Genomic DNA, 144,179 nt, shown 5'->3' with positions numbered 1-144,179 from the left:
AGGCTTCAGAAGATGGGTAACAACAAACTCCACTGAGCTAAAGGACCATGTTCTAACCCAATGAAAGAAGCTAGGAACTTTGATAAAATGTTATAGGACCTGCTAACTAGAATAACCAGGTTAGAGAGGAACATAAATGATCTGATGGAGCTGGTAAACAGCATGAGAAGTTTGTGAAGCATACATAAGTATTAAGAGCTGAATCAATCAAGGAGAAGAAAGAATATTTGAGTTTGAAGACCATCTTTCTGAAATAAAGCATGCAGACAAGGTTAGAGAAAAAAGAATGAAAATGAACAAAACCTCCAACAAATACGGGACTATGTAAAAAGTTTACATATGAACCTATCATTGATTGGAGTACCTGAAAAAGATGGGGAGACTGGAACCAAATTGGAAACCGCTCTTCAGGATATTATCCAGGAGAACTTCCCCAACCTAGCAAGACAGGCAAACATTCAAATTCAGGAACTACAGAGAACACCACTAAGATACTTCATGAGAAAATGAGCCTGAAGGCACATAATCATCAGATTTTCCAAGGTCAAAATGAAGGAAAATATGTGAAGGGCAGCCAGAGAGAAAGGCTAGGTCACCTACAAAGGCAAGTCTATCAAACTAACAGCAGACCTCTCAGCAAAAACCCTATAAGCCAGAAGAGATTGGGGGTCAATATCCAACATTCTCTAAGAAACTAATTTTCAACCCAGAATTTCATATCCAGCCAAACTAAGCTTCATAAGCGAAGGAGAAATAAAATCCTTTCCAGATGAGTGCATGCTGAGGGATTTCATCGCCACCAGGCCTGCATTGCAAGATCTCTTGAAGGAGGTACTAAATATGGAAAGGAAAAACTGGTACCAGCCACTGCAAAAACACACCAAAATATAAGGACCAATGACACTATGAAGACACACCATCAACTAGTGTGTAAAATAGCCAGCTAGCGTCATGATAATAGGATCAAATTTACACATAACAATATTAACCTTAAATGTAAATGGGCTAAATGCCCCAATTAAAAGACACAGGCTGGGAAATTGGATAATGAGTCATGACCCATCAGTGTGCTACATTCAGGAGACCCATCTCAAGTGCAAAGACACACATAGGCTCAAATAAAGGGATGGAGGAATATTTACCAAGCCAATGGAAAGCAAACAAAACAAAACAGACAAAAAAAAAAACAAACCCAAAAAACAGGGGTTGCCACCCTAGTCTCTAATAAAACAGACTTTAAACAAAGACCAAAAATGACAAGGAAGGGTATTACATAATGATAAAGGAATCAGTTCCACAAGAGGAGTTAACTATCCTAAATATATAAGCACACAATACAGGAGCACCCAGATTCATAAAACAAGTTCTTAGAGACCTACAAAGAAACCTAGATTCTCACACAATAATACCGAGAGACTTTAATACCCCATTGTTACTCTTAGACAGATCAATGAGACAGAAAATTAATAAAGATATTCAGGACTTGAACTCAGCTCTGGATCAAGTCGACCTAATAGACATTTACCCAACTCTTCACTCCAAATCAACAGAATATACATTCTTCTAAGTGCCACATGACCCTTACTCTGAAATCTACCACATAATGAAAGTAAAACACTCCTCAGCAAATGCAAAAGAACCAAAATCATAACACAAACCACAGTGCAATCAAAGTAGAACTCAGGATTAAGAAATATGTAATGTAGATGATGGGTTGATGGGTCGGCATGTGTATACCTATGTGACAAACCTGCAAGTTCTGCACATGTATCCCAGAACTTAACATATGATAATAAAAAGGAAATTCTAAGCCACACAACTACATGGAAATTGAACTTTCCAGTGTGTATGGGAAATACAGGAGTGGTAGTGCCTCTGCATACACACTGAGTAGACATCTATTTAGTCTACCCAGGTTCTGATGCACTTTAAATGACGGCACCATACTTGTGAGGTGGTACAGAAAAATACAATGAGAACTAGCATTTATTGTGAAACCATTGTATCAAATCTGCTACCTGATTCATTTGTTAATTATTCCAGCTATCTTCAACCTTTTTTGGCACCAGGGACTAGTTTCGTAGAAAACAATTTTCTACAGACCAGGAGGTTGGGGAATGGTTTTCGGACGATTCAAGTGTATTACATTTATTGTGTGCCTTATTTCCATTATTATTACATTGTAATACATAACGAAATAATTATACAACTCACCATAATGTAGAAACAGTGGGAGCCCTGAGCTTGTTTTCTGGGAACTAGATGGTCCCATCTGGGGGTGATGGGAGACAGTGATAGATCATCAGGCATTAGATCCGCATAAGAAGCATCCAACCTAGATCCCTCACATATGCAGTTCACAGTAGGATTTGTGCTCCTATGAGAATCTAATGCTGTTGCTGCTCAGGCAGCGGGTGGAGCTCACGAGGTAATGTGAGCAATGGGAAGCCTCTGTAAATACAGATGAAGCTTTGCTCACTTACCTGTTGCATACTTCCTGCTGTGGGGCTTGGCTTCTAATAGGCCAGACCAGTATTGGTCTAAGCCCCAGGAGTTGGGACCCCTGCATTAATTCATTTAATGGATAGTTATTGAATGTTTGGCACTGAGCAACTGATCTAAATTAGGACAGTAAGATAGTAGGTTTCAATTTAAAAAAATGCAATGTTAAAGTTTAAAGTCAGTGCAATTTTTCTTTGAAAACACACACACATACCCCAATCAGAAATTTTAGGTAAAGCAACCATTCCATAAAAAACACAGTATTTTAGAGATATGTTGAAATACACAAACACATACGCATCAAAACAACCCTCATTAACTAAACTTTAAATAGGCTTCTTTCAGACTTGAGGCTCCTGGCTTTAGTTTTCTTAGAGCATTTACTTTAGAGAAGTTGCAGTTGTAAATTCTTTCTCTGACCCTTTGAGAAGTAAACAACTCCTATCTTACCACCTTTGCAACCTAGGCATGTCTTTCTCAAGCACCTGGGAGCTATAACTTTGAAATGTAATCATTGAAGGAGATAGCACCCTTGTCTCCATTTTCTGTGGAAGGGCGGGGGCCTACTTTTCCGCTAGCTCACCCCAGTGCTTAAAAATCCTCCTGCTTCTTTGTTGCAGCAAAGCTGAGTTCAGAATCTCTCCCTTATTGCAGTGGTCTGCAATAAAGTCTCCCTTGCCTGTTCAACTCTGTTCAATGCAATTTTTCTTTGACGACACACACGCACACACAGAGCAATTAGAAATTTCAGGTAAAACAACCATTACATAAACCTTACAGATAAGATATACTCCATCTGGAAAATTAAAATGCAGCATGGTTAGGTTCTTTTATGAAGTGTAAGAATGAAACTTCTAGGCCGGGCGAGGTGGCTCACGCCTGTAATCCCAGCATTTTGGGAGGCCGAGGCAGGCAGATCACAAGGTCAAGAGATCAAGACCATCCTGGCCAATATGGTGAAACCCCGTCTCTACTAAAAAATACAAAAATTAGCTGGGCATGGTGGTGCGTGCGTGTAGTCCCAGCTACTCAGGAAGCTGAGGCAGGAGAATCACTTGATCCCGGGAGGTGGAGGTTGCAGTGAGCCAGGATCCACTCCAGCTTGGCAACAGAGGGAGACTCCATCTAAAAATAAAAAAAAGAGAATGAAACTTCTTTTTGTAATCTTACTTGTTTTTTTTAAGACTTCTAAGTATGGCAGAGAAATTGTGAGCTTTAAAACTGTGAGGAATATTGTTTACTTCAAAACCATAAAGCATGTTTCTGGAGTAAATAATATTTACTCAGTCATAAGAATGAAAATGCTATTTGTTATCTTTCAATCACCTAAAGGTAAACATAGCGTACTAAATTATAGGTACAGAAAAACATAAATGTTTTCAATCTTGATAAGGTGAAGTGTGAAGGTGGGGAAAAGAAAGGAGATGGGCAGGGAAGCACTGAAGGGTAAGAGAATAAATATAGCTGATGAGAAAAATAGAGTTAAGTATTTTATTTAAAACACATTGAGATAACTAGAAAGAAATTAAAAACTGGTGTAACTATTGGGCTATATTGGTGGAGGGGAATGAAGAATTTTAAACATGCTAAATACAGTCATAAGAGTAACAATTTTTAAAGCTTATAAATTAACAGATGATATAAAAGTATAATAAAAATGTAAGTATGGTGCATGAAAACAAATATAAGAAACAAAACCAGAAATATTGAAAAGTTATTGCCCCTGAAATGGAGTTTTGGGGATCAAGAGTAGTGTGGTAGAAATCGTATTTTATTGTAAACATTTTTGTACTATTTTTTAACCATACAATTTATTTTGAAAAAAATAATTATTATATTTCTGTTGTTCTTAAAGTTACCCTTCAGCTGCCATGTACTGGGTCTTCTCTTTCTTCAAATATTTGCCCCGGATAGGAATAGGCTGCACATCTACATGGATCCTGTTCTCTTTGAGTGCAGTCATGTCTCTGAGTCATTATAACTTTCCCATTCTTATTCAATGAGCTTAGTCATTTCTTTTTATCCCCAGAACCACCTGGTGTTCAGCAAACAAAGAAGCCTCCAGGTACAAGAATCTATCCTCCTTAGAAGGCAGCAAGTATTACAAATAACAAAAAGCAACAAAACATGCAAGAACTAAATTTCCTGTCATAGCTTCCTTTTTTTTTTTTTTTTTGTCGCAACTTGGAAAATTGCATTCTCATTATAGTCCTGGGAATATTTGAAGAAGGCTAATGAGCTGTTCATTTAGTCTCCACTCCTTAAATATGTCTTCTTTTCTTTAAATTGTCTCCAGGTTTCTGACTCTTTGTCACAAGCCACTTTCAGCTCTTTGTCAGGGTATAGAAGCTCCTCTATCCTTTAAACAAGCTTCTGTTTGTTAATGTCCCATTTAACCGTAGCTCCCAGGACAGAATAGGGTGCTTTCGATGTGTTCTCCCTATTATGTAGGACCAGACGTTAGAGGACAGGCCAGGATATTGTTTGTTTTTGTATTATTAATTAATTGAAAAATGCCCATTTTTCTGTGGTCACACTTTACTAATTCCGATTGCCTGATAAATGCTCACTGGTGTGGTGAGTGTTGTGTGTTCCTTCCTTCCTATTAAATGTTAATTTTGAAGGCCAAAAGCATATTTGCTGATGTGAAAAAAAATTCATAGTAGGAGAACCAGTAGGAGATATCATTGTCCAAAACGAAGTCATTTTTAACTTTCCCCTTGGATTAGTTTATTGGCTAATAATATTTGCATCCTTATTCATTTCCTGAATTCAGTCGTTTGATCCATTCGACTTAAGGGCTTATTCTTGGTTGAAAATGGAGAGGCTGTCAGTGGTGAGTGCTAAGGCAGCATGAATTTAGAGGGAAAATGGGATTCACTGGGAGCAGATAAAGGGTAACCAGGGGAGTATTCTTGGTTGTTGATTTCCAATTAGTGAATTTGCAACATTAGAGAGATAGCAAAAGAATAAGGAAAGAACTATGTCTAAGGTCGATGGCCTCAAAGCTGTTAAGAAAAGGAAGACATTTAATTAAAATAAACCAAAAATGAAATAATTTCTGAACAAAGGAATAAATTATGGGCTCATCAAAAACCAGGAAAGTGGAGTCTATACCACAGACCCTATAGGTAAAACTACTATAAAGCTGTTCTGTACAAATGTCCATCATGTAGCATCATGCATGATACACTATGGTTATAAGTAATTATTATATGACAAAATACACTTGTAACTTGATAAATTGGAGAACTTTAACTCCACAGCCTCTATGGCGTCTCTCAGCTTTAGCATTCTGTAAATCTAAGCTCCCCAGGTCTTTCTGCTTGCTCAGCCCTGCTACTCCATGCTGCCCTTTTAAAGTCAGCCATGTGCATGGCAGTTGACACAGAGAGCCTCCTGCAAAAATTAATTCTGCTCTAGGCAGTTCCTGAATTATCCTACACTTCTTTGCCACTTTTAATTTTAGACTGCTTTGATTTTAGGCCCCCAGTTTTATACACCCAGTTGCAATCACTGGTTTTATTCTGGGTCTTAATGGCCACCCCTATGTCCCCTCATTGCCCCTGACTTGGCTTCCCTCAGGGTCTCAACTCTGTACTTTTCTCGGTGTAGGGATCTGTCAAAGGTATCCTACTCTTGCTTCTACCACCATTGTAAGGAGGACTGACCACATTTCTTCAATATTAATGCTCTTTATCACAGTCTCTCTTCCTTTCTAGCTCTGGAAAGAGTTGCTGCTATTCCTGTTTTTACTTCCTCCTATTCCTGTTTTTACTTCCTCCCTTTCCATTCGCTCCTATGCCTGCTGTAGCCTTGCTTCTGCCTTCCTCACTAGACCTCGCTTTTTTTTTTTCCGAAGATGACCAGTGACAAATCAAACTGTTGGTATCTTCAAAGTAGGTGCCTGAATGCTTAACTCATGTGACTGTGTGTAGAACTAAACGTTCACTTCTGAACAGACATGCTTTTCTATGTTTTTTCTTTCTCATCTTCATTGGGATCTGTTTCTCTACTTCCTCCTGGGATTCTCTCTGGGATTGCTTTTCTTTGAGCTCTGCAAAGTAAAGCTAGGAAACCATGCTCATCCATTTCCATGACTACTGTCAACTATCACCCATATTCCCAAACCTCTCCCTTGAGCTCTTGATCTAAACATCCTGTGCATACTAGTGAGAACCCCATACCCCCATTGTCACATCACATACTATGAAATGAAACTAATATTTTCTTTAAAATGTAAGATTAAATCAGTGTCATCTATTTTTGAATAACATGGTATATACTAGGAATTGTATACATTTCTGTTAATAAAAAATCTTAGGTTTCTAATCTTAAAATCTTGGAAGTATAAAAATTACTGAACTATATATGTAAAATAACATTAGCTAAGACACTTAGGTACGTACTATGTGCCAAGAATTTCTTTACATCCTCTGATGTATAAAAATCACTGAATCCTTAAAACAGCTTTATAAAGTAGTACTATGATTATTTGCATTTTACTGATGAGGAATCTCAGGAACAGAATTGTAAAACTTTTCCAGGGTCACCTAGAAAGAAAGTAGAATAGGAGCTGAATCCATGCCCTGAATCTGTGTCTGAGTTTTTAATCATCTTGTACTTCCTCTCAAGAAGGACTCTGAGAAACGTCAGGAAATTGCTAATGAAACATTTAGAAGACATTAGAAAAAAGATCCCATAGATGATTAGATGAAATGGCTCTCTTTGAAGATAAAGATAAGAAAAAATTCTGAAAACAGAAAATAATTGCAAATATGAGGAAAATCTAGTACAAAGTAGGGAAACCTGAATGCTGTAACCGAGGTGCAAAACTTTGTATAGAAATTTGGGCTAGAGTTGAGGCACGGCCATCAATATGTTGGTTTTTTTCAGGAGACTGCTAATTATGTTTACAATGGAATTTGTACACTATATATGTAACTAAAAGGCATTGATTATTTAAAAACTCAGTAAAGTCTTTGTAAGTTCTGCTAGAGTGGCATATGGTATCTTGGGTACAACTAGATTTGGTTGCATGTTTTTCGTTAATCACTGGAGAATTTTATTTTGTCTTTTGTGAATTGCTTATTGAGTACCTTGGCAATGCCGAAAAAGCTCTATAATATAAAATAGTAAATAAGCTTAAAAGGAAACTATAAATACTGGCAGATTTGGAAAGGGAATTCAAATGGATTTGGGTGAATGACCATCCTACTTTGCCCAGAACCTAGAAACTTCTCAGTCCCAGGCAAATTGAAATGGTTGGTCACATCTAGATCCAGCTCTGTGAATTACAAACCTTGCATTACAAAACTTTAGGCAAGCCCCTAAATCCTTGGAAGCCTACTTTTATCATTTGTGTAATGAGTCATCTCCCCTACCTAAAGGGGCTACACAGGCAGAGGAGTTGCTGAGTCACTGTAGTGTGTGTGACATTGAGACCGTGGTTCTGTGAGGTGTGGAATGTCTGCACACCTCCATGACATATATCATACTTAGAAGAATTAGTTGTGTCATGCCTGTGTTCCTTATTTTTTCTCTCCTTTATAGCTATAGTCGGTGCCTTATGATTAACTTGATATGATAGCCTTATGATATATTAACTTGTGATTAATAAATGGGTTGTATTGTCAAAGGTGTGGACAAGAGGCCTTAGAATAGAAAGGTGGTCATAGCGTAGATGTGCTTCTTTGCTCTACTGCCATCACCTCCACCCCGATATGTCACCTTTGTCTATTACTCCTCACCACATAAAAACATCCACTGCTGATGGGAGACAGCTGGGAGGCTCTTTGGAGAGTACAGGGTGGTGTAACAGAGCCGGCGTCTGTCAGTGGGAGGTGGTAATGGGGGCAGAGCCTAATAGACTGTGTGGAATATACTTATACTAGCTGTGCTGCTTCTGAGGAGGAAATATAATAACCACACATATTTTTTACAGACTTTGAAAGCTGTTGGGTGATATTACTTTGTAGAGATGAAGATGTCATTGTAAATATTTACCTTTCGAGCCTCCTTTTCCTTACTCTGCAACACCTTCTGAGTATTCTTAGTCAATAGGAGACCGGGTGGTGGGGGAAGGTGATTGATTTCAGAAAGAAAGAAATGGCTTAAGTGACCATTAGAGCTAGGATTTGAATAATGTGTTTTAAAATTACAGGGTTGAAGCTATGCTCTAATATATAAAGAGAATGATAGCAATAATTTTCACAGATGTCATATGAATGAACAAAAAAAATCAATGTAGCACAAAAATTCAGTGACCTGAATGTATTACTTATATTTACATTTGAAAACTAGGTACAATATAAATGTCTCTGTTGAGGCAGTATGAATAAGCATTTATGTCATCTTAAGTGACAGAATATTTAAAATTTTAAAGGCTTATATTTGTGAGAATTTTCTTCACAGAAACTGCATACATACTATGGATTTTTTTGGCCAACTTTCTAGCTTAATATTCTTCTTCTTTGGCAATAGAAGCCTTAGCTAGGGTGCTTAGTAAATATCCACTGTCAATAAAATAAGAATATTGTGGAGAAAAGGATTTATATCATATACCAGAAAATGATGTCAAGGAAACCCAGATCACAGAGCCTAGATTGTTGAAAACAGATGTCAAAAATAAGTATATTTGGTTGGAAGTAACAGAGTTAGCTTATGCAAAGGAAAAGATTTATTATAAGGATCTGAAGATATCTCCTGGAACTCAGGGACATAAAAGCAGCCAGGTTTCAGGAAACACTGTCTCTGAAGCCTGCACAATCATCTCAGAAATAGATGCTGCTAGTCACAAGAGAGCAGGAAAGAGTATAGATGACTCATTGTGCCTCCACCAGAGTTTCTAGGAAAACATTAGCTCTGACAAACAAACTGTAAGACCTCTGAATTTAAGTCCATTCTGAGTCTTCGTACATGTAACACATTAAAAACAAAAGACATTTATTTTTTCATTTTCCCAATTATGCTTCTTTATTTTCTCCGAAGAACATTTTGCTTAAAATAAAATTTATTACCAGCACGTGGTTTCCTATAGCAAAGACTGTCAAATCTTTAAGTACAATTCTTTTTTTTTTTTTTTTTTTCCTCTGTGACCTGTTGTAGTAGGAGTCTATTCACACATTTCAATGAAAGCACCTCTCCCTCAGGATTTCACAAATCCACATGACCCAAAATAAAATGAGGAACTGTAATTAAGTGGGAGTTTCTGGTTGTATACAGAGCCAAAATAGTTAATTCAAAATAGTAAAGCAAATTTCAGTCTAAATTGCTTGATTGATTTACCTTGTCCAAAGTAACCAAATTTATTTCTTACAGACAGAGTTTCTAGTGTTTGATCAAAGGACTTCTTTCTTGGTTCTACCAAGTTCATACATTTCGAATAAAAAATTATATGCCTCCTTAGGGATTCCTTCAGAATTATTCCCTCTTAAAGCTGTTTCTGCAGGATTTTTTAGGGAAAGAGCTCTGACCAATTTGTGAGTTTTCCTTACGAATCAGAATTTGTGAATTACATTTTATTCATTCCTTCAACAAGTGTTTTTTGACAGCTCACTCTATTCCAGGTGCAGTTTGAGGGACTTAGAATTTATCGGTGAGTAAAACAAAACAGAAATATGGAGCTTACATTCTAATCAGGGAAGACACCTATCCATAATGAGTGTAATACATTGTAAGTCATATCTTAGAAGGTGGCAAGTGCTGTGGAAAGGAAAATAGAGCAAGGACAAGAGGGTTGGGAGTGTGCTGGGGAGAATTATAGCTTTCACTTTAAAATGGAGTGGTTCCTGCAGGGTTTATCCAGCAGGTGACATTTGGAGCAAAGTCTCAAAGAAGGTGATAAAGTTAGTGCTACTGAGGGCAGCAGTTTGCAGCCTCACAGGACAGTGACTGCAAAGGTCCTGGCATGTACATGGTCAGCAAGAAGGCCAGCATGGCTGGAGTGGAGTGAACCAGCAGCGGGGCAGGAGTCAGAGAAGGAGGGGGCTCGAAGTCAGTTTCTGTAGGTCTCTTAGAATATTGGATCCATGTTTCCCCAAATTCATAGGTTGAAGTCCTAAACTCTAGTACCTCACAGTGTGACCTTCTTTGGAAAAAGGGTCAGTGCAGATGTCATAAATTAAGATGAGGTCATATTGTAGTAAGGGAGTCCTTAATGCAGCATGACTAGTGTCCTTATAAAATGGGGAAATTTGGACCCAGACACACATGTGGGGAGAATGCCGTATGAGGATGAATTCAAAGACTGGAATGATGCTTCCACAAGTTAAGAGATGCCACTGATGGCCGACAAACCACCACGAGCTAGGAGAGGTCATGGAACAGATTCCCCCTCACAACTCTTAGAGCTCAACAATCCTGCCGACTGACGCCCTGATCTTGGTCATTTGGCCTCTGGAGCTGCAAGATAATACATTCTGTTGTTTAGCTCCCAGTTTGTGTGGTTCTTTGTTATGGTGGCGCTAGCAAACTACTCCATAGAAAATTGTAAGGACTTTGGCTTTCACTCTGGGTGAGGTGGGAGGTATTGCAGAGTTTTGAGCAAAGGCAGGACATGATCGGATTTCCATTTGAAAAGGATAGTTCTGGATGCTGTGTGGGGATACACTGTCAAGGAGCAAAGGTGTAATACTGAAGTCATAGATACAGGCCAGAGGTGATGGTGGTCCTAACCAGAGCAGTAGCAGTGGATTAGTGAGAAGTGGAGATTACTGTGAAGGTAGAGGTGACAGATTTAGCGTCTCCCTGGAAGTCTCATGAAACAAACATCAGAGAGGATTTTCTGATAGATTGGACATGGAGGATGGGAGAAAGGGAGGTGTCAGGGATGACAGTAAGGTGTTGGAATTGGAATACCTGAAATATAATAAGTACTTTCCATTCACTGAAGTGAGAAATGCTGTAGTTGGAGGGTTTTATTTGGTTTTAGTGGGAGGAGGTCCGAGTTTCAGTTTTGGACATGTAAAGTATGAGATTTCTAACGGCAGTCCGGTGAAAGTATGATCAGGGAGCAGCACAAAATGTATCCATGTCCCTTTAATGGCGCTGAAAGATGCTGACAGAGATAAAATCCATCAAAATGTAAGGAAGTAGAATGCAGAGATCTAATGCGAATTAATTTAACCACAGGTATTCAGGGGGCTAGATGGAGAAAATAACAGTAAGGACTTAGGTACATCTAAAGATGCAGTCATGCTGCAAGATAGGTTTTGATTAGAAGTTTCACAAAATTACTTCTGTTCTCAAGGCCTATCTGCTACTTTCCATAACATGCATTATTCATGCTGTATGTTTATCGAAATGGACTGAAGGAGCCCAGTGAGAGGAACCAGTCATGAGAAGTATGACTGCAATGCTCTTTCTTTGCCATGACAGATGACTTTTCCTAGTGCAGTACCTCTTCAGCTTTCTGTATATTTAGTGTCGCGGGCTGGCTTCCATCTCTGTTCAGCTACAATTAATTATGCTGAAATTCTTATTTAATGTTCCCTCCCTCCTGAAAAAATCAATATCCACAACCATTAGTCTCCAAGTTATTTTCATGAAGCATTTTAGAGTCCATTAGAATGCAAATGAAAAGAAGTGATCTCAGGCCTGATATTTTCAGAATTAAGGGGGTTTTTTAAAGTTGTTTATTTTGAACTTTTAGAAACAGTAACATTCGAAGCAAACTCCAAGAGCCAGCAGAACTTTTATTGGGTATTTTGAGAGCTGTTTTCTTGTGGGTGATGGCGGAGGCAGCAGTTGGGAGGTGGCTGGTGGTCTGCTGAGTCTTTTCCATGGCAAGCAGCCAGCTGGGGCGGAGGCTGCAGGGTGTGGGTGTGCGGGGAAGTTTCAAGGGGAGGGAGGTGTGAGGAGCAAGTGGAGATGGTAGAAAATGTTCTAGAAGGCAGGAGAGGCAGGCGAGGAGGTGGGAAGCAAAGGCTGAAGGAGAGCCTCTTGCATAGTTAATGGTCGTATAACAGTATGGTTGAGATTCCATTTGGTTCGTTGGTTTAAAAATGATAGAAGGAAGATTATCTCATGATTAAGATGAATGCGGCAATCATTGTTTTGATACCTCTTGCGTACTAGGAACAGTATAAGGCCCTTGTGAGATGTGAACACCCTCATCAGAGCATTTTGAAATAAGTCTCCTCATGCTACTGATTTCATGAATTTTGGGTACCCAGACCACCCCCATTTTGGCTTGCACCTAGCACACCTAAAAAAAAGTTTGAAATGCAGTGGACAGATACAATTAGCATAGTTATCTGATTGTAGATTTAGCAACTGCCTGGAAGTCTCCTAGAACAAACAGCTAGAAAGAAGCAAAAGAAATAATACAGACTGGAATCCTGTGACCCAGGCAATTTTTTAGAACATTTTGTTTCTATCTAAAACAAAAATGTTCCCAAAGCCCTGAAATCTCACCATGATTTTGTTTCTCTCTGAAACGAAAAATTCTTTTGCTTCATCCATAGTTCTCAAGGGGTAGAGTGGAGTGTTTTCTCAGCTGGCCATCTCTGGATCACGTTGTAGAACTAAAACTCATTTCTATTCTTTTCAGAAGCAGAAAGTGACTTTCTTACCTGAGGCCTAGCCTCAATTGCCACCTGGATTGCTGAGACATTCTAAAATCTTTCTAGTGAAAGAAAATTTTAAACTCTTACAGAGAAGGACAGAGAGAGACACTAACTCCTTTTGTCTGTGCCACATTAACTTTTCTTTCAAATGCCATTTTTTTTCTCTTGTGTTCTGTACATTTTACCTTTCTTGGACAGAAATAGTTGAATTCTTCCTTAAGAACCTCGCTTCATAGGCAGAGCTTGAGTTCCTCACCTCTTCTATGGCAAATCCCTGTCATCTCATTGACTCCATATGGATACCCTATAAAGTATATGAGATTAACTGGGTGTCACAGATAAGGAAACTGCAGTTCAGAGATGTAATTTGGCCAGGGTGACGCTGTAAGTGATTAATTACCTGGTTTGAAGCCAAGTCACCCATATTCCAATTCCCAAATCTCAGGTTTCTCCACTACATTGTAGAACTTGGCTGAGCAGACAAGGATGGGGGAGGGCATTTTAAGCAGAGGAAATTCATGTAATTAGGTGGAAGTGCCCAGAAAATCTGGGGAACTATCCTGGTTCAGAGAGTCAGAGATGCATTGGGGAGCAGTAAAGTAAATGAGCAAGTTGATCAGTCAGTCGTGGGATGAAGCTGATGGTTTTTATGTTAGCGATACAGATACACACGTAGATATCCCAGTAACGCTCAGAACCATTGCTGGAGAATGCAGTTGCCTCACATGGTGTGATTTCAGGGCTTTGGGAAAATATTTCTGACCCCTGCCCTCCAAAATCTCTCTTTTATAGGCCTCTGCCTGATGTAGACTTTCTGGCCTTAAAAATTAGCTCTTTTAGGTTTTTAAGAAATTGTATTTTTTTGTTAAAGGGCATGTTGCTTTTTTGAACTAAATATTAAATAAGCACATTAAATATTCTCAACTACTTACACCTTTTTCACTCACCTACTCATTCATTCATTCATCCACTCATTCCTTCACAATGTATGCTTCATTCAAACATTCTATTGGGTAGAAAATTACAAAAAGTGAGTTATAACAGTTCCTGACCTCAAGATTTGTTTCTAGTTGTGGAAGGACACTATGAAATGCACTGAAATAAAAGGTTTAATAGATGATTGTGCAGGAACTGTGGCCACGAGAACTCAATAAATAGTTGTTGAATTACAGAATGCATTCTTGACGATACAAAAATCAAGCTCCTTTAAAGGATAAAAAATTTCCTAGGTGACGTGGGCAGGCCTAAGGTGAGAGGGCTCTAAGAAGAGAGAGCCACATGTGCAGAAGCTCAGAAATGAGAGCAAGACCACACTTCAGGAGTGAAGCGTGAAGTGAGTGTATGCAGGGGTGTGTTAGGCTGGGTTTAAGAAGCAGGAACGACAGATGAAGAGAGTTCAGCAAAGAAAGAACATCAACACTCCTGTTTTTCTTTTTCTTTTTAAAAAAAACTTGTTAAGGATTTTGCTTTTATCTTGAATACAATGGGGATTATTGATGGATTTTAAACTGGAGAATAATGTAATAAAGATTTGTGATTTAGAAGGAGGCAGTGCAGAAAATATTTGACAGGTGGTTGAATCTGTAGGTAAGATGATCTAAGCAAGAGTTGATGAGGATCCCGGGAATGGACGCATCCTTTAGTGTGTAAGGAAGGAGAATATATATGTGTATATAAAGGAAAGAGAATATATATGTCTATATAGTATGGTATATGCTTGGGTCAAACATATGTATATATTGTAATATATACATATGTTCATATATGTACACACACATACATCTATATGCACACACATCTCCACTCAATGTCAACCATATATATACACATGTGTTTGAACCAATCATATAACATGTAATCATAAATACATGTGACATTGGGGTAGAGATGTAAAGGGTATGGTTGGCTATGGGACTGCTGCCTTGTTATGAATTAAGAAATACAGAAAGTATAACAAATTGTTCTTCTCTCACATCGTCCTATTTCTGGGAGTAGGGACAAATGAGAGCATTAATTCAATTTGGGACTGAAGCACTAATGGGACATCCACAGTGGGGCTGAGCATAGGTGATTGACTGTGGGGTATTTACTAAGGACTGAAGCCCATCCTGTGGGTCCACATGGGGATGACCTGGTATCTGTTCTCCCTTGTGTGCACACATACTTCTCTGCATCCCTGCATGACGTCTGTAAGTCAGGAGACAGCTCTGTGCTGAGAGGTAGATATTTCAGTGTAGAGTTGAAACCATAAATCAGGATAAGGTTGGGGAGAAGGCATAGCTGGAAAGGATGTCCACAGAGATCGCTGAAGGAGGCAGTGGTGTGGGTGGGTCTCAAGAACTTGAAAAAAAAGGAACATGAGCTGGCTTCAAATGCAAAAACCATCTTTCTGGAGATCTAAACTTCAAATGCAAAAACCGTCTTTTAACTCAAACAGATGGCTCCTAGGCCTTAGGACAGGCTTTATTTCTAACCTGATTAAATTTCTTAATTTATCTAAAGAAATAATGTATGCTTATTCAGCTGGGGATTTTTGAGTCACGGAGACAGAGGAAAGAGGGAGCAGGGTGAGTGCTTGTCAGTGCGCAAGGGAGATAGGAGGGTCTGACTAAAGAACTTCACACATCCCCCATCCGTTTGCAAGTCCATGTTCACACTGGGGCAGCACTCACAGGCTGTCTCAGCCTTTGATTTCCCATTCATCTGATTGCATACTCACTGGGAAAACTTCTGATGAGTGCTAGGATTTCCAAAGGTATGTGGCTCCCTGGAGTAAATGTCCTATGATATGGGATTTGGGTGTTCAGGTCCCTAAGACAGTTAAAAGTGAATATTCTATTAAAAATCATCATCCCTGTTAAAAATCAACATTCTGCTTTTGCACATCAGTTTTGTGACTTTGGTAAGTGCAGACGTACCTAGTTAGTTTCCTATAGCCACAGTAACAAATTACTACAAACTTGTTGGCTTAACACAAGGAAAACTTACTATCTCACAGTTCTGGAGGCCACAGTCCAAATAAGCTGAGCTGAAACCAAGATGTTGGCAGTACCATGTTCTCTCTAGAAGCAATACGGGAGGATCTATTTCTTGACTCTTCCAGCTTGTGGTGACTTGAAGCATTCCTTGGCTTGTGGCTGCATCACTCTAGCCTGCTTACATGATCATGCTGCCTTTACTGTATATAAGTGTGTTTTTTTGTGTGAAATGTACCTACCTCATCCTTTAACTTATATGGACTCTTGTGATGACATTAACGGCCCACCCAGATAATTGAGGACAGGAAGTCTTCAAGTTAATGATATCTTTAAAAGAACTGTTTTTCCCCAAATGAGGTAACATTTATAGTTTCTAAGGATAAGGACTCAGTATGTTTGGGGACACTATTTAGCTCACTACATTAAGTTTGTAAATTTGACCCCCCAGCAAGGTATCCACTTACAGTGGGATGACAAAATCAGGCTTCTAAATGAGAACTGCCTGAAGTGAATTCCCTAAGGATTGAAAGCCATCCTGTTGGGCCATGTGGGCAACAGCCTGATAGCTTCTCTAATTCATGTGCTCACATACCCCTCTGTGTCATTGCATGGCACTGTTCCATATTTTCTTCCTTGTGAATTTCTACAGGAAATACCTTCCTTGGAGAACAAATGGTGGGCTAGAGAATAACAAGTAATTGAGTGGAAATAGAATGCAACATATCAGCAAAATGTGGCTGAAGGTAGGCTACAAAGATAGCTAAGGGCTTGATAATGGAAGATGTGAGACCTTAGATCAAATAAATTTTAGAAACCACTCCCCCCTAAAAAAAAAATCGAGTCTCACTCAAGGTTGTGTTGGTGGTTCTGCCTTGATAAGAAGTAGAATTATAGCTTATATTTACCAAGCCCTACTTGCTAGAAGTTGCCCTAAGCATTTATATGCCTTCATTTATCTGATCATTACAACTATCCTTTACATTAGATTATTGCATTATTTTACATTGAGGAAAACAGAGGCACAGAGGCTTGAAGTAACTTACACAAGGTCACTTAGCTTGGAAGTGGTAGATTTGTAATATGAACTGAAGGAATCTGGTCTTAAAACTGATGCCCTTGACTTTAGTGCCACCATCTATAACCTAGTTTTTGTTCCTATGTACACTTATTTACTTTTTCCTTTTTCCTTGATTTCCTTCTAAATGACAGGTCTTCAAAGCTAAGTCATGTGTCCTCAGTGCCAGCAGCCACAGCAGCCCCACATATGCAATGATATATGCTTTGTGCCATCTGAGTGGCTGATTGATGCTCTTTTTGGTTTTATTGGCCACAAGGCTGCTGTCAGAGAGTAACCTGAGTTTCACTAAAGAGAAATCTGGGGCTAATAAAAGAAAGCATTACAGACAACAGAGCAACTTTCCTATAGCAAGTAACAGCCTTCGTGATGTGTTTAGTCAGTTATTAGTATACGGCTTCAGGATTGATAAAGAGGCATCTTAATTGAAGGCAGGCCTTCATAGGCCTATTTTACACCTGACTTTCAAAACATGAGTGAGTGTTGACAATCTTAGCTAGAAATAAAGAGAAAAATTGATGGTTTCATTTTAATGTTATCTATATTTAAGTATTTTCTTTAATAGAATATTCAAAAAATGTTGACGTATGGAAGCAAAATTCTTCTAAGGTGCTTCTGCATAGAAGGATTTAGAGGAATCCAGCAAGAAAGAAAGGGATGTTAAAAATTAGGAAAATTAGTCAATTTGGGTACATAGAGCTATATTTCATTTCCCTAAATGGTATAGTGGAGCTGCAACCACAACAACATGGTTCACAAGTTTATAGAAATACTCTAGTGAGCAGAAATAAACACACTGCCTATATGATCTTCGTTCCACAATTGAAGTTATAGGAAAATGTGAGAGAATATTTGGTGATTTTGGTCTTTTAAAACCTGCAAATCCTCTGCTCATGAAAATCTTGTTTATCTTCATAGCTACAGAGTTTATTCATACAGTAATATCAAACATAATTTTGAAGTCAATGGAAGGAATAATAGCACAATTTCAATCAAAGAGAAAATAGGATCCCAGTGTTGGTAAATGCTGTGTTCTATTCCATGTGGTCAATCAAGTATAGAAGCAGAAGGCAGTAAAGACTCCTGCCAGCTTCCCAGGCTCCGTGCTTTGAGAGGCCATCAGATGGTGGCAGTACACATCAGAAGGACCTCTCTTCTGGGAGCTGTGACCCATTTAAACCTGCAGAACCATAGCACATTTGACCAATTTCATCACCCTCCTGACATTACCTCCTGACATCATCATGGGCAGAGGTTCTGCCCACTGCCTGCAGGAATCAAAGAAAAAAACTTGCTCTCTATCTCTGTCTCTGTCTCTCTCTCTCTCTCTCTGTCATATACACACACTGAGCTGCTCTCAACCATAGTAGAGTCTCAGCTCTATCTTCCCACTCACCCAGCTTCCAAAATCCTAACAACACCAATGACTAGAGAGTTAATATCAAGGACATTTTTCTGTTTAGAAGTGTTGATTCAGCATTTCATGATCTTTACAAAATTCCAGACATTGCCAGCCACTACAGACTTCCATGTGTCTGCTATTGTATCTTAAGCCTATTTATCCTAAGAATCTCAGTTTATATGTATTTTATAAAACTGACAATGAAAAAATGCCACTTTTTTTGGGTGTTTTGTCTTTTTACACAGCTTTGAGTATAATAAACATGAAGTTTATTATACCCAATTTCAAATGTTTTGACAGATACATTGAGATTAGCAAATGTTTACTATAATCAAGAAAATGCCTCATGACCAACTCTCCTACCCACCTCCATCCAGTGGCATCAAGTAATCTGCTTTCTGCCACTCTGGATTATCTTACATTGTCTAGAATTTGTATATAAGTAGAATTATGCACTATGCATTCTTTTTTGGGAGTGGTGGGTCTGGCTTGTTTTTTTTTTTTTTTTTTTTTTGTGGCTCAGACATTCTAGGAAGAATGTAATATTATCTTATTGTGGTTTTTATTTGAATTTTCCTAAGGGCTAAAGACATTGAACCTCTGCTTTTTTTGTCACTGGTATATTAATATATTCTTGAGTGAATTGTCTTTGCAAATCACTTGTCTATTTTGCAACTGGGTTGTCTATTATTACAGAGTTTTGAAAGTTCTCTTTATTTTCTGAATACAAGTCCTTTTACAAATGTGTGGTTACAAATATTTTCTCTTAGTATGTAGTTTATCTTTTCAGTCTCTGAACAGAGTCTTGAACAGAGGTTTTACATTTTTCTAAAGTCCAGTTTTTCAATTTTTTCATTTAAATACTGTACTTTTGGTGTGTTATCTAAGAAATCTTTGCCTAAGTGAAGGTAAAAAAGAAATTCTCTTATGTTTTCTTCTAAAAGTTTTATAATTTTAGATGTGGAGTCTGTGGTTCATTTTGTGTTGATTTGAGTATACATACAAGATATGGATTGATTTTTTCCTTTTTTCTCCTTAACTTTAAGCCCAGAGTCATTTACTAGCCTCAAGTCACAAGGGAAACCAACACACTTCTTGCACCTCTCTCTAATGTTAGCACATGTGAAGACTCTTTCTGATACTTGTCTTCTGTTCACTGCAATCATTTCAACTGGATATTTGACCTGAAATTAACCTAGCTTTTGTTCCTAGGAACGAAGATTAGCCAAGCCTATATTTCAAAAGACATTACATTAAATAATGAACAAATCTGCCTGCGAGCATTTACTAATTGCGATAAATGTTGAAAGCAAGTTCAGAGTAATAGCACAAGCAAAGTGTCATGTCTGGTTAAGCCTGCCCAAAGGGACCCTTTTGGGTGCGTCACATTCATAGACTGAGTCTCCCACAGCACCTATCTATACTGCTGTCCTCTTTCTGGCCAGATTTCATATACCTCCCTGCCCCTGCCCAGCCCCTGATTCTGATGATCAGTTGTCTACTCCAACTCCATCATTTCAGCTTCTGTACAGCAGGATTACCACTTGGGCCAATGAACCCATGGATGGGTCACTATACTGACTCTCTCATTTGGCAAGCCCTATACCTTTGTTCCCGCCCAGAGGGCATCTCAGGCAGCTGCTGCTGAATGCAGCTCAGATTCAATGTCCTAATAAAATTTACATTTAGCCAAAGATTACTGAAAATTGGAATGTGAGAAGACAGGCGAATTTGTGTGCAAGTGGCTAAAAACCATCTTCCAGGACTTGAAAATAGGAATGCAACAACCACTCCAAATAATATGTGCGTGCGTGCGTGTGTGTGTAAGTGCGAGTGTACTTCTATAAAATATTGGGACTCAGGCCAATGCTAAGATAAGTCCATAAAACACATAAAGCTTGAATTCCTGGTAGACTTATTATCATGAAGATCCATAAAACTTTAGGGACCTTTTTTTACCTGCGTATGTGCTCAGCACTGCCTCTTCTTTCTTTGCATACTTTCCCTGGGCTGACACTGCACCTCTGTTCCTTTCCTCAGTTGGGAATTGCAGTCTCCCCGCTTCTCCTCAGGGAAGAGAAATAGCCTTGATATTATCACTGGCCCATAGAAATCAGCAAGGGATTTTCGTGGCTGTTTAACAGATGGCCGGAGCCAACTTCCAGTTTGAATTATAGCAAGGCTATCAGGCACCGCTCTTGAGGAAGCGTTAAAACTAACTTCCAGTATTTTATGTTTTCAAATTGGTAGTCATCAAAACTTTATGACGTGACTCACAGGAATTGGCAAGGGCTGACCTATTGTACATAAATGCTATGAAGCCAGCTTTCTTCCTGCAATTATTATTGCTACAGAAGCAATGATCAGAAATTAGGAGTGAGGTTGTTTGTGGAGGTAGGAGAAATATTGGCCACATTCGTGTGTGTATGTGTATGTGCTGGTAACAGAGGCACAAGGAAAAAGGAAAACCACCAAAAATACCCACCCAGCATCCTGAAATACTTAGGGATGCTTTCTTTTATCTTAAGCATGTTTCTCTATTAAAGCACAAGTGTCCCTGTAGCACAATACATGAAGTATAAAATCATGTAGTAGATCCTTTCCTCAGGGACAAATCATGGCGAGAAGTACCCTTAGTCTGCAGGTCAAGTTATAAGAATGGTTTACATTTTTAGCACATGTTGGCAATTATAAAACTGTTTGCATACATTACCTCATTTGCTCCTCAGCACAATTATTTATGACACGTAGGCAGGAATTATTATTTCTGTTTTACAGATGAGTGGTTGAGTTTAGAGATGTTAAGTGATTTCGCCCAAATTATAGTGAATAAAGGACACAGCCAAGATCAAATATAGGTTCTCTTGACCTCAGAGCCTTTGTTTTATCTATTTAGCTCAGCTGAAAATTTGTGTTGGGGAAAGAAATAAGTCTAGAGTAAAGATAAGTGTGTGAGGACCCCATAGAGGCCAGGGAAGGGTGAAGGGTAACAGTGTTTTAGGTCACCAGAAGCCTATTAGAAGTCAGTGTGGTTAAAATAAAGAACCAGGGACCCAGACTCTTGAGACATGATGGGCATACCTCCAGCCTTTTGGCCATACATCACTGACAAGCAGGGTTTGGGTTTTATTTGGCTGATATGTGCAAGGTGACCATTCCCCAAAGGCAGTCTTTCTCTGAGTTGCTTAATACTGCAAATATAATGCCTGGTGACAGGAACTCCCAGGACGATTTTCTAATTTGGCTTTGAGATAGCTGCTTTGTTGGCAGTATTGTAATGTCTTATCTAAATAAAAAGATGCAATTTACTTGAGTTTACATCTAGAAATCCTTCTGGTTATACAGAATCCTCACCAGACGTAGAATATCTCCTTACCCTTTATCCCGTCTCCTCTCTCAAAAACTAACCTAACATAATTTATTGTCTACAAACTGGATATTGGAGACAATAGTAACACTTTTATATGGCACATATTGTGTCTGGAAAGCAGTAGAAAAGAATTGGAGCCTGAAAATGCAGGTGAGCAAGAAGCACTGCCTTTGTTTATTTTCTGTAAGGTCTCCCTATTCCTCTTACTGGTAGAAAGCTCAAAACTTTTGTTCTTGGATTCCTTGGCCCCCTGGGATGGAAGACCTAGGGTACCTAGGCTGTATCTGTCCAAAGCACTAGAGGAGCGCCTCTGGGCAGAGGCATCAGTCTGCCTTGGGACACCCTCTATCCTGGGCTACATGGACACTTCCTGTCTCTAGATGCTGTGGTTTCTGTACCATCTGTGGGGTTCAAGAATCTCTGGCAAGGCTGGCAGCAGGAGGTGGACCACAGTATTATGGCTTTTGGGGTTTTGCCACTCCCCTAGTGGGGAAGTTTCCAAATAGTAGAAAACCCTTCCTTCTCAGAACTTTGCAGAGATGTGTCTCTTTCCCAGGCTGAAAGAATCTTTCTTCCCATCCTTGTTGTTTGTCAAAGGCACATTCACTCTGTTCCCCTTTAGGGAACCATGACATTTTATTCAAACCTTCCTGAGGCAATAAAATGAAATGAATGGGGAGGGAAGTTTATAGGAAGGAAAAGCACAATTTAACAGTGCAATAAATCATTCTGCTGTAATGATATCATGTCTGCAAATTATGATTTTTCCCTCTTAGAGAATTTTTGAAAAGTCCACAGAAGAAAATCGAGTGAAATTGTTCTTTTTGTACATAAACAGCACAAGTGTGCATATGTGTACACACATACAGATATACATGTACAATATGTATATGTGTGTATGCATACATGTTATATATACATAGCTTGTACATATACTTCTATATCTGTATGTGTATGTATATATACATATGCACACACATATATGTATGTACAAGGTAGATATACATGTATATGTACAAGATAAGCATATGTACAAGGTATGTATATATATAAATGTTATATTACATATGTAAGTATATAATTTGCCTGTGTCAACCCAGTTTTACTTCCTAACCTTTTTTATTTCTTTTAATGCTTATACATAAAACATAATGTTTTGAAATATGCATATTCATACCTATTATCTCTGTTTCTGTGAATTCAACTTCTTTATACATATACAAATATATGTACATGTATATATACATACCTTGTACATATACTTGTAAGTCTACCTTGTACATAAACTTGTGTGTGTGTGTGTGTGTGTGTGTGTGTATATATATATATATATATATATAAAATGTTTATATGCTATACACACAGATATATGTAGCTGTTAATGTGTGTATGTATATGTGTGTGTCCTTTATTGGATCATAAATCTCTACCAAATTATTAAAATTTACTTTGTCTTTTGTTACTTTTCAAAATCTTAATCATTTTATTTTATTTGTGCTTATTTTTAATTGACAAAGATTGAATATATTTATCACATACAACATAATGTTTTGAAATACGCATACATTGTGGAATGGTCGCATCAAGCTATTTACCATATGCATAACTTATATACTTACCATTTTGTTTGTGTGTGGTGAGAAGACTTAAAATCTACTCCCTTAGCAATTTTCAAGTGTACAATTCACTGTTGTTAACAGCAGTCACCATGTTGTATAGTAGAGCTCTTGAACTTATTTCTCCTGTCCAACGGAAATTGTCTATCTTTTGACCAACATCTTCCAATGCTCTTACCCACCCATGGCAACATCTATTCTGCTTTCTGGTTCTGTGAGTTCAACTTCTTTAGATTCCATATATGAGAAATTGTGGTATTTACTGTTCTGTAGCTGACTTATATCACTTAATGTTCTTCAGGTTCATTCATGCTGTTATAAATGACTTTGCCTTTTGAATATAAATCTGAGTTCTATTATACTTAAAGAAATAATAATACTTGGGAACATGATTTATTCTGCCTGACACCTCAAGTTTCTTTCATCCATTCCAGTTTTCTTTTAAATTTTGACCAGTTACAAGTTCTGTTTTTATGTATGTATATGTGTATTTCTTATAAAATTATTGTCCGTATACAAATTGCCTTTGACAGAAACCTCAGCCAGTAACATTTGGTGCCTCCCTCAATGGGGGTTACTATGCTGGGCAGATGGAGGCATGTGATGTGGGGGGCATGATTCTGGCCTAGGAGAGCTGTCCATCAGTTGTGATAATTGAGATAGGCTCCTGAGAACTCAGATGGAAAAACAAGTACTACTGGCAGAAAAAAAGTGAAAGCCAGGGTAAGCATTGAAAGAAATAAAAATGACTTGGATGTAAAACTGGGTTGAGACAGGCAAATTTGATAAGTGGAGTTGCATTTTGTGTACCAGGGAACTTGACCCCAGAAAATATGTCCTTGCAATTCCAAGAGTCTCTCTTGAAGCGTTTGATCAACTAACAGTTGAGAGCATTTTATTCTAACCTACCTTTCTCAGAGAAATCCAACAAGGCTGATTCAGCTGTTGGAGTCTTTGGTATCGGAGAAGCAGAATTTCCCCTCAGAAAGGGCAAGAAGTACTTAGATATAAGGAAGAAAATATTAATTTCATATTCAGAGACCTGAGGAAGCCAGTGCTTTGGGAAGATAGGGTCAAAGGAGTAGAGGGAACAGGAGGAAAGGAGACCTCAAGTTGCAGCTGGGAGAAACCTCAGATTGTCTGCCTGGTCCTCTGACTTCATAGATCAGGAAATGGGCTCTAAGAGTAGAAGGGATGTATCCAAGGCCACGTGGTTTGTTAGTAGTGAACCAGGATCAAAACCCAAGTGAAAAAAATACCTCTTCTGCTCCTTTTGCAAAATGTTTTCAACAGGGATTCCTGGCTTTTGTCTTAAGGATGGTGAAGTCATTTCTTGGATTGTGGGGTGGAAAAACCTTACTACTTATTCAAGTGACAGTTTGTAAGGACTTGAGTTTTGTGGTAGTTTATTACACTTGAATAGTAACAGCAAATAAGAGCAATCAACCATTACCTAGATTAAGTGACTCCCAGGAAAAAGGAAAAAAATTAAAAGAGCAAGCAGGATAGTGCTTAATTCATGCCATATTTTCAAAACCTTTCTCTGTGTTTTCTGGTATTTCTTAATGTTGTCTCATACATTTTTCTAGCTTTGGAGGAAAGCCAAGGCTTTTTTCTAAAGATTGATTCCCTGTCAGTGAGACTTCATTAAACCATATATTGAATTGCATTCCTGAATCCTCTCAGTTCGACTTTAAGTACTTAAAGTTATAGTTCCCCTTTTAAAATCCAGTTCTTTTTAAAAAATATTCTTCTGAACTCTGACATTGCCGCTTAGGGCAAGCTTGATTCTAAATGACTAGACCCTGGTAAACACTTTTACTTTCTTTTGAGGGTGTGACCATAGCAGTTAAATTATTAGAAAATTACTGTCAAGAAGGTCAAATATTTAAAGAAAATGAAATAACAGGAGTTTAACATGAAAATATGTACCCTATGATATGCCTTAAAATTTCCTAATAATCATCTGTCAACTTGGTAGATTTTACTATTCACAAAAATTGTCTGTGCTTCATAAGTTAATAGAAGCCAATAGCCTTTTCCAGTAGTACAGCAGTTGCAATTTTCTGCATATTATGAGACTGTTCTGGCTCTGTAGAAACAGGAAAGAATTAATGGGATCAAAGCAATACTAGAAAATGTAGTTATTCTGATATAATTTCCAAAATTTAGCAATCCTGAAATCTTTGGATTTCTTTAAATCAACACAGAGCTCTTCGGGTATTTTAATGCATTCTCTCAGCCAGATCCCCTAGTGTGGCTTTGAAGCTGTAAAGGTTCTGGGAGAACAAAACTGAGAAGAGTCCAATAATTTCAATGCACGCGTAAGAGAGCTACTCATCAAAATTAAAAGGTAACTTAAGATTTTTCTTGGCCTGGGTATCAGAAGCTTCCCCAACTAGCTGTGCAGCATGGATGAACCTGCTGCTAAACCTTTATGTACCTTAGTTCCTGCACTTGTGAGATGGCAAGAATGAAAGAACTTCCTTCATATGGTTGTTGGCATTGGATGAGCTAAGGCAGGATGGGTAAAATACTTGGAATATGCAGGAGAAAAATCAGTGCTGAATGGACCTTATCACTACGTAGGATGATGTAGAGCAACACCCTTCCCTCCTTAGGAATGCAGTTTCCGCATCTCTAACTAGCTGAGAATACAACCAATTTCTCAAGTGTCTACTGGTGGTAAAATTAATTTAGTGGTAGTGGCTGGCATTTCGTATTTAAACAAATTGGAACAGAATAGAGCAGAAAATACCAGAGAACGTTACATATTCTAAGTATTGTTTAGTGCTACTTTTCAGTGCTACTTACATATATATGTTTTAGGGATAATAGGTTGAAATGAAAAAGTAATTTTTCTTCCAATCATGCTCACAATTTTGAAGTCACTGGATTATATGGTACCCAAAGATTCCTCTTCTCTTTACTGGTCTAAAATTCTGTTAAAAAGCAGAAGTTTTGCACAGTAGAGGGCCCTGGAGACAAAATCAGGAGACTCTGCTGGACCTGGTCCTTCCTTGTTGAAATAATTTTTTTGTACCTGAGTTTTCTCCTGTGTAAAATGTGGATAACAGTACCTGGCCCGGTGCAGTGGCTCACACCTATAACCTCAGCACTTTGGGAGGCCAAGGTGGATGGATCACTTGAGGTGAGGAGTTCAAGGGCAGCCTGGCCAAGATGGTGAAACCCCATCTCTACTAAAAATACAAAAAATTAGTGGGCATGGTGCGGGAACCTATACTCCCAGCTACTGTGGAGGCTGAGGCAGAAGAATCACTTGAACCCAGGAGGCAGAGGTTGCAGTGAGCCTAGATCACTCCACTGCATGCCAGCCTAGGCAACAAGAATAAAACTTCATCTCAAAAAAGAAAACAAAAGTACCTGTCTGTCATAGACCTGCCACAGAGCTAGATGAGGTAATGTATGTAAACGATATATTATTTTGAAATACAAATTTTTAGCACGATTTTATTCATTCTGCAATTCTGAGTACAGAAATTCTTTTGCTTAATAAATCTCGTTCCTGCATTACCTTATTTCCTCCCTCTGTCTTTCCTTTCATCTGTCCCTCTGCCTGAAACAGTTCCCACTTTTACTCATTTTATTCCTCCTTTGCAACTTAACTCAGACACCATCTCTCCCATGTCACCCCAAGTGTCTATATCTCTTTTCACTTAGCACACTTTAAAATAAAATCTGTGAATGTGCCTGATACTGTCATTAGACCATCATACTTCCCAACTTTGTATAGACTGTTTAAATCCCAAAACTTTGTGGAGTATCTGCACCTACTAGGCACTCTAAAATATTGGCTAAGCTGAACTAAACCAGTCTCCTGCTTTCACATCTGTTTCTTCCTCCTTCTTCACTCTTGTTCTCCCACACCCCTTTCAATATATTCACTTATCTTTCCTACCTCCTATCCCATTTCTCCCATGCATATGGTATAAATAACAGCTATTGAGCAGCAACAGTGACCTCTTGATCTTAAAATTGCAGCATCTCCAGGGGAGTCTATTATAAAAGCGGATTCAGAAAGGGAAAGCAGTAATTGTAGAAGCGATATAATGACCAGAAGAGAAAGGTGATAATGTCAAGTTACTCATATGTTGTGACATTTAGCTAGGCAGAATACATGGGTGTACACAGGTAGGAGAACCAGGGGAAAACTTGAGGCCTAGAGGTGATTAGCAGAAGGGATCGACTGGTCCAGCCCTCTGAGCCTTTTCCTCATCTGCCCATGGCCCTAGGCAGGGACAAGGTTACTGGGATCGCCATGGTACCCAATTATGCTCCTTTTACTGCACTCTAGAAAGGGAGGTCCCGGCAGCTTGATGACCCTCTGTCATTATCCAATCGTCTTGACCCGAAAACTTCCAGTTCTCAATCCCACGTGTAAATAATTCACAAATCCAATCTCCAGGAGGCCATGATACTGCAACAAAGAAATCAATAAAGCCTGGGCACAACCACAGACACTTTTTGAAACTCTGAGTCAGATCAGATAGTTACACCCGTCTTCTGGCTGTTGAATGTTTTTCCACCTGTCACTGCCAAGTTGCTGGGTTGAGTTATCGGGAAACTGGTAACAGTCACCTTCGCACTGCTGTTAGCAGATTTCTGAGAGAACAGGTTAGGAAAACATCTGGTTTGTCTCCCTTGCATTTATCTGTTTATTCATGCATGGAGATTTGTTCCAGGAGTAACTGAAGCATATAATTCTGAGTTCGAATAAATTGAAAATTGCTCCTGCTGAGATTTTGACAAGTTATTTTCCTGCTGGGGTTTACTGCAGACTTTCTAATCTTTCCCAGAATCTTTAAAGTGGCTTCCACTGTGTCAGATACACTGTAAACAATTTTCAGTGTTAAAGTATCAAGGTAGGCTCCCTATGCTTTTAAAAGCTCCAGGCCACCCAGTTTGCAAGTTAGTATATATTACCAATTACCATGCTTTGTCTGCCAATGCTTCTAAAAGCTGTCATAATAATACTGGTACCATGGAATGCCTTTCCTCTTGAATGAACCTTCACTTGCCTTACAGATGACATAAGCTGAGAGCAAATGCCTTGCTGTCATTCAACTGGAGTCACATCTGAGCTCTTTCCCGCATAGGTTACAAAGCATTTTCACATGTGCTGTCTTGTTTAACCCTCACAACATAATGATACATCCTTGTGAGTGTATTATTGTCCCCGTTGTACAAAAGAATAAACGGCATGCCCAAGCAGTGGATGTAGAAAGAGGTAAGGACAATTATCAGGTCACCTGGCCTAAATCTGGTGCTCTCTTTACTATCTTATAACCTGTGGCACATTTCTTGTGGTCTTTCCAAAGCCAGAATCAATTTCTTTCATGTTAAGAGAATTCTAGTTTTGTTTTCTCTTCCAAGCGCCTGTGTCTGTGCAAGGAATTATGATTGGTCTAAGAGGAGAACAGCAACGTTGCCTAGTTATCACTCTAGGAGTAGCTATGGTACCACAGTACAATTCAAGCCACCGCAACGTAACTGACGATCTTTTGAGGACTCCTCGGAGAGTATAAAAGAGAACATAATGAGAAAGACTTTTTTCTCCCCACTGCCCATCTTGATTCCCGCTTGAGACATTGCCATGTGATGTTTGGAACTGCAGCTGGCTATTTTGTGACCATGTATGTGGACATTTCTGGCAAAAACAAGATAGGTTTCTGAAAATACAGAAACTGCCTGCATCCACGATGGCAGCAGTGAGTTTCCAAACCAACCACGTCTACCTTTAGATTTCTTGTTAAGTAGACAAATATTTGTTTATGTTTTATGTCATGTTAATCAGATGTTCTGTTACTTACGCTTGATTACATCCTAACTGATGTGTAGCTATTCTGCACCTGCTCTGCTCTTAAGACACTGATAAGTAGGTTGTCTAACATTCTTAAAGCTTGTGCCATTGCTCCTAACTCAAGCAGGTGCTTTGACTTACCTTTAAGACCTTCACTATCCCTCTTTTGGAATAGCAGCTTCCCTTAAAATATATAACACTCTATGCTAAGAGACCTCTCAGTTACTCTACACCTTTTCCCTGTTCAAACCCGCCAGCCCGGCTCTACCCTTCTCAGTGCTCTCAGCTTCTCAGGAATAATTTGGAGTATACATGTGTACAGATCAGTGTGTGTTACTCTTTATTTTCTACCTGCCCCCTTCCCCTTGCCTTTCAGGGTTTGCCTCCTTCCTGGTCTACTGCTGTTCGTTTATACCCTAAATTTTGGCCTTGCTCTGCTTTCTGATGTTCTGGCTCATTTGATAATGGCTTGGGACTTTGGTTATGATCATCCAATTATTAGTTTATAACTCATTGCTTTGCTTCGATAGAAGAAGAAAACTAACATTTATTGAGCATCTAGTGTGTGCTAAGTACTAATTTAGGAGTTTGCCAAATTTAATTCTTAAACCTGTGAAATTGGTTTTATCTCCATTTTCCCTTAGCAGCAATCTCAGAATGTAGGTAAACTTCCATGATTATGGCCAGAAGACTAACCTGTTGAGTTTGACGCCAAAGCTACTGTCTTCCAACTAGGCCAGGATGCAGTACATGAAGAATTCTTCAATCATTATTTTATCTTCTCTGTCTTGTGGCTAATTTTACCTGGACTACAGTTCTGACCATCAGATTCTCCTCAGTATAAGAGTAGAAAAACATGGAAGTGTCACAAATGTACATCAGGTGACTATTTCTGAAACATCTTGGATCCTGTCTGTTAGACATTCAGGTAAAAGCAGTATAATTTTGTTCAACCAGTATGCACTAGTAAAGAAAAGTAGTGAGTCTCTAGTAAAATCACTTGGATGGGAGTTACTACTTGATTTTTGGTGTTAGCTGTTTGTTTAAAAAGTACCCATCTGGCCAGGTGCAGTGGCTCATGCCTGTAATCCCAGCACTTTGGGAGGCTGAGGCGGGCAGATCACCCGAGGTCACAAGTTTGAGATCAGCCTGACCAACATTCAGAAACCCTGTCTCTGCTAAAAAGACAAAATTAGCTGGGTGTGGTGGCGCATGCCTATAATCCCAGCTACTCAGGAGGCTGAGGCAGGAGACTCACTCGAACCTGGGAGATGGAGGTTGTGGTGAGCCACAGTGATGCCATTGGACTCCAGTCTGGGCAACAAGCCATAAACTCCATCTCAAAAAAAAAAAAAAAAAAGTACCAATCTAGATTTACCTTAATGGAAGTACCAGCTTTGTGTTTCTTGGATATACAGGTCTATCCAATAAAACATTTGATCTAAATTTGTAATAATAATTGTGTATGTGTACAATAATATTCATCACATTTATATTTATAATCAATATTAGTCAGAATCTAAATGTTCAATAATCAATAATAAAAGCTTGGCTAAATAAGGTGTGGTATATTTAAAAAGGAAGGAGTACCATATAGCTATTTCATTTTTTCTTAATTGTACTTTAGCTTCTGGGATACATGTGCAGATCATGCAGGATTGCTGCATAGGTACATTCATAGCAATGTGGTTTGTTGCCTCCATCCCCCCGTCACCCATATCTAGCATTTCTCCCCATGTTATCACTCCCCAACCTCCCCACCCCCACTGCTGTACCCCCCCGGCCCCCTGCCACAGACTCCGGTGTGTGATGCTCCCCTCCCTGTGTCCATGTGTTCTCATTGTTCGACACTAGCTCATAAGTGAGAACATTCGGTGTTTGATCTTCTATTCTTGTGTCAGTTTGCTGAGGATGATGGTTTCCAGATTCATCCATGTCCCTACAAAGGTCACGAACTCATCATTTTTTATGGCTGCATAGTATTGCGTGGTGTATATGTGCCACATTTTCCTCATCCAGTTTATCATTGATGGGCATTTGGGTTGGTTCCAGGTCTTTGCCACTGTAAACAGTGCAGCAGTGAATATACGTGTGCATGTGTCTTTATAATAGAATGATTTATAATCCTTCGGGTATATACCCAGTAATAGGATTACTGGATCAAATTGAATTTCTATTTCCAGATCCTTGAGTAAGTGCCACACTGTCTTCCACAATGATTGAACTAATTTACCCTCCCACCAACAGTGTAAAAGTATTCCTATGTCTCCACATCCTCTCCAGCATCTGCTGTCTCTAGATTTTTTAATGACCGCCATACTAACTGGCATGAGGTGGTATGTCAATGTGCTTTTGATTTGCATTTCTCTAATACCAGTGATGATGAGCATTTTTTCATATGTTTGTTGGCCTCATTTGTCTTCTTTGAAAAGTGCCTGTTCATATCCTTCACCCACTTTTGGATGGGTTTGTTTGTTTTTTTCTTGTAAATCTGTTTTAGTTCTTTGTAGTTTCTGGATATTAGCCTTTTGTCAGATGGGTAGATTGCAAAAGTTTTTTCCCATTCTGTTGGTTGCCAATTCACTCTAATGATCGTTTCTTTTGTTGTACAGAAGCTCTGGAGTTTAATTAGATCCCATTTGTCTATTTTGGCTTTTGTTGCCATTGCTTTTGGTGTTTTAGTCATGAAGGCCTTGCCTATGCCTGTGTTCTGAATGGTTTTGCCTACATTTTCTTCTAAGGTTTTTATGGTGTTAGGTCTTATGTTTAAGTCTTTAATTCATCTGTAATTAATTTTAGTGTAAGGTGTCAGGAAGGGGTCCGGTTTCTGTTTTCTGCACATGGCTAGCCAGTTTTCCCAACACCATTTATTAAACAGGGAATCCTTTCCCCATTGCTTGTTTTTGTCAGGTTTGTCAAAGATCAGATGGTTGTAGATGTGTAGCATTTCCTCCGAGGCCTCTGTTCTGTTCCATTGGTCTATATCTCTGTTTTGGTAGCAGTACTATGCTGTATTTATTACTGTAGCCTTGTGCTATAGTTTGAAGTCAGGTAGTGTGATGCGTCCAGCTGTGTTCTTTTTGCTTAGGATTGTCTTGGCTATGCGGGCTCTCTTTTGGTTCCATATGAAGTTTAAGGTGGTTTTTTCCAGTTCTGTGAAGAAGGTCATTGGTAGCTCGATGGGGATAGCATTGAATCTGTAAATTACTTTGGGCAGTATGGCCATTTTCACGATACTGAGTCTTTCTAACCATAAGCATGGAATGTTTCTCCATCTGTTTGTATCCTCTGTTATTTCCTTGAGCAGTGGTTTGTAGTTCTCCTTGAAGAGGTCCTTTACGTCCTTTGTTAGTTGTATTCCTAGGTATTTTATTCTCTTTGTAGCAATTGTGAATGGAAGTTAGCTCATGGTTTGGCTCTCTGTTAGTCTGTTATTGGTATATAGGAATGCTTGTAATTTCTACACATTGATTTTGTATCCTGAGACTTTGCTGAAGTTGCTTATCAGTTTTAGGAGATTTTGGGCTGAGATGATAGGGTGTTCTAAATATACAATCATGTCATCTACAAATAGAGACAATTTGACTTCTTCCTTTCCTAATTGAATACCGTTTTTTTTTTTTTTTCTTGAGACGGAGTTTCGCTCTTTTTACCCAGGCTGGAGTGCAATGGCGCGATCTCGGCTCACCGCAACCTCCGCCTCCTGGGTTCAGGCAATTCTCCTGCCTCAGCCTCCTGAGTAGCTGGGATTACAGGCATGCGCCACCATGCCCAGCTAGTTTTTTGTAGTTTTAGTAGAGACGGGGTTTCACCATGTTGACCAGGATGGTCTCGATCTCTTGACCTCGTGATCCACCCGCCTTGGCCTCCCAAAGTGCTGGGATTACAGGCTTGAGCCACCGCGCCCGGCCTGAATACCGTTTTTTTTTGTTTCTTGCCTGCTTTCTCTGGCTAGAACTTCCAATACTATATTGAATAGGAGTGGTGAGATAGGTCATCATTGTCTAGTGCCAGATTTTGGAGAGAATGCTTCCAGTTTTTGCCCATTCAGTATGATATTGGCTGTGGGTTTGTCGTTATGCTTTTATAATTTTGATATACATTCCTATGATACCTAGTTTATTGAGAGCTTCTAGCATAAAGGGCTGTTGAATTTTGTCAGAGGCCTTCTCTGCATCTATTGAGATAATCATGTGGCTTTTGTCTTTGGTTCTGTTTATGTAGTGGATTTCGTTTATAGACGTGCATATGTTGAACCAGCTATTACATATTTTATTTAGGGAAATATGACACAGGAACATATAATGAAGCATTAAATTTAAAAATAAGATTTTAAATCATATACACTATAGGGCTTCACTTTTGTAATGACGATACACAGGTTTATGTGCACAGAATAAAAGGCCAGATGAAAACAGTACCAAAATGTTATCTGTAATAAGATGTTACTTATATTTTTTCTTTACATTTAGATTTTCTAAATATTCTATAATAAATTGTTCTACTATTAATTGTCAAAGAAATCATATTGAAGAAAAAAGCAACTTATAAGTGAATTTGCATTAATGTTTCTTAAATAGTACACTTTCTATTTAATGCAGTTAGAAATAATGTGATTTCTAAAAAACATTTACACACAATTTTTCAACAGTATATCTGTTGCTGCTCTACTTTGGTTGTTTATCCTCTGCAAATCTCATGTGGAAGTTTGATCTTCAGGGTTGCAGTTGGGGCCTAATGGGAGGTGTTTGGGTGGTGGGGGTGGATCCCTTATGAATGCATTAGTGCCCTGGGGGGTGGGGAAGTGAATGAGTTCTCATTGTGTTAGTTACTGATCAAGAGCTGGTTGTTAAAGAGAGCCTGGTGCTACCTGCTCTGTCTTGCTGCTTCTCTTGCCATGTGATCCCCGCACACAGTGGCTCTCCTTTCCCTTCTGCCACTATCAGTGGAAGTAACCTGAGGTTCTCACCATATGCAGTTACCCAATCTTGGACTTTCCAGCCCTCAGAATTGTCAGCCAAATAAATCTTATTTCTCTATAAATCACCCAGCTTCAGGCAGGCATTCCTTTATAGCAAAATAAATGAAATAAAACAATTGCCTATAACAATGTATAGTTAATTCTTTAAAAATTAATAAATACTCATATTACAGTAAATAGGGAAAGAGTCCTCTAATTATGAAGCCCCTGAGGTTACTGCAGGGGAAGGCCCTACCTGTGGGCTTCTTCTAGGTCATTCCAAGTCAGCAAGAGAACTTGGGCTTGAGGTTCTTCTTCAAACTGCAATATACTGCAGCTGGACGACATCAAAAATAGGTAAAAAAAAAAAAATGCACCATGTTATTTTAGATGATGGTAAGTCTACAGAAGGAGAATGAGTCTAGGGAGGATGATTTGATAGAAATTTGCCTGGTAAATGGGGTAGAGTAGGTTGGCCACATTTGACTGAATAATTGAGGAACCCTCTCTTGGGAGATGACATGGTTGGTTGTCAAGAAGTGAATTACAAGAAGGTTTAATCCAAGTAAGGATCTGGAGGCAGAGTGTTGTGGGTGAAGGAATAGCAAATACAAAGGCTGTCAGACAGGAAAGACCTTGACACAGTCAATAAACAAAAAGCAGGCAGTGGCCATATGGATGAAGCCTAGGGGGAAGGGCAGAGGAGCAGAAGAGGAGGGAAGCTTATCAGTAGAGTTGAGGCACTTAAATTATCAGGGACTGCCAGGCTCAGGGTCTCAAAAGAAGTTAAGCTGTGGCAAAAAGAAATTAGACTCCCTAGAAATGACAGCTTTAATAAAATGAGAAAGTATAAAAGTAAAATGATGCTTCACAATCCTGTGATGGGTGAGTTGTGTCTATGGTAAAAAAGAACAAAGAAAAAGTTCATGAACATTTTGGAGTCTGATAATGTTGTCTTGAAGTGGCATTTAAAGAAAATTCAACCGGTGTGGCCTGGTAACCATGGCTGCAGTAACTATGATAATTTAGGCAAATACAGGATTCCCTGATTTATCGGCAGAGACAAATCATGTACTCACACTTGGCCAGCATGGCTAAATCTTTTATTTTCAGGTGGACCCGTTGCTACTGAGGTTATACCTCACATTTTATGTTCAAAATTTAGAGTTTTCTGATTTTCAAAAGTAGCTTTCAGTTTATTGCAGTAAGTTTTCAGTAGCTTTGTCTGTGGACAAAGACTAAGCGCTGTTTAGAAGAAACACATATTCATTAGTCTTTGCTTCAAGAAAGTTTCCCAATCTAAAATAATTCAAGTATATGCTTGCTGCTTCTGCTTTAAATCAAACAAACCTCACGAGAAGGCTGGAGGACTGAAATTCACATATCCTCAACATGCTAGCAGGATGCTGAGATTCAGCTCACAAATAATTTCCAGGTAAAGACTAAGTTTGGATCAATAAAAGTCAGCTGTTTGGATGATACAGGTTTGAAAAACATGCATTTGACCTCAAGAACCAATGTGATTCAAATAGAAAAGTAAAATACGAACTTTTTGACTTAATCATATTGGTAAATATCCAAAAAAAAAATACCATAATGAGTAAGATAAGACAAAAGTAAGTGGGAATATTACCCCATGGGATTATTAAGTGGCCAACCGGCTCTTCCTTGGTGACGTTTCTTGTCTTGTGCCTTTTGAAATTTCAGTGTAACATCCTTGACACGGATGATATCATTGGCATAGATAAAATGTCTTCCAATCTTATGAGTCTACTTGTTCAGAGATTTAGCAGGAGGAACACAAATGTGATTGAAACTCTTATCAATCAATTTTCAGTGGAATCTTCCTACTAAATATGTGAAACCTTAAAAGTTTGGTCAGTTGTTTAATACCTTGTAAGAAAGACCTTCCTTTCCTGCTAAGATATATAGTTTCTAGAAGTTAATTCCATTACATCATGGCTATTCATGTAGCAAACTGGCTGCTACCTCTGTGATTTTAAAAAAGACCATCTTAAAATTGTCTTCGATACTTATCCAGTTAGGTTTCATGAATCATCAAGGTGGGGGATGTCTGGATAGCCTCAAGTGTTGCGAATTTCATTTTTCTTTACTTAGGCTAGATTTTTACGCATTAGTTTTTCACTGACAACATTTTTATGTTGTTAAATGCTGTAATTAGAAGTCCAAAAAGTTATTTTAATGAGTTGGCTAAAAATTTATGCCCTTAAAGCCAGGAAATCCCAAATGGGTCCGTACTGTGCATGTTGTATTTCAGATTAGTAGTTTCCGCTTCTAAATTTGTGTTCTCATTATGGGGTGTATAAATGAGGGGGATTTTCATGTAGGTTTCTTGTTTTGTTTTGCTTTTAGCATTTAATGTGTTTGAATTGTCTTCTAACTACCTTGTCTTAAAATAACTCTGGATGTTTGGACAGGTGGTTATACTCTGTTAATCGCACAAAGAAAGTTGAGGCTATTTTAAAGCAAGTCATTCCCACTATGGTAACACTGTTGCAGCAATACAGAAGGCTTCTACTTCTGTTTTATCAACTCGGCCTTTCTCTAAAAGTGTCATCATAGTATCTATGTAGAGTTGATGCAGTGTCTTTAAATAGTTCTAGATTTCTTGGGATATCACCATCTGGAACTTGGATCTTCTTCTGCACAGGCAAAGAATTAGCCCTCACTCCCCCTGTCCCCTGAGGTTTACATAATCCACAATTATATCATTTTGTGCTAAGCACCAACATATAGAGCAAAGCATGTGGTTTCAGGAAAGCATGAGGTTTCAGGTTTGTAAGGAATTTTTAGGACAGTTTTTTGTTTTGTTTTGTTTTGTTTGTTTTTTGTTTTTTTGAGATGGAGTCTCACTCTGTCATCCAGGCTGGAGTGCAGTGGTACAATCTTGGCTCACTGTAACCTCCACCTCCTGGGTTCAAGCGATTCTCCTCCTTCAGTCTCTTGGGTAGCTGGGATTACAGGTGTGAGCCACCACGCTCAGTCAAGGCAGTTTTTAAGAATCTTCTAATTTTGAAGTAGTTATATCTTTACAGGAAGTTGCAAAAATAGTACAGAGAGGTCCAAGATCATTTATTTTGACTACTCACCTGGCCCTGAAAGACTTTACACATTTAAAGGTGAAGAAATTCGCTTCTGAAGATTTACTCATCAGGATCTGAAGAATACAGGCACCCAAATCAAAGGACCAACTTATTAGCAAGTAAGGAGGTGAAGAAGGGAAGAACAGTGACCCAACAAATAAAATCCTCATTCAAAATGACTTTGATCCAAGGAACATGTAATGATGGGATGAATACTTATAAACATGCAGACTTCTTTTAATTCCAGAATTATGATGAAAGAGGTGTTTAGACAATCACCTGGGCTTTGAAATCAGTGCTAGTTTCAAATTCTGGCTCTGTTGATTACTATAAAATCCCGAGATGGTAATTGATCTCTCTGTGTCTTTGTTACCTCCACTGTGGAACAGCAATAATAATATCTTTCTCAGATGATTGTGACAAGAATTAAAATTATTTAATATGCATAAAGAAGGCATTTAGCATAGTATTCAAGCAGGTGCTCAATATATTTTATTTAAAGGTATTATTACCTTTTCACTTCTGAAAATTCAAATACAGCCAATTCTTATTTGCAGTAGTTATAAAGTCACTATGAACACTGAATTAGCAAATATTGAACTATTACTCCAAGAGGAAATACAGGGTTACTTTCCTACAAACCACTGATCACAACATGTTTTTGTCAACCAGTCAGTATCTAACCTTGTTTTATATATGTTTCTGTATAAAGATATTGCGTGCTTTGATTAACAGTGAATTCATCGCTAACAGCGCTATAGCTCATGTCGGAATAAATCTTATCTAATAAATGTATTTTCTCGAGCACAGTCTTCTTAGGAACACTAGCCAGCACTTCCACATTATGCTTGGAGGACATTTTAAACAACGAAATCACCAAGAAAAAGCAAAAAAAAAAAAAAAAAAAAAAAAGTGAAAAATGTGGCACTAAATAGACTGCAGAAAGCACACTTATCTGCAGCATGAGAGTACAATAAAGTGGAGCATGGCTTTGTTCAACCTCAGCTGGGAACTTGTGCAATGGGGGACTAAAAGTTTTCTCCACTCTGTATAGATGTATATCCAAAAATGACTGTGAAAATGCTGCAAGTGTGGGTTTTGGGATTACAAATACATTTCAGTGAACAGGCAAATTCACAAAGATGAAATCTGTGAATAACTATGATCTACTGTAGTAGTTTTTTTGCCAGCCTGAATAAATTCTTATGTTGACTCCTGAAAACATAAGTGAACTTGATTAGAGTGTTATGTTTTGAGACTGGTTTTTATGTGTGTCTATAGAATCAAGACCTGACCATGTTTCTGCTCCTATTCTCCCTCTCCTTTCACTCAAGCTCTGCTCTGGACTTGTGTGCCTGGTTGAGGTCCCTGAACACGGCACGGTCCCTTGTGCCTTTGGGCTCTTCTCCATAGGGTTCCTGCTGTCTATGATGGGACAGTGCAGAACCACTAAGCCTGCGGGCTCCGGAATCCCACTGCCTGGGTGTGACACTTGGCTCAGCCACTTATAACAAACACATGTGACCTGGAGCAAGTCCTGTAACCTCTCTGGCTACATTTTCATCTTCTATAAAATTGTGACAATAAGATCTTTTATGTCAGAGGATGTTGTGAAAATTAAGGAGATTATGCCTTCAAAACACTTTCTAAAGTGCCTGGCACATTCTATAGGATCATTCTATGTTTTGCTGCCTGGTCAGATTCTATTTGAAGCCTACCTCAATATCACTTCCTTAGTGAACACATTGCTGATTCTCCAGGCACAACTAGTCATTTTCCCATGTGCTCCTGAATAACTTTAGTTCATAACAACCACATCATTTGAAGAAACAATGCATTGCTATCAAGCCTCCTTCCCTGGGCACCTGTGAACTTCCTGATGGATCTTTTCAATCTTTGCTTCCCTGTTGTCCATCAGGGAGCCACACACACTTTAGGTGCTCAACAGTTGCTAGATATATGAGTTAATATATAAATACACATATTTATAATTACAACTCATAAAAAGTAGTGGCTTGAAATTGGAAGGAAAACTGTTGAACAAATATAAAATATCTGCTTTTTTCAATTTAAAACATAGATATTACATAATGTTAATTTAAGATTAAACAATTATAACAAATTATGTATTTTATACCCTAACTCTGCAAAATAGGGTTTCTCAAGGTGTAACTACCTGGAAAGTTTGTGAATTTTGTGGTATCCTAAAATTCACCCCATATCTACTGAATATACATGATGTTTAACAAGCTGTCTGCTTGAGGCTTGGTGATCACTCTTGTGGCGGCTGCTCAAACTTTTCAGGGTAATCTTCTGAAACACTAGGATGCATTAGGATGTAAGTGGTCTGGTGCAGGCAGGGACCATGTGTGTTTTGCTCAATATTCTGCCCTCTTATTTGAACTAGTATGCAACACAGAGCACAATAACTAGTTATTGGTTAAACAAATGAATAAATAATGCAGATAAGAAGGAAGTTTGTAATCCCCATAAACACTTTGGATTGTATTACCGAAGTGGAGTCCCAAACCCACCTATTCTCAGACTTCAGTGTGGGTAACAATCCTTATTTAAAAGAAGGCTCCAAGACTCACTCTGAAGATTCTGATTCAGTAGATTTGGGGGGTGAGGCTGGAACTCTCCATTTTCAACATGATCCTAGGTGATTCCAAGAAAAGTGATCATTGTTACGTACTTTGAAAAATGCAGTACATCATCCCAGCAATGGCTCGACAACCGAATCAAGTGTAAACAAAACCGTGGTGTGTGGCTCAGTTGTGGGGTGCATAGATATCAATGCACAGAGGAGTTTGTATGTAGTATTTAATACTTGTGCTAGGGTTCTTTAGAAGGACAGAACTAATAGGATAGATGTATCTATAAAGGGGAGTTTATTAAGGACTATTGACTCACATGATCACAAGGTTAGATTTCAAATGGGTTGTCTACAAGCTGAGGAGCAAGGAAGCCAGTTAAAGCCCCAAACCATAAAAGTAGGAAAACCAACAGTGCAACCTTCAGTCTGTGGCTGAAGGCCTGAGAGCCCTTGGCAAACCACTGGTGTAAGTCCTAGAGTTCAAAAGCTGAAGAACTTGGAGTCTGATGTTCAAGGGCAGGAAGCATCCAGCATGGGAGACAGAGGAAGGCCAGAAGGCTCAGCAAGTCTGCTCTTTCCATCTTCTTCTGCCTGCTTTATTCAGGCTGCACTGGCAGCTGATTAGAGGTGCCCACCCAGATTGAGGGTGAGCCTGCCTCTCCACTGACTCAAATGTTAATCTCCTTTGGCAACACCCTCACAGACATACCCAGGAACACTACTTTGCCTCCTTCAGTCCAATCAAGTTGACATTCAATATTAACCATCACAATGCTCAATCTAATAAAACCTGGAAACACTGTTGCACTCAGGGTATTGTGAGATCTGCAGTGTTGTTCCAATAAATACACAGCAACCCATATGTGTTCACATTATGTTTAGAGTAAGAAGTGTCATGTAAGTTCTCTTCTGGATCTTCATTCTCTTCCTGACAGAGGAGGAACATGACGGGGTAAATGTGGACCCTGCTTATCCTCTCCCGTAATGGTATTTAATCATTGAAAAAGTAGAAAGATAGTGAAATCATGACCTCCCAAAATGTCTTTCCCTTCATTGGCTCTTGTGGTTATTGCAATACTTTTCTGAGGGCTTCTTGTCTTTTGTAAAACTTTTTTTTTTAGGTGTGTCTACAAGACTTCTGGTTCTGAAGCTTTTCTTAATATAACTTAACTGTTTGGTGTCTGCTCTCATAATTTCCAACTTGGCAGTGGGGGGTTGCCTGTTTTTTGCCATCAGCTGAGGCTTCTCAGCTCTCTTCCATCCCTCAAAACAAAGGTCTGATATTATTAGGTAATCCACATGGAAATAAATCCTGTGCAGAAACTCATGTGAAATCTTCAAGCTCTGAGCCTTGTCAGCTCAGTCATTCCTCATTTTCTGGTAGGGATAAAAGCAGGACATTATGTTGACTCTCTGCTAAGATAGATCACTTCCTCTCTTGAATTCTGCCATCTCAAGGCACATGCATCATAAACTTAAAGGACCAATGTAGATTGGAAAACTTGGTACACCCACCTGCTGCCCTGCTTGCTACTTTCCAGGCATTTAAAGGAGAACAGGCATGTGGGATGCGTACAGGTAGTGTGTAAAAACTAGAAGAGTTCCTTTATTGGCAGCAATGGGAAGGGGGAAGCAGAAAAAACAGATGGAAGTTTACTGCCTCTGGGCTGCACTTACCACAAAGTAATTCATATGCACTTTTGCCTTTATCTGCAGCGTCGAATGTAGGCATATTTATTTTAAATCTCTGAGGAGCTTTTGTGTTTGATAGATTAAAAAATGTTTAATTATATTTACAGACTTTCCAAGAGGTGTAGATAGGGAAAGCCATTCCATTTGCTTTACTGATTAGTGCTGTGGTAAATTACTACATTAGAATAGTGCTATAAATAATAAAAATGACATTTTATTGCATGATGTTCTATTCTTTTCTTGTGCTATCATGACCATTATACCAGAGTCAAATGATTTCATGAGATTTCCAGCAAGACAATTCTTTAAAAAGCCTGAGTTGGCCTCAGATCTAGATTTCAGCCCTTGCTTTAATATTGCTCAGTGGGATTAACATTATCAGATTTGTAATTTCACTGACACTAATTAAAAAAAAAAAACATGGGTAACAACAGCCACTATCAGCATTGCTGAGGATGAAATGAGATTCAGTTTCTTACTGGTTAAGTCTTGGGAGGGTGTATGTGTCCAGGAATGTGTCCATTTCTTCTAGATTTTCTAGTTTATTTGCATAGAGTTGTTTGTAGTATTCTCTGGTTGGTTGTATTTCTATGGGGTCAGTGGTGATTATCCTCTATCATTTTTTAAAATCATATCTATTTGATTCTTCCCTATTTTCTTTTTTATTAGCTTTGCTAGTGGTCTATTTTGTTGATGCTTTTTTAAAAAAAAATCTGCTGGATTTATTGATTTTTTTTTTGAAGGACTTTTATGTTTCTGTCGCCTTCAGTTCCACTCTAATCTTGGTTATTTCTTTTCTTCTGCTAGCTTTGAGTTTTGTTTGCTCTTGGTTCTCTATTTTTTTTAAACTGTGATGTCATGGTGTTGATTTGAGATCTTTCTACCTTTTTGATGTGGGCATTTAGTGTTACAAATTTGCCTCTTAACACTGTTTTAACTGTGTCCCAGAGATTCTGCTACACTGTTCTCATTAGTTTAAAAGAACTTCTTGATTTCTGCTTTAATCTGATTGTTTACCCAGGAATCATTCAGAAGCAGGTTGCTCAATTTCCATGTAGCTGTGTGGTTTTAAGTGAGTCTCTTAACCTTGAGTTCTAATTTCAATGTGCTGTGGTCTGAGAGCCAGTTTGTTATGATTTCATTTCTTTTGCATATGCTGAGGAGTGTTTTACTTTCAATTATGTGATTGATTTTACAGTAAGTGGAGTGAGGTGCTGAGAAAAATGTATATACTGTTGTTTTGGAGTAGAGAGTTCTGTAGATATCAGGTCCACTTGATCCAGAGCTGAGTTCAAGTCCTAAATGTCTTTGTTAATTTTCTGACTCGATGATTTTTCTAGTATTGACAGTGGGGTGCTGAAGTCTCCCACTATTACTGTGTGGGAGTCCAAGTCTCTTTGTAGGTCTCTAAGAACTTGTTTTATGAATCTGGGAGCTTCTATATTGGGTGCATATATATTTAGGATAGTTAGCTCTTCTTGTTTAATTGAACACTTTACCATTAGATAATGCCCTTCTTTCTCTTTTTTGATCTTTGTTGGTTTAAAATCTGTTTTGTCAGAAACTAGGATTGCAATCCATGCTTTTTTTCTGCTTTCCATTTCCCCCCATTCCTTTATTTTGAGACTAATTTGAGTCTCTGCACATGAGATGGGTCTCTTGAATACAGCACACTGATGGGTCTTGACTCTATCCAGCTTTCCATTCTGTGTCTTAATTGGGGGCATTTAGTCCCTTTACATTTAAATTTATTATGATTTTTTTTAAAGGGAAAAAAGAAAGAAAGAAAAAGAGAAAGAAAGTAAAAAAGAATGAAAGAGGGAAAGAAAGAGGAAGAGAAAGAGGGAGGGAGAATGGGAGTCTTGCTTTATTGCCCAGGCTAGAATGCAGTCTAAAAATGGGTATTAAAAACCTCTTTTATGCCAATAATTCTGCTTAACAATGGAGACAGGAAGGAATAAGGGAGGAAAATAACAAACATGCAGCCAACCAATATTTCATTTAAACCTGTGAAATGCTATGCAATTACTGAGGAGTGATTTACTTCCAATTATGTAGTCACTTTTAGAGTAGGTGTGATGTGGTACTGAGAAGAATGTATGTTTTGTGGATTTGGGGTGGAGAGATCTGTAAATGTTTATTAAGTTTACTTGTTCCAGGTCTGAGTTCAAGTCCTGGATATCCTTGTTAATTTTCTGCCTCGTTGATCTGTCTAATATTGACAATGTGATGTTAAAGTCTCCCACTATTATTGTGTGGGAGTCTAAGTCTCTTTATAAGTCATTAAGAACTTGCCTTATGTATCTGGGTGCTCCTGTATTGGGTGTGTATATATTTAGGATCGTTAGCTCTTCTTGTTGCATTGATCCTTTTACCATTATGTAATGTCCTTCTTTGCCTCTTTTGATCTTTGTTGCTTTAAAGTCTATTTTATCAGAGGTGAGAATTGCAACTCCTGCTTTTTATTTTATTTTATTTTATTTTTTTGGTCTCCATTTGGTTGGTAAATCTTTCTCCATCCCTTTGTTTTGAGTCTTTGTGTATCCTTGCATATGAGATGGGTTTGGATGCAGTATACCAACGGGTTTTGACTTTTTATCCAATTTGCCTGTCTGTGTCTTTTGATTGGGGCATTTAGTCGATTTAAATTTAGGATTAATATTGATATATGTGAGTTTAATACTGCTATTTAATGCTAGCTGGCTGTTTTGCCCATTAGTTGATGTAGATTCTTCATTATGTTGATGCTCTTTACCTTTTGATATATTTTTGGAAAGGCTGATACTGGTTGTTCCTTTCTATGTGTAGTGCTTCTTTCAGAAGCTCTTGTAAAGCAGGCCTGGTGGTGATGAAATCTCTGAGTACTTGCTTGTTCACAAAATATTTTATTTTCCTTCACTTATGAAGTTTAGTTTGGCTCGATATGAAATTCTGGGTTGAAAGTTCTTTTCTTTAAGGATGTTGAATATTGGCCCCCACTCTCTTCTGGCTTGTAGGGTTTCTGCTGTGAGTCTGATGGGCTTCCCTTTGTGGGCAACCTGACCTTTCTCTCTGGCTGCACTTAGCATTTTCTCCTTCATTTCAACCCTGGTGAATCTGACGATTATGTGCCTTGGGGTTGTTCTTCTTGAGGAATATCTTTGTGGTGTTCTCTGTATTACCTGGAGTTGAATATTATCCTGCCTTGCTAGGTTGGGAAAGTTCTTTTGGATAATATCCTGAAGAATATTTTCCAGCTTGGATTCATTCTCTTCGTCACATTCAGGTACACCTATCAAACATAGATTAGGTCTTTTCACATAGTCCCATATTTCTTGTAGACTTTGCTCTTTCCTTTTTACCCTTTTTTCTCTTATCTTGTCTTCTCATTTTATTTCATTGAGTTGGTCTTCGACCTCTGATATCCTTTCTTCTGTCCGGTCAATTCAACTGTTAAAACTTATGCATACTTCACAAAGTTCTCATATTTTGTTTTTCAGCTCCATTAATTCACTTACATTTCTCTCTAAATTGTTTATTCTCATTAGCATTTTGTCAAACCTTTTTTCAAGGTTCTTAGTTTCTTTGCATTGGGTTAGAACATGTTCTTTTAGCTCACAGTAGCTTCTTATTATCCAGCTTCTGAAGCCTGACAATTCGTCACACTCATTCTCCATCAGGCCTTGTTCCCTTACTGATGAGAAGCTGTGATCCCCTGAAGGAGGAGAGGCATTCTGATTTCGGATGTTTTCAGCATTTTTGGGCTGGTTTCTTCCCATCTTTGTGGATTTATCCACCTGTCGTATTTGTAATTGCTGACTTTCAGATTGGGTCTCTTAGTGGATGTCCAGCTTGTTGGTGATGATGCTATTTCTGTTTGTTTTCCTTCGGCGGACGCCCCTCCCCCACAGAGCTAGACATTCCCGGGTTCAGCTGTGCTTGCTATGAAACTCTCAACCATCAGCGTTTCCAATTGCTGGGTTTTTTTGTGGGTGGTGGGACCAGCCGAGCCTGATCACCTGGCTCCCTGCCTCAGAGACCCCTTTTTTTCTTTTCCTAATTGAACGGTTGATTCTCTCCCACGTGCCCCAGTCGTCCGCTGAAAAGGTGCCGGGATCTATGCAATTTCCCATGCGGCGACTGCGCCTGCTGAAACAGCGGCGCTGAGATTCCTGGCGCTTTTCTGCCCGGGAATCTCCCGATCTGGCTCCCTGCTTCAGTCCCCCTTTCAATCAGCTGAATGGGCGACTCTGCCTTCCCAGAGCTCCAAACGCCAACTAAATGGGCACACAGTCCCACATACTCTGCACTGAGAACCCCCGCGCTGGGAAGCCGGCAAAACAGCCGCGTGGGCCAAAAGAGTCCCGGTGGTGACCCGTGGGGCTCCTCCGCTGGTAATCTCCTGGTCCGTGGGCAACAAAAATTCTTCTGGAAGTCTGGCGTCCACTCACTCCCTGCGCTTTCACTGGGAGCTACAATCCTGAGCTGCTGCTACTCTGCCATATTGATCTCTCTCCAAATTTATTGTTGTTATCTGTGAATGTAATCCTGTCATCAGGATGCTAGCTGGTTATCTTGCAGACTTGTTAATGTAGTTGCTTCATAGTGGCATTGGTCTTTGTACTTCAGTGTGTTTTTGTAGTGGCTGGTAACAGTTTTTCCTTTCCATATTTAATGCTTCCTTCAGGAGCTCTTGCAGGGCAGGCCTGGTGGTGGTGGATTCCCTCAGTATTTGCTTGTCTAAAAAGGATTTTATTTCTCCTTAGCTTATGAAGCTTACTTTGGCCAGATATGAAATTCTGGGTTGGAAATTCGTTTCTTTAAGAATGTTGAATATTGGTCTCCAGTCTTTTCTGGCTAGTTGGTTTTCTGCTGAGAGATCCACTGTTAGTCTGTTGAGCTTCCCTTTGTATGCAACCTGGCTTTTCTCTCTTGCTGTTCTGCTTTTTGTTACTCTCCATGGGTTGTGCCAACTGCCTAGTCAGGCTCAATGAGAGAATCTGGATACCTTTGTTGCTGTTGCAGGATTCACTCACTGTTTCCCTTCTTCTCAGTAGGAGCCTCTGACCACAGCCATCTCTAGTTGGCCATCTTGGGCCCTCCCTTCTACAACTTTTTTTTTTTTTTTTTTTTTTTTTTGAAAATGAGTCTGTTCCGCTGCCCATGCTGGAGTGGTGTGGCCTAGTCTCGGCTCACTGCAACTTCTACCTCCTGAGTTCAAGTGATTTTCTGCCTCAGCCTCCTGAGTAGCTGGACTTATAGGTAAGCAAAAACACACCTAGCTATTTTTTGTATTTTTAGTAAAGACAGGGTTTTACCATGTTGGCCAGGCTGGTCTCTGTTGGTGATCTGTTGGTGGCCTCCCAAAGTGCTGGGATTACAGGCATGAGCCACTGCACTTGGCCCCACATTTTTTTTTTTATAATGTAGGGGTTTTGTTTACAAATGAAACTACAGCTCTTTTTTAAAAAAGACATTTCTTATTAAAGAAAAACAAGAACTAATTAAACTTTTCCTAAGCAAATGTATCCTACAGCTCATTAGTGAGAACATGAAGCTGAGGGTGCTATTAATGCAGAAAGCGATTATTACCAATCTGAAGGTGGGGGGTGCTAAGAGTATCTTGCTGCTCTGTTTTCTGCTACTTTTTGTTCTGGCTTTGAGGGGTCATGTTATTTGCCTGTTTATTTGAAAAGCCATACATGTCCATGGCAAAAACTCACATAGAAACTGAGTAAAACATTAAGTCTCATGTCTACCTCAAGTTTTTCTCTTAACCTCTTTCAGAAGACAACTATTCTTCACTAGTTTTCCTGAGATATTCCATGCTCGTATAAATGTGTCTGTGCATATCATTTAAAAAAAATCACAAATGGTGGTATAACATACACATTGTAAAATGTACTTTGGATTTTTTTACCTAATTATATTTTTTCATAATTATCTTTCCTTTCCAGTTCAACTTTTCACATTCTCTGAAATCAATAATTGTCTTGGTTTATTGTTTACTTACTCTTCTATGTACTTATTATTAATTCATGCCTAGAACACTGCCAGTTGTCTAAATGTCTTCTACATTTATTCAGCCCATCAAATATCCTAACAATATTATCTTCTGGAGGCTTCAGATCTGTTCCATTATGAATTGGTTGTCTTCTATACCTAGTAGGAGCTGTCATCTTGGGATTGCCTTTCATCATAATTCTGGAGATTCCATTGCCTCTCTCTTGTGTGTGTGTTTCTACTTTCCCTTTTTTTCTACTTACTGGTTTACTCCATCATTTTGGTGCTGGATATTCTTCAGCACTCTCCTGAGGGGAAAACAAAATGGATAGAATGTAAATTTTTGAGGTCTTGAATATCTGAAAATGTCATTATTTTATGTTCACAGTTAACTGATAGTTTGGTGTGCAGAAAAGAGTTAACCTGGTAAGGCTGATAATGCTGCCCTTGGAAAGGCTTGCTTGCGGGGTTGTCCCTTAGCCGTTGTCTGGGAACTTGAATTATAAACAGTTCCTTACACTGATATAAACTTTCCCGGAATGATAAGAGTACTTTACTATTCCTAATTTATTTGTGCAAACAATATGGTTTATTCCGAACACCTGCTTTCCTTTTGGAAAATTTTATTTGGAATTTTGATACATGCTAGGCTGAGGGTGCCTACATGGCTAGTACCCAGTGGAAAAAAGAAAAAGTGGGCAGTGCATCTGTAATGAGCTTCTCTGGTAGACAACATTTCACTCTTGATGTCACAATTCATTGCTGGAAGAGGTAAATATGTCTCTTGTGACACCACTGGGAGAGGACTCTTGGTAGTTTCGAGCCTGGTATCCTCAGCACTTCATTCCATGGTGACTTTTTTCCCTTTGCTGATTTTGTTTTGTGTCCTTTCACTGTTATAAACCATAGTAGTGAGTGCAACTATATGCTGAGAGCTGTGAGTTCTAGTGAATTGCCGGATCTGGGGAGGTGGTCTTGGGGATGCCCTGACACAGTTGGTCACTGTTTTTCTTTAGAATGTGTTTGGGCATTTTCCACTACTTTTTATCTTCCATGTGCTGAGAATTCAGAAGTTAATCTTACCTCTGACCTTTATAATATTTTTTCTCTCTCTTTGCCTCTAAAACCTTTTAGAATTTTTACTTTGTCCTCAGTGCTCTAAAGTGCTGGATTTACATTAATCTATTCTTACATTAATCTATTCTACATTAATCTATTAGTCTCTTAATGGCTCCCTGTAATCTAGGAGCCTTTGTCATTTATAAATGGAAAATTTTCACAAATTACTTGTTGATAATTTCCTTCCTTCAATTTTCTCCATTCTCTCTTTGGATTCCTTTGGGTATTGGAACTTTAGATCTAGTCTTCTAATATTCTTGCTTTTCCTCCCTTCTATTTTCCATGTCTTAGTCTAATTTCATAATTTCCTGGACTTTATTTTGTAAATCCTTCTATGCCTTTTAAAATTTCTTCTATAAAATTTTTAATTTATAAAAAGCTCTTTTTTTTGTTCTTAGAATGTTATTTTAATGATTTTCTTTTTTAAATGAGGATATTAATGACAATAATTTTGAAACTATTTTTCTCCAGAGGAGTCCATTTCTTCCACGTGCACTGTGGATACATGATTCTTTTGATCCTTTTATGTTAGAAACTTTATTAAGATGTCTGCCAATCCTTGGCTATATATTCAAATTTAAGATTTGGACAAAAAGAAAAACTATCTGAAAGATCAGAACTAGTGTGCTTTACTTTATAACTCTCTAACTGTGGTTTCCCTGTAGAGTGTCTGGCTAAGTAGTTTCCTTGGAATGTCTACTGGTAAGGATGTCTTTCATTTTTTCAGCTGTTCAGAGTCCTTGGAAGAGCTGAGTGCCAAAAGGAAGTGTATGTTCCCTCATTCCAGATATAAGTATGTACATAATCTTCCTGTGGTTAGTATCATGCTTCCATCTTCACTTCTGTTTGGTGACCAACCTCAGTCTGAAAATGACCTGTTTTATGCTTTGTGAATATACTAGGTAACCCCAGTATTGATAAGGAGAAAGATTTGGGTATCTTGTCATTCCTCAATTCCCTTTTCATTTATTTATTTTTTAAGTCATCAGTTCCACTTGTGGAAGTAATTGGTACTGTCAGTTTCTGGAACTTTCAATGTTTCTGTATGGGAGTATAAATGAGATTATTTCTTAGATTTACCCATTATTGGCCACTACTGAGTCACTTAGCTTTTCCTAGTATTGCCTATAAAAAAGCTTTCTTAATCATCTGCTTTCCAGCAACCAACATTTGTTGCTATATCTTCTCTTATTCTCCTTGTCCTTCTAAGTTTATGACTTTGAAAAAAAAAAAAAAAAAACAACAAACCCTTACTGTTATCCTAGAGAGATTTTTGGTGAGAGTGAAAGAACATGTATGTGCTTAAAGTGCCATCTTAATCCAGAATTTCTGATATTCTTAACGCATGCTTAACTATGTCTTTCACCTTTGAATCTCCAGTGCCTAGAACAGTATCTGGTGAATATTAGGCCCTCAATATATATTTATTGAATATATATGTATATTATGTATGTATGGGTAAATATATATTGATAGGTATGTATATATATTTAATTTATATATAAGTATATACTAAATATATGTATATACTTAGCTATATTTAGTATATACGTAGCTATATTTAGTATATACTTATATATAGCTATATATATTTAGTATATACTTATATAAGTATATACTTATTTAGTATTTACTTTTATAAATAAAATTATAGCTATGTATATTTAGTATATACTTATATAAGTATATAATTATTTAGTATTTGGGATTATCAGGCAAAGTATATACTTATTTAGTATATACTTATATAAGTATATATAAGTATATACTAAATATACATAGCTATAATTTTATTTGGTTTCCAGTGAAAGAAATACAACTAAATAAATAAAACACTAAAAAAGAAAAATTAAATAAATCAGCTTAAATGTGAAAGGGAATTTATTGATCTATGTGACTGGGAAACAACTCAGTTTGCCTCATTGATTTCTGCAGATCTCTCCATTCTGTTGCCCCCACAAATACCCATTTTGACTGAGTAGTGACCACACTGACCTTTTTTAAAGACCATGCTCACTCCTATCTCTAGCTCTTTTTCCCTTCCCAGAATTGCTTCTTCACAGATCCAAATCTAGCATTTCCTAGAAGTCTCAGCCCAAGGCCAGTTTGCTCTTGGCACATCTCAGCTATAATGTATACATTTCTCTAGCACCTATACTGTATGCCATACAACCCAACACTAGATTACATACCATCCAATAATTAGATTTGGGGTTGTCATTTGAAAACCTCAAGAGTTAAGATTATATACTTCCAGTCATTTTAGCCTCCCATAAAGTTTAGTTCTACCTTTAAATATGTTGATTCAGTCTGACCTTTGAGAATTAGGATCACAAGAAGATTCAGGTCCAATTATAGAACTTGGTAACAGTTAAAACTTCACTTTCATTTTCTGGAGATACTCCTTCACAAATAATGTATACATATTCATTTACCCTTTGACCCACTTAAAATCTGTCTCACAATAAAGTACTAAATGGCCTTTGCACAAAGCTATTCATAGAAACCTATTTATAATTGCAATGGGAAAGTCCGTTGAAGAACTGGTTGAAGAAAACTATGGTTTATTCACTTAGTGAAGGCTAATAAAGCAGATAAAGAAGGGATGAATAGGATATCAGTATACTAATATAGCATTGCTATGGTTTGGCTGTGTCCCTAAACAAATATCATCTTTGGTTATAGCTCTCATAATTCCCAGGTGTCATAGGAGGGACCGGGTGGGAGGTCATTGAATCATGGGGGCAGGTCTTTCCTTTGCTGTTCTCATGATAATGCATAAGTCTCATAAGATCTGATGGTTTTATAAAGGGGAGTTCCCCTGCACATGCTCTCTTGTCTGCTGCCATGTAAAAACATACCTCTTTGCTCTTCTTTCATCTTCTGCCATGATCGTGAGGCCTTCCCACCCATGTGGAACTGTGAGTCTGTTAAATTTCTTTCTTTATAAATTAACCAGTCTCAGGTATGTCTTTATTAGCAGCATGAGAGCAGACTACTAATACAAGTAAACTAATACAAGTAATAGTTTTCAGTAAAAAAAGCAAAATGAAATAGTATTCATAGTATGCTATCTCTGTGTCAGAAATGGAAAAAGCACTTTGGTACTTATATATATGTGTGTGTGTGTATGTGTGTGTATTTGTGTGTATATATATGTGTATACATATACAAACAGGTGTATATATATATATATATATATGTGTATGTATATAAATGTGTATATGTGTGTGTGTTTACTTATATTTTATAAAAGAAACAGTGGAAATATAACTCCAAAATTGATAAATATAGTTTCTTGCATAGGGAAGAACGTAACTACTTGGAGGAAACAAAGATATTAGTGAGATTTCTGTGAATATACCTTATTATATAGTCTTCTTTCTGGAACCCTGTAGTAGATTTTACATAATTAAAAATAGTAAGTTCAATAGAGAAGAAAATGCAATCTCTAAAAATGGGGGGAGGGAAGCAAAAAAGCAAATTAACCTAACTACCTAACTTACATTGACATAAACACACAGAAAATAATTATTTTCAGTGCATGCAAAGCATAGTATTTTAGTTGTACTTCCTTAGTGAGATTTATTTCATAGACAAAAAAATCATATTACATCATAAACTGTATTCAGTTAACATAATTAATAGTAATATTCATATTATTATTTTGATACTATCATAGAAATGGTATACTACAAACCAAATAAAGAATTATGTTTATATCTTTGAGAAACAAGAGTTTTCAGCAGGTAAGGAAGATAAAAGTATAAAATCAAAGTCAAGTAAAAGCCCTATATTCTTACACTTGAAATAGAAGTAGCAATGTGAACTTACCATTTATTTCCTCTTACACAATTTTTTGACTTTGTCTATTAAAAAAACATAGAAACAAAGATGGCCCAGTAACAATGAGTATCCTCATCACCCACACTATGGTTACTGAGATCATTTTCTACTAAAAAGAAGCAGGACTCCTTGAAAAATTGGTTAAGTTCCAGGCCTGAGGTAGAAAATGTGCAGCATGATTTCACGATATCCTATTATACCAGAAAGGAAACAAAATGTTGTCAAGGATTAATGATGCTATTTCAAAAGAGTACTTTCTCAGGATGGGACAGTTTGAGCATTAAAAACGTCAGGAAGAATAGAAAATGGATGCTGGCTTAATTCCTAGGTGATGAGATGATCTGTGCAGCAAACCACCATGGCACACCTTTACCTATGTAACAAACCGGCACATCCTGCACATGTACCCCGATCTTAAATGTTGGAAATTAAAAAAACACTGCAACTGATTAAAATACATTAAATATATTAAAGTGAATTCTCTTTTCGTTGATATATCATGATTATATTCATATTCATGGGGTACATAGATATTTGGTACATGCATACAATGTATCTTGGGCAAGAATAATTGGGATATCTGTCACTCAAACATTTAGCATTTCTTTGTATTGAGAACATTCCAAATCTTTGCTTCTGTCTATTTTGACATACACAATAAATTATTGCTAACTATAGTCATCTTACTGTGTTATTGAACACTACAACTTATTTTTTCTATCTAACTATATTTTTATACACATTAGCCAATGTCTCTTCATCTCCTCCTCCCCACTACATGAATTCCTAATAAGATACAGAAACAGTTCACAGGGTATCAATGGAAGTTGTGGGCACCATCTAATTCTTTGAAAAGTGATCAATAAAGAGAATTAAGATTTATCTTTTCTTTGCCAAATACAGTTATTTTGGCATAATGCTTGTCTGTCATGTACACATTTTTTCATACATGGTAGGTAAAAGATAAAATACAGTCATTGCTATAGTCTGAATGCTTATGATCTTCCAAATTCACATGCTGAAATCTTAAATCTTGACCCTCAAGGTAATGGCATTAGAAGATGTGGCCTTTGAAAAGTGATTAGATCATGAGGGTAGACTCTTTATGAATAGGATTAGTGCCCTGTAGAAGAGGTCCCAGAGAGCTTCCTTTCCCCTTCTATCATGTGAAGATACAGTGGTGAACCAGGAATTGAACACTCATCAGACCCTGAGCCTGCTGGCAGCTTGACCTTGGACTTCCCAGCATCTAAAACTCTAAGAAATAAGTTTGTGTTGCTGACGTACACCCCAGTTTATGATATTTTTGTTATAGCAGCATATAGTCTAAGACATAAGACCGTCATCAAAATTCAAAATGAAAAACATACAATTTTTTATAGGATTCATGTCTAGCATTACCTATTACAGTTATATCTACTGTGTGCAGTAATTGCATCCTGGAAGATCATAGTGCTTCTGAAGTGGTACACAGAACATGCACTTTCATGTCATTTTCTATCTCTTACTTCAATTACTCATAGGCATTGCCTTACAAGTGTGTATCATGTTCTTCTCCTGAGTTTTCAAACTATATAGAATCTAAAACATGAGTAAGTGTCCTGGTTATAAAAATACAAGCAATGAATGAAAAGAAAGACCTCATATATTGTGGCAAAGCTTGAAATAATAAAGTATTTTGAAATAAACAAGAGAATATTTGTTATTGTGAGAGACTGTAAACCTAATCTACACTCTGCATCCTAAGAGACAGCGCTATTCAAGTAAAAAACAATAGATCTTAACACATCATGTTTATCACCTTCTTTCACTAAGACTGAACAGCTCCTGCAGTGGACTGTAAGATAAGGATGAGAATGCTGAGTACAGCAGGATGTCACTTAGAGGCATCTGGTCTCACTGTGATGTACAAGCTGCTGCTTTGTGAAAAAGAGAAACTGTTAAAAGAAAATTCAAATTTCTATTTTAAGCCAATGTAGAAAAAAAAAAAGCAAGGCAATGAACTATAGCTTCTAATTTTATTACATTTTATCCTAAGAATGATAATATTCTTTCTTCTGCCTTTTCTCCATAAATTAAAAGTTAAAACTCTAACACATCAACTCTACCAAACAAACTTGTTCTATTATCAAAGTAAAGTTTATTATTTACTGTAATATTTATTAGGAGTTTAATATTTTTAAACTATGCAACATACTAAGTTTTATTTATGTTTTACCACCTATTGAATTATTCAGGTTTATATTTAGCCTCACCCTTATTTTCCCCTAAGTTCTGTTATGCTTATCAAATAAAATTCCATGATGCAGCGATTCCATGATGCATCACTTCATAAAGGAAATAACTTTAGCTAATGAAATATATTCTTTAGAGAAGAATTCTAGCTAATAAATGGATAGGACATGGTAGAATTAGGAAGTCACTCTTTGTGACCACAAATAAATTAATGCATTTAGACAATCATCAATAAAACCAATTTCTGAGAAGTCAGTGAGAGCTTTTTAGTAAAGTGATCAAACTGATACAACTTGAACATAATAATCAATATTGGAATCACATAAGAGGTGTTATGGGCCTCCTGATGAGATGCAGATCTGAAACGTTTGTATAAAAAAAAGAAACTGGATATAAATATGCCTGCTTTCTTTAGTTCTATAGTTTACATTAACTATAGAGATAAATACCACCACAAGACAGTAATCATCCAAATTCAGAATGTGAGACACTGCGAAAGACAAGTAACCTGGCTGTCCAACAAATAAGTGATATGTAAAAATTAGATAGCAGAAGAGGGTGACTGTTACAGATTTTAAAAGTCTCAAGAAATATAATAAATACAGTCTATGGATCCTTTGCAGATATTGGTTTGAAACAAGTGAACAGAAAGAGGACATTTTTAGACAAATGGGGACATATATGGACTGGGTGTAAAATAACATTAAGGAATTATAATTAGTTTATTTTAGGTGTTATAATGATGGCAGTGACAACCTGTCTGGAGTGGCCACTGCCATGATGCCCTGCTGGGGATCATGGTGGGAAAGGCCCTGCTGGGGCTGTGTATTCCACAGAGACAGTGGGAGTCGGGAACAAGCAGAAGCCCTGCTTTCTCTCACCCCTATTCAAGTTGGCAGGATGGGAGCCTTGTATTCCCTGGGCAAAGCTGTGGCCACCCAGCCACTGCTCCCAGACATTACTGTGCCCTTGGGGGCCAGAAGCAGGCAGGAGCCCCACCTCCCAGGTGCAGCTACAGCCACCCAAGCTGCAGCTGTGGACCCAGACATCTCTGCACTCTTGGGGGCTAGGGAGGCACCCCAGGCCCTGTGGGCTTGGATATGCCTGCTCCCGCTGCCTGTCCTCTCCCCACTCCTAGTGCCATTTCTAATCTTGGAGCAAAGTTGAGGTGACACACTAGCCCCCTGCCGCCTTGGCCACCTGTGGACTTTGGGTACTGAAGAGCATGGAAGTGAGGCCAAGGCAGGGCTGAGGGTAGTTCAGTGTAGGCCTATAGGCTCCACTGAGCATGAACAATCTGGGAGATGGCAAGACTCAGACAGGCTTCTGAATAGAAAGGGATGGGTCTCTGGTGAAGTCTCACCTTCAAGTCAGGGATGGCCTGAAGTCTGGGGACTGGGCTGACAGATCAGAATGGGAACTTACGGTGCTTTTTCCTGCCAACCCTGGCTACCCATGAACAAATCAGCATGCACTTTCCCCCTCTGAAGCCCATAAAAACCTTGGACTCAGGCAGATTTGGACAGATGGTGGGATGAGCAGCTGTGGAGTGGAGCTACCCACCCCAGAGTCTCCCTTTGCTGAGAGATGAACACTTGTCAGGATACCCTGCCAACAAAAAGGAGCTACCCAATGCACATTTCGTCTGAGCTATTCTGTGTCTCAATAAAGCTCCTCTTCACCTTGCTCATCTGTCACTTGTCTGCAGATGAGCGAAGAATGAAGTACACTTGTCCGCATACTTCACTCTTTCTGGATGCAGGACCTGCTGAATGGCAGAGCTGAGAGAGCTGTAACACAAACAGGGATGAAACATGCCCCTTGTTCACCACATTATGGGTGACAAGGACAGATGAGAGAAGGAAAGAAGAGCTGTGACCCTTCTGGGAGTCCAGACCTAGGAGATCCCTGAGCCAGGGCTGTGACACCTCCTGCTTTGGGGCTCTGTGGGTTCCTGGCACCCACAAGTTTCTGGGTATTACCGTGTTCCCCAGTGCCAGCCATGGAAGGTGCTTGCAGCACACCTGGTTGAGCCACAGCCTCAAAGGGAGCTGGTACCTGTGCTGGCCCTTGTAGCTGCTTGCCCTACTGCAGCCGGTGTGCCTGGGTATATGCAATGGCCGGATCCCATGTTCACTCACACCCCTTCACTGCTTCATACCTGGTCAGTAGTGGAGCTGAGCATAGTCTGTCAGGCCAAGTAGGTGGAATTAGCCCAGCAGGGCTGATCAAAACTCAGGCAGAGGTGTCACTGGCCACGGAGGTTTAAGGCTGGTGAAGCAACACCCTGAGAATCCCATGACAATAATAGCCTGGACATTATGTTAAACAAACATCCCATTCTTCAGCTAGAGATGCATATTGAAATATTTATGGGTAAAATTACATAATTTCTAGAATTAATACTACAAAAATATATGGGTTTCCAACTATAGTTTAGGATGTGAAAAGACAGGACTATATTTCTTGCCATAGTGGCACCAGAGAATATCTAGATAATATAAAAACTTGGTATTCCTGCATGACTAAGACAGATGGACTGAAGAAAGAATGGATGAACTGATTTCTAGGGATAAGAGCCTTTTAAATATGCAAATTCTTTAAGAATCCCTAATGAGCAGTGGAGGTGGGGGTGGCCAGCAGAGGAGGGGGATGGGACTGGCAGTGGAACAGTGGCATCACTGGTGGCTGGAGCATGGGAAAGACAGGAGGTTGGAGACTGGGCCTAAATTCAGTCTCTTGAAGCTGAAGCTAGTTACTGCTCAACTAACCACTCGGAGAAATCCAGTTTATCTTCTCATTTTAGCTACCTGATATAGGGAGGAACTCCTGCTCTCTGGGAAAAACAAAACAATGCAATCAGGTTTCCCAGTGTCCACTGTTTTTCTACATATAATACCTGGCAATCAATAAAAAATTATACAAGCTCTTTTTTTGGTTCCATATGAAATTTAAAGTAGTTTTTTTTTTTTTTTTTTTCTAATTCTGTAAAGAAAGTCAATAGCAGCTTGATGGGGATAGCATTGAATCTATGAATTACTTTGGGCAGTATGGCCATTTTCACAATATTGATTCTTCCTTACCATGAGTATAGAATGTTTGTCCAGTTGTTTGCGTCCTCTGTTATTTCCTTGAGCAGTGGTTTGCAGCTCTCCTTGAATAGGTCCTTCACATGCCTTGTAAGTTGTGTTCCTAAATATTTTATTTCCTTTGTAGCAGTTGTGAATGGGAGTTCACTCATGATTTGGCTCTCTGTTTGCCTATTTCTGGTGTATATATAGGAATGATTGCGATTTTTGCACATTGATTTTGTATCCTGAGACTTTGCTAAAGTTGTTTATCAGCTTAAGGAGATTTTGGGCTGATAAGATGGGGTTTTCTAAATACACAATTATATCATCTGCAAACAGAGACAATTTGACTTCCTTTCTTTCTATTTGAATATGCGTTATTTCTTTCTGTTGTCTGATTGCCCTGGCCAGGACTTCAATATTATGTTGAATAGGAGTGGTGAGAGAGGGTGCATTGTCTTGTGCCAGTTTTCAAAAGGAATGCTTCCTGCTTTTGCCCATTGAGTATGATATTGGCTGTGAGTTTATCATAAATAGCTCTTATTATTTTGAGATACATTCCATCAATACCTACTTTATTGAGTTTTTAGCATGAAAGGTGTTGAATTTTATTAAAGGCCTTTTCTGCATCTATTGAGCTCATCATGTGGTTTTTGTCATTGGTTTTCTTTATGTGATGGATTATGTTTATAGATTTGCATATGTTGAACCAGCCTTGCATCCCAGGGATAAAGCCAACTTGATCCATGGTAGATAAGCTTTTTGAGGTGCTGCTGGATTTGATTTGCCAGTATTTTATTGAGAATTTTCTCGTCAATGTTCATCAGGGATATTGGCCTGAAATTTTTGTTTTTTTGGTTGTGTCTCTGCCAGGCTTTGGTATCAGGATGATGCTGGCCTTATAAAATGAGTTAGGGAGGAGTCCCTCATTTTGTGTCATTTGGAATAGTTTCAGAAGGAGTGGTACCAGCTCCTCTTTGTACCTCTGGTAGATTTTGGCTGAGAATCTGTCTGGTTTGGGGCTTATTTGGGGGTTGGTAGCATATTAATTACTGCCTCAGTTTCAGAACTTGCTATTGGTATATTCAGGGATTTGACTTCTTCCTGGTTTAGTATTAGGAGGGTGTATGTGTCCAGGAATTGATCCATTTCTTCTATTTCTAGTTTACTTGCAGAGAGGTGTTTATAGTATTCTCTGATGGTAGTTTATATTTCCATGGGATCAGCAGTGATATCCCCTTTATCATTTTTTTTTATTGTGTCTATTTGATTATTGTCTCTTTTCTTATTAGTCTGGCTGGAGAAATACCTAATGTAGATGATGGGTTGATGGGTGCAGCAAGCCACCATGGCACGTGTATACATATGTAACCTGCACGTTCTGCACATGTATCCCAGAACTTAATTAAAAAAATTAGACATAAAAAGAATGTAGGGCTCGAACGTAATCGGGGGTGGGGGGTGGGATGGAGGGAAACAGTGAAGAAACCCAACACGATAAATCGCAAATAAAGATTTTAAAATACGTATAAATATGTTCCAGAATTTACAGGAAAACATAGAATGAGTCAACAGAGAAGGAATTTAAGCAGTGAAATAAAAATTACCAAAGGAAAATCACAGACATTCTGGATATAGAATATAAATATTTGAAATAGCATATGCATTGTATGGTTTCAAAAGCAGAACAAATAATATAGAAGGAAGTATAGGCGAAGTAAAAACAGCCTAATGCAAATGATACAAAATGAAGTACATAAAGGAAAAATGACTAAAAATAGATAAAAATATCAGCTAGCAATGGAACAAAATATATGAAGTTATTTTACACATGCACACACACACTCTCTCTCCAGAATAAAAGAGAGGAGAATGGTACAAAATATACTTGAAAAAATAACAAACTGGAAAATTTCCAAGGTTGATTAAAACATAAATTTATAACCCCTGAATAAACAGCATGACAAAGATGTTACGGTTTCACTGCCCCCCAGGCACATCATAGTCAAAATGCAAAGAAAATATAAATAAATCTACATAAAATTCACTGTCTGTAAAAAGTGAGTGAACAAAGGTCTCACGACATAAAGTCAATGTAAAAATTATATTTCTGTGTTAGCAAAAACAATAGAAAAACATACTAATTACAAAAGCATAAAGAACCATAAATATCTAGGAATAAATCTAAGATCTCACTGAAAACTGAAAAAGTCATTGGGAGATATTAAAGATGTTTTAAAAAAGACATGAGACTCATGAGTTAGAAGATTTAATATCTTTCACCAATTAGTCTACAGAGTCAATGAAATTCCAATCACTAATGTAGAAGGGCTTTTTATAGAAATTGTCAAGATGATACTACGTTCTGTATGCAAAAGGACACATTCCTAGAATAGCAAAAGAAGAATAAAGGAGGAAGAGTTCTTTATATTCTCTAAGCATATGATCTGATTTTAGGATTTACTATAAAGTTATCAAGATAGCATAGTTCTGGAATAAAGGTAGAAAGATAGATGAATATGACACAATAGAGTCTGAAAATATACCCACAGCTGTAATTAAATATTCAACTGTAGTCAGATATTCAAATCAAATTAAAAAAATCAAAAATCAATCAAAAATAATTTTTAAAATGGCAGTAATGTAACTCAGTGAAGAAAGGACAGTCTTTTCTATAAATACTATATAACTGGCTGGATATCTGTGTGGAAAAACAAATGAGTGTTGAGGCATACCTCATGTGATATGCAAAAATTATTGTGAAATGGATTGTAGTCATAGTTTATAAAACCAAAAAATTATAGCTTTCAGAAAGAAAATATGGGAAAAAAATCTTAGCAAAGTGGGGATTAGGCAAAGATTTCTTATATGGAACTCTAAAAGCTCCAACCAAAAAAGGAAAAAAAAAATTAATTGAACTTAATCAAAGTTTAAACCTTCTGTTCTTCAAAAGGCATTGTTAAGTAAAAAGCAAGCTACAGATATTTAATTTCTAGCCCAACATGTAAAGAGCCTGGAGGTTGTTATTACTAATCTCAACAGGAATATGCTGAACAAACTGAAGATCAATAACTCATCTTAGATCCATGAGACCTTTGAGGTCGCAAAACAAACTGCTGCCCTGTCACATGGAAAGACAGACAGATACAGAGAATCATGGCTTACCAGGAGCAGAAAACTTCACTGGAGCCAACAACTGGTAGGAATGCCTAAAGGGTAACTGTTTACTTGCTAAAGACTGAGCATGGACTAGTTTAAGAGGAGAACTCAGAGATTAAAAACTTCCGAGGGTGTAACCTTAGGGGGACCCCTGAACTTTTGAGAGTTTTACATCCAGGAGCTCTGCCTGGTTGTCACTGTGAGCAGAGAAAAATCCCCTCATGCTTCTGGCAGGGAAAGGGGCAGAGTAACCCTTGTGAAATAGAGCCAGAGCATTCTATTCTTCCTGCAAAGGAGAGGACTTTTCTGAAGGGTGATTATTTTACCATAGACCAACCAACATGTGTGTTATCAGAACTTGAGTCATATGGGGAAAGAAATAACAAACTCCAGCCCAGCCCTGTCTAGCTTTCAAAGTAGGGGAAGAGAATACCGAACCCCACTGGCTTCTACCCTGCTATGAGGGGGAAAGGAAACACAACTCTGGTACCATGACCCCCCTACCCCTGTCTCGTAATGGTGGGGGAAACTGAGAAGAACTTGTCAAGGTCAAATCCCAGAGACACAGACTCAGGTTGGGAATTTGGAGGTAATTAAGGTGTTTTTCCGTTGGTGAATCTTTATCACAAATTGTACATACATTCAATGAGCTATTATTAATCAGCAGTGAAGATAAATGAGCTATCAGTCTGTGAAAAGGCATGAAGAAACTTAAATGCCTATTGCATAGTGAAAGGAGCCAGTCTGAAAAGGCTATATACCACATGATTCCAACTGTATGACATTCTGGAGAAGGCAAAACTATGCAGATAGTAACAAGATCAGTGGTTTTCAGGTTTTGGGGGCAGGGATGTGTAGGGATGAATAACTGGAGTACGGGATATTTTTAAGTTAATGAAACTATTCTATATGATACTGTAGTGATGGATACCTGATGTTATGCCTTTGTCAAAACCCATAGTATGGTACAACACAAAGAGTGAACTCTAATTCAACTACGGCCTTCAGTTCCACTGCAAAAACTGTACCATAGTAATACAAGATGTTAATAACAAGAAAAACTGTGGGGAGGGAGCAGTGAGAGAGGGCTGGGAACACTGTACTTTTTGAGCAATTTTTCTGTAAATCTAAAACCGTTTTAAAAAGTAAAGTCTATTTAAGAAAAAAAATGTAGCCTTGGGAAAATATTTCTAACATGATATCTGACAAGATACTCAAATATTTAAATTTCAAGTATATAATTAAATCAGTAATTAAAGGCAACCCAGTTAGTAATAGGCAGAAGTCTTAGATACTTCACCAAAGTCATGTATGAGATGACCAACACTTGAAAAGATGCTTATAAATAATAGTCATCCTGGAAATGGTAATTAAAATCACAATGCCTATCTTTAAACAACCACTAGAAAGGCTAAAATTTTAAAAAGACTGATAATACTAAGAGTTTACAAAAATGTAGAGCAACTAAATTTCTTACATGTTCCTGAGGGAGAACAAAATGGTACAACAACTGTAACAGTAGCTTTCAACTAATCATATACTTGCCTTATGATTTATTCATTCCACTATTAGGAAATTAAACCTTAGTTACATTAAAATATGTGAACAAGGGCCAGCCATGTTGGCTCAAACCTTGAATCCCAGCACTTTGGGAGGCTGAGGCAGGTGGATCACCTGAGGTCAGGAGTTGAAGACCAGCCTGGCCAACGTGGTGAAACCCTGTCTACAAAAAATTAGCCAAGTGCATAGTGCATGCCTGTAATCCCAGCTACTCTGGAGGCTGAGGCAAGAGAATGGCTTGAACCTGTGAGGCGGAGGTTGTGTGAGCCAAGATCATGCCACTGCACTCCAACTTGGGCAACAAAGCGAGACTTCAACTGAAAAAAAAAAAAGTGAAATAGAATGTTTAATGTAGTTTTATTCATAATAGAAAAAACATTGGAAACAACCCAAATAGCCATCAACTGAAGACTCGGTAAACAAAATAATGTTATTCTCATATGACAGAATACTACTCAAAAATCAGAAGATTGAACTTCTGATATACACAACAATATGGAATAATCTCAAATTTATGCTCAGTAAAAGAAGAAATGTATATTTTTGTGACATTCAAAAACAGACAAAATTAATCTGTGAAAACAGAAATCAGAAGAGTGATTGCCTGTGGGTGGTGGGGATAGACTGTTTTTGTAAATAAAATTTTATTGGGACGCAGCCACAATCATTTGTGTATATATTGTCTATTGCTACTGTCACACTACAAGAACAGAGTTGAATAGTCGCGACCGGGGCCATATGGTCTGCAAAGTTGAAAATATTGACTATCTCTCCCTTTACAGAAAAAGGTTGCTGATCCTTAGTATAATTGAGCAAGCTTAACAAAATGTTGGTAATTGCAGAGGTTGGACAATATTTTTATTGTCTGTAAATGGAGTGGTGGGTTATTCTACTTTTATATGTTCCACAGTATATTTTAAAAATTTAGGAGACATCATCTTGCCTGAGAACTGCAAGATTTTTGCTTGCATTGCTTGGGGATTCAGGTATTTGGAATCCTGCCTACTTCTGTCCTTCCTTCTGAGAGCCAATCCATTTTTGACTGCTTTTTCATGGCACCAACCCTGTATGTAAGCCATCTGATTACTGAAATTAGAGCATGAAAGGTTGTGGGCACTATAGGCAGACTCGATTTTATTATTTAACCAAGAAATTGACCCATTATAAGGGCTTGTGTGTGCAGCATTTTTGAAACCAACTCTATGGCCTGGGATTATAAATTAAGCTAGCACAATCTGGGACCCATTTGTAAATTTTACTGTGGGTCTAGATTATTTACACCTTCCAAAGCTGTCACATAGATAGGATAAACATCAGTTAATAGAACTTAAATATATGAAGCAGAGGTTGGCCTAGGGCTTAGGAAGTTCCAGGAATGATTTCTATTATTAAATATCTTTTGTTAGTTCCTAAAATACTGATCCTTAGTACTGTTTGAAAATTTCTTATTTAGGGTTCATTTCTTTGGATGAGTATATTGTATTACTGATTGCTGCATTTTAGAATATGAGGATGATTGAGAGGATAGATAATATATTAACCTGCTCCAAATCTTGTCCTTCATAGTCACTAATATTTATATTATGCTTTATAATTTACTGCTTGCATTTCTTATCTTACTTAATCCTCACAACCATGCTGCAAACGGTGGTATTACTAACATATCTATTGTACAAATGGGAAAACTACAGCTGAGCAGTGAGGTCAAAGTGAAGATCAGAAAGGGGATAAGTGTCAGTCAGGGCTTTATGCTAAGTTCCATTAGTTTCCATTATTTTCTGCTACTTGCATTTCAATTAATGTTGTAGACATCTCAGTGTCAAATACAGGGAGCCAGCATTTTGCATGGTAATTCAGAACTGTGAAAATGGCCATGCAATTTGAAACTGTGCAAAGGGGCTTGAATCAGTAGAAAAAATAAAACATGCTTCATTACTTTAAAATTTTTTAATAAAATTAAAAACTCTCATGTCTGTTATAAAATGTATAATATATAGTATAATATAAAAATGTATAATAAAATAGTAAAACTAACAGTTACTCTGTACACTGTAACTTAAATCATTAGGCATATTAAGAATTACAGCGTTTTATTTGTAGAAAATACTTATCAAGAGTAGTTTGAATAGTGCTTACTGTCTTGTCATATAACTTATGATATGGAATGAGCATCTTCTCTATGCCTTGCCAAATTGTCATACTCTTTTCTTGGGTTTAATCAGAATTTAACATATTATCATTTGCACTTTCAATATTGAGAAATATTCCTTTAATGTAAAGATTTTCACCAGCGTCGCTTCCTCTGGGAAATCCCCATCTTTTTGGTCTTGACCATTTGACTCATTTATGTCCATACGCTTACTTTCAATAAATTTTTCCTATGTATGGAGAGAATCTGAACTAAAGCAGCATCAACATTCCTGTGGTCAGCTATTTCTTCTATAACATCTCTTCTTTTATGGTGGATTTGAATTTCACTTCCAGAATTATTATGTTTCATTTCTTTGCTGTGCTTTTATTTTTCTGGCCATTTTCCTCATTTTTGTAAAATGTCACATACATATGTTTAATCACTGGGAGACAAGCAACACAACTACACATTTGCTACCAGTACGTGAACTGAATAGCAGATGCACAGTGACCAGTCATTGAAATAATTGGAAGGAAATGATGTGATTGATCACTGATTGTGGTGCACTTTTGATATTTACCTAGCAATTTACAGGCTGAGAGCTAGCTGCAAAATAAGTACTTTATGTACTCACACACGGTTGATATATGTGATACATGTGATTGAAATTTGAGTCATATTTTTAGTGGACTGATGTTACTTAACTGTACTGAAAAATGTGAAACTTGTGCTCACCAGAACAGTGCAAAGCAAGGTTTGCCTGTATTCAAGCCTATGATATTCTCATGACCATTAACTGAAGGGACGCCGAGTGGGAATTTATATACAAGAAGGGGAAATTTTGTGGCATGGGAGGAAAATTACAGCAGGCCGAGGGAGGGTAGAGAGAGAATGCCATGCCTGGATCAAAGGGATGACACAAGGTTACAGAAAGAAAAGCAAAGTGGGAGGTTTTTTTCTAAGGACTGATTTCTCTACTTTACAGTTTTGCCATATGCAAAATGTTAGTTACAAAGAAATCTAATTTTCTGACTGGAAGAAACACTTTAAAACTGTGTCCGTAAACATAAATTCATTTACACACATATCATTTACATATCTTTTTGTTTCTGTTAATTACAAAAATAATACATGATTGTTGTAAAAGATTTTAATGACGTAGAATGAAATTTCCTTTTACACTCTAGTCTCTCTTTGCAGGGAGGAATAAATGCAAATAGTAAAAAATGTATTTTACATTTTATTATTTTTATTAGCTTAATATCAACTATGATATGCTTACTTTAATCAGATAGATGTGAAAATGAGGAAGAATTCTACCAGTGGAAACTTAAAAATGTATTTTAAAAAAATACTTGTCCCATGCAAAGATGAATTTTAATGCATTGCACCGTTGTTGTTTATCAGTGGTGAATCTGTTAGACAGTACAATAAATAACAAAAGAACTTTTCCAAGAAGTAAGCTTCCTGGTTTATTTCTCAGAGGACATGTTTCACAATACCTGCTTTCATTTGGGACAGGGTATCAGAATTGAAAGAATCTCAGCCACTCACACTGACCTTGACACATTCAAAACCAGGAAAATCTTTTAATCTAAAAATAGTTTAAACCTTACCTTTGCCAGAAAAAATAGTGCTTCCATCTTTTAGGTAAATGATTTTCCTACTTTTCAAAATGGCCAACTATTGAAAATACAAAGATAGTAATGATATGATTATTTTGATAATACATATCATTATTGTCTGTGTTATGAGCACACATGTATCCAACACTGATCTTAAGACACAAAACAATAACTTTAAGGCCCCAGTACTTCATCTTGATGTTACCTTGCTCTCTGAAAGTCACTTTATCTTGAAACCTTTTTCTTGAAATAAAACCTTTATCTCAAATTTCCGGTTTCATTCATTTTCTTTTATTTAGAATTTTACCACAGTTGCTTGAATTTCTAAATAATATATTGTCTACTTTTGCACAATTATATAGTTTTTATCATTGCTATTATGCTGTATAAAATTTGATGATAAATCATTTTCTGATTAACATTATGCTTGTTTGACCATGAGGTTTAACCTCATGAATATGTTTGGCTATATTACATTTATCTTCTTCATTTGCAATATCATATGTCATGTCATTAAGGAATGATACTATGATTGGTTTATCTTTTCTTTTGGCAATGGACATCTGGATTGTTCTCAATTTTTACACTACTTTAAAGGATTGTACATGTGTTTCCTGGTATATATTTACCAGAATGGCCCTAAGATTTACTGCAAGAATAAAAATTCTTGGTCAAAGGCTCTGCACATCTTTTTTTTTTTTTTTAAGCTGCAGTTAAAAAAACTGCAGCCTGGAGTGCAGTGGCAGGATCTCAACTCACTGCAACCTCCACTTCCTGGGTTCAAGCGATTCTTGTGCCTCCACCTCCTGAGTAGCTGGGATTACAGGCATACATCACCACACTAATTTTTGTATTTTTAGTAGAGAGGGAGTTTCACCATATTAGCTAGGCTGGTCTTGAACTCCTGACCTCAAATGATCTGCCCACCTCGACCTCCCAAACTGCGCACATCTTCAACTTACGTAATAAGTCCTTCTTTTGTTACCTCTAAGTGATTATGTAAATGTACCCTCTAAACAGCTGTGCATTGGAACTCCCATTTCTCCATCCCTTGCCAAGGCATTTAAAATAGTGTCAATCTGGTGGGTATGAAATTATATTTTATTGCAAAATTTACATTTGACAATTGGCATGGTTGACCTTGACCATCCTTAAAAGGTCTTGGGGGATCCATTCTATTTTTCAGTTAAAAAGTTATTGGTGACACTGGCAACAGCAGTTTCAGAAAAGTGGTTGCAACAGATGATAGCAGTTGTTTGAGAAACAAAAGAGCGATGAGGGAGTGGGAGGAATCAGAACAGGCACCTTTCTGAAAAAGCTAACATGAAAAAGGATGGAGAGAGAAAATCAGCAGTGTCTTGGAGGGCTTATTAATATTTTCAGATGGGAGTTACTGGAGCATGATCATGTGTTAAGTAGAGGAGCCAAGTTCGTGGGGACACAGAAGTGGATGATTTGGGACAATGAGTAGAGTTCATGTGGGGAGAGAAAGTGCTGTGAACATAGACAGGTTTATAGAAGAGTGATGATTTATGAAAAGAGATGTACATGAAGGTTCCAATTTTCTCAATACTGTAAGATAAGATAAGGAGGCCTCAAGAGACTGACAAAGATTTCGAATAACCAGTAGAGACTCTAAAAGACCAAAGACCTCGTCAAACTATGTCTCATCAAGCTTTCTTTATTCATTACACATTGATTTTTTAATTGAAAGCATGTAAAGTTGGACATTGGAAAATGCACATATAATTAAGACTAAGTCCTGGTTCCAAAGAAGCCTCGAAAGGAAATCAAATGTATAAACATATGATTATGCAATGAAGTGCTTGTTATGCTTCAGGCTGTATTCAGCACAGCAAAAGTAGGGAAGTAACTGGCTCCAAGTAAATGGACAAGGAGGGCCTTGCAAATGACAGATAAGTGGGAGCGTTAACAGAAGGCCCTGTGGCATGAGAAGCATAGTGCTTAGAGTGGTCTGCACATCAGCGTTTCTGAGGGGCAAGACACCTAAAGATAGTGCAGGAAGGAAAGGCTAAAGAAGTAGGTTTCAATATTAGGGATCTGAGAGTTTACCTTATGGGTAATGCAGTGACATCAGGTGTTTTTGTTTTGTTTGTTTTTAAGTTAATTTTTTAAAACAGACTTTATATTTTGTAGCAGTTTTAGGTTTACAGTAAAATTGAATACAAAATACAGAGTTCTCCCATATGCTGTGTGCTCTCTCCCCCACCACGTCAGTTTCTCAGTAGCGCAGTGATCCCCAACCTTTATGGCACCAGGGACTGCTTTCATGGAAGACAATTTTTCCATGGAAGGGATGGAGGAATGGTTTCAGGATGATTCAAGGGCATTTATGGTGCATTTCATTTCTATTATTATCACATTGTAATATATAATTAAATAATTGTACAAGTCACCATAATGTGGAATCAGTGGGAGGCTTGAGTTTGTTTCCCTGCAACTAGACAGCCTCATCTGGGGGTCATGGGAGACAGTGACAGATCACCAGGCATTAGATTCTCATAAGAAGTGGATAACCTAGATCCCTCACATGTGCATTTCTCTTTTTTTTTAATATATATTTTATTGTGTTTTAGGTTTTGGGGTACATGTGAAGAACATGCAAGATTGTTGCATAGGTACATACGTAGCAATGTGGTTTGCTGCCTTCCTCCCCATCACCTATATCTGGCATTTCTCCTCATGTTATCCCTCCCCAGCTCCCCACCCCCCGCTGTCCCTCACCTAGTTCCCCCCGACAGACCCCATTGTGTGATGCTCCCCTCCCTGTGTCCATGTGTTCTCATTGTTCAACACCCGCCTATGAGTGAGAACGTGCAGTGTTTGATTTTCTGTTCTTGTGTCAATTTGCTGAGAATGATGGTTTCCAGGTTCATCCATGTCCCTACAAAGGACACGAACTCATTGTTTTTGATGGCTGCATAATATTCCATGGTGTATATGTGCCACATTTTCCCTGTCCAGTCTATCATTGATGGGCATTTGGGTTAGTTCCAAGTCTTTGCTATTGTAAACAGTGCTGCAATGAACATTCGTGTACATGTAATAGAACGATGTATAATCCTTTGGATATATACCCAGTAATGGGATTACTGGGTCAAATGGAATTTCTATTTCTAGGTCCGTGAGGAATTGCCACACTGTCTTCCACAATGGTTGAACTAATTTATACTCCCGCCAACAGTGTAAAAGTATTCCTATTTTCCACATCCTCTCCAGCATCTGTTGTCTCCAGATTTTTTAATGATCGCCATTCTAACTGGCATGAGAAGGCATCTCAGTGTAGTTTTGATTTGCATTTCTCTAATGACCAGTGATGATGAACACTTTCTCATATATTTGTTGGCTTTGTATATGTCTTCTTTTGTAAAGTGTCTGTTCATATCCTTTGCCCATTTTTGAATGGGCTTGTTTGTTGTTTACTTGTAAATCTGTTTTAGTTCTTTGTAGATTCTGGATATTAGCCTTTTGTCAGATGGATAGATTGCAAAAATTTTTTCCCATTCTGTTGGTTACCGATTCACTATAATGATCGTTTCTTTTGCTGTGCAGAAGCTCTGGAGTTTAATTAGATCCCATTTGTCTATTTTGGCTTTTGTTGCCAATGCTTTTGGTGTTTTAGTCATGAAGTCCTTGCCTGTGCCTATGAATGGTTTGCCTAGATTTTCTTCTAGGGTTTTTATGGTGTTAGGTCTTATGTTTAACTCTTTAATTCACCTGGAGTTAATTTTAGTGTAAGGTGTCAGGAAGGTGTCCAGTTTCTGCTTTCTGCACATGGCTAGCCAGTTTTCCCAACACCATTTATTAAACAGTGAATCCTTTCTCCATTGCTTTTGTCAGGTTTGTCAAAGATCAGATGGTTGTAGATGTGTGGCATTGCTTCCAAGGCCTCTGTTCTGTTCCATTGGTCTATATCTCTGTTTTGGTACCAGTACTATGCTGTTTTAATTACTGTAGCCTTGTCGTATAGTTTGAAGTCAGGTAGTGTGATGCCTCCAGCTTTGTTCTTTTTGCACAATAGGGTTCACCCTTCTATGAGAATCTAATGCTGCCACTGATCTGACAGAAGGCAGAGCTCAGGCCGTATGCCTGCTCACCCACCCTGACCTCCTGCCATATGGCCCAGTTCCTAACAAGCCATGAACAAGTACCTATCCATCACCCAGGGGTTGAGGACCACTGCAGTAGAGATTATTCCAATGAAAGTGTTTGTAGAAAGTTACTTATTGGAACAATGCTATAGTAAATTGCAGCAGAAAGAGACCAGTAGGAAAATAACTTAGGAGACTCAGCCTAGGAGGTAGCGTTAATGAGATTTGGTGAACAAATGAAGTGGGTAAGGGATTAAGGAGAGAAAAGACCAGCTTAACTTCCAAAGAAACATTTACCTAGGTTGAGGATACAAGCGGAAGAGAAGATTGGGGGTAGGGTGATTCTATACAGAGAACAATTAGATATTAAGTTTGGGATAGAGTTTCTTTCATTTTCTCAAATGTTCAAGGAATTTCAAAGAAGCTGAATTATATGATAATATGAAATATCAACATTACCATCTCATGCCATAGAGAACCAGGCTTTTATTTAGATAATTATAAATGTTGTTTTGTCTGTTATAAGGTAGTAAAATCAAAACATTATTGCTTTAAAAATTATAAATATTTATATTAATCATTACTTCTCTGGGAAATTACTATTTGATGGAAGTAAATAATACATTGAAAATGCTCTGATCCCAATCATAATTACCTTGGGGTTTATGATATTTCACAGATGTACACACTTACATCCTAGTATTTAATTTTGGATCAAATTTTTCTTATCTAAGATTCTAAAAAGTTATAAAATAATTAGCAGTTTTTTTCAGATAAAATATGTTGTATAAAATGAGACAATTGACATATTATTTGTTAAATCTAAAAGCTAGAAAGATATTTTTGACAATGTAGTTCATAATAATATAACTTATAAGAAACCATTTTGAGATAAAAAACCACAAAGCACAATTCTATGCCTAACTTGAAATAAGAATAAAGATAATTTGAAAGGTAGTGTGCTATGAACTTGGTAGTTCTTTATTAACAAGCTCCTTCATACTTCTTTGGCTAATCTCTGTATTGGTAATAACCAAGCAAGGTCTTGAAACACCCTTTAATTCCTCAAATAAAGACTGAATTGTGTTCAGCATGCCTTTATTTTCATGTGAACATTTCTATTGTAGCCTAGATGTTAGCTGAGGTTATGCTGTCATTTCAAATCTACATAAAATTAGCTTTAGTTCCATGATTTCTATAGATTATGGTGCCTTGTATTCCATTACTTCTGTCTCCAAAATGTTGTCTCCTCTCTGTTCACTCTTCTGCATCATACCAACACAGAAATTGTGCACAGTTCATTTTCCACTGGGATTGCTTCTTACCAGAAAATTCCACTCATACAAGGCATTTGTGTATGTAGCAGATTTTCTTGAAATTTTGTGTTTTATGTGAGAATGATATATAACAACTCTAAATCAAATATAAGACATTACTGTTTATAAAAATTGCTTTGGCTCTGCTGCTGCTAGGGATTTCTTCCTGGCTACCCTTTTCTGAGGGCTCCAATTTCCTCACGTGTTGCGTGGTTCTCACTTCCTCAAGGCTTTGTTCAGCTCCGTCTGCTTCCATACTTCCTGTGTTCCCTTTTCTAGTAGGGGTGATGGTTCAGGATTTCAATTTCCCTCATTTTTGTTAGACAGAACAATTTTGCCTCCTTCCCTTCTCAACTGCAAGAAAATTTGGCATATCCAAAGATCCATTTATGTGCTAGGTAAACAGAGGGTCCTCCTACACTGTCTTTATTAATGTAGGTTTAAAGTAGGTTTTAAAATCAGGAAGTGTGAGTATTCCAACTTTTTTCTCCTTCCTCAAGATTGTTTTGGCTATTTTGGGTCCTTAAACTTTCATATGTATTTTAGGATCAGCTCGCCAATTTTGGCAATGAAGCCAGCTAGAATTTTTATAAGGATTGCACTGCGTCTGTAGATCAATGAGGAGAATATTATCATATTAACAACATTAAGTTTTCCAATCCAGGAACATGAAGTATCCTTCCATTTATTTATGTTGTTTTAAATTTTTTCAACAATGATTTACGTTTTTCAGAGTATAGGTTTTGAACTTTTTATTCAACTTTTTTGTATATATTTTATTTTGAAGCTATTGTAGGAATTGCTTTCTTAATTTCAGTTTCACATTGTTAATTGTGCTCATATAGAAACATCATTGGTTTTTGTATACTGATCTCATAATTTGCAACCTTACTGAACTCATTAATTTTAATAACTTTTTAATAGACTTCTGAAGATTTTCTACAGCTCATGTCTTATGAGAACATAGTTTACTTTTTTTTTTCCTATTTGAATGCCTTCTATTTCATGTTTTATTTTTATTTTTGCCTGATCCTACCATACAATGTAGAATAGAAACGGTAAGAGTGAACATCCTTTTTTTGTTCCTGATTTTAGGGAAAAAGCATTAAATGTTTCACTTAGTGGTGTTATGTGTAGGTTTTTCATAGATGCCCTGTATCAGGTTGAAGATGTATCCTTCTGTTCCTAGTTGATTATTATTAAGGAGTATTGAATTTGATTAAATGCTTTTCTGTACCTAACAAGATAATCATGTGATGTGTCCTTTATTCATGTTATTTACATTCATTAATTTTTGAATGCTAAACCAACTTCGCATTTTTGGGATAACGCCTACTTGATCATGGTGTATACATTTTTTTATATGATGTTGAATTCATTTTGCAAGTATTTTGTTAATGATTTTGTCTTTTTTCCACAAGAGATTTTGGTGTGTAGTTTTCCTTACTTGCCTGAGGGTGTTTTGGTTAGTTATCTTGGTTCAAATTGTGTTAATACTTTCTTTTAAGCAATGTTCAGAGTTAAGGAGGAGGGCAACAAAAGCTCATGTGCATCTGCTGAGATGATAAATCCTAGCTCTGGTACCCAGTTGACTCACACATTCAGTAACAATTTATCATTAATCCAGACCTCTGTTCTAATTAGGGAATGCGTCAGTGAATAATGCAAGGTTTCTGTACTCAAAAATCTTAATGAACAGCTATAAAACAAACAGTAAGCTAACTTACGTTATGTCAAGGCCAATAAGTGATTCAAAACAAAGCACATTGTAAAAGAAGTGAAGGAGGTAGAGGGAGATTTTAGGTAGGATCAGCAGAGAAATCTTAATGAAGTGACATGTGAGTGAAGACCTGTGTGGAGTGAAGACATGAGTCATGTGTACATCTGGGGAAAGAGTTCTCCAGACAGAGGAAATGGTAAGTACAAAATGTGAGGCAGGAGCATACTTGATGTGTTTAAGGATTACAGAGGAGGCCAGGAGGGACGGAATGGCATAAGTAAATAGTCATCAATTAGAATTTCGTCTAGCTGCACACAACAGAAAACACATTTATAGTGGCTGAATCAGATAAGGGTTTTAATTTTCATCATATAAAAGAGGCTGATGTGAAAGCTCCATGATACCATGAGGAATGCAGATTCTTTCTTCCTTTTCTCTCTACCTTTAAAGCATAAGGCTTCATGCATGTATTGTCTTGTGTTCAGAATACAGTAGCTGGTCTACTCCCATTTTCCCTTCTATCTTTCAGACAAGAAGGCGGCAAAGGATGACAATTCAAATCCCACATGTCAGTAAAATAATTCCTTTGATGATATATATATTTTTTCCTTCTGACAAGTTGTCCAGCAACTTCTGCTTATTGGCTTCACCTGTACCACAAAAATGCCCGTAGCTGCAAAAATGCCCCTAGCTTCAATGTGACCAGTGGAGTTTTATAGCTGGGCAAATTACCTATCCCTCTAACTTTGAGATTCTTTCAGTAGGAAAAACAAAAAAAAATGGGGGAATAGATATATGTGGAATCTGGAAAAAGAAGCAAAGAAGCAGAGAGTATAATGGTGGCTTCCAGGGGCTGAGGAAGTGCTAACTGGAACAGTGTTGGTCAAAGGGTACACAATTTCATTTAGACAGGATGCATTGTTCAACATATCTATTGTACAACATGATGACTCTTGTTAATAGCAATATATTGTGTACTGGAAAATTGTTAGAAGAATAGATTTTAAGCGCTCTCACCACAAATAAATGATAATTATGTGAAGTAATGTGCATGGTAAATAGCCGTTTCTCATTGTGTGTGTGTCTGTGTGTGTGTGTACACACATACATGTTTTACATACATGTATACAATTTGCATTTGTCAATTAAAAATAAATTTTTAAAAACAAATAACAGGGGTGCCACCGTCTCCTCGGGAGGACTGGAGTGCCTCTTGAGCATCCCTGCCCACCCCTGAGTATTGACAAGTTCCTATTGTCAGTAAGTTCTTCATCCCCCGCCTCATTCAGTGGGATCCAAGAGGGCCAAACAGGAACAGCTCTGGAGTGCAGTTCCCAGTGAGAACAACACAGAGGATGAGTGATAACCACATTTCCAAACGAGATATTACAGCCCAAAAACCAGGAGATTCCTGGACTGAAAAGCACCATGAGTTTCCAGCATAGCTGTTTCAGCCGGCACAGCGAGTCTCCACGCAGAAACTCCGCACGGAAATCGGGGCAGCCATTTCAACCGTCACCTGGAATGCCTGGGAGACAGAGTCACCCATTCAGCTGAAAAAAAGGGGCTGAAACAGGGAGCCAGGTGATCTGGCTCAGCGGTTCTCACCCCAACAAAGACCAGAAATCTGAAATGCTTCGGATTGAGAGTTTCTCAGCAAGCACAGCTGGACCTGGGGACAGTCCAGCTCTATGGGGGGAAGGGCATCTGCCATTACCAAGACAGTCCACCACTACTGAGGGAGTCCACCATTACCAAGGCAGTCTGCCATTACCGAGGCACTCTGCCATTACAGAGGCAGTCAGCTATTACTGAGGCAGACCGCCATTACCAAGGCAGTTCTATTACCTCTGTAAACAAAACTGCAAGGAAGTTCACATAGCAGCTGAGCAGAGCCCATGGCAGCTCAGCAACACCTCTGCTGGCAGACTGTGACTAAGCTACCTCCTCGCTGGTCAGGGCATCTCTCAAAAAGGCAGCAGAACATCAAGAACTTATAAATAAAGCCCCACCTTCCCAGGACAGAGCACCTGGGAAAAAAGGCGGTTATGAGTTCTGCTGCACCAGACTTAAACGTACCTGCCCAGCAGCTCTGAACGGAACAACAGCTCACAGCTCAGCACTTGAGCTGCTATAAGGGACAGATTGTCTCCTCAAGCAGCTCCCCGACTACTGTATATCCAAAGAGACACCTCATAAAGGAGAGCTCAGGCTGACATCTGGTGGATATCCTTCTGGGATGAAGATAACAGAAGAAGAAACCGGCAGCAACCCTTACTGTTCTGTAGCCACTACAGGTGATCCCAGGCAAGCAGGGTCTGGAGTAGACCTCCAGCAGTCCTACAGCAGAGGGGCCTGACTGTTAGAAGGAAAACTATAAAACAGGAAGAAATAGCTTCAACATCAACAAAAAGGACATCCACTCAGAGACCCCATCCAAAAGTCACAAACTACAAAGACCACAGGTAGATAAATCCACAAAGATGGGAAAAACCAGTGCAAAAAGGATGAAAACACCCCAAACCAGAATGCCTCTCCTCCTCCAAGGGATCACAACTCCTCACCAGCAAGAGAACAAAGCTGGATGGAGAATGAGTCTGATGAATTGAAAGAAACAGGCTTCAGAAGGTGGGTAATACCAAACTTCTATGAGCTAAAAGAACATTTTCTAACCTAATGCAAAGAAACTAAGAACCTCGAAAAAAGTTTTGATGAAATGCTATTGAGAATAAACAGCTTAGAGAAGAATATAAATGACTTAATAGAGCTGAAAAACACAACATGAGAACTTCGTGAAGCATAAACCAGTTTCAATAGCTGAATCGACCAAGCATAAGAATGGATATCAGAGATTGAGGATCAACTCAATGAAATAAAACAAGAAGGCAAGATTAGACAAAAAAGAGTGAAAAGAAATGAACAAAGCCTCCAAGAAATATGGGATTATGTGAAGAGACCAAATCTATGTTTGATAGGTGTACACGAATGTGACAGAGAGAATGAATCCAAGCTGGAAAACAGTCTTCGGGATATTACCCAGGAGAACTTCCCTAACCTAGCAAGGCAGGCCAATATTCAAGTCCAGGAAATACAGAGGACACCACAAGATATTCCTCAAGAAAGCAACCCCAAGGCACATAATCTTCAGATTCACTAGGGTCGAAATGAAGGAGAAAATGCTAAGGGTAGCCAGAGAAAAAGATTGGGCTACCCACAAAGGGAAGCCCATCAGACTCACAGCGGATCTCTCGGTAGAAACCCTACAAGCCAGAAGAAAGTGGGGGCCAATATTCAACATCCTTAAAGAAAAGAACTTTCAACCTAGAATTTCATATCCAGCCAAACTAAACTTCATAAGTGAAGGAGAAATAAAATCCTTTATGAACAAGCAATTTCTGAGAGATCTTGTCACCACCAGGCCTGCCTTACAAGAGCTCCTGAAAGAAGCAGTAAACAAGGACAGGAACAACCAGTACCAGCCACTCCAAAAATGTACCAAATGGTAAAGAGCATTGACACAATGAAGAAAATGTGTCAACTAATGGGCGAAACAACCAGCTAGTGTCAAAATGGCAGGATCAAGTTCACACATAAAAATATTAACTTTAAATGTAAGTGGGTAGATGCCCCAATCAAAAGACACAGACTGACAAATTGGATAAAAAGTCAAAAACCAGTGGTGTCCTGTATCCAGAAAACCCATCTCATGTGCAAGGACACACATAGACTCAAAATAAAGGGATGGAGGAAGATTTACCAAGAAAATGGAGAGCAAAATAAAACAGGATTGCAATCCTACTCTCTGATAAAATAGACTTTAAACCAACAAAGATCAAAAGAGACAAAGAAGGGCATTCCATAATGGTAAAAAGATCAATGCAACAAGAAGAGCTAAAGATGTAAATATATGCACCCAATACAGGAGCACCCAGACACATAAAGCAAGTTCTTAATGACCTATAGAGAGACTTAGATTCCCACACAATAATAGTGGGAGACTTTAACACTCCATTGTCAATATTAGATCAATGAGAGAGAAAATTAACAAGGATATCCAGGACTTAAACTCAGATCTGGACCAAGCAAACCTAATAGACATATATAGAACTCTCCATCCAAAATCCATAGAATATACATTCTTCTCAGCATCACATTGCATCTACTCTAAAATTGACCACATAATTGGAAGTAAATCACTCCTCAGCAAATGCAAAAGAGCAGAAATCATAAGAAACAATCTCTCAGACCACAGTGCAATCAAATTAGAACTCAGGATTCAGAAACTAACTTAGAACTGCACAGTTTCATGGAAATTGAACAACTGGCTCTTGAATGTTGACAGGATAAACAATGAAATGAAGGCAGAAATAAAGATGTTCTTCGAAAAAATGAAAAAAAACACAACATACCAGAATCTCTGGGACACATTTAAAGCAGTGTCTAGACGGAAATTTGTAGCACGGAATGACCACATGAGAAACAAGGAAAGATCTAAAATTGATGTGCCATCATCAAACTTGAAATAACTAGAGGAGCAAGATCAAAAAAACTCAAAAGCTAGCAGAAGACAAGAAATAACTAAGATGAGAGCAGACCTGAAGGAGATAGAGACACCAAAAAACCCTTCAAAAAATCAGTAAATCCAGGAGCTGGTTTTTTGAGATCAACAAAATAGACTGCTACCCAAATTAATAAAAAAGAAAAGAGAGAATAATCAAATAGATGCAGTAAAAAATGATACAGGGGCTATCACTACCGATTCCACAGAAATACAAACTAACATCAGAGATTACTACAAACAACTCTATGCACATAAACCAGTAAACCTGGAAGAAATGGATAAATCCATGGACGCTTGCACCCTTCCAAGCCTAAACCAGGAAGAAGTCAAAACCCTGAATAGACCTATAACAAGGGCTGAAGTTGAGGCAGCAGTTAATAGCCTACCAACTAAAAAAAGCCCAGGTCCAGATGGGTTCACAGCCAAATTCTACCAGACACACAAAAAGGAGCGGGTACCACTCCTTCTGAAACTATTCCAAACAACCCAAAAAGTGGGAATCCTTCCGAAATCATTTTATGAGACCAACATCATCCTGATATCAAACCCTGGCAGAGACTCAACAAAAAAAGAAAACTTAAGGCCAATATCCATGATCAACATAGATGCAAAAATCTTCAATAAAATACTGGCAAACCAATTGCAACAGCACATCAAGAAGCTTATCCATCACGATCAAGTAGGCTTCATCCTAGGGATGCAAGGCTGGTTCAAGATACACAAGTCTATAAACGAAATCCACCACATAAACAGAACCAAAGACAAAAGCCACATGGTTATCTCAATACATGCAGAGAAGGCCTTCAACAAAATTCAACAGCAATTTATGCTAAAAACTATCAATAAACTAGGTATCGACAAGATGTATCTTAAAATAATAAAAGCTATTTATGACAAACCCACAGCCAATATCATACTGAATGGGCAAAAACTGGAAGCATTCCCTTTGAAATCTGGCACTAGACAAGGATGCCCTCTCTAACCACTCCTATTCAGCATAGTACTGGAAGTTCTAGCGAGAGCAGTCAGACAAGAAAGAGAAATAAAGGGTATTCAATTAGGAAAGGAGGAAGTCAAATTGTCTCTATTTGCAGACAACATGATTGTATATTTAGAAGACCCCATCATCTCAGCCCAAAATCTCTTAAACTGATAAGCAACTTCAGCAAAGTCTCAGGATAAAAAATCAATGTGTAGAAATCACAAGCATTCCTATACACCAATAACAGACTTAAAGAGAGCATAATCAAGAATGAACTGCTATTCACAATTGCTGCAAAGAGAATAAAATACCTAGGAATACAACTAACAAAGAATGTAAAGGACCTCTTCAAGGAGAACTTTACCACTGCTCAAGGAAATAACAGAGGACACAAACAGATGGAAAAACATTCCATGCTCATGGTTAGGAAGAAGCAATATTGTGAAAATGGCCATACTGCCCAAAGTAATTTATAGATTCGATGGTATCCCCATCAAGCCACCTATGACCCTCTTCACAGAACTGGAAAAAACCACCTTAAACTTCATGTGGAATCAAAGGAGAGCCCACATAGCCAAGATAGTTCTAAGCAAAAAGAACAAAGTGGGTGGCATCACACTACCTGAATTCAAACAATTCTACAAGGCTACAGTTATCAAAACAGTATGGTACTTGTACGAAAACAGAGATATAGACCAATGGAACACAACAGAGGTCTTGGAGGCAATGCCACACATCTACAACCATCTGATCTTTGACAAACCAGGCAGAAACAAGCAATGGGGAAAGGATTCCCTGTTTAATAAATGGTGTTGGGAAAACTGGCTAGCCATGTGTAGAAAGCAGAAACTGGACCCCTTCCTGACACCTTACACTAAAATTAACTCCAGGTGAATTAAAGACTTAAACATAAGACCTAACACCATAAAAACCCTGGAAGAAAACCGAGGCGAAACCATTCAGGCCATAGGCACAGGCAAGGACTTCATGACCAAAACACCAAAAGCATTGACAACAAAAGCCAAAATAGACAAATGGGATCTAATTAAACTCCAGTGCCTGTGTACAGCAAAAGGAATAATCATTAGAGTGAACCGGCAGCCAACAGAATGGGAAAAAATTTTTGGAATCTACCCATCTGACAAAAGGCTAATATCCAGAATCTACAAATAACTAAAACAGATTTACAAGAAAAAAACAAACCCATTCAAAAGTGGGTGAAGGACATGAACAGACACTTTTCAAAAGAAGACATATATGATGCCAATAAACATATGAGAAAATGCTCATCATCACTGGTCATTAGAGAAATGCAAATCGAAACTACATTGAGATACCATCTCATGCCAGTTAGAATGGCTATCATTAAAAAATCTGGAGACAACAGATGTTGGAGAGGATGTGGAGAAATAGGAACACTTTACACCATTGGTGGGAGTGCAAATTAGTTCAAACATCATGGAGGACAGTGTTGTGATTCCTCAAGACCTAGAAATAAAAATTCCATTTGACCCAGCAATTTCATCACTGGTTATATATCCAAAGGATTATAAATCATCCTAATACAAAGACACATGCACATGTATGTTCATTGTGGCACTGTTTACAATAGCAAAGACCTGGAACCAACCCAAATGCCCATCAATGACAGACTGGACAAGGAAAACGTGGCACATATACACTGTGGAATACTATGCAGCCATAAAAATCAGTGAGTTCATGTCCTTTGTAGGGACATGGATGAACCTGGAAACCATCATTCTCAGCAAACTGACACGAGAACAGAAAATCAAACACTGCATGTTCTCACTCATAGGTGGGTGTGTAACAAAGAACACATGGGCACAGGGAGGGGAGCATGACACACTGGGGTCTGTTGGTGGAGAATATGGGAGGAACAGCAGGTGGTAGGGAGGTTGGGGAGGGATATCATGGGGAGAAATGCCAGATATAGGTGACGGGGGATGGAGGCAGGAAACCACATTGCCATGTATGGACCTATGCAACAGTTCTGCATGTTCTGTCATGTACCCCAAAACCTAAAGTGTAATAAAATATATATAATTTTTTCTATTTCAAAATAAATGTGTCTCTAAGGTATTAAAAAAAAGACATAAAAAAGAAAAAATAGTGCAGCAATATGAAATAATTGCTAATACAATAAAAAACACAGATTACCAAAAACATAACATAAGTGCTAGAAAATGTTGGGGCTTTAAAATGAGGGTTAGATCTTTGGAGTGTGCTGAGTTAAATAAAAAGCTTTGGGGATTCCATGCAGAGGTGTCACATAATATGACTCATGTATTTTTTTTTTTTTTTTTTAGCTTGGGTTGACCTACAGGCTGAGCCTTATACAAAGATTTGTATGAAATAAGTTTATTTGGGAAGTAAGCTCAAGTGTAAGGATCAGAGAGTAAAATAGGAAAGGAAGGAAATCCTCATAGCTATGACCAAAATCAGAGTTGATGCCATGAGAACATGCAGCAATGCCACAAGAAGTGCTCAGCATAGTCAACCCTTGGCAAAATCTGATCATACCCCCTATTAAGGACAATCCTTCACCGGGCTTTCAAGGTGGTACCAGTCAATATCTACAAATGATGTAATGTAAAATAGCTAATGGAGCCAGCTACTGTTTCTTTAGTTACAATTTCTTCCAAGGTTTAAAGTGACGTTCATCAACTCTTACTTAACCATGTATTCTGGATTTTCCTTGTCCATGTATACTACTTCAACTGGTCTAGGCTTTTTATCTGGGGGGTTAAGCCAGATCTTCATCTCAAGGGAAGATGAATCTTTAATTGCCTTTCTCTATTTGAACTTTGAATACTACGGTTGCTTTTTTGTCTTTATTTCTGATCATAAAAGCAGAAAGAGACATCCAGTTGAATACTCTGAGTTTGAGACATGATCTTTCCACCCCAAATTGCGTAGCACCAGCGCTATCTTCTCATGCTAGTTAAGGTTTATTAACTTTGCCATTATAGTAACTCCTTTCTTATCCCTTTCTTTGCTTGCTGATCAACTGGCATGAGACACCCAGAGTGAGAGATTTCCATAGCTTTAAATTTAATGCAATCATTAATCTGACCCCATGATGAAAGCATTTTCCCACAGGGAACCCAGCCCGTTAATCCAGCAGAGCCTGTTTGTTGAGGCAGGAAGCACATATTCTTTAAGGATGTCACTTACAATCCTGCATGATCTGTACATGTATGTACCCCAGAACCTAAAGTACAAAAAAGAATGTCACTTGCATGATGATGTTAACGGGGGGTAAATCTTCCTTACGCCTCTTCATTCCTAGACCTACAAATTGTGAATTCTGGGGATACATTTCACACCCAGTTCAATGCCCACACTGCATTCTGAAAGACATCATCTCAAACCCACAGGATATTGTCTCTGGGCTGGCATTTTAGCCAAGCCCTTTTTAAAAATTATTTTTACTTTTTATGGATACCTAATAGTCGTGCATATTTATGGGGTTACATGTGTTATCTTGATACAAGCATACAATGTGTAATGATCAAATCAAGGTAATTGAGGTACCTGTCACCTCAAGTATTTATCATTGCTTTGTGTTAGGAACATTACAATTCTACTTTTTTAATTATTTTGAAATATAGAACAAATTATTGTTAACTATAGTCATCCTATTCTTTTCTTTATCTTTTTTGTGAAATGGAGTTTCACGCTTGTTGCCCAGGCTGGTGTGCAATGGTACAATCTCAGTTCACCACAACCTCTGCCTCCTGGGTTCAAGCAGTTCTCCTGCCTCAACCACCCAAGTAGCTGGAATTACAGGCATGCGCCACCACACCTGGCTAATTTTATATTTTTAATAGAGACAGGGTTTCTCCATGTTGGTCAGGCTGGTCTCAAACTCCTGACCTCAGGTGATCCACCCTCCTAAAGTGCTGGGATTACAGGTGTGAGCCACCACACCTGGCCAGGTCACCTAGCTATTTAAACCTGCCTCCCCACTACACGTCCCAGCCTCTGGTACCCATCATTATACCCTCTACCTCCTTGATTTCAGTTGTGTGTTGTTCTTGTTTAATTCCCACATGTGAGTGAGACCATGGGAAATTTACCTTTCAATTGGGCCAGCTGTTTTTGGGTGGATACTTTGAACAGGTACTTACTATTGTTCCTCTTTTGCTGTAAAATCAGCCCCTTAGTCTAATGCAATGTTGTGCAAGTTTCCATGCAAGTAGGCTCTAAAATGATGGCAGTGACAGAGGCACTGCAGGCAGGGAAGTCAGATCAGTATACATATCAAATTTCGCAAGGCGGAATTACTATTTCTCTAGGGTAGAAGTAATCTCATTTAATCAACTGGAAACTAAGTACAGTTGGCCTTCCATATCCATGAATTCCCCATCTGTGAATTTCATTTGTTCTGAGCATGTACAGAAATTTTTCTTGTCATTATTCCCTAAACAAGACGATATAACAACTATTTATATAGCATGTATATTATATTAGGTATTGTAATAATCTAGAGATGATTTAAAGTTTTTGGGAGGGTGTGCATAGATTATGTGCAAATGTTATGCATATAATCTATATATAACCTATACACATATCAGGATCTGAGATTTTGGTATCTGCAGGAGGTCTTGAAAATCAATTCTTCATGAATACCAAGGGACAACTGTATCTGACTAGACTCCTTAAGGGATATTGTCATTGGCATGGTGTCAGCATAGATGCGGAAAAGTTAGGTTGCAGTGGAAGTAACAAGGTAACAAGGGTTGAAGGGGAGCCCATAATGTAGTTCAATGCTTAGCTTCAATTCCTGTCTTCATGGTGCTCCATTCTTAGGCCCATTGCACAAGCCCTGGGATGGCTAGGACAGATTGGTAGACATCCACAGGCTGGGTCATTCTGTCTTAATTGTTATTGGGATGATTGCCTGCAGTGGATGCTGTCTGGTAAGCATCAACTGGAAATACAAAAATCTACATCCATGGGCCAACCTATGGATAATGTTTCCTCGCACTAATGTTTCCATGGAAGTCTTATAATCTCCTAACTAAGTTATTCATCAGTGCCTAAGAATTCATGAGTATCTGTGTCTCAGGCCACTACCTCCTATACATAAAGCACAGAAATCAATATACTGCTCTCACATCTACCCACTATGAGGATTTCAGTCATCACATTCATTTCAGGCAACCCCTGAGTTGGGTTGTAGTGTGGAGGCAGTATGTTTTTGAAGTATGTACTAACCTCTTGAGCTTAGTCATCTGTGAATCTGGGTCAAGATTTTCTTTCTTTAATTGATCACAGAGAATGCCTCGGGAGGAACTGGTATAAATTTTCCTGTGTTCCCCGATCTTATGACTTGTGGGATTTGATAACATCTAGCTCATAATGGGCGGCTCCAGTGGTAGTCTCATGATATTTCATGTTGAGATGCTCAGTTTTTTTTTTTTTTTTTTTTTTTTTTAACAGTTCAGCAGCACATCAGGAATTGCTTCTCAAAATACACATAGTTTTGTCCCAGAAGCCTGGCAGTCTGCACTGTGACCTCTATTGGGCCTTGCCAGAGAACACACACAGCATCATCAGAGATAACTTTGGTACCACTTAACTCCTGGGTCATATGGCCCACATGCCAGGGTCATTTGCAGCACAGTGCTGAAGATCAAAAAGCCACTCAAAACAGCTTTCTGAGTAACCTGTTAAATGAGTCAGAAAATAATGGCCAAGAGTGATATATGTTGTCTCTAAAGTCTAAAAACACCCATAACATAGCTCGAGTTTCTTACTGATGGAAGAGGCAACAGCTTGTCTTTAACCTTAAGTGGAATATATCGGCATATCTGACAAAATTGAACTTCTGCAGACTTCACTAACAAGCCCTGAATCTTAGTGGTGTTTGTTTTCTCCTCCTTGGCCTACAAGTGTTTTATTAGGACATCTGCAGTTCTTAATGCTTACTTCTTAGTGAACCAGTGTGATCTGCGGAATTTAAAAAATTCTATACATTAAAAAAATCTATAGATTCCTTTAGAGTCCATTTTAGAGTACAGGAGAATTGACACAGCACTATAGCAGGACAGTGATATGTACTGCTGTTTGTCCCCTCCTTTCCTTCATGTAATGGTAAACTCTTTTTGATCTTCCTTATTGATAAGAATTGAGAAGAATGTGTTTGCTAGATCACTGGCCTCATCCTAAGTCCAAAAGGCTATGTAAATCTGTTTCTGAAACAGCTGCATTTGAGGCTTCCATTTCTTTAAGTTTATATTAGTCCATTGTTGTCTGCCAACATTTGATGTCCATGGGAACTCTCTTTAAATTAAAGTGGAAAATAATAGGGAGAGGATTGGTAAAGGATTAATAATTATAGCTAGATAGGAGAAACAAGTTCTAGTGTTTTTTATAGCACCATAGGGTGACTATAGTTAATAATAATATAGGATATATTTTCAAAAATCTAGAAAAAAGGATACTGAATGCTCCCACAAAAGAAATGATAAATATTTGAAATGATGGATATGCCAATTACCCTAATCTGATCACTACATGTTGTATGTATCCAAACATTACTATGTAGCCTCTAAATATGTACAATTGTTAGGTGTCAATTTTTAAAAGTAGAATATGATGGGGCCCATCACTTCTAAGTCTTTAATGATGACACCAATTTTTGTGATTCCTCACAGCACACGATATTGCTTCTGTTAAACTATCTTGGCCAGACTTGCAAGGGTAGTTTTAGGGACTTCTGCTTGGTTTTCTTAAAATATTGCCTCTGATTTTATGGATCCAGAAACCAATGTGAGAGTGACGTCAGCTGCTAAGTACATACATCTCAAATATACAGTCAGGCACGTCCATGATCCCATCGTACCCACTGTGAAGTGAACTTGGGCTAGAATTTCATTTGTCATGTATTATGCTCAAGCCATAACCATTTTAACTACAGGTTCAACTCAGATTCTACATCATCTTGTCCTTTATAGGTCTTGAGAGTTTCCTTTCCATAGTGCATTTATTCTGGTAAATCACATTAATTCCCCTTTTAAGAAGGAATGAGGATGCCCACTGAATTTCCTCAGTGGGGCTCAGCCTACATTTGATTAATTGACTTTGAATCTGTGAACTGGTTTACATCTGGACTAAGAGAATGCAAGAGATTTCCCATAATAGCAGTTAAATTTAGCCTTCTGATTGTCAGCTTTTGATTTTTTTCTGATTCTAAAAATGAAAGATATGAACCCCATTTCATTGTTCATCTATCTTATCCCTAGGAACATCTTGATATGTAATCACTGAGCAGTAATTGTTGTGGGTCTAGGCTCCCTGGTTGCCACCCTGGGTTGTTACCCCTTACCTAGTCATTAAATCTACCTTGCCTTTCATGACAAAATATTACTACATGGCCTCTGCCAACCCAGATTCCTGTCATTCTTATTGAAAATGGGCAGCCAGGTTTCAGTGTAGAATCCTAGTCAGGTTCCAACATACAATTTTCTACTGTTAATCTCAGCCTACAAGGACTGCTACTTCTCACCTTACCGGAGACGCTTGTGCCTCTCTTAACATTCAGTTCCTTATTACTGTAGTGAAGTGAGTATCCTCTGGGTGCTCCCAGGATGAATTTTTAAGTTTCACATAATAAAACCCCTCTAGCATTTTCACCTCCGATGAGTCTCGTGTCTTTCACTTCAATACTATTCCATGGTGGTTTCAGAATTTTCACTTCATTACTGCAGCCATCCATGCTTCCGGTATTCTTGTTAGAACATTAAATCTTTAGTCCTCCTATGTCAGTGAATCCCCCTCTCATTCAGTCTTTGAGATGTTCAAGATCTACTCTGCAATATGCTGATTTATCCGTTGACAACTTTCAGAATTGAAAGTAGGGATATTTAATATCTGTTGTCTTCAGTTCCAAGTCTTGGTGACATTTCAAGATTACAGGAAATGTCCTTAATAACCTTATATATTTTTTGTTTCTTTGCCAACCAGAGGTCCAGGTTTGTAGTTTTTCTACAATGCAGCCAACCAGGGATGGATTCCTGGTCACTAGGCAACTAGGAATCTCTCTCTCCAGCACAATATTCCCAATGAGATGTCTGTGTATGAGAACAATGCCACTGTTTATGTGAAACACAGAATTAAAATGGTACAGCAATGGTGGCTGCTCCATTACTCTTCCAATAAGCGGCAAGATGAAGAGAGTGCTTGATTTGCTGCTAGCTCATGTCTAAGTAGAGGGTGACGGAAATAGGAACTCACAACCTCGAATCCATCAGAAATGGGGTCAAGGAAACCAAAGGATTTTTTGGTCAGCAGAGAAAGCAATCATGATCTCTTACAGGCTGGACTACATTATGGGCAAAGCAAGGGATCATTCAGTGGTAAGTGTACTGAGAGTCAAGGTTCCTGGTAGGGTAAGGGATAGCAGGTTCTCAGATGAGTAATAGGCTCTCATGGTATCTTACAAAATGAGCTTTCATCTCCCTTTAACAATCATTTATTGTGGGATATTTGATTACCCACCAGATGAAAAGGCAAGTATGGTTACAATGCAGCAAAAAGGTAAAGCTGAAATCCCAGTTTTCCTTATCACAATGTTTGTATTTTTATAATTCTGTTAATGCTACTATCCGCTTCTCAGATTCTGGCTGTGGTGAGCAGTATAATGCCCTCTGCAAAGATCTGCACATCCTAATGCCTGAAATCTGTGGAAATGTGATCTTATATGGCAAAAGAGTCTTTGCAGATACAAATATGTTAAGGATCTTGGAGTGGAGAAATTATCCTCAATTATCTAGGTGGGCTCAGTGTAGTCACAACGGTTCTTGTAAGAGAGAACAGTAGGTGAGAGAAAAGGAGATTTGATGAGGCAGAGGTCAAAATGAGAGAGATTTGAATATGTGAGGCTGCTGACTTGCAAGACAGAGGAAGGGGCCACGAGCCAAGGAATGAATGTAGGTGGCTTCTAGGAGCTGGAAAGGGCAATGAAAATGATTCTTCTATATAACCAGAAGAAATGTAGCTATGCTGACACCTTAATATTAGCACAGTGAGACTGATTTAGAATATTTGACTTCTGGGACTATAAGATAATAAATAAATATGTATTGTTTTAAGCCATCAAATTTGTGGAACTTGTTATCACAGCAGTAGAAAGTATTACACCAGTCAGTGCCAACAGTCAATATTTGACCTCCAGGACTATGAGATAATAGATACGTATTGTTGTAAGCCATCGAATTTGTGGTACTTGTTATCATAGCAATAGAAAACCATTACAACAGTCAATACCTGTTTACTGTTACTGGACTTTCCCATTTCCCTTCTCAGGCTTCCACAAAATGTAGAACCAGGCATACTTCAACTAAACATTTATTTCCAGATACTATTTCTTACTATAAACATCTTTCTCCACTCTGATGAGTTGGGCTGAACAATAAGAAACCTGAAGATTTCTTTCACCATTTTTGCCTGTGCTAAATCCCATTTCCATTCCCATTTCCATTCCCATCCCATCCCATCCCATCCCTCCCTTCTCCTCTCCTCTATTCTTAGGAATATAATCCTTTCATTCCTTTTACCAAAAGTTGACCTCCTAGCCCTGTGCTCTCCTGTTGCTATCCTCTGAGAAACAGGAAAGCAGTATCAGGATGCCTCTCCATGCTACTTTCACTGTGGACAAGAACCATGTTAATCATTGTTGTGCTTTTGGTAGTGGCAAAAAAAAAAAAAAAAAAGAGAGAGAGAGAGAACACTCATTAAAAACGTGTTGACAGTGTCCAAAATTCCACTTTCGCAAATGTAATTCTTGGTGTCTTAAAGTCTTATAAATCCTCAGAGCATCCTCTTAGAATGCGAATACTCTTCTGAGAGATGAGTCTTATTCACTAACCCCGTAAAGAGAACTAATTGCTCACTAAACTCAAGGTCTAGTTTGGAAATAGAATGTTAGAATTATTAAGCATCTTCTGCATCCCACATGCATGATTTATATTATCTCATTTAAACCTCACAACAACCCCACACAGAATCATTCTGTTTCACACATAAAGAAAGTGAAGCTCACAGCCACACAGCAAACAAAGAAGCCTGTGCTTTTTCTGTCCCACCACACTGAGGAGGAGGAGTGTATTTTGAGGAGTGGGGTGTGACACATATATTCACCCTTCCTCTTGCCAGCTAAAAGTAGGCCAACTGAGAATAACTTGGGAAAGCAATTCCATATGAAAGTTTCCTTGGAATTTGGCATTATCACAAGAGTGACATTTTACTAGAAGTACGAGTGAGATCTGAACCAGCACTGAAGACAATAATGCTTTTAGGTCGCAAAGTCATCTCTGAGCACTTTACTCCAGCTCCTTCCTGGGTAACTCACTGAATATACCTATTTCAAATGATGTGTCTTGCTCTCATTGATCTCTTAGAGAAGAAAAGGTTTAGTGTGTTCTTACTTCATGATATTCTCTTTATCAGAGACTAAGAGCTTGTGGGTTCATGAATAGTGCAGTGTATTTGACGGGCCTCATATCTCTCCTTCCCCTTCCCTTCCATTTTTCCTGCTTTTTATTTTATTTCTATAAAATTTAGTATTTTGGGGAGTTCCCTAAACTCTTCCAGCGAGTCATCTGGAATATTTCTAGTATTCTTTTATAACTTGTTTCAGTTTTGTGTTTTATTTCTGTGAGTGCGCGTGATCAGTTTTTTTTATTTGGAGATGGAGTTTCGCTCTGTTGCCCAGACTAGAGTGTATAGGCACAATCTTGGCTCACTGCAACCTCTACTTTCCGGGTTCAAGTGATTCTCCTGCCTCAGCCTCCTGAGTAGCTGGGACTACAGGTGTGTGCCACCATGCCTGGCTAAGTTTTTGTATTTTTAATAGAGACGGGGTTTTACCATGTTAGCCAGGATGGTCTCAATCTCCTGATTTCATGATCCGCCCACCTCGCCCTTCCAAAGTGCTGGGATTACAGGCATGAGCCACCATGCCTGGCTTGTGATTTTTAAACCTAGAAAGGTTTGAATGATGTTCTTTCACTTAAGAAGAAGAGCGATTAATATTTGTCAGTTAAATTGGGTTTGAGAGACAATAGATATTAGTGTTAAAATTGCTTTTTTTGTCAAAGGTACAAATACTGATAAAGTGCTTTATGAATTATGAAGGTCCTAGGAATAGATAGAGATATTATGGAATTTCCTTTGAAGGAAAGAAAGCTGCCTTTTAAACAATCCCTGGCAATAGAAAGATTGTGGTATATTTGAATTGTTTGCACAGAAGACTAGACTTTAATTGACATCAATGCTTCAAATTCAGAATTTGTTGCTATTAATTAAGCATTTTGATCTTTTACAAAAAGAAAATTTATTGTATCAGTTAAAAAAAAAACATAGCCCTGTAACAGAGCATTGTAAGAATGAAGAAGTATATATTTTTTTTCTGGGAAAGTATTTTAATGGTAAAAATAAGAACCAGCTAATCATACCTGACATTCAAAACATTAAAAATTATTCAGCAGTTTTACTAATCTAGTTCTTGCTTTGCTAGAGTACTCACAATATAAATATGTATTTAATATAAAATGCTAATCTAGATTTAAATATGAGACTGAACAAAATCATAGCAGATATAGTCAATGGGTTATTGCTTTTTAATCCATCTAATGATTAAATTGCTGTCATTACTAGGTTACTAGCAAATTTAAGGGTTGACAATTAACATTTACACTCCTAACTTGTTTTTAAAAAGCCTTAAAAAGGACAGTCTCTACATACAGTCATAGAAAAATTAATTACCTGATATTTTTAATATTGAAATTTTGTGGTCTTTGCTGTTAATGCCATGTTTTGGAATCAAGAGTTACACTATAAGAACAGCAGGAGAGCAGACGTGGCAATTGTGTATAAAATGGCTTGAGAGGTCATTTAGAAAGCTTTAGAGTTTTCCAGGGCAGAAATAATAAGGATTATGGTTGTAGCCAGCAGTGAAATGTATAAGAGATAGATGGGAGCAATGATCTGGAGTTAGAACCATAGATGGTTAGGTTGGAAATGATTGAGCAGGAAGTGTTAAAGATAAATCGCATTCTTTTCAGAAAGCCAGAACAATACAGCATCTGAGAACCTAGCCTCTGAAGTGAGACTAGGGTATGCTGGAGAATCTTTTGAGGTTTTAGCTCTGCAAACGTAAAGTGGGGATAATAATATTCCTTAAAGGATGCAAGGAAATTATGGCTGTAGAATGCTCAGCACACTGTCTGGCAACTCCTTACTATTTATTGTCTCAAAAGGATATTGTCAATATTAGTCACCACATAATAAAAGAAACATGATCCTTATTAAATTTGTTTCACGAACTCACTGATAAGTAATTCTTTTCAATAAAATAAAACAAGCCATCTGCCCTCTAAACTATTAGGGTCACGGTTTAATATTTTAATTCCCAATATTGTTTATAATACTAGGTTAATTGAAATCCCTTCATATGGCTCTTCTCTATGAAGCAGAATTATGGGTAAATGTAGTGTGTAAGAGTCTTATTTTAAGGGATTTAGATTTTCTTTTTAGGTGATTTAACATAATAAGTAGTTCAAAGGAGAAACTATGAAGACTCAGCACTGCCAAATTCCAGAGGTCTTACCTGTCATTTCTATCAGAGCCGCTGCCTTCAAAACAGAGTCCGTGGGGATCTAAAACGAATTCTGTTCCAAGAGTAAGCTCATCATCCATCTCCAGACCTGCCTTCATGTCTTTAGTATACCAAGTTATTTTACCCAATAAGTACTCTATGGAAGTCAGAATCCTTTAAAATAATATTGGTTTGGATTCAACTGCAGTAAAGTAGGTACATTGATGGGTGGTAAACCGTTTTTTTGCCAGATTGAAAGGGATAGTATTTGTGAAAGACACACCATACTCCTCTTCATATTCAAAACAAGCAGAGACAAATGATTACCGTAAGTGCCAGGGAGAAATGAAACTTTGGGGGAGCTGTGGTTTATTTTATAGACCAAGAAAACAAAGCTCAGTGATCATACAGATAATTAGTACTGTGGTCCTCAACTCACGATCCTAGATATATGAGCTATGCTACAGAGCATCATTGGCAAGCCTTGAGAAAAATATGAGGAGAGAAAAAACTCACATAAATACTGTCATTATATACATTTGTATGAGGTCATAAATGGGGAAGTTATTTTTAAAATAAATCATCCTAAGCAGATGTTTGTGATTGCCTTATTAGCTGACACTCAGTTCTTCCCTGGGACCTGTGAGCTTGAGTCTCTGGAGTAACCTGTACAACACAGTAGTTTACTCTCTGTTCTCATGTCTTATAATATTATATAAGAAATAAGTACCTTGAGGTTGTTGAATGTGTGTGTGTGTGTGTGTGTGTGTGTGTGCGTGCAAACAAATGATGCTTAATTTCACCTTGAATTTCTGTAGTTAGAAAAAAATACCTACATAGCAAAATGCTTTCAGCAAAATTTTCACAACTTAAATGTGTTATTACTCATTCTGTGGCAGGATAAATCAAGACAGAGGGATTATTTGGCTAGATAAATTTACCTTATGTCTCAAATTATTTTGCTTGAAGGCAGGAAATAGAAGGGCCTATGTTCTGAAGGAAGCTATTGATAAGCAAAAAGGGAGATGGTAGAAAAGAAAATAAGGCTTTTACTCTATTCCAGAAAGAGTGAGTGAGACTGACATTTTCATTTTTGAAAACATTGCTACAAAGATTATCAGAGAGATTAATTGTTGTCATATACGGATGTCTTCCAAAGCAATATCAAGGAGGAGCGTTCCATCAAACAGCTCATCTTTGGGTTAAGCGTTGTTATTTAAGTTATGTGTTGTTTAATTTGTTATTTCACAAAACAAATTCCTTGTTGGTGAGAAATTAACTATGCTTTAAAACGTAACATCCAAATTACTTGTTTTTGTGATTGTATCTATTTCCTGTCTCAGAATTAGTGCTGTGAATGGGGAACACTGCTGTACTAGGAGTCAGCAATAGAGGGATCCAATGGCAGCTCCTCCACTTGCTGAGTATAAACCCCTGGGCAAGTCCCTGCCACTCTCAGAGGCTCACTGGTTGGCTTCATATATAAAATGAGAATGACAGTCTCACTCACTCCACCCATGACACAGGGCTCCAGGTCATTTAACTTTTATTATTGAACGTCTACTTAGTAGTCCTGTGATAGTATACTAATAAACCTTACGTGTGTGAAACCGTTTAGAGAGTTTGAAGATTCCAGGTATGAGGAATCATTATGCCCAATTGTTGAGAAAAAAAGGTGAATATAAATATTACTCAAGTATTTGAAGTACTTGAGTCAGAAGAATTTGAAATGTTTATTTAATAAAAATATATACACACGTACTTTACAATGAGACCTGTGGAGAGTTAATTAATCCTTAATCAATAAATCTATTTCCAATGACCCATTCAGATATTAGCTGTAGAATATTTTTCCTCCTCTGTCTCTTTCTCCCAGACGTTAACTATCCTGTTCTGGCGTACATGCAGCAGTGACTTAGGAAAAACAAAACAAACAAACAAAAAAAACAAATGAAGCTTCTTGTAAAATTTAACAATCACATCCCAACGGGAACTTAGGGGCAAGGAATTAAGTCTTGATCGATAGCTTTTTTGGTCTGGTCTTTCATAGCCTTGTAAGTGAACCCCACACTATGATTGCAGCACTTGTAGGGAGCTTGTGATGTTACAATCAGTCAATCAGTTATTCTCTAATAGATGCTTCTAGCTTGACTACACAATCAATTATTTATGAATTACTTTTAAAGACACAGGGAAATACATACTTACATTAGAGAAAAAATTATTTAGGGAAGGAAGCAACAGGCAGTAGGAGACAAACTGAGTAATAGACTATGGGGACAAGCCATGAATAAGCGAGGAGATGAAAAAAACCATATGATGGGAATCTGAGATGTGGAGAGTGAGGAAGCATGAGAGAAAGAGCAGGGCTGGCAGGTGTGGAGTGATTGGGTGCTACGGAGGTCACTTAGCACAGTGACTCGGACAAGAAAGAAGGCAGAGGGCTAGGAGTGGGAAGGTGCCAAAGCCGAGGCACCTGGTAAAGAGGTCTCTGAAAGGACGCACCTAGGCTAAGAATGCTGACGTGTCTATGAGAATGGCTCGTTGGAGGTAAGGGGGAAAGGTGGGTTGGAGGCTGAGTGTTTAACTGCATTTCCCACCAGAAAACTCTGATTTGTTGGTTTTGCCGCAGGACTGATGTGGGGAGAGCAGCCTTTGGCTGGGAGGACTGCCAGGCAAAGCCTAGTAAAAGTTGTCTACGGCCAGGCCTTTAAGATCACATGTCAGATTTTAGGCTAGAACCGGACCCTTCTCTGTGGAGGATGGTAGCATGAGGAAAATTATGGCGAGAGCTTTCTCCAGCTAGAGTAAAAATACGTTGGGAGAGCTGGGGCAAAGTGAGATTGCAAACTCTTAGATTCACAGAAGACTTTTAGATGGATGAGCAAGGCAGGGCCCTGAATTCCATTGCAGGTTGGGTAAACTTGGGCACAGCACTTCCATCTCTCTGAGGAGTCTATTTCTTCATCTTCAAAACAGGATATTACTTGGCTGTGGGTTTGGGTTAAGTTTGGAGATATTGAGAAAATGCTCTCAGTTCATATCAAGACTATATCCACTGGTTGGAGTCAAGACATTGGCATAAAACTCATTGGGAAGGAAGAGCCAGCATCTTAAGCCAGACCCAGTGAGAGAGCTGTGATAGGTTGAATAATGGCTCCCAAAGGCCCATGTCCTAATCCCTGGAAACTGTGAGTGTGATTTTATATGGCAAAAGGGGCTTTGTGGACATGATTAAGTATCTTAAAATGGGAGGTTATCCTGGTTTTTCAGGTGGTCCTACATAAAATCACAAGGGTTCTTATAAGAGATAGGCATAGGGAGGTGATGCCAGATGAGGGAAAGGAGAAGTGATGACAGAGACAGATGTTGGCATAGCACAGTTAAAGGCCTAGGGATATTGACAGCCTTAGAAGCTGGAATGGACATGCCATGGGTTCTCTCCTGGAGCCTCCAGAAGGAGCCAGCCCTGCTGACACATTGATTTTAACTCAGTGAAACCCAGTTCAGGCTTCTGAAGTCAAGAACAATCACAATAAATTTGTGTTGTCTTAAGCTGCTAAATTAGTGGTAATTTTTGAGTGTGGCAACAGGAAACTAATACAAGAATCTTAGTGGCCGGCCGTGGTGGCTCACTCCTATAATCACAGCACTTTGGGAGTCTGAATCACGAGGTCAGGAGTTTGAGACCAGCCTGGCCAACATGGTGAAACCCCGTCTCTACTAAAAATACAAAAATTAGCCAGGCATGGTGGTGTGCACCTGTAACCCCAGCTACTTGGGAGGCTGAGGCAGGAGAATCACTTGAACATAGGAGGCAGAGGTTGCAGTGAGCTGAGATCATACCACTGCACTGTAGCCTGGACAACAGAGCAAGTCTTAAAACAAAAACAAAAACCGTAGTTATCAGTTGAATGTATGAATGTACACACCTGTACAGCTTGGCTTCAGAAAATCGACTTTGCCTCTTAGCCCTGTTCTCCCTGAACCCAACTCACATCTGATTAATCCACCTTTCGACTGAGTGATGGAGTGACATAAAAGGAGGGGGAGTTTTGCTGGAGAAGCTGAGAAGGTGCAGAGTAATAGAACAAAGAAGTGCGGAGCACAGAAACAGAAACAATTTGGTTTGCAGGTACATGGGAAACATACCTTAGATCTTGCCTTGGCAACAGTTGAATTCATACTATTAAAGTAGCTTTGTGATACCCTCTCAGTGATGCAGCCTGAGGAATTTGTTATATATTCTTACAGATTTTTAAATAAAATTTGTGACTCGAAACCTAGATTTTTCATCTCTTCTCCTAACTTTGATTTTTGATGTGGTTACCTTTGACGAACATTTTGGAGCCAACACTATTTCGTGTCTACCTAAGTATCCCAGGCCCTGAATCCTCTGCATGCAGAAAACAGCTTTTAGTCCAGTGTTTAGCTTTGCATTAGCTAAAGGCCGCCAGTTTGACTTTGTGTCCACATTGTTTCACTGCAGCAGTGAGAAGGGCAAGCATACAGAGAACCTTGCAGACCTTGGCAAATGAAGAAGAGAGCTGGGGACTCTGTGGATACCAAAAATGACCACATTCACAGTTCCAATTAGACACAACCTTGATTGCTGTTTACTTGACCTCTTTCCCTTCCCTTCCTTTTCTCTCTTGCCTTCTGGATGTCTTCCTTCTGCCCATTGTCCCAGTTCATTAGCACCTCCACTGGAGAAAGAATTGCAAAGAGGAGAGGAAAAAAATGTAACTCCCATAAACCAATTTTGCTACAGGTGAGAGGCTATTGCACAAGGCTTATGAGAGAGGAAGGTGAAAATTATTGACAGAAAAAGGTTTGAAATAGCTGTAGGGTTTATTTGTCCAAAGAAACAGCATTAATTGAGAACAGAAGGTCAAGTCTTCTGTTCATTTGCAATTAGTGTTTTTATTCTGAGTGGAGGACTTTGTGATTTCTAAACCTACTCTGTAAATGAATAGAAGGGAAAGGGAGATAAGAAAGAAAGGTTTTTTATGATTTCTCTGAATTCTTGGTAGAATGTGTATTTTCATTATGTCTCTCGGTACCTTTCATAGAAGTGATAGTAGATCTTTTCAGTTTGTTCTGAAATAATTTTCCACTATTTGCTTGGCATATGGGTGCACCACCACACATTAATCTTTGAATATTCTATTTTTTTTCCTGAGCTGGCACTTTTCAATGTGATTTTTTTTCATAATGGCTTTTAGGTGAGCTCTACGTTCTTCTCCCTGATACTTAATTTCCCAGAGTTATGGAAGTGATAGCAGAGGCAGAACTAGATATTTGTACAACAGCATCTGAAGGGCTTATTGGCACTTCTGCAAAGATGTATTTCTGGAGAATTGAATAAGAACCAATGAGTAGGAATTATAGAGGTAGGATATAGACTTGATGCAAGAATCTTCTACTATCTAGAGCTTCTCAGCAACGTGATGGGAGGAGCAACGTCGAAAGTGTGAAAGTGAAGTTTGGTTGGCCATTTACTGTAGAGGGGATTAGTGAGCATAGTAAAGGATAAAGCAGAAGAAAAGTCATGTTTCTTTGACCTTTGAGAGTATGTTAGTCTAAATGTATGACCTAATATAATTAAAGTGTCACTGTAGTTTGTTTTCCTCAAATAGCCAAGCTTTGATAAGCTCATATTCAACGTAAGCTGTAATGCTTTTCCAATGTGTAGTTCTCTCCTTCACCCGTCTATTCAAATCACATTCAACCTCAAAAGGTCAGTTAGAGGACAACTGCTTTAGCCTTTGCACCACTCAGTGAACTTTCTTTCCTTGATTATTGAAAGATTCAATAACGGCATCTCTTACTTCAGCCTTTCATTACGTACCAATGCTTGTATTGCTATCTAACTTTTTCACATGTGCATATCTTATCTCTGCAAAATTGACAAGTTCTGAAAGGCATGAACAGTACAAGGCTGACTACCTGTTAGGTTTTTCTTTTTTCTTTTTTTTTCATTGATTAAAGTGAACTTTGCTATGTTGTGTAGAAATGAATAACTTGAGATTTTCAGTGAATTTTTTTTTCTTCTGTCATTGACGAGACCTCTAAAATGTACCACCTTGTCAACTGTAAACAATCTTTACAGGCTGATTGTTTCTTTTATAGAATGTATTAGGTAGATGCCTTTCTAAAGCTAAGCTAAACAAATGCTTAACTTTCTTTAGCATCATAAGCTTTTAATATCTCTATTTCTGATCTTTTTAAAATGTCACTGTATGGCAAAAAGAATAATGACACAAACAGCTTCATAAAAGACAGCACATAAGGTTTCAAGACTACAAAAGTTGAAAAGTCAAACTACAGGAATGAATTTCTTAAGACTGCAATAATAAAATAGTATTATTTGACTACTAAATATTATAGCTTTGTCATAGTTATAAAAAATGAAAAGACATCTTCAACCCTTTTCTATAAAGGTATTTTGACTTTGTTTACGTTTCTCAGATTGGTTTCTACATAAATTTAATTGAAGACAAACTGGCTTCTGTTCATAAAAATATATATACAGGCATAGACAGTCATTCCTAGGATAACTGTTAAGTATGTAAAATTTGCCGTAGGAGTACCTAAATCCTTTGCCGCAAAAGTGCACCGTAAATTAAAACATCATGAATTAATGTCATTATGAATTAGTTTAGTGAACCCACATCAGACAACTTATGGCATAAGTTGTGACACCAAGAGGTACTTTTTCTTTGATTTACTTTATTTTAAAATGTAATAAGACAATACCGGCTTTATTTAGCTCAGTGTTGTGTGTGGAATAAAAGAAAACCATAAACTTGACCAACACTGAAGAATCTCTCAGGTGGCAAGACCCTGTCTTCTGGGGCACAGCAGGACTCACCTGACTCAGAATTAGTGCCCTTTTGGAGTGAGCCTCTACCAGCCATTTGGAGTCACCCAGGCTTCCCCACCCACTGCTCCTGAGCAAGAGAAATTCCACCTCTTTTTCAGAGGCTGTGAAGCAGAGTTGTTAGATGAATCTTTAGAATTTAGACCTGATTTCTAAGCTGAGCGGTAGTATTTCTTTTTATTATTTTTCTTCACACTACAGATCACACACACACACACACGCACACACACGCACACGCCTCAGAATGAACAGTTTTAAAGAATGATGAAAGGAAATAGAGTGAGATGAGTAAAGTGAGGGCATTCTTTCCACCTCACCATGAGGCACTCAGAAGGGAAGGAAGAAATGTCATTCCATTTTTCCAGTTTTCTGGGTTTTGGAGGTGAAGGTTTTTCTGATTCCATGTTGAAAGCTAGAGGACCTTGGGGATGGATATTTATCTTCCTCCAGGTCAATTAACCATGGCAAATAGTTTCCTTTGAGGGTGAACCTTTATGAAAGGGAACAGCATGCTATAGGAGTATTTCAAGATGATTACTTTTTCTCATCCCCTACCAGAGGCAGGAGATGATTTTTCTCTGATTATCATAGTAAGAACGTGGTGGAACTCCTGGAGGTAAAAGTCATGAAAGTGGACACACCTCTGGAGTTTTGAACTCCCAAGTTAGTCCACATTGAGCCTTTAAAACTGATTAATTGCAGTTTAAGTTTTCATATGGTTCCTAGGTCCAGGTAAGAGCTTCTGCTTATTTTCTGTTTCCAATAAGCTGTGATTCTCTGTATCCACCTGTATCTTTAGATTTCAGGGCAGCAGTTTTCCCTGTGACCTCAGTTCTCTAAGACGAGTTCATGATTTTCAATTTGTTTCGCTTTTCCTTGTTGTGAGGATGGAGTGTGACTTCCAAGCTCTCTGCATGGCAGACCAGAAGCTGGAAGTCCTTCTCTGTCTCTGCTATGCTTTATTGTTCCCAAGGCCTTACTTCTGCTGGAAGACCAAGCAGATAACATTTAGTGCACAAGCCAAGGTGTGTTTAATGCATGATATCACAACATGACTTGTTCATTTTCATATCACGGTTTAGATGACTTAGAAGGGCATACAGCCCTGGAAGGCCTGCCAGTGATACTGAAAACACCTGTGTTTTATGGAATTTGGACTGGCATGTTGAGGTTCTGTGGTGTGAGAACCCTTTTGAAAACGTCCAAAGGCAGATAGATGTCTCCTACAACATTCCTCATATGCATGTCCCCATCTGCAGTGTGGCTCCTCAGCCCCTTCCTTTAGGTCTGATCATGAAGATAAGTACTTCTGAGAGATGGAATTCCCACAGCTTCTCTGAGCCAATATTTGGAGCCACTAAGCACTATGATATTTCAGAAACCCTTTTTCCAGATCAAGTTAACAGAGAAAGGAGGCAAATAAACTAGTAGTTTGAGAAAAAAAATGTCATTATGGGAAGTAAATTAATTAAATTTTATAGCTGACACCAGGACCTTTTTTAGGTGCCTTGCAATGTTTTAAGACCTTATGCTTTGGCGATTAGCTTTCCATATCCTATTATTTGTGATGATTGTCAAGGGTATTTCTCAATTCCTCTATTTACAAAGCAAAAAACAGAACACTTGACTTCTCTCTGGTGTTTATAGAATAGACTTCTTCTGGAGATTCTAATATTTCCAAGTGCCTACTTCTTGCCTTGCAATTTAGTTAACTGTGTGGTTATTCCATGCACTGATGTTCCTGGACCCTTCATATCCAAACTCTCTGTGGTTTGGGATTGACCTAGCAAAACCTGTCTTCTGGACTTGGATATACCCTAACTAGGCAAAGAAATCACAGTAACTGCAAGCACTTCTGAAGAGTCTCCCCTCCTCTCCCCTTCCCTCCCCTCCCTTTCTTCTTTCTTCTTTCTTTTTTTTCTTTGGAATTTTGTTCTTGTTGCCCAGGCTGGAGTACAATGGCATGATCTTGGCTCAACGCAACCTCGGCCTCCCCAAGTAGTTGGGATTACAGATATGCACCAGCACGCCTGGCTAATTTGTATTTTTAGTAGAGACCCAGTTTCTCCATGTTGGTCAGGCTGGTCTTGAACTCCCGACTCCAAGTGATCCACCCACCTTGGCCTCCCAAAGTGCTAGGATTACAGGTGTGATCCACTGTGCCTGGCCAATTATTTCAAATTTATTTGGGTGCTCAGTGTGATTTAAAGTGCCAGGGGCATCACAATTTGCCCAGTTGATAGTTTATATGTTCTCAGCATTTACATTGCTTATAAGAACTATGAGGCCATCTAACAAGAAAGAAATAATTTCAGGCCAGGCTTATGCCTGTAATACCAACACTTTGGGAGGCCGAGGTAGTTGAATCACCTGCGGTCAGGAGTTCGATGCCAGCCTGGCCAACATGGTGAAACCCTGTCTCTACTAATATACAAAAATTAGCCAGATATGGTGGCACACACCTGTAATCCCAGCTACTTGGGAAGCTGAGACAGGAAAATTGCTTGAACCCTGAGAAGCAGGTGCTGCAGTGAGCTGAGATCGTGCCACTGCACTCCAGCCTGGGTGACAGAGCCTGGGTGACAGAGCGAGTTAAAAAAAATTAACCAACTCACTACCCAGTAATTCAGAGAAGATCTATGAACAAGTCATTCATAAGAACAGGGCAGGGTCAAGTGAAAGTACAAAATTCGATCACCTTGGTATGTTCCTGGATTTCTTTTTGTTTCCCAAAGCCCTTTATGTGAAGTGGTAGACATGAGGCAGAAAGAGCTGGTGAACTAGTTTAAAACATATTAAGAAGAATAACAATTTGTGTTGACTGGCTACTAAATGCCAGTTACTGTGCTAAATATTTAATGTAAATTATTTCATTTCATTCTCTTGACAATCTTATGAAAAAAGTGCCATTCTATTTCCATTTTACAGATGAAGAAATTGAGCCAGAGAAATAAAGTCCAAATTCTTATAGCTAGAAAGAGACAGAGTTCAGCTTTGAACCTAAGCAGCCTAGCTCTTGGAATTTAACCACTGTACTATATCAAGACATACGGTAGTCTGATCTTCAGATTGTTGCCTATTTGGTATAATATGAGCAACATCAGAAAACCCACTTGCCTACATCTATCTTGTCAACTGCGAGCTGACACTCATGTGATATGTATTGACTGATGTTTGCCTTCCTACCTATAAAAGTGAACTCTCCTGGGGCCTGGGAGTAAAGGTTGGGATCATTTACTAAACACCTTAGTTGTGAATACCTTAGTATTTGTTATAGAGATATCAACCTCTCGTGATTGATTGCTCTTATTGATGAGGGAATCATAAGTCTAAAGTCAGATGTTTATAACTGAATGTTTTTGCTCATGCACTCACCATAGCCTTGCCACTATCTGGCTGTGTAGAACTCAGGCAAGTTCCTTAACCTCTTTGTGCTTGCATTTTCTCATGTATAAAATGGAGGTAATAATAGAACCAACTACATAAGATTGTTGTCATGATTAAATGAGATAATATATGAAAGGTACCAACCCAGTGCCTAGTATACAATAAACCTTCAATTCTTTTGTTATTATTATCACTCTTAGGCCAATGAGATAAAGAGAAGGAGGTCAAATCTCATTCCCATTTGATACGTTCTTGCTCATATTCATTTCAGAATGCAAAACTAGCCACAAGTCCACTTAATTGACCTCCTTTGGGACTTGCCAATTGTCTGTTAATTATCCTTAAGTTAACTATCGAATTCACTGGTAGATGATCCAAAGCCATTGTTTTTATTTTTTCATAATGTGGGTTTGGGGATAGAAGAGGAATATTATTGGTATTTTCAAGAGTTAGAATGGCACAAAACTCTCCAAAAATAAGAAGCCCTGTAGTTGGTGACATGATGTCCTTAGAGTCCCAAGCTCACACCCTGGGAGCTTTGCCATTGTCACAGCTCCGGGACTTGGCCCAGGCTGTTCCTTCTGCTTTAGTCTCTTGTTTTGCTAGTCTACCTGTCAAACTCCTCGTGCTTTGAACCAGACATTTGTCTTTACTCCTCTTCTTTTTTATGTGATCCTGAGGCTAGTCTGTCTTTCTGCACTGGGAAATACGCCATGTGTGACTTTTGGCAGGCTCAAGGACCCGTCTTTACAGAGGCAAGACTCTGGCAACATGAGTGCTGGCATGTTGTCTAAGATGCTTTTTCCTGAAACTTTGAACCTGGAAAGAAATGATAAAAAGAACCAGAAGACATTCTGTGGCAACCACGTGGTATACAGAGTCCTGTAGTGGATATGCTATGACTTTATCGGTGGTGTGCTGGAACCAGCTGCTACAGCCTTCCCAGGACTGATTCTTAAAATTTTTAGAATTGCATCAGTTGTTAAACGTATTGATTATGAATTACAAAATGACACAAACTAATAACTACATAAATTATATTACAAAAACCTGAGAGATATTCAAAGTCATCAGTTCCTAATTCTTAAAATGATACAAACTAATAACTACATAAATTATATTATAAAAACCTAAGAGATATTCAAAGTCATCAGTTCCTAATTCTTATGCCTTTGTGGTAATTTACGCTTATATATATATATATATATATATATATATATATATATATATATATTTATGAATGATTCACACACACACATATATATGAGATAAATTCTATACAGTGGTGTGGTGTGATAATGTACATTTTTTTCCAGTTCTAATTCTGTGATATCATATTGGCAGCTTGAAATCACCCACAGTGAAAATATTTACACCATGAAAATTGGCAAATGTTAAAAATCAGGGTTTTTTCTTTCTTGGAAAGCTGGTCTCTAACATATACCAGCATACCACACCTGCTGTTTAATGGTGGCGATGCCAGGCTCCCCATCTACAGTCCAGATAGCAGCAGGGTGTCCTCACCAGGCTGTGTGTCTGTCCATAGCTGTGACCATCTGTCTCCTGTTGTTTCTACCTCCATCCTGAGCCTGACCCTCTAGTTTTTCTAAAAGTCTGTGAACTAATCTCCATTCCTCCAATACAGATAGTCCCCAACTTATGATAGTTTGACTTAAAAAATTTTCAACTTTACAATCATGTGCAACTGTCATAATTTTGACAGAATGTACAATATTTAACAAGTTACATGAGGTATAAAATACTTTATTATAAAATAGGCATTGGGCTAGATAATTCTGCCTAACTGCTGGCTAATGTGTTATGAGCATGTTTAAGGTAGGCTAGGCCAAGCTGTGCTGTTCAGTAGATTATTTAGATGTATTTTTGACTTATGACGTTTTCAACTTAAGATGGTTTTATCAGGGTGTAACACCATTGTAAGTCAACTAGCATCTGTATATTCAATTTTTGCTCAAGTTAACCCATTTCTATTTCCAAATAAGAATCACAGCAGGTATATCATATTTTCAAAGTCTGTCACAGAGAGTCAACCCTGACACCCCTCACCATATGTACATACTTTGCTTTTGCTACATGTAGCTCTTATTCCGGCTTCTATATTTGCGCTAAGCACAGCATTGTAATCTATTTGTTTATGCCTCTGTGTCCTTGAAGTTAGGAACGTTGCCATATTTACCTTTATTTCTCAAGGTGCTATCACTAGGCCCAGAACAGAGAAGGTAATAAATTATTTACTTAAAAATAAATGTTTGTAATCATTAAACAGCTATTTGTAATTATTGAACAGTAATAATTGCTTATAATTATTTGTTGAGTGTCTTCCTAAGGAAGCTGAGGGTTGTAGACAAATTCCATAGCTCATGGGACCAACACTTCTGAAATGACCTCCAACATCACTGTGATTCAGGGAAGGTGAATAGGGACATGAAATTTGAATTCTCCTTTGTTTACTGTAGCTGAAGCTGCATGACTCAGAACTACGTGGAGCAAGGGACAAGAGAGGATATGGTGATGTTATCATTCAGAAACTGAAAGATAATGTCAGGTAGATCTCCTACTCAAAATAAAAATCTGTGCTTAGGAAGACTAAAAGAAAAGGTCAGATTCAAAAATTAAAGAGCATGAACCAAAAAGCAAAAGCATAAAAAACGGCTGGATGGCTGACCCAAAGGAAACTATCAATGATGGGAAAAATTGAACAATGGAATATACAGGAAAAAAAACTAGAGATTATATATGAGAACACAGCCAAAATACAAAATGTCTGTGATTTTGAAAGGAATTTTTATTATCTCCTTATTCATGAAGGATTTTATGGGCTGTACTTAAATTTAATTCGGTGCTTTCAGAATAAGGCAAGCGATGGAGTTCTATCAGTAATATTTGTAATCTAAATTAGAGACTTTGTTACTGGCACCATTCAAATTAATGTGGTCTGATATAGTTTTAATTGACACAGTAAGTTTCACAGTAGGTATAATGATTTATGTAAATGTAAACCCAAAATTATACTCTGATCTGATCAGTCTACAATTACTTTTGAAGTAAACATGTGAGCTCTATTGTCGAGGGAATAAATCTAATGAAAAAGCTGCAGGGAAAATTGCTTATTATGCTCATAAAAGATGGGCAATCAATATGAGGTCTGTTTGTTACATGGTTTTGCATAACTTTTATTAACTGAACAGACGCTTAAAGGATTTTCTAAGTTTTCTCTGAATCGTCAGATAAGAATGTTAGAAGCAGAATACATAAAATAATGAATGTAAAAGTTCTAGGTATTAATACATTAAAACAATAAATTATAAAGAGAATCTAGAACAGCCAGAATCTCTAAAATGGCAAAGTGGGGACACGCATAAATCTATTCCTTCATAAAAGCAGTGAGAACATTGGCATAAAATGTCAAGATCCAACTTGTTCAGAACTCTGAAAATTAAGCAAAGTCTTGCAACAATTCAATGAGTAAAATTTATTTAAGAAAAACTGGTTAACATCTTGGTACAAAAAGGGATAAAAAACAAACTTTATTGCAGTATAATTTACCTACCATAAATTTCACTCATTTTTAGCTGTGCAACCAATGATTTCTATTAATTTATTATTCTGGAAAACTGTCATCATAATCCAATGGTAGAACAATTCTATCCTGCCCCAGTAAGATCCCTTATGGCCTGGCACAGTGGCTCATGCCTGTAATCCCAGGGCTTTGGGAGGCTGAGGTGGGAGGATTGCTTTAGTTTAGGAATTCCAGACCAGCCTGAACAACATAGTGAAACACCATCTCTACAAAAACCACAAATATTGGCCGGGTGTGGTGGCCTGTGCCTGTAGTTCCAGTTACTCTGGAGGCTGAGGTGGGAGGATCGCTTGAGCCTGGGAGATCAAGGCTACAGTGAGCCATGATCGCATCACCGTACTCCATCCTGAGTGACAGAGCAAGACCCTGTTTCAAAAAAAACAAAAAACAAACAAACAAACAAACAAAAAAAAACAAAAAAACAAATTCCTAATCCCTGCTGTGAATTTGAGAGTTATTATAAAGGCAGGATGCCTTAAATGCCAAGAACTTGCACATAGATAGACCTTCCTTTTGCTATTTTTCTTTTTAGTCTAACCCAGTGATTCTCAAAGTCAGGGTATATTCTAGTCATTAAACAACATGTGGATTTTTCGTGGATATTTTAAAGTATTTTAGGGGTAATTTTTTACTGTGTTTTATTTTTGCTTCATGTAGAACATTAGATTCTTAGTCATAATAAAAAGTTATATAGCTATAATAAAATTATAACTTTGCTAGTTCCTTTAACCCAATGGTTATTAAGAAAACATGTATTAAATATCCAAGTGCCTGTTCAATTGTTTAAACTTTGGCAGTAGTTTGTAAGCTTGTTGCATGTTATTAAAAAATGCAACGTTGAAGTTTTGTTTTGGATTTAGTGAAAAGAACTTCAAGTCACTCATGGTCATTATTTTAAATGCATAATGGAAGGTAAAAAGACCATGTTAGCTTTAAAATATAATACATTTCACTGTATTATTAAAAATTATCTAAATCCTTATTTATATTTTCTTATTTGATGTGTCAATGACTAAGACAGGTGTATGTTCCATGATAATTATGTTTCAGTCCATTTCTCCTTAAAAGTGTTAGAGTTTTTTCTTCATCTGTTTTGGGGCTTTGCCATCAGGTACATAAACTCTCATGACTACCTTGTACTAGTTTATTATGACTTGATTTTGTTTTATAGTTTTAATAAATATAAAATTACATACCTAAAGATTTTTTCCTGTCAACACTGTCACTCAACTACATCTTTTATGCGTTTGAATGTGGAACTTATCTTTGCGTTTTAAACTTTCTGTATCTGTTTTTTGTCATATTTCTTAAAAACAACATATGGTTAATTTAGGAAGAGGGCTAGATATATTTTACTATGAGCACATAAAAACCTTATACTTTTTTTTTTTTTAATGGAGTCTTGCTCTGTATTTCAGGCTGGAGTGCAGTGGTGCAATCTCGGCTCCCTGCAACCTCTGCCTCTGGAGTTCAAGCTATTCTTGTGCCTCAGCCTCCTAAATAGCTGGGATTACAGGCACGCACCACTGCATCCGGCTAATTTTGTATTTTTAGTTGAGATGAAGTTTCACCCAGTTGGCCAGGCTGGTCTTGAACTCCTAACCTCAGGCAATCTCCCTGCCTCGGCCTCCCAAATTGCTGGGATTACAGGCGTAAACCACCAAACCCAGCCAACCTTACACTGTGTAACTAATGCACTGTATTCCATTACCTGTATACCATTCTCAGTAACTTCCTATGAGTAAGCATTTGGGTTGTTTCCAGTTTGTATCTTTAGTAATTATAAATGTGGTGATGAACACCATCATATGAATGGCTTTGTATATGTGAAATTATATAAATAAAATGAATTCTAAGCAGTGGTGTTTGTGGATTAAAAGATAGGTGTATTTTAGTTCCTTGATATTGCCAATGTATCCATCAAAAAATTTATATTGAATATGGAAATTACAACAGGTTATAATTATATACAGATTTATCTCTCTTCCCATTCAGCTATTAAGGATAAGAAGACACACAATGTGTTGGAAGAAAACAAACCAATTTTGTTTTCTTCCAAATGAAAAACTGATAATCCCAACATTATTTATTAAATAATCTTTATTGCTGTTTGAAATGACATTTTCTTATTTTGACTTCCCATATAAACAGAACAGACTTCTAATTGGCATATTCTTCCAGTACCTTGGTGATATATGATAATGTTATGATTCCTTCTTTCCTTCCTGTCTGTCTCTCTCTCTTTCTTTCCTTCCTCTCTCTCTCTCTCTCTCTCCCCTCTTCCCCTCCCCCTCCCTTTTCCCCTCCCTTCCTTGCTTTCCAGTCTTGCTATGTCGCCCAGGCTGGAGTGCAGTGATACAATCTCCGCTCACTGCAGCCTCCACCTTCTGGGCTCAAGTGATCTTCCCACCTCAGCCTCTCAAGTAACTGGGACCACAGGTGTGTGCCACCATGATGAGCTAAAGTTTTGGTTTTTTGGTAGACACAGGGTTTTATCATGTTGCCTAGGCTGGTCTCAAATTCCTGAGCTCCTGAGCTCGAGAGATCCACTCTCAAAGTGCCAGGATTACAGGCGTGAGGGGCTGTGCCGGACCACATTGTTATGATTTCCATTGTTATGGTTTCTCTCTAATTTGGTATCTTGGGTTTGGCCAAAAGCCAAGATAGATCCCTCTAGGAGAGCCCCGATAGGGGAGTTAGGTTTGGTTGTGTGTGTCAGATGAGATACAATGAGGAAGTTAAACTAAAACGCACAACACAGAAGAAATGTATTGCTCATAGGTCCCAGAAGGGTTAGGTTACCAAGAGGACGTCTGGGAATGTCAGGGAGCTTCACCACTGGGTGGAGAGAGAGAGCGGGGGTCTCGTGAGTGTTATGACTTAGGCTTTCTTGTGGGGTTGTGGATTGGGTAGTTTAAAGAAAACATGCACAAATGAGGGAGTATATTTACATGTCCCTAGTTTTAACCATTAGGGTTTATCATGATCAGCATCTATGGGGTGTGCTGGGTTTGGGGTCAGTGCAACAAGGAACAAGTATGCCATATTACAAACCAACATTTGGGCGTGGGGGGCAGTTTTAGCTAGCCTGAAAGTGACGGGGTAGACTGAGTTTCGAATGCCTGTGAGGCCTAAAATCGGATGTCAAGACAGCAACTATACTAAACAAATTTATGACACAAACTTTTAAAAAACATTATTTTAGCTTTATATGTTTATATATATATATGATAGTTTGCTTTTCAATTGTACCTTATTTACAAATGAAGCAATGACAGATAAATATAAAAATAGAAAACAAAAACATGGTTATATAAAAAATATGATACACATTTTTTGTTTAACCATTATTGGAACAAAAAAGTGAAACGATGAAGGATATATGTGGCTAAAGCTACTGAGCTATTGTTCTCTGGATTATGAAGTGCAGTATGCTGATCAGGGTCTTGGCTCTGTGGAGTAGAGGGCACAAAATTGTTTCATACAAATGAGGGGCTTGAGGCAGGCTTACTACTTCTTGGAGTGAGGACCTGGAGTATACCACTCTCAAACCCAGTTTCAAAAGTAGACAACACAAACAAGCAAACTAAGGCCAATTTATGTGTGGAGCATGAAACCAGCATTAACTTCATACCCAAGCCAGGTATAGATATAAGAAAATTAGAGACAAATACCTTGTGAATATGGATGTAAAAATCCCCAAGAAAATACTAGAAAATGGAATACAGCAGCATATTAAAAGGACTGAACACCATGGCTAAGTGGAATTATTCTAGAAATGTAGTTTGTCTATATTATCAGACAAATATATTTTAAGATATAAATCAATCTCGTTATAGGGTGGGTCATTTATAATGATAAAAGGTGCAACTGACCAAGAAGAATAAAACAATTAGGTGTGTACCTAACAAATATCCTCAAAATATATAAAGAAAAAAATGATGATAATATAAGGAAAAACCAACAAATCCATTTTAGTGGGACATCTTAACATTCCTTTCTCAATTAGGTTTGAAGTAAAGGGAATATAAAAAGTCAACCATTCAGCAGTGAATTCACCATCCCAGAGCACATTCTTCACAAACATACATAGAAGGTTACAAAAAAGATCTTGTTTAATTGATCACGGATAATTGAGCCTAACAAATTCAAAAATAGGTATAGAAAAGATTCTCTCTTTCATGCGACCTCCCTTGCAATTACTTCCCAGTGTCTCTTCTAAATTCTGGCATTCAATTATCACAAAACCATGCCTTTAAATCAGAATCTCGTTACTGTCAATTTAGTTCAGAGATATGATGGGTTTAATCACAGGGTATTTAGCAAGATTAAAAACTCCTCAGCCATCACTCATCATATTTATCTGAAATCCTCTAATACTGTAATAGGATTGTCTCCCTAGAACTCAAAAGTCTACAGTATTATTAATCACTTAAATTCCTGTTTGATGGGTGACCTTAGTTCCTTTCCTCTAAGGACCAGGAGAGTCAAAGTAAATGGAATTTCTACAGTATGTCCAAAATTAGAGTATCTTATCTCAAAACCAAGCCAAGTATAATTATAATAGTATTGTCAATAGCAGCAGCTACTAATTATTAGACACCCTAAGTTTCTAGGTCCCTGATTTTTTTCAAACGATAATAATATTTGTCTAGCACTTATTAAATCACTGACTATATTCTAAGTGCTTTATATGAATTATTTAATCCTACAAAACCTTATAACGTAGGTGTTACGGTTTTCCCATTTTACAGAAGAGAAATTGCAAGCTTAGAAAATTTTAGAAACTTGCCCAAGCTTACACAACTAATAAGTGGTATTACAGAGATTCAAACAAAGACTTCCTACTCCAAGGTCCAAGCTGTTAGCCCTTACCATACCCTCCCTCTCCACACATCTCATTTTATTTATTCTTCGTTGTCTTCTTAGTAGCATTACATTACAGATAAGGCAAGTGAGGCCCCGGGAGGGAAATAAGCTTCCCAAATCAGAGCTAATCAGTAGCAGAATAGGCCTTGGAAATTCAGTTTGCCTGATTTCCACACCTGTGCTCTTAACGTCTCTGCACATCTGTTTAGACTAGATCCTTGGTGAAAATGACCTCACTCTCTCTAAAAAGCAAAGCATGACTTCTGACAAAATCCTTGGCCACCAATTCAAGCTTTACCCTACCACTAAAATACAAACCTTTTTTTTTCCAGCCATAATTTCAACTGACAGTCGATTAATTCAAAGAGCCTCTTAAAAAGAGAATCATAAATAATAAGACAGAGCTCCTTAAATGTTTTATTTTAACTTAAGGTATGTAAAATTATATTTATGTGCCAATCTTTTGATACAGGGCCAAGGCCTTTTCTCTGAATATGGATGTGCTAATTGGAACTCTTTCTGTTGTCATCTTTCTTGCATCAACCACACCCCTAATGCATCTGCTAGGATTTTGAGATTAAAGCAAAACTGGAATCTAAAGACATTTATGAAGCAATCTAAGTGCAAATTCCCACTCAGTTTTGACACATATTTCCAAAACATTTATAGTTTTCTTGCATATATATGTTGCATACACTATATATGTAACATAAATACATAATATATGATATAAATGTATGCACATAAATATGTATATATATAGACATCACTATACAATATTTATAATATATGACACATAATAAAATATATTAGTTAGTGATTTATCTTTATCACATTTTCCCAAGCATTTTACTTAACTTTCACTGAAAAAACAACCATATTTCTTTTAGCATATATTGGTTGGGGGTTATAAAATATAACATTAACTAGGGTAACAGGTACAACCAGCATTAATAGGAAAGGACAAATAAAGGTGACCTTAGCAGGCACACACCTCAGCTGCTGGCCAGTGGGATTCTGTAAAGAGGATGGGTCAGTCCTGGATAGAAATTAAGTAGCAGTTGATTCCAAAGTTGTATGCTATAGTTTTAATAAAGGAACTATGACATATTCTGATATGAATCTTGCTACAATTTCCTTGGGTTAAACCCCTCACAATTTTCAAAGGCATCCTTAAACACATTCTGAAGTTTCAAAGATTAAAAACGATGTTGTAAAAAACAACTGTGAGTGACAGTAGCTCCATACCAACTTCCCCCACTCAGAGTCGTAGTACTTATGCACCCCTTATCAGTTGGAACTAGTCTGTTTAACTGAGGTTCTGGGCCTTAGCTGCATATAGAATCACCTGAGGGGCTTTAAAACAAATGGAAGGCTGGACCCCACCCCCAGGTAGGTTGATCTCATTGATGTGAGGTGCAGCATGGGCATTTTTTAAAAGTCCCCCTAGGTAACTTTAATGTGCAGCCAAGGTTTAGAACCAAGAACACAGAAGATCTTGAGGCTCTGAGGTGCCACCAAGTCCAAACCCAAGATCATAGAACAACTCTTCTTTACCTCATTGAACCCAGGACTTTTCCATTTTACAGAACCTTTGCGAGTCTCAATGGGTTTTACTGTCCATTCAGGAATTATCTGTTTTGACTTGGATCTGAGGATGTAGGGAATATATAATTGGGCTAGTTCACTCTTATTAGACATTGGGAGAAGCTTGAAATCATCTTACCCATTTGTAGAAGACTCATCCCAGGACTAACCTACATTTAAAATGAAGTCCCTGAAGTCAGCTCTGTAACAAATTTGCCTCCAAATTTGTCCCTCAGGATTGGCTCATGTAGTCCACATAAAGCCATCAAAATAATCCTATAACGTGGGCAAAGCCTTTCATATTGTCTACCTGCAAAGGAGAGTCGCCTGCTGCCTCTTAGAGGGACAGCTCGCCTGCTTTCTGGTGCAGTGGGCATTGCTGTGGAAACACTGCTATTGTAGAGGCTGCCCAGAGTCCTCTCTTTTGTTTTTTTGTTTTTTTTGTTTTTTGAGATGGAGTTTCGCTCTCGTTGCCCAGGCTGGAGTGCAATGGCGCGATCTCGGCTCACCGCAACCTCCGCCTTCTGGATTCAGGAAATTCTCCTGCCTCAGCCTCCTGAGTAGCTGGGATTACAGGCATGCACCACCATGCCCAGCTGATTTTTTGTATTTTTAGTAGAGACGGGGTTTCACCATGTTGACCAGGAAGGTCTCGATCTCTTGACCTCGTGATCCACCCGCCTCGGCCTCCCAAAGTGCTGGGATTACAGGCGTGAGCCACCGCGCCCGGCCAGAGTCCTCTCTGAATCTACCTCACTGAGGAACAATTGACTTTGGGGAAATGTCTTCATCTTTCTGAGGTTGATTAGATATGACTAATAATTTTATGACCCTGAATCCTATACTGCCTTGTGTTTTATTTGTTCTTTCATCTTTTCAATGAGGAGAGGACCATGCTGCCTACTTATTTTGGAGGCACCTCTGCTCTGCTGTCAGAATGTGTCTGGTCCAGCCCGTGTGCACAGCAAACACTGTGGGTACCATGAGAAAGTGTGTACCAATGCATGATGCTTTCTTCTAGGGTGAGCTAAAGACCCCATGGTTCTTCCTCTCAACCATTTTTCCTTCTGCTTTCTCAAGGAGGGGGAATCCTGCAGGCCTCTAATGGGGGTCAACTTTTTCTATAGCTAGAGACTCATGGGTATAAAGAAGCTCTTCCTAGAATTCAGCTAGCCATCTTACTCTTTTCCTTCTGGCACTAGTGAAGAACTTTTCATTAGGTTGGCATGGTGCGATCTGAGACTCAGTTTTAAGCTTTGGGGCAAAAATAGATGAATTAGGTCTCCTTCACTTCATAGGTTCTTGTCCTTTGACCCTGTACCCCAAATCATCAACAGGAAACAAGAATCCTCCATGTGGTCCAGCCAACATCACCATGGCTCTGTGTTGAGGTTAGGGCATAAATCTATCTTATAAAAACTGAGAATTACTTTACTTGACTTGACTGGCCTATGACAAACCATGTTCTCTTGTCCAGCACTTTGCAGGAAGGATGATTGATTCAAAGATGATTTCTGAGTTTCTTAGCTAAAACAGCCTCTTAATACACTCCTAGTCACACCATCATGAAGAAAACTTGTTTGCTAAGCTAATAAAGGCAAGATGAGCGTTGATTCCTTGAGGTGGTACCATTTATGTTTTTTCTACTACTGTATCTTCACTTCCTTATATATAGTAAGTGCTCAATATCTGTTTACTGAAATAATAAATATAAAACTGACCAGTAGAGTCTCTAATTACTCTGTTCCCATGTTGATGATGATAACATGAGGCTCTGACAGATGCTTTGCAGTGTCTGATAAGTCCCCTCTGCATTTCCCCACAGCCACTACGAGCACCGACCCACTTCTGGCTGGTAGATAAGCTGGTAGGAATTTGAGGAATTGGATTCTATAGCCCAAAGAATTAATAGGACAGGTGTTTATATTTAAGCTTGAATATTTTTTAAGTATTTCAAGAAGTCTTACTCGATAATTACTTGGACATCTGGAAGAGGCAGCATTTTAAATCACTTCTTTATATGCATTATGCATATTATACATATGAAGTTTGAAATAACTGTATTCTATATACAAATGGTTATTTTTATAAACCAAATACATCTTAGCTATATCTCAGTTGCATATTGAAATAATTGAGTGGGAGCATCTCAAATCTACTCGTGTGGTTTTTTTTTTTTTTTTTTTTTTTTCAGTGTGACATTCACATTTAGAATTGTGTGCAGTAGCATACGGCTGCTGCTCTAGCCTTCCCCTGACACTGGATTCTTGTCCCCCCATTTCTGAATCCTTCTCCCAAGTAGTTTTTCCTTTACTTACTGACCAGTGGGCCCATATTCTATCTTCTGCCTATTTCTTTGAATCCTTAATCAGGAAATTATTTAGTAAAATTTGTCATACTGAGATACAAATAATTTTTTTTAAGTTTAATTTGATACTAACTCTTAGTGGAATTTTCGTTTGAGCAGGCAACAAGAAGCCTTTGACCAAATAAATAAAATTTGAATTGTGGAATGTCCTAGGTCAGCAGACTAGAGGAGGTGTGTTGGAAGCAATGTCAGGAGGAAAGTTAGGTGAATTTCAGAGACAACTTTCACATGGCTCTGAATCAAACCTTTAGCTAGCTCAGGGCCACAGGGTCTGGAGACTCTACTTTCTGCACCGTAGCAGGAGACTCCTTTTGTGAGCACTTTCATAGAAGGATTAACAGCATAGCCTTCAGAAATAACATCAGATTTGAAGATGAGCTCATATTTTCTAGCTCTGTAGCCTAGTGACACAGGCTTTCCCAGAGCTTATTTCCTTGTTTGTAAAATGTAAATAGGTTCATGTGAGGATTAGATGAGCTTTCTACACTGGAAACTAGTAAATGTTCAATAAATATTAGTATGTGTGTAGTCATGGGTATATGCATGTGTGCATGCACATAAACACACAACAACAAAAACAACAAATGACACCCACTCCTGAGTATTCGCTTTGAATGTTTCACTCTTCTTAGAAGAGGTTGAGGAAGAACGGAAGTGTTGTATGTGACTGCACTCGGAAAGACCGTCACAGGATAACCTCAATTTACAATTACCCAGTTTTCTTTTTGCCATGGTTACTTCCAGTGGATGTTATCACTGGAATCAATTTCAACTCTTCAGGATGCCTAAAGAATAAGCCCCAGGAGGCCCCTGGGCTGCTGGAGGCAGAGGTAGGAAGATAGAGGAAATAAGAAGCCCTGAGAGGCGAATGGTGCTATCATGGGATGAATAAACGGGACAACCACTGGAGAGATAAAACCAAGATGGGCTCAGGTAGAAAGTGATCAGGGCAGGAAGAAGGAAAAGACAAACGCTACCCGTGCTGCATCCCTTAATTCCAACCTCTGACTCACTAGTCTGTCGTTTTAGGTGTTTGGATGGTAACAGCAGCACAAACACTGCCATCAGAAACCGGATGTTGCATTGTAAATTAAATGTCTCGACTGAGTAGGTAACATTTCTAAGCTATTTGTACTTGGCAAACATTAAAAGAAGACATCCCTGAGTAGATTCTGTTTTTCCTGTGACTTTAATTGGACAGCAAGGACACACACATCATCTTGAATTTTATTTACCAATCCTAAATCAGGAAAGAAAATTTCCAGAAGTGGAGACACACATTGAACAAGCAAGCCTGCCCTAGAATTGCACTGTCTTCATTTGGTGCTAAAACAGAATGGAAGAGTTTTACTGAAATACTTCTGTTTAATCAACACTGAAGAGGAACTGCACAAAGAGATGTAAGGTCTGGACAGCTGTAGTCCTTAAAAATCTCTATCTGCAGTTTGGAGAAATCTGGTTGTGCGGTAAAATCTCGATTTGTTGGAACTCCTTGTGCATGTCTCTGGCAGAGCAATCTCACAGGAGAGATTTAGTACAAACAGAAATTCCCAGAAAATCCAAGGAGTAATACAGATTACACACAGCCTTCTCCACATCTCTAGGGTTTATCACAGAGAATTTTAACAACCAAAGGTTAGAACAACCCTTGGGGATCAGCAAGAACTCCTGTAAGAAAAGAACATTCAGTTTATCTTTTTATACTCTATACATTGAGACAGGACTATAGAATGATAAATTGAAGGATTTTTGTTTTTTGTTTTTTGTTTTTTTTTTTGCTTTTTAACTTCTGAAATTAAAAACAAAACCAAACAAACTGTATTTGGTTTAATATATGTCTATCTGAATGTTCAGTTGATTAACATACCCACTCTGGAGGATTCTGTTTGAATATTTCACTCATCCTTTAAGAGACTAAGGAAGAACAGAAGCATTATACATGGCTACACCTGGAAAGACCTCCACAGGACAACCTCAATTTACAATTACCCAGTTTTTGCCCATGTTATTTCCAGCGGATGCTATCATTGACTGAATAGCTGTCCTGGTGACATCTGCAAAATTGCCCTCATTATTCTAACTCTTGGGAACTCGATTTGCAATAGGGCATAGCTGCATGACATACACAGGTTAGAAACAGAGGGAAGAAGGAAATAGGACACTTCCTGTCAGGAGGAGTTCTGGTAGATTATGGTGCTCTTGGTGGTAGCAGGATGGGGGAGCTGTGTGCAGAATCATCTTTCCTTGCCTGTAGCTGGTGTAGGAAGATGGAGCAGGGGATGCTTCAGCTTTGGAAGTCATCCCTGCTATGAATGATTGATTAAGGTAAGGACAGAAGGCGGTGCCAGGAAGAACGGGTGACTCTGGGTTGGCTTAACTGATGGAGATAGAGGGAATCTTGAAGTGGGCACAGGAACCAGTTCAGTTCACACGTTATGAGAATATGTCATGATTTAGAAATAGGAGCACTAACCCCAAATCCAGAGGTTATATTTGCCTGCAGTGTCCCTGGTTTCCCTGCTGCTGTGGCAACCAAGTTTGATTTCTGTGCCATCTATCTTTAGTCTTCTCTCCACCCTTACTTATATTCAGAAGTGCCAAACTCTCCTATAAATACCTTATGGCTTAAAACAAATTATGGTCATCCAGGAAAACCAATCCCACGTATAACATTAACTTCTGAGTTTCAAACACCTTGCTATTGGAACAAACCATTTGTAAGTGAGGTTGCAATGAACTAACTATTGTACATGCACAAACTGTATTTTTTTCTTTTATACTAAACCTTTTTGGATTCTTCCTTTTAATACTGAAGCATATCATCTCTTGGAAAAAGGTTTATAGAAGATTAGGTCTGCCTGATTTCATTCTGCTTCACCGGATTACTTCTTGCCTGATTCAGACCTATCTTTGGATGATACATGACAGCAGCTGCCCATCATCAGTACAAAGCATTGTATCTGTATTTATTAGCCTGGTGTAAAAGTTATTGTGGTTTTTACATTAAAAGTAATGGCAAAAACCACAATTACTTTTGCACCAACCTAGTAGTATCAGGTCATTGTTTTTGCTCAGCGAATTCTTCCTTTTTAACCCAGTCTTATGTAATTCATCTCTGGAGGCAGGTGCTAATGTATCTCATTGTATTAGGTACATTATGAATAAAGAACTAAGATCCAGACAGGCTCATTAGCCTGACCAATGTTACCTAGGGAGATAGCATCTTTATTTCAGGTTTACTATTAATTTGAACAACAGCCCTTTTGACATGAAAAGGACCAGGAGACCATTTTCTAAAATTCCTTCTGTTTAGAGATAAGTAAGCCAAGATTGCAAAGGTTAAGTAATGAGCCCAAGGTCACACAGCTAATTGGTGGCAGGGCTACAGCTAGAGGTGGGGTCTCCAGTCATTTAGTCCATAGTTCTGCTCATATTACCTCATATACATTCAACTCACACACTTCAGAATTTCCAAATAGCTGTTTTACTTAGCATGGAATGATCTACTTTAATGGGTATGAAGAAGGAATCTAGCTGCAAATGCGGATATCCAATTATAGGGCTCATGACCAGACAGTATATAAGAATTCCCTTTAAAAATTATAGAAAATTATCAAGGATCCTACTAGCTTATAAAACCAGCAAATTTTCACAGAAAGTAGAAACTGTTCATTCTTACCCTAGAGGAAAAGGTGAGCAGGATGGCTTACTGAGATAAACAAATGAGAGACTGGTAGGAGAAACTGTCCTTTCTGCCTTGGGAAGCAGTTGTGTAAGAACAGGTTGTCTGGGCAGAGGCTGCCATCACGAAGAGCCATGCCTGAAGTTAACAGGCAATATGCTGGGGATGGCAGAAGAGCAAAGCAGAAAGACTTGGGTCCCTGATGGTATTGTGCACTCACTGAATTGATGCCCCATCTGTTGATTTCTTGTCATGTGATGTGCTGGAGTTAGCTCTTACGGCGAGAAATGATTGCCTGCATCTCTTTCCACTTCTGTTTTTAGTAACTGTGTTGGTTGCATAAAATTATCCATGTTGGGTGTATTCACAACACGGAACTTGCAAATGCTACAAATCAAGTATTTTAATTCACTGGAGAGTCAATTGTTAAATATTTATCAGTCAACCACTGGATAGAATATATTCCTAATATTTAATTCACTTTTAGTTGTATGCTGTGGTACTTGCAATTGGAAGTACGCTAATTAATGCACCAGAATTGCCTTGAAAAGCTTATCTGTACTGTACTTAAGTATAGATCAAATAATTGAATAGTTACCCTAGATGCTTGCCGCTCTGGAATACATTCCAACTGGAGACACATGTCTCACACTACCAACAGAGAAAGTGTATTCAAAGTTGTCTCATTCGGTTGGGACTTTCCATTCTAGACTGGCCTGATAGCCAAAGGCTTTGGGAATAGAGCTTTTAGTAACTGTCCCATCGTGGACTCTGGTGAATGTGTAATAAGGTAATATAAGGAGGATCTATGTGGGAGAAAGAACCCTCTAAGGTTGGTGGCATCCAGGATGCAGGGTTTACAGACGGGAGGTAGCAGGAGTTTGAAGAGCCCTGGATTGCTCAAGCAGCATCAGAAACACCCTAAAAGTCCTTCAAGGCTGGGATGATACACAAGACACACTGACTTCTAAGTTGCACACGAGCTCCCAGAAAGCATGGACTACATTATACTTATTTCCTTTCATAGGTTAAAAACAGTGATACCCAACAGAGGACAGGAGGGGGCTCACGGATGTTGACAAATAAGAAATAAAAGCAAGTTACTGAATTTCAGTAAACCAGAATTCTAACCTTAATTGTTTTGTCTTGTTTGAATCAATTTTAAAATATTTAATGTTTTGGGGTACATAGTAGGTATATATATATTTATGGGGTATTTGAGATATTTTAATACAGGCATACAATGTGTAATAATCACATCAGGGTAAATGGGATATCCGTCGCCTTGAGTATTTATCCTTTTAACTCATGGTTTGTTTCCTGTTTTTAAAATAAAGGTGTTGGAATAAATGTTTTCAAATAATTCTTTCATTTGTGAAGCCATTTCAAAGAGGTGATGCTTATATGATTCTTTAAAGGTCATTCATTCATTTGTTTATTCAACAACTCTTTAGTGAGTGAACATGCATAGTATACTAGTCTTGGGTCAATCATACCGAAGCCATGTGACCATGGAAAAGAAACTTAACCTATCCAAACATCATCTGATACATCACTGGTGAAGGGGTATGATGATATGGTTTGTGGACGTAACTAATAAGATTGTTTTAAAGTATTTTATAAAGTTATAAAATCCTGTAAAAAGGGATCACTGTTAGTATCACTATCACTACTCATAGCAAATATTTATGATGTTGGGGGGTGTCTAGCATTTACCTTTGTTCCTCCCTTCTGTAATAATAGCCTGCCAATTTCCCTCTGAAGAGAACACTCCATTACGTGTAAGTCTTAGAGGAGTTATCACCACCAGCCTCTTATCATCACCTCCTACTGCTGCCCCTCTTATGGAACCTGATGGAGTTTGATTGGCCAGTAAGACATTCCCTACAGGGACTTGACTTCTTTGAATAGTTACCAATTGACTCATTGTAGCAGTAGATGTTTGGAGGCTTGTTTCACTGGGGCAGCTGCTGCCCAAGGATCGTATGGTCTCTGCCTTGTGCCCAAGGCTGTGGTTTGGCATCTAAAACGTCTTTGGTTTTTAAACTTTTCTCTAATTAGATTTTGGTGGTTTTTTGTGAGAAAAGTTCCTGTCCCAGACACTCAGAAGCATATCCTTATCAGCAAAGATGTGGTATCTTGCTTTTTTTGTCATACCTACCTAACCTAGAAAACAAAATCAGCAAACCCCATCCCCCCAAAAAAGATAAAACACTTTTGGAAACAAATGGTGTGACTAGTATATACTTAAGACAATCTGATGAAGATAATTATAAACTCAACGTTAAAAGGAAGATTATCATTGTTGGTTCCCATTAGTGAACATCGTTGTATCTGAGAGTCATTCTGTTAAATTAGCTGGAGGCTCAGGTGACAGACAGACATTCTAAGACGACAAGAAAGTGATTCTGCCTGCCACAAGCACATGATTCTTCTGCTTGAAAGAGAAATCAGCAGGTGTAGATGCAAGACAATATATCTTTGCCAGGTTACTGTGTAGGCATTACCAATAAGCCCCAAAGCAAGGCTTTGTAAGAGACTTAGTAAACATAAGTTGAGAGTTTGAATTATCTATTTGTCATTTATTGACAGGAGGAAACTTTGTTCTCTAACACAAACTGTCCTGTCCTTTAGTTGTCAGGATGAATCAGCTATCTCCCTAAGCATGTTTGATTGATCAATTGCTTAACATCATTTAAAAGAAACAGACAAGTTGCTAGAATGACACTCTGGATTGAATTTTCAGTGTAAAAGATATAATGCTGTTAATTCGGGGCAATATGACCAAACTGTATTTAATTTCACATTATTTTTTTAATTGTCTTCTCAGGAGCTCTTTTAAATTGGACAGGAATTGCATGCTGCATAGGATAATGGGATATAGTAGTTGACATCCTCATGTTGATATCAAAGCTATTTTTTCAGGATCTATTGGTTCAGAATGATAACAACATCAACAACAAGATCAAGAACAAGATTTGTCAAGTGTAAGAGTCCTTCTGAAGCTTGCATATACTATCTGATGAAATCCTAACAACAGCTCTAGGAGCTTGGTATCTTTTGAATCTATACTTTATAGATGAATGAGTGAAAGTTCAGAAATGTTAAGAAATTCTTTCCTATACAGAGCCTCTAAGTAGCAGACATGGTTACATCTGGCCAGAAACTTCGCTCTAATATGTTGCTGCCTCAGGAGACTAGGAGCTTACTTTTAACATTCCACCAGTTAAATCTCCCTCTTGTTTCACTCATTTGATGGAGTGAATAATGGTTTTCTTTGGTTTTAGGAAAGCTACATGATAAACTTGACTACTAAGTTATAGGGAGCAGATTTACAGTCATTTACCTTGATCATCTACGATCACAGGGAATGAAGAGAGCAGGGATAATTTCAAATCTGTTTTCTCATGATGGAGAATCATTGCCCAGAGTGATCAATTTAGAAACAAGCATAATATGTAGTTACCATTGGAAAGTCACAGGCATATTATGATGAGAAAGAGTCTGAAAAGCTCTGCAGAAAAACCCTGACTCTTTTTTTGTGTGTGTGATGGAGTTTTACTCTCCTTGCCCAGGCTGGAGAGCAATGGCAAGATCTCGGCTCATTGCAACTTCCACATCCCAGATTCAAGCACTTCTCCTGCCTCAGCCTCCCAAGTAGTTGATATTACAGGCATGCACCACCATGCCCAGCTAATTTTGTATTTTTCTTAGTAGAGACAGGGTTTTACCACGTTGGTCAGGCTGTCTCCAACTCCTGACCTCAGGCGATCTGCCTACCACAGCCTCCCAAAGTGCTGGGATTACAGGCATGAGTCACCGCACCCGGCCAACCCTGACTCTTCTTAACCTAGCTTTCCCCAAACTTTTGACTGTGTGACCTTTAATCTATTGATTATATTTCTTAAATAATACTAATATCCAATAGTACTGCCACTACACAGACACAGGATGAGAAACAAAGAACACACAGATGTGACTTGTATTTAATGTCACCAGAACTGCCTTTATCTTATACTCAACTGAGAAACAGTGTAATTCATACATAAGTAGTCATATTAAAAATACAGAACAGGTACATGTGCCATTATAGCATTTTTTACAATGGCCACATTGTGATATAATCATATACCTTAAAATTCACCTATTCAAGTATAAAAGTAAGTGCTTTGTAGTATATTTATAGCTGTGAAACCATCACCAAAATCTCATTTTAGAACATTAAATCTTCCCGAAAGGAAAGCCCATACCAACAATAACAGCAGTCACTCTCTATACCCCTTTTGCCCAAGCTCCTGGTAAACACTAATCTACTTCCATTCTTTATGAATTGGCCTATTCTAGACATTTCGTATAAATGGATTCATACAAGATACAGTCTTTTTTAACTGTCTTCTTTCACTTAGCATAAGGTTTTCAAGGTTCATCCATATCGTAATGCATATCAATACTTCATTCTTTTATATTGCCAAATAATATTCTATTATATAGATATACTACATTTATCTACCCATTCATCTTTTGATAATTCCACTTGTTGGCTATTAAGAATAATACTGCTATAAGCATTCACATACACATCTTTTTGTGTGGGCATCTGTTTTCCGTTCCTTTGGGTACACATTTAGGGGTGTAATTGCTGGGGGTCGCAGGGTAAGACTATGTTTAACTTTCTGAAGAACTGCCAGACTGATTTCCAAAGTGGCATTTTATATTCCCACCAGCAGTGTATGAGGGTTCTGATTTCTCCACATCCCTATACTGTTATTTTCATTATTATTATTATTATTATTATTATTGTGAGGTAGTAACTCATTATGGTCTGGGCTTGCATGTCTAATGACTAATAATGATGAGCATCTTTCGTGTACTTGTTGGCTATTTGAATAACTTGTTTGGAGAAATGTCTATTCAAATGATTGCTGAGTTTTAGAATTGGGTTGCCTTTTATTGTCGAGTTGTAGGAGCTTTATATATACTAGATACAAGTTCCTTATCAGATACATGATTTATAAATATTCTCTCCCAATATATGGGCTGCCTTTTCACATTCTTGAAGGTATTTTTAAGGAAAGAAATAATTTTGAAATTATGACGAAGTTTCATTTGTTGCTTGTGCTTTTCATGTTACATCTAAGAAACCATTGCCTAATCCAAGGTCATGAAGATTTATACGTGTGTTTTCTTCTAAGAGATTTATAGTCTATGGCTCTTAAATTTAGGTCTATGATGCATTTTGAATTAATTTTTGTCTATGGAGTGGGCTAGGGTGCAATTTCATTATTTCACATGTAAATATCCAAATTTCTCAAATCATTTGTTGAAACGCATGTGTTTTCCAAACTGACTTATGGGTTTGTTTCTCTATCTTTTTTTTTTGTTGTTCTTTTTGAGACAGGGTCTCACTCTGTCACTCAGGCTGGACTGTAGTGGTAAAATCATGGCTCACTGCAGCCTTGACCTTCTAGGCTCAAATGATCCTCCTGTCTCAGCCTTCTGAGTAGCTGGGATTATGGGAATACAGGTACACACCACTAAGCCCAACTAAAAAAATATTTCTTTTTTTGGCTGGGTACAGTGGCTCACACCTGTAATCCCAACACTTTGGGAAGGCAAGGCAGGTGAATGAAGAGGTCAAGAGATCAAGACCATCTCTACTAAAAATACAAAAATTAGCTGGGCGTGGTTGTGCGTACCTGCAGTCCCAGCTGTTCAGGAGGCTGGGGCAGGAGAATAGCTTGAACCCAGAAGGCAGAGGTTGCAGTGAGCCAAGATCATACCACTGCACCCCAGTCTGGTGACAGATTCCGTCTCAAAAAAAATTTTTTTTTTTTTTTGTAGAGATGATGCTTCAGTATGTTACCCAGGCTGGTCTCAAACTCCTGAGCTCAAGTAATCTTTTTGCCTTGGCTTCCCAAAGTGTTGGGATTACAGGTGTGAGCCACTACATCTGGCCATATATTACTTTCTTAAGGCTGCCATAACAAAAATACCACAATGTTGTTGGCTTAAAATGATAGCAGTTTATTGTTTTTCCATCCTGTAGGCTAGAAGTCTGAAACCAAGGTGTTGGCAGAGTCATGCTTCCTCTGAAACCTGCTGGAGAAAATTTTTTCTGGCTTCTTCCAGCTTCTGGTCCTTGCTGGCAATCCTTGGTGTCCCTTGTCATAGAGATGCACCCCTCCAATCTCTCTCTGCTGACACCAAGCTGTCTTTTCATATTGGGACACTGGATTAGAACCCATTCTATTCCAGTGTGACCTCATATTAACTAATGACATTTACAATGACTCTATTTCCAAATAAATAGATGTTCTGTGGTACTGAGGGCTATGACTTTAACACATCCTTTTGGGGGGACACAATACAACCCATAACTGTCTGCTCTCTGCCTTCCCCAACTTCATGTCTTTCTCATGAGAAATCATAGAGTCACTCAAACCCAATGTCCCCAAAAGTCTTAACTATTCCAGCATCAACTCAAAGTCCAAAACAAAATCTAAATAACATCAGCTCACAGTCCCAACTCTCATGATATAAGCCATCTAAAGCAGTTGTGGATGAGACTTTTGATATGATCCATCCTGGAGCAAAACTGCTCTCCATTTGTGAATTTTAGAATCAAATAAATTATCTGCTTCCAAAATACAATGGTAGGACCAAAGTAGGAAAGACATTCTCATTCCAAAAGGGAGAAATGGGAAGGGAGAAAAGAGTCACAGGTCCCAAACAAGTCTGGAATCCAGCAGGGTAAATTACATTAGGTTTCAAGGACTGAGAATACTACTCCTTGATTGTTAATAATCCTCCTTAAATGCTCTATCTTGGTGGCTTGCAGGGTTGGCAGATGTACCCTCTCAGCCCGCTGGGATGGCAGCACCACTCTCTCAGTCCAAGGAGGTAATATTGAACAGCCCTCTGCATCTGTGGCTTTTTCCTCAGGGTAATTCTTCCTGCATTTCACCCTGTCTCTGTCCCTTTCAGTCCAAGTCAACAAGGTTTCTGCTGGTATAAAACTCTCAAAAATTATATTGTTCTCTTGTGCAATTCACAAGACTCCAAGCCATGAGACAAGAGAGCCCTCCACATATCTCTCATGCATAATGGATAATCACCTCTCTCTTTCTGGCCTCTGTTGAGGTGGCTGGTTGGATTAATGAGTGACAAGTCTAATTTCTTCAGCAAATGATTGGTCAGCCACAGCCTTGGCTCTACTTTCAGAGCACACTATCCAGATAAGCTTAACATTTTCCAAATCATCAAGTGCTATTTCCTTTTTACCTTGATCCATTACTCAATGTATCTATTTTCCCTCACATTTTACTCTAAGCAGCGAGGGGGAACAACTCTGCCTTTTCCACATCTCACTTGGTAATCTCAGCTGGATGTCCAAAGTCATCACTTACAAGTTTTATTTTCTACTCAACAGTAGAACCTAATTCTCTGCCACTTGTTAACAAAGATTATGGTTTTTCCAGTGTCCAATAATATTTTGGTAATTTCTGAGACACCAGCAGAAGCACTTTTTTTTAAATGAGGATATGTTTTTATTATTATTATAGTTTAATTTTCAGGATACATATGCAGAACGTGCAGACTTGTTACATAGGTATACATGTGCCATGGTGGTTTGCTGCACCCATCAACCTGTCATCTACATTAGGTATTTCTCCCAGTGTTATCCCTCTCCTAGCCCCTACCCCTTGACAGGTCCCGGTGTGTGATATTCTCCTCTCTCTGTCCATGTGTTCTCATTGTTCAGCTTCCACTTATGAATGAGAATATGTGGTGTTTGGTTTTCTGTTCCTGTGTTAGTTTGCTGAGAATGATGGTTTCCAGCTTCATCCATGTCCCTACAAAGGACATAAACTCATCCATTTTTATGGTGACATAGTAGTCCACGCTGTATATATGCTACATTTTCTTTATCCAGTCTATCACTGATGGGTATTTGGGTTGGTTTCAAGTCTTTGCTATTGTGAACAGTGCTTCAATAAACATACATCTCCATGTGTCTTTATAGCAGAATGATTTATAATCCCTTGGGTTTATACTCAGTAACGGGATTGCTAGGTCAAATGGTATTTCTGTCTTCCACAATGGTTGAACTAATTTACACTCATACCAACAGTGTAAAAGCATTCCAGTGCCATTATATTTAAGACGATGTATGTATTCTCTAAGATACTAGATGCTTTCAAGATTTTCTTTTTGTGTGTTTGGCTTTGAAATGTTTCACTTTGATGTGTCTAGATGTGAATCTTCTTTTAGTGTGTCTTTCTTAGAGTTCATTGAACTATTGAACTTGTAGGTACATATTACTGGGTTTTTAAAAATCAAATTTGGGAAGATTTCATTCCTTATTTCTGTAAATATTTTTCTGCCTCTTTCTCTCTCTCATTCTGAAATTCCCACTGTGTGCATGTTAGCACATTTGATGTTGCTCTTCAGGTTTCTAAGGCTCTGTTAATTTTGTTGATTTATTTTTCTTTTAGTTCTTTAGACTGAATATTCTCCATGGGCCCATCTTCAAGGTGACTGATTTTTATTCTTTTGCCTTTTCAAAGCTACTGTTGAATCAGTCTAACAGGTTTCTAAAATTGTACTTTTATCTGAAAATTTCTATTTTTTAAAAACAATTTTTGTTTCTCTCTTGAGGTTCTTTATTTAGCAAGACAGTGTTTTCACACCTTTCTTTAATTCTTTAACCATTTTTTCCTTTTGTTCATTGCATGAGTGTCTAATGGCTGATTTAAAGTCTATGTTCAGTAAGTTCAAATACGGGATTGTTTTGAGCACTATTTTCTACTTTTTCCTGTGCATGGGCCATATTTTCCTGTTTCTTTTTTTTTTTTTTTTTTTTTTTTTTTTTGGTGTTATTAAAAACTGGGCAGTTAGGCTGGGTGTGGTGGCTCAGGCCTGTAATCCCAGCACTTTGGGAGATCAAAGCAGGCAAATCACTTGAGCTCAGGAGTTCAAGTCCAGCCTAGGCAACATGGTAAAACCCTGTCTCTACAAATACAAAAAAAGAATTGTCCAGGAGCAGTGGTGCGTACCTGTAGTCCCAGCTACCTGGGAGGCTGAAGTGGGAAGATTGCTTAAGCCCCAGAGGTAGAGGCTGCAATGAGCTATGATCATACCATAGCACTCCAGCCTTGGGCAACAGATGGAAACCCTATCTCAAAAAACAAAACAAAACTGGGAGTCAGTTAAATAATATCATGTGACAACTTTGGAAATCAAATTCCCTTTTCCTTAGTGTTTGTTATTATCACTGTTGTTCTTACTATTTCTGTTGTTTATTTTGTAACTTTTGTGAACTAATTCAGTAAAGTCTGTATCCCTGATAGACTGCAAATGACATCTCTGCTCAGTTAGCTTAGTGGTCATGTAATCACTGGACTGCAGTTTCCTTAAAAGCTTTTGAACCAGTAGATCTCCTAGTATTTGCTAAGAAGCTCTATGTGTGTTGGGTATGCCTGAAAACTCCATCAGTTTCCAACTTTGCTTAGCCTTCACTTCCTGTTTGTGCAGGGCCTCAAGATGAGCCGGCATTGAGAGATCTAGGGCCTACGTCAAAGGTTAAGATTTTTTCTGGGTACCCACAGAGCACTGCACGTGTGTGTGGACTTCTTGATCCCTAGGAATATGTCTGAACTCTTCAAAGTCTCCTATCTCATTTCCAGATTTTGCTTTTAATACTTGTCAGTGCTGTGTCCTTTTTATAGATTTTCATGATTTCATTTTATACATATTAGTTTTTAGAAATTAAAAACATTTTCATAGCACTGGACTAAACAATGACAATAACAACAAAAAATGGCACACAGTCCCACAAGTTTAAACAGTTTTATAATTTATTTAGCCTATTTTTAAGAAAACTCACTTTACTGGTTTTGAAAAATCACATATACTCATAATGAATTCACATAATGCAGGAAAGTACAAAGATGAAAATTTCAAAAAACATTAATGGTAAAAATTATTATGTTCTATAAATTAATTTAATCTTTAAATTTATCCATGCTTATGACCAATTCTTTTAGCATATCTCTTAATTCCTAATTTTTAAACTTTGATTTAGCCCTTCAGTGGCTGTATTCCATTGCTAAGTTTTTTGTTTCTTTCAAAAAAAAACTCAGGTTCTATCATGTTTGGGAACATTAGCTAGTTTCCTCTATATTTGATGGATATTTTACGGTATATAATAATCTGTCATACTTTTATTTCTTCATTTTATGTGTGTGTGTGTGTATGTGTGTGTGTGTGTGTGTGTGCGCGTGTGTGCGCATGTGTATGTTATTGTCTTCTGGAATTGAATGAAGCTTTAGAGAAATCTAAGTTCAGTCTACTATTTTTCCTTTTGAATGTCTTCCTGCTCTGTCTTGATGGATACCAGAAGAATTATTTATTTTTCCTTAGTTTAATATCTTATTTAGATTATGTCTTGTGTGGAATGTTCTGTTTTCGTATTTTTCCTGTAACACAATTTGCTCTTTTTTATATACAAGCATCAAGGTTTGCTTTTCATTCATTTCAGGAAAATTTTCTGGTATAATTTAAATTTAATTTGTATTACATTTATTATGGCTCTATTTCAGGAACATCAAAATTCCTTATGTTAGGTCATTTTATATCTTTTTTCTATACCTATCAGCTTGTCTTTAGTTGCATTTGTCTTTGTAAAATTTTCATTCACTTATTATCTGATGATTGCAAGATTTTTCTCCATGCTGGTAATTACAGTTTTAGCAATATCGGTTCTCATCCTTTCTGTTTCTAATTTGTTTATGCTTTAGTTTATTTCATAAAGTTTATAAACTATGTTTTATTTTCCTGTATTATCCTCTCATCTTTGAGCTTTCATTTCATTGATGTCAATCTTGTCATGCAACTTATGCTGTACTGAATATTCTAAGAAATTTTATTGTTACTCCAATTATGAAAAAAACATTTTCCCATTTTGGTCAATTATTTTTCCCAAGCTAAGTGCTTTGTTTGACTTTTACATGATATGTTTGTTTGACCTTTCTTTGGCTCTGGATTGTTTGCACAATTGCCATGTTATTTCTGTTCATCTTGGTCATGCAGGGCAATTCTGCCCAGATATCCTATTTTCTGTGATCATATGCAGATAGCTCTTATTTCTGAGGTCAGTTTATTTTTATCCTTGAGCTGAAATTTGAAGCTTTTATATTTCTGGTCCTGCCCTCAATGCAGGTCAGTAGATATCTGTTTCACATATTTTCAGGGATGGTGCCATTTGTGATGCTACCATTTCATTATGTGGTTTCCAGCATTGCTGTGGTCAATGAAGTGAGAAAGGATGAAGAATTCGTATCTGCTCTCAAGTACTTTGGCATATAAATGACATACATCATTTTTTTTTAGATTCTATTAAATGGCATATAGCTCCAACATAACTGGAGAGAAGCTGGGAAATGTAGGGGTGCTCATAGAATACTTGATCATTACTGTCTCTTCCATAATACTCCACATACAGTCAACATGTTTTTCTATATTTGTTAGTGTTTCTGTCTTCTTTGTTGGATTCACTGTCAGGTTCATCCTTCCCATAACAGGACTATTATAAATTCTATGATTATATTCCACCAGTTTAGCTATCATAGCACTGAGAGAGTTTCTTTTCTCAATAGCTCTTGCAAATTCCCAGAGACAGATCAAATTGGTCTCACTTAGGTCTCATCTCTATCCCTCAAATAATTACTGTGGTCATGGGAAAATAGTGCTGTGACTGGCCAAGCCTGTGTGTCTGTTGTTTCTGAAAGTGGAGCAGTTCTGTGTGGAATGCAACATTTTTAAGGTTAAGATGTTTGTGGAGAGTGATTGGTCAAAAAGTATTCAGAGGATCTTGAAATTCAGAGGAGCCCTTAATAGTAATCTTACTCTTGAATCCTGTTACTCTAGAGTGCTAAAAAGAAAAAAAAAATCAATAGCTTTATAAGTAACTCTTATCCCAAGTTACTTTACTTATTAACACAACAAAATGTCTATGTACATTTATATACTCTAATGATATAGAGATCCGAAAAGGTTGTCAGAAACCTTTAAGTAATTGCAACTGTTACGGGTTGAATTGTGACCCCACAAAAAGAGATGTTGAAGACCTAATGCCCAGGACCTCAGAATGTGATCTTTTTTGGAAAAGGGTTATTGGAGATAAAAAGAAGTCAAAATGATGCCAAAGTGGAGTGGGTGGGCCCCTACTCCAATATGATTTGTGCTCTTATAAAAAGACTGTGATGTGAAGACAGAGACACAGGGAGAATGTCATGTGACAGCAGAGGCAGAGATTGGAATAATTAGCTCCAAACCAAAGAACATGAGAGATCCCTGACAAACCTCCAGAACACAAGAAGAGGCATAGATTATCCTACCGATTTCAGAGGAAGCATGGGCCTGCCAATATTTCGGTTTTAGACTTTGGCTCTCCAGAACTGTGAGGCAATAAATTGTTTTAAGCCATCCAGTTTGTGGTGCTTGTTCAGCAGCCCTAGGAAAGTAATATACCAAGTTTTATTTATTTTTTTATTCAAAGACATCACTGCTTACCTTAGCAGGATCAGGAAATTAATGCCTAGCAGTTGCTCCCTTTAAAGTTCCTATTAAGTGCCCACTATGCTCGTTAGGTTACTTCTATACTGTAGCACAAGTATACTGGTGATAAATTCTTCCCCTGCTCACCCTTCTTTTTTCTTTCTTTCTCTTTTTTTTTTTTTTTTTTTTTTGAGACAGAGTCTTACTCTGTCACTCAGCATTCAGGGTGGAGTGCAGTAGTGTGATCTCAGCTTACTGCAACCTCTACCACTTGAGTTCAGGTGATTTCCTGCCTCAGCCTCCTGAATAGCTGGGATTACATGTGCGTGTCACAGCGCCCAGCTAATTTTTGTATTTTTAGTACAGACAGGGTTTCACCATCTTGGCCAGGCTGGTCTTGAACTCCTCACCTCGTGATACACATGCTTCAGCATCCCAAAGTGCTGGGATTGCAGATGTGAGCCACCCCGCCCAACCTCTTTCCACTTTTTTATGTGAGAAGACATTTATTTCCCCTTCATTATGGTAAGCTATTTCCACTGGGTATAGATTCTAGATGAACTTTTTTTTTATTGTTTGCTTGTTTGTTTGTTATTTGTTTTAGTACTTTAAAAATGCTGCTTCACAGTTTTCTGGCTTGAATAGTCTCCAGCAAGAAATCATCTGTCATTCTTATCTTTCTTCTGTACATATATGTCTTTTTTCCTTTGGCTACTTTTAAGATGTTTACTTTTATTACTGGCTTTAATCAATTTGATTACAGTGTATTGTGATGTCACTTTATTCATGTTTTTGTGCTTGGAGTATGTGAGTTTCTAAAATCTGTTGGCTGATAGTTCTTATCAAATTTGGAAGAAAAATGTAGCCATTATTTTTTTCAAAATTTTTTTTCTCTTCTCTTTCATTCTTTCTTGGGGATTACAATTACATGTATATTTGTCTCCTTGAAATTGCCCAACAACTCAGTAATACTCTACTTTTTTTATTGTCATTTTTCTCTCTAGTTCTTTTTTGGATACTTTCTATTTTCTTCAAATTCACTAATCTTTTTTTCCTCTAATGTCTAATATACCATTAATCTTGTCAAGTATATTTTTCATCTTTAGATCTTCAATTTGCACCTCTTTGATACATTCCATATTGCTACTTAACTTAATCAGTCTTTTCTCTAGCTTCTTGAACATGTTAAAGTAAGTCACAGTTGTTTTATTGGGTTTTTCCACCTAGCAGTTCTATCAGCCATGTTGTTTCTTGGTTGGTGTCTACTTGATTTTTTTCTCTTCATTATGGGTTGTGTTTTTCTACTTTTCTGCATGCCTGATAATTTTTAATTTAATGCCAGGCAGATAAAAATACATTTTATCTTGTTGAGTGCTAGATATTTTTGTATTCCTATAAATATTTTTGACCTCTATTTTAGGATGCAATTAAGTTACTTGGGAAAGTTCAGTCCTTTTGGTTCTTACTCTTAGATTTTGTTAAGCAAGATCAGAGCAATGTTTCATGTAGGGTTAATTATTATCCACTCAGGAACTCTATTATAACTGGTAAAAACAGGAAATATTCCTTCCCTTCTGTGACCTCTAATCATTCTGAATATTTTTAAAATTCTGATCTCAAGTAGTATTTTCACATATGCTTTTTAAGTTCTCTGAAAAATACTCGATGTGGATCCTTTGAAGATCAGATCTCTGGAGTTCTGTCTTTCTGTAGCTGTCTCCTCTCTGCTACTCTGACCTGTGAATTCTAGCTGCCTTGGTTTCCCTGGACCCCACTTCCATCTCTGCAACTTATGGAGACCCCAGGTTCTGCCTGGCTCCCCTGTGACATGGTAATTGCCCCATAAACTGCATACCTTGACCATACCTTGGCTTTCCATTGAAACTGCTCTGCTCTCTGTAACCCTAATTTGACAGGCAAGCAGTCCAAACCAATGCCATTTTGGCCCCTGCGCCATTTTAAGAAAAACTAGGACTTGTAATAAGTAACTAAGGTCTGTAATTTCCACCCTACTCAGACAACATGTAAACTAACTCTTATCTTGACTTCTGTTAACCACTTAAGTAACAATCGGAATGTCCAGAGGCCACTGGCCCTCAGAATGTCCAAAGCCCCTTACCTTCACCCCTGCCCAGGAGCTGGTTTACGGGCATAAAAGGTCTTGACACCCTCCTTTCAGGGCCACAGGTTAGAGAGATGCGAGTCCTCCGTGGCCGCTGGCAATAAAGCCCCTGTAATTTGGCCTAGTCTTTGTCTCAGTGGTGATTTCGCTCGCTTAATTACAACACCCCCAACCCCTGTGCACATTGTAGAAATTCCCAGGCAATAAGCTGGGAGTACTCACCTTGCACTCACCTTGTTTGCATCCTATCTCTCAGGGATCACTATTTTTCATTGCCTCATATCCAATGCCTTGAAATGTTTTTAAAGTTATCTTTTCAGATCAGGAATCTCTGAAGAAAAAGAGAAAAATATATTTTGTCCATTTTTTTTTGTTGTTCATTTCACAGATGGAAGGGTAAATCTATTTTGTTACTCCACTGTATTTGGAAGTAAATTTAGAAAATATTTTTTATTTTGAAACGTGAGTTAATGTACTTTTCATAATTTTTCCTTTTACCCTTTTTGCCCTTTAGCTATTACTCCTCATTTAAGAAGCTGTTAGCCATAACGAATCACTGTACCCTAAAGGGTCCTAGCAAATGTAAGTGAGGCAGCAAAGAGCATGGACTAACTACTGAAGGCTGGTGAACGATATTATGAAACTCTCAGGAATGATACAAAAGCAGAACAGCAAGGACCTGGGGTCCACTCCTCATGACACTATAACTTAACAAAAACCCTCAGGACTTAGATGCACTATAGTGAAAGAAGAAAATCCCTGAATTAAAGAGAGTACATTTCTTCCAATACAATAGAATATATTTAAGTTATATAACTCTCTACATATTGCAGAGAAACGTTGCAAAACATTGCACACCCTTGAGACAAATGGCATCTTAGGAAAGCAATGTTTGTTTTGGTGGAGGGAATGGAAGATTGATGATGTATGAATTTTTAGCCATCTTGGATTGAGGCGATAATGACTTATTAGAAACGGGTATGGGTGAGAAGATATCGTAACTTTGGATTCACATGGAAATTCCCATGGAAGTTGAAGAGGCCCCTGAGGAAATGAGTTTAGAGTGACAATAAAAAAAAGAAATGGTAGGAGGAAGTAAGGTGTGCCAGGAAGTGGAGAAAGAACATTCAAAGTAATTGGCAAACAAAGCAAGTCAGGGTTTGCAGAACAGAGAGTTTTAAGAAGTGGGCTGTTGGTGGTATTTTGGGTATAGAGGGCATGTTATATTAGGGTGGAAAGTTCCCAGCATGCATGCTGACACTCCTGCCTACTGCATCCTTAGCAGCCAGGATTGCAGTACAATGGCATTCCTTGTCATTGGGCCCAGACATGTCCTCACAAGTCTCCTCAAGATGGTTTTCCAAGTTTGCAAGATGAGACTTGTTTAGTTTATTGGATCTAATGTTAGGGACTCTCTCTTTCATACTTACACCTTGCCTGCAAGCCAAGCCAAACGAATTTCCAGTCCATTTTTCTCTATTATACAACTTGAAATATCTCAATTGATAATAATGTTTTATATTTGTGTAATGCTTCACCCTTTATAAGGCATGGTTATATCTTATATAGATCTCAAAATAGAAATGTTGAGATGAGCAAAAATTATAGTCATAATTTGTGGCTGATATAACTGGAAATAACAGGTTAAATGATTTTCTCAACACTGTACACCTACTAATTAGCAAAATCAAGAGAAAACAAATATATCTCTGACTCCTAGTTGTATTCTGCTTCAGCTTAACTGGTTTTTGTCATTGTGTGGATAAGAGTTCTATTTTTTTATTCTCTGCTTTCCACCCTGAGTTCTGTAACACAGATGAGGCAGAATTGCTTTGCTTACCTGTGAAGGAATATCATTATTCAGAGGGCTACCTGTGAAGATCACTTGATTACTCATTGTACATTTGCTATTTCTGTATGTTATTTCTCATAGCAACTCTTTAAGGTAAATATTATATTATTTTATGCATGGGAAAACAGAGGCTTGGAAAGTCCAAAAAACTTACCCAGGATGAGACCATTGGTTGGTTGGGTTGGAATTATAACCATCATCCCATGATGAACTAATTCTATTAGGCCTTTCCTGGGCATCAGTCTCTCTAGGACTAAGACTCTGCTGATAGCTATTTGTTCCTTAGTTATTTATACTTCAGATATTTATTTGGATGCTCAGACCCCATGCAAGGAACCATGAGAAGTGTAAGGGATAAGAGAATGAATGTTTGGGCCTTCTGTGAATTCATGGTCCACACACTGTCCTCTGTCTGAGACCCATCACACCTAGACCATTATTGTTCCTTGACTTACAAAGCAATTAATTACACTGGAAAAGTCAAAGTGGCTTTTGGTGTTTCATAATTAATCCTGGCACCTTGATTATTCACTATTATCTTTCTCTGTTTGGAGCCTATGTAGATGGGAGCAGAATCTGGAGAGCACCAAACCTTTTAGCAGCCTGATCTTTGCTGGCATAAAAATGTCCTTATTTCACTGGTGCAAATTTTGTCCCTTGAGGGTAATGTCTGGGCAAACTGACAATGTGTGGGTGGTTATCACCATCTGCATTTTGCCTTGTAGGGAATCTTAGAGTAGCACCAGCTGTTATATATGATTTTGGGAAGTTCTGAGTCCTCAAGGAAAAGCACAACATAAGGACAAAATCCTCTTGCTATAAAGAGAATATAAGTGTATAAAACCTGGGGGTGGAGTGAAGGGCAAAACGATTTCTACATTTGTTATAGTTAGAGTTTGCTTTTGTGAATGCCTAAGTACTGGCAAGACAAGAGAAATGCATGTAAATTCAGAACATAAAGTCATGAAACTTGTATTTGTGTTTGGCTAGTGGGAAAATATAATCACAGTAGGCATTCAAACTTTCCACCAAAGTTTCAGAAGAGAAGAGTAAACGCAGGATTCCCAGGGTCTGTGTTTCCCAGGGTCAAAGCTAAGTCCTCATCCTATGAGGATGAACTTGGAATGAAACAAGCCTGAGCAATTAGCTCTCATCTAATTTGATCCTTCGCCCCTGGCAGGACTGAAGGTTTATAGTGATGAGCTGTCCAGAAAAAATGGTTATCACATTTAACTTTCTTTAACTTCTATCAGAAAAGGAAAAGTAAGCAATATTTTTATCTCTTTTGGAATACTATGCAGCCATAAAAAGGATCAATTCATGTCCTCTGCAGGGACATGGATGAAGCTGGAAACCATCATTCTCAGCAAACTAACACAGGAACAGAAAAGCAAACACCGCATGTTCTCACTCCTAAGTAGGAGTTGAACAATGAAACACATGGACACAGAGTGGGGAACATCACACACTAGGGCCTGTCAGGGGGTAGGGGCATAGGGGAGGGATAGCATTAGGAGAAATACCTAATGTAGATGACAGGTTAATGGGTACAGCAAACCACCATAGCATGTATATAGCTATGTAACAAACCTTCACATTCTGCACATGTATCCCAGAACTTAAATTATAATAAAAAATTAAAAAAAAATTTTTAAGCTTAGAGAACCTTGAAAGATGAACAAACTTTCTTTTGGTCCTTACATACTACTAATGAACATTTAAGCATATTAGTTATTTAGCAAATTATATTTCAACTTGCTATAATCTATTTTATGAACATTAATAAAAATATTTAGTGATTGATCTGTACAAAATTACAGAGTATTCAAAGTATGCAAAGGTTTAAGGCTGTCTCAAAACTCAAGAAATTAGCAGTTTATGAAGTTGAGGAAAAGCCATTATCTCAGTATTTCCAGAGGTCATATGTTCACAGCTAGTTCTGTGGTCTGACATAATACTCTAATAGCTCTTCAAATTATACCTTCCCAAATTTTCCAGGTAGAAATAACCTCTCTCCCTCTTCCCACTGTCTCTCTCACTGTCTGTCTTTCTTCTCCAAATGCCCCATAACATTTTGTGTGTATGAAGATTATAGCACTCTTTATTCTCATCACAGTCTTTAGTATAATAAGAGCCAAACTGTGGCTTCCACATGCCAAGGGCTCTATCTTAATAAAAAATAACAGTAACTTCCATTTATGAAGAAGATATTACGTGTCAAATGCTAAGTCAAATTTTTTTTAATCTTCAAAATAATTTTATAAGATAGGCATCATTAGTATTATTTCACAGGTAAGGCAGTTGAGGATTAATTATGCTGTATAACCTGCCCAAGATTTGGAAGATAGGAGTGGTGACGTACAAATGCAGGCCTCCTAACTTCTGAGATTAAGACTTCATACCAGCTCCCAATATGCCACATTTACCTTTGTGTTTTTCCCACCCTCACCTCTCACACTTGCCATAACTCATTTAGTTGAATGAACATGAAAGAGAAAACACTGAATGTATTATCTTTTTATATCTGCGCTTCTTACGACATAAACTATACAGTCGGCTCATTTGCCAATACAAAAGATGGACCAGAAACAAAATCCTGATCTCTTGCTGCTTTAGTCCATTTTGCACAGCTATAACAGAATACAACACACTGGGTAATCTATAATGAACAGAAATGGACTGGCTCACAGTTCTAGAGGCTGGAAAATCCAAGATCAATGGGCTGGCATTTTGTGAGGACCCTCTTGGTGTGTCATCTCATGATTGAAGCGCAAATAGGGCATGAGAGAAAGTAAGAGGAGACAAATTTGTCTTTTAATAAGGGATCCACTCTCGTGATAATATAATTAATTCATTCATGAGTGGAGTGTCCCCATGATTCAAACATCCCCCTTTGGGTCCCTCCTCCCAACACAGCTCCATTAGAAATCAAGTTTCTGCCACTGTTGTGTCTCCCCTGCTCCAGGAGCTCCTAGGTGAGGCTACCGCAGCCCCTGTTATCCTGTGACCTGCAGGTACTGGGAGATCACTAGGGAGGACGCCAGAACATTCAGAGGCTGGAAAATGCTCTGGTGTAGAAACATCTGGTGGCAGTGCTGGAGAGAGCTGCCTATCCAGTTCAGAGAGATTCCCACTGGAAATTCTTTGTGTGAATTTTATTACAAGTAGGCTGATCTGACATATGCAGGGAGAGCTGGGGCAAGTGAAACTACACTTTGTCTAAAGAAGTCTGGCCTCTCAGACATGATCCTCAGGAAGGGCTTCTGTGTTGCACTGAGACCCGTGGCCTGTGCACAGAGCAGCAACGAAGTTAACTTGAGCAATCTGAATTTGAGCATATTGCCGCCTAAATTTGTGAAAGAAAAGGCAAATTTTGATGAGATTCTTGGAAGTGTCTTACCCATCAATGGTTTGCTCTCTGGAGACAAAGTCGAGTTGGTCCTCATGAACTCAAAGCTGCCCCTTGCCTCTTGATGTCCTAGGCTGGCACATTAAGTGTGTCATGCCACCATTTCCTGGGCTATGAGGTTTCCACTGAAAAGTCTGCTGTGAAATAAAGGCACAGGGCTCTGAGAAATGCTTCTTTCTTGTAGAAGCAATACCAGAGACTTCTCTTTATTCTTTACATCCAGTGTGTAATAAGCCAAGAAAAGTCATCACCATGAATTTATAACATGTAGCATACAAATGTTTCTTTTGAGGCTGTTGAACATGGGAAGTTGTGGATGCCCAAGATTCCTGTTAGAGATGGGATCAGGTCCTTGGGTATCAGTGAGGAAAAAGGCAAAGTACTGTTAGCTTCCATTAACCCTATGCCAAGCAAATTATAAAAATGCACATTTGAGAGCTTCACCAAGACGGCCGAATAGGAACAGCTTCCGGAGTGCAGTTCCCAGCAAGAGCAACTCAGAGGGCAAGTGATCATGGCATTTCCAACCAAGGTACCAGGCACATCTCAATGGGACTGGTTGGACAGTGGGTGTAGCCCAAGGAGGGCATGCCGAGGCAGGGTGGGGCACTGCCTCACCTGGGAAGTGCAGCTGACCACAGGACCATGCCCTCCCACCCAATGGAGGCCATCAGGGGCTTTTCCAGTGACTGGGCACTCCAGTTCAGATACTGCACTTCTCCTGTGGTCCTTACGGCCTACAGACCAGGAGACTCCCACTGGCCAACGAGCGCCATGGATTGCCAGCAGAAAAAAAAACACACAAATCTGGGTGGCCATTTTAACTGGCGCCTGGAATGCCTGGGAGACAGAGCCACACATTCCCCTGAAAAAGAGGGGGCTGAAGGCAGGGAGCCAGTTGATCTGGCCCGAGAAGTCCCACCCATACAAAGACCAGCAATCTGAAATGCACTGGCTTGAGAGTTTCACAGCCAGCACAGCAGTGTGAGTTCAGCCTAGGAAGGTCAAGCTCCCTGATGGGTATGGCATCCGCCATTACCAAGGCAGTCTGCCATTACCAAGGCAGTCTGTCCATCGTTACCAACACAATCTGCCATTACCGAGGCAGTCCACTGTTACTGAAGCAGTTCAGACTTAACTTGTATAAACAAAACCTCAAGGACATTTACACAGCAGCTGGACAGAGCCCGCAGCAGCTCAGCCACGCCTCTGCAGGCAGACTGTGACTACATTCCCTCCTTGCTGGGCAGGGCATCTCTGAAAAAAGGCAGCAGCATGTCAGGGACTTATAAATAAAGCTTCACCTTCCCGGGACATAGCACCTGGGAAAAGAGGCAGTTATGAGTTCCACTGCAGCAGACTTCCTAATGTAGGTGACAGAGGGATGGAGGCAGCAAACCACCATGGCATGTGTGTACGTATGTAACAATCCTGCAAGATCTGAACATGTACCCCAGAGCTTAAAGTAAAATTTAAAAAAAAGAAGAAGAAATTAAGTTCCCAACGCATACACTTTACAGGATATATTTAAACCATAGAACTTGCTCTCTTCTAGAAGAAGCCTGTGTTCAGCTTTGGCCATGGTCTCTGGTTGCTTCACCCCTTTCAGCAGCCCAATGCCCTGAGATCTTTCATGTATACTTACTTTTTCTGATGTTGATCCCAGTAGTACCTTCAAGTATGCAATCCAGCATGTTATTAGATTTAATGCACTAATCTGAGTAAATTTACTGAAGGAAAGTATCTTGCTTCTCTCCTCTCAGGAAAAATGATAAATAAACCTCTCAAAACTATAGATAATCTTATCATACTAATGAGTTTCATCCATCCATGCATACATTCATTCACTTACTCATTCTCTCAAATGCTCCTTCATTCTTTCAACACCAAATTTTTTACAGCTTGAGATAATTTTTACCTTCAAGTTTACATTTAGTGAGGACAAGCAGCAGCTAACTGGATGATTATAACAGTGTAAACACTGACCCTTAAACACAGTAGTATGGTGACAAACTCCTGGGTTTTCTGGGATGTGGGACTTTCATTTTTTCAAAAATGGTATAGTTCCTGGCAAACTGGGACATTTAATCACCTTAGCTGTGGGAGTATAGATGAGGCAACTCATGACTTTGCTTGAAAAGGCAAATGAACATACTCCAGAAGAGGTGGTTCTAATGCTGGAATTTCAGACCAGGCAAGTGGGAGGTTCAATTCCTTACCAGCCTAGCCCAGTGGTGCCCACCTTATATTCTCCAAGGATTTCAGGAAGAAGGCTCGTGATGGGGACTGGATATTTCTTCCTCCTCTTCAACACACACACACACACACACACACACACACACACACACAGAGAGAGAGAGAGAGAGAGAGAGAGAGAGAGAGAAAGAAAGAGAGGAGAGAAAGAGGGGACAAGAACACAGACGTAAGGAAGCAGGCAGGCAGCTTTGGCCTTTCTGAATGAAATTAAGGTTTTTTTTTAAAAAAAAATCTTTTTAAATTCATAATGAACCATCTTATACATTTTACCTCTTCTGTAATCAAAGCTTGAGCCATATTGCAGGGCATCTAAAGTAGAATGCTTTTTGGAATTTTAAATCTGCTGTATTTCACCCTACAGATAGCAAAGAGTGAAGAATCTTCTGAAAGGAAAGAGCAGCTAAGCATTGTAGCAGCCTTCTCATTTGCTGGGTGCCACTGGGTCACTGACGATGGTTCCTAGGGTATGGCAGAGTCACTGCAGAGGCTGTTGTGTGTGATCCAGGCAGGAGCACAGGCTGAGCCACTGCTGAGGACAGATGCTCTCTGTTCCAGAGGCAGAGCACATCTCAGGAGGCTTGCTATGTAAGGGTGGGGCAGAGCTGCCTGAAAACATAAGAATTGCTGTGATTATGATTATGAGTGCCTTTTAATTGCTGTTGCATCAGGACAAATATCTTGGAAAGGAAAAAGTAGGGCCTTGTCTTATGAATAAATGATCACTTACAATATTTAAATAGCTGATTATAATATGTAACTTTAGAATACTTGGCTTTACCTTGATGCTAAGTGCTTTCTGCAAGGTATGGCAAATTCATGGTCAGCAGTAAGAAGCTTAGATGTCTGGTAACATGAAATACATACTTGTGCACCCTTGTTTAAGAAAACTTGTGTACATCTGAGTAATGGATAAATCAGAAAGTATTTGATTATGTAATATGGAGATTTAGGATAATTATTTCAGGAATATATCAGAAAATGTGTCATATTGAAAAATGATCTGCTTTTAATTGTCCATTTCCAAAACAAAAAACAATCTTGAAGTTTACATAAAGCTAAGTTTGGTTGAGAATGAAAGTTATTTTTGCAATTCCCTAGTCTCCCTTCTATGAAGTAAAACACAAGTCTGGTGTAACATAGTGGAAGAGTTTTACTGCAAACCATAGTTTATCACAGGACATGATCCACCCAACATAAAGAAGTAGAAAACCTTTTGCTGAGAGGTAAAGGAGAGGAATTTAGAGACCGTGTCTCTAGGATGGGAATGTTGCTGCTAGGGTCCCTGAAAGCAGACCTAGCACCTTGTATCTACTGGTCCTTGAGCAATCACATCCCAACGAAACCCAGCTAGGTTGTCAGGGAATGAAAGAACATGCTGGCTGTTGCTCTGTTTCTGGGGTCAGAATGGTAGAAAAGCAATGAAGCTGTGGGCAGAGGGAATTTTCTTGATAGATGGACCTGTAATAGTCTACAGTCTTCCACAGACTGCCTACAGGAGCCTGGATCCATGTAGGAGAATAGGAAGGGGCCCAAGGTCAGAAGACAAAGCCTGCAGGGCAGGATTTGGCGGACTTTGGTCTGCAGGCCAACTCCTGACACAGCCTACCTTTTTATGGCCCTGAGAAGGGTTTGCTTTTTTTTTTTTTTTTTTTTTTTTTTTTAAATTTTAAGGGAATATAGAAAAAGATGATGGTGAAATAAGAGAAGGAAGAAAATGAGAGGAAAAGGAGGAACAGAACAATAATAAGAAGAAAAGTAATGTGGCAGAGACTGCATGCAAAGCCTAAGGTACTTACTTTCTGTCTCTGCATAGAAGAAGTTTGCTAAGCCCTGGTACACAGCACAGGGACCTCATACGACAAATCACAGTCACTGCAGACTTTGGCATTAGGAGCCTGGACAAGCCCAAAAGTCCAAGTGCCGGTAGGAACATCCAGGTGGATAGCAGCAGAGTCCACAGCAAAGCAGACAGGCCACTAAGGAAAGCAAGAAGGAGAGCTATGTCACAGAAGCTTCTCTTCATAAGTCCATGAGGATAAATAAGGTTCATCCTGAATCCAGACACAACTCAGAAATGAGGAGAAGGAAGGAAAACTCTGATGGGAAAGGACAAATGATTGGGAGTCTGAACTTTAACCTAGTATCACATGAGGCTGAGTTAACCTGAAAAAGATGGTCTAAGCTTAAGGCTCTTCTTTTTTGTATTTCTTTTAAGAGATGGGGTCTCACTCTGTTGGCCAGGCCTGTCTTGAACGCATGACTTCAAGGCTGGTCTTGAGCCCCCCACCTCAGCCTCCCATAGTGCTAGTTTACACGCCTGAGCCACCGTGCGCAGCATATATATATAATATATATATATAATGTTGTGTACTGTGTGTATATATATATGTTTATATATAATTTTTATCAGTTTTATCTTAATAAAGTAAGAAAAACTGGAACATTTTGAACTTAGAACTGCAGTTCCCAACCTTTTTGGCACCAGGGAACAGTTTCGTGGAGGATAATTTTTCCACAGATGGAGGGGAGAGGGAGAGAAGTGCATGTTTTCCGGAGGAAACTGTTCTATCTTAGATTATCAGCCATTAGATTTTTATAAGGAGCACAGAGCCTAGATTGCTCTCTTGAGCAGTTTACAGCAGGGTTCCAGCTCCTATGAGAATGGAGTGCTGCCGCTTATCTGACAGGAGGAACTCAGGCAGTGATGCTGGCTCACCCACCACTCACCTCCCGCTGGGTGGCCCCATTCCTAACAGGCCATTGACAGACACCAGTCAGTCTATGGCCTGGGAGTTGGGGACCTCTGCCTTAGAAAGTGTGATCTTTAGGTGTTTCCATCATTTATACCTTGACAGAGAGGCTGAGGATTTTCATACAAAGTTGCAAGTTTTGGAGTCAAGGCTAAATGATAAATGTTAAACAATAAAAGAGTGAAATCGAAATAATGAACAATTTGAAAAAACTAAACTTATGAAAAAACAGAATTTGATTTCCCAAGATTCATTTTAACTATTATAAATAGTTGCTAAAATTGTTCTGAGTTTGGGAACTAGAACATCTGTACTAGGAAGATGACATTTAACTCTATCATATTCATAAAAAATTATTTTCTCAACACCACCTCAGCAGTTTAAGGTGGCACGTGAATGGTCCTAGCATGCATTACTAGGGTAAACCTGGCCAAATCTAATTAATATTTTTGTTTTTGATGAACATATTTTAAATGTTCAGTATTAACATCGCTATGATTGAAATATGCATTATGGATCCTGGGTATTTTTAACATTCTCTTGCGGCACATAGAGTGGTTTTGGTTGCTTCTACTTGAGTCTCTAACTCAATTTCCTGCAGCTGTGTTCATCCTGTGACATGAGTCTTAATGAGAGTCTTAATGTCCCAAGATTCGTATATCCGAAAACATATCAAGGTTCCCACTCAGTCTAATTCAAGTTCTTACCTAAAGCCATCTGTAATTTATTTCTGGGATACATTGATGTCTTTGAGATTAATAATTTGGTATGTCTTACCTAGTAAGGATTAAAGCTCTAATACTTAGAAAATTACAGAAAGGAGACACATTGGCACTGTGACTTGTCTATGGCATATTGGTCTTTTTAATTAATAGGTATTGTTTTTTAAGAAGAGTTTCAAATTTACATGAAAATTGAACAGATAGAGTTCTCATGTACCTCCCCACAGTCCCCCATATTATTAACATGTGACATCATTACCGTGGATTTGTTATAATGAATAAATCAAATTGACACATTATTGTTAATTAAACTCCATAATTTATTCTTATTTCCTTAGAGTTTTCCTAAGGTCTTTTTTTCTGCTCTAGAATACCACATTACATTTAATAATCATGTCTCCTTAA

The 144,179-nt window shown here is 38.2% G+C and overlaps 1 long non-coding RNA gene across 1 annotated transcript in view; it reads right to left on the bottom strand.

The window, feature by feature from the left end:
* Positions 1-136,482: 136,482 nt before the first annotated feature.
* The window catches only part of LOC116562437, a 109,895-nt gene continuing 102,198 nt past the window's right edge, over positions 136,483-144,179 (bottom strand). Inside the window, exon 3 of the long non-coding RNA XR_004273938.1 lies at positions 136,483-138,180. This is a non-coding gene — a long non-coding RNA (uncharacterized LOC116562437). The remainder of the gene's footprint in view (positions 138,181-144,179) is intronic.

The sequence above is a fragment of the Sapajus apella genome, unplaced genomic scaffold (assembly GCF_009761245.1).
Source record: "Sapajus apella isolate SASKATOON/1434 unplaced genomic scaffold, GSC_monkey_1.0 scaffold32, whole genome shotgun sequence".
In the NCBI taxonomy this organism is placed as follows: Eukaryota; Metazoa; Chordata; class Mammalia; order Primates; family Cebidae; genus Sapajus; species Sapajus apella.
This window is presented reverse-complemented; position numbering and strand designations above follow the sequence as displayed.